This window comes from Odocoileus virginianus, chromosome 7 (assembly GCF_023699985.2).
Source record: "Odocoileus virginianus isolate 20LAN1187 ecotype Illinois chromosome 7, Ovbor_1.2, whole genome shotgun sequence".
Classification (NCBI taxonomy): Eukaryota; Metazoa; Chordata; class Mammalia; order Artiodactyla; family Cervidae; genus Odocoileus; species Odocoileus virginianus.
The window spans coordinates 13,661,570-13,805,748 of record NC_069680.1 but is presented as its reverse complement, the minus strand read 5'-3'; the positions used below and the strand labels follow the sequence as shown (position 1 = coordinate 13,805,748).

The following is a 144,179-nucleotide window of genomic DNA, read 5'->3' as shown; positions in this document are numbered from 1 at the left end:
CCTTCTTGGAGCAGAGCCCTGCAGGCAGCAGGGCCTCTATTTCCCCTGTTCCCATCAGCACAGCCAATGCAAACTTCTCACTGGGAAACACTGCACCCTCAGGACAAAGGCTCTGTGTGATATTCTAGTACCTGCCTGTCGGGTCTTCTATGAAAAGACCCATCTGGGGTGGCTGGGCTGCCAGGCCTGGGACAGGCAAAGTTCATAAACAGCTTCTCCAGCCACAGAGCTCAGGCTGGACTGGAGCCATGTACTGCCTGCCTCAGTGCTTACACCCTCCCTAGCCTTGGTCAGCCAGAGCCCATTTCTGGGAAAGCAGCAGGGCATCTGGGTGTTTGGGGGGCTGAGGCTGGGGCCCTTTTCACAACAGAAAATAGATTTTGGAGTCAGGTAGACCCAGGTGTAAATCCTAACTCTGCCTCCCTCTAGCTGTCTCACTTTGAGAAATTGGCTTCTGCTGGCTGAACCTCAGCTCTCTCAGCTATAAACAAAATGAAAACTATCCACCATCCCTAGCCCAGTACTTGGATCTCTAAAATGCAAGGGAGGGACTTCTCTGGTGGTCCAGTGGTTAAGACTTCCAATGCACAAGACTTGGGTTCGATCCCTGATTGGGGAACTAAGATCCTTCATGCCCAGCAGCATGGCCAAAATTAATGAAAATAAAACTGTTAATTTCTAAAATTTAAATGCAAGGGAAGGATTGGGCCTTGAGATTTCTGTCTAAAATGCTCTCCACCAAGCTAGGCTGGAGGTGTCCTTCCTGCTCTTGGGACACTGGGAAATTTGAAGTATCACTATGTCTCTCAAGCTGAGCTCAGCCATCAGGGAGAGTTTTTGGTTTAATTCAACAATTTTTCCTGAGCACCCCACAACATCCTGTACCGTTTTGAGAACTCAGGGTACAAAGATAAGCATAGGCCGTGCCTTTAAGGAGTTCATAGACTAGACCAGTAGGAGTGATAAGACCCATAAAAACAAGTATAATATGCAGTGGAAAGTGATAAGTATGCTAGGAGGGGTACAGATAAAAGACGATGAAGGCGGAGAGCAGAAAGAGGGTAATTCTAGGCTGGGAGGGAGATAAAGCTGTGGCCGGTCCATGAAGGGTCTTGAATGATAGTTTGCACTTTATGGGGCCAGGCTGTTGGAAGCTGTTAGAGGCAGTTGACTAGGGCAGGGAGCAGATCAGGGTCATGATAGTTAGTCCTCTACCACCTGGAATACCAGACTGTGGAATTTCTAAAGAGAAAGACTCAGGTTCCACCATTTTTTATAAGGGCTTTATTTCCTGCATGAGGTATTGGGTTGGCCAAAAAGTTCATTTGGATTTTTCTATACCATCTTATGGAAAAACCTGAAGGAATACTTTGGCCAACCCTAAAGTTCAGAATTTGCACACAATGTTCAGGGGTCCAAAGCTGCCCCTTGTTCCTGTTCTTGCATGCTGCGCGGCCCCAGGCCCCTCTCTCTCTGTGGCCATGCAGCCACCTCCCTGCATGAAAGACGTGAGAATGAGCCCTGTGGGGCAGGAGGCCGGCACCCAGCTCCGGGGAATGGTCTTGGCTCCACAGACAAAGCGTCCTGGGACCTTTACTGTCCTGCCAGTTCACTTTGGCTCAGCTCACAACCTCCTGGGAAGGAGTTGGCCTGTTGAAGAAAGAATGTGTCACAGAGTTGCAATTGGCTGAAGTTGCCTGAGAATGTGTGTGTGCGTGTGTGCGCGTGCGCACATGCACTAAGGTCTACGTGTTCTGCAGCTGATTGCAATCTGAGTCAGTACTGTGCAGCCTTCAGCACATTGCTATCTATAGACGATAAGGTGGAATGATCCCCGCCAGGACCCAGTAGTGCTCAACTAGCCCTCAAGATGTAAACACAGCTGTTTGCCAGGCTCTCATTTCTAATGATGAAGGGGCCTACATCCATAGCAAAAGGGATCCAGGTGGATCATAGGTTTGGTTAAGCCTCCCAGAGAAGCAAGGGTCTGCAGCTGGCCCAATCTACTGGTGGAAAACACAAAAGACACGATAATGAATTCCGCCCCGGCCGAGCTCCTGCCACTTGGCTCATCAAGGAGAGCGCGTCCGGAGCTGGGCCTGACAGGGCCATGGAGCTGAGGAAGACACCCTGGTTGTAGCACTTGTTCTGCCTCTCAGCTACCACTGTGACCTTGACCAAGTCGCCTTGTCTGGCATTTGTTTCTTCATCTGTAAAGTGGGACTAATGCTTTCATCAATGTGAAAACCAGGAAGAAAATCCCAAAGGCTTCTGAATTATCAAAAGAAGTTAATCCATCTGTCAGTCTACCTCATATTCTTTACTCCGAGAAAAGCTTACATTAGCTCTTCTCTTGAAACCTATGTTTTCTCATAATGAGAATATACTTGGTTTTCTGACTTCCTGGCTGACCACAAATAACAAACGATTGATTAGCAGGGAGTTGGGTCTGCTAAAGATAGGAACTGATGACTGATGTCATCATCCTAGGAACTGATGACTGACAGAACACAAAAGGCAACCAAGAAAGCAAACAAAGAGAAAAAAGCTGTTGAGTAGAAATAAGATCTTTAAAAGCAACACAACCCATGTTAATAGCACTCGAGCAAACATGTTTACACATGTCAGTAGCTCTGAAGGCCATCACGCCTAGGAGCCTATTGTGATAACTGACCCTTCAAGGACTTTTCAAGAAAATTTCAAATGACTGCACTGTATTTCTACTGTTAGCAAGGCAGGGCTTTGTAGAATATTATTTTAGAAAAAATTTCCTTGCAAATGTTTTAAATAAATAATGCTTGGGTGCTTAAAGGGGAAATTTTCCAATATCCTGAACACTTAGACGCTGCCCAACCAAGGGGACAGTGAGGGGTAATCCCTTGGTTTTGAATTGTTCTTGAAGGCTGGCTGTCTAGGAATGATCCTAATTGGCATACTTGTTGATGAGTTGGCCTGGAATGTATTGGCCAAAAATTTCATTGGTGTTTTTGTACCATCTTGTGCAAAAACTGGAATGAGCTTTTTGGCCAAGTCAATAAATTTATTTTGCCTTGGCTATTGTTTAGAGGGTGGACTTTTCCCAAGATATTTGGCAAGCCTACTGTGGAAGGAGAGAGGGAGGAACCAGGAAAAAATGTTTCTGTCCAGAAGAGCCATCCTTTTCAATGAGCCAACCTATTGTCTTCACACCTGTATGACACTGTGGGCTCATAGAGAAATGTAATCAATTGAGCTGCACCATCTGCTGCTGGTCAGGCCCCATGATAGCTTTGTGGGTAGGACGGGCACCCAAGAAACATGGGGCTAGCCCTCAAGAAGACTCATGGCTTATAGACTCATGGCTTTTCAAGAATGGGGCCTAGGTCAATGTGAAGTGTTGGGTTAATAGCACTCTTCCTGATACTTCTTTCTTTACATACATTTTGGTGCACAAATAATAATTGTTCATGTAGCAAAACAAAAAAATACAGATGAGAAAAATTAAAAGCCTCTTCAACCCTATCACACAAAATTTGCCAATATTAATATTTGTATTAACAACCAGAATTAACAAGCTGTAGAATTATTCATATAAATGAGTACATGAATAGGATCATACTGTACACAGGACTTTTTTACTCAAAAAATTATGGGTCCCTTAATGCATTCAGGGTTTCCCTTGTAGCTCAATTGGTAAAGAATCTGCCTTCAATGCAGGAGACCTGGGTTCGATTCCTGGCTTAGGAAGATCCCCTGGAGAAGAAAATGGCAACCCACTCTAGTATTCTTGCCTGGAGAACCCTGTGGACAGAGGATCTGGGCAAGCTACAGCCCATGCGGTCACAAGAGTTGAACACAATTTAGCGACTAAACCATAGCAATGCATTCAGAGTGCTGAGAGGAACAATCTCAGAAACATAGCATCTATGCTGGGAACATAAAATTCCTCATCTATTCTAAACAGAAATTCCTGAAATATTAAAGATACAAATTTAAATGAGTAAAGCCATAATAGCATTATAAGAAAACAGAGTAGACTAATTATGTAACATGAGGATGCGGGAAACTTCTTAAGCAAGACAGGAAACCCAGAAGCCAGAAAAAAACTAACAGGTGTGAATACTGAAACATTTAAAACTCCTACATGAGGAAAGTCAGCATAAAGTTTAAAAACAAATAGCAGACTTGAATAAAATATTTGCAGCACTTAACAGACAGAAGATTAACATCTCTAATGTCAAACAAAGACTTTTGGCTCCTCAGTACCTGCTCCAAGGGCCCTACCCCTGCCCACAAGTGCTTCAAAATAAAGTGTTTTTCTTCCTATCAATGGATGTCCATGCATGATGGCCAGAGTGCCTCCAGGTAAAACATCCAAACAGCAAAATGGGCAAAAAATAAAAGCAAAGAATTTACTGAAGAAAGGTAGATGGCCAATAAACATAAAAAGATGTTCAAATTCACTGCTGTCCAAAAATGCACATTAAAAAATAAATGAATAGAACCCCTACACATTGCAAGGATGTGTAGAAGTAAATACTCTCATCCACTGCTAGTACAGTACAAATCTGCACAACTTTGGGAGGAAGGTGGTTTGGTAGAATCTTATGCGGGTGTGTGGACTCGTGGACCCAAAGAGGCCTCCGCAGCCATAAGAAAAAATTCTGGGCCTAAAGGAAGGAGCGAGTCTGAATTGTTCAGCCTCCCAAGAAGATAATCCCTATGTCTTTGCTGTCTCCAGGAACCCTGAGTCGACAAGGGCTGAGGCACCCGGCTTAGCCACGCTCTGTGGAGAAAAGAGCTCTCAGCACAGGCAACTTTGCTCTGGACGTGGATCACCTCCTTGTTTTTCATCCGCTGGTGCTGCTTTTGGCTAAACTCTCTGGCCTTTTGCCTGAACCAATAGGACAGAGCAGCCCTATCCTGGTTGTCTTTCCTGACTTGGCTTCTCCCCTGCTGGTCTCAGAGTGCTTACCCGACCCTGCCTTCCTCACACACCCTTCCGGAGCTTCTCAGAGCTCTTCTGGGCAGGCATGCCCTGGCCAAGGTGACCCACTGACAAGCTGACACATTGAACACTCCAGAGTTGTTAGTTGTCACTTTGACTTATCACCCTATAGACAGGCACACTGGGGCTGGTGAATTTCCAATGACTCCACTCTGGATAGTCAGTTTCTTGACAGCAGGAACCAAGATGGCTTTAAACACCAATTCTGTACACTCAGGACCTGGTACGTAGAAGGCCCCCAGGAAAACTTGTTTACTGAATAAAAACTGGATGAATCAGTTTAAACTTCCTTCTCCCCCACCACATGTAACAGTTTTAAATCAGCCTGACATATCAGATAATCCGCTTGAGCAGCCCTCAGAAAACTTATTCTACAAAGGGTAAGAGAGTAAATAGTTTAGACTTTTGCAGGCAAGAGGCAAACTCAAGACTATTATCCATCTTTTAAAAAGCAAAAGAAAAATAAAGTTTTCATGACATTTTTGTTGATGTAGTTCAAAATATAATAATAATAATAATGCAGCTTAAAAAAAAATACAGGGCCCCCAATGTGAAGAATAAAATTCTTTTTTTGAGGAATAACATGGCACTTAATCTGGGGTTCAGAGTTAGTGTCCTTCTTCTTCAAATGCTATTGCAAATATTCACCTGCTAAAGATAATATGTAATGAGATAGTATGTATTTCATCTTTGAAAATGAAAGTTGAATTTCATATCATTTTCACAGGTCATAAAATTGTACTGTTTTCACTTTGTTTTCAGTGATGCTCAGCTCACAGGCAATACAGAAAGAGGCAGTGGGGTAGGTCTGGCTTCAGGCTGTAGTTTAACTCCGGCACTTGAGGGTAAGACAGAGAAGGCTGTTTTCATTCTCTCTCTTACCTCAGGCTTCAAATCCTACATTTTCTAAACCCCGGGGTTTCTGAGACACTTTCACTCCTTTCTTTCTCAAAGAACACACAGACTGAGCCTGGCAACTCCCCAGAAAGGCGTTCCAGAAGTTTCGTTATTGCCCAAGGGCCCCAGCATCGTGGAGTGAAGTCAGAGCGGCTACAGGCCCTTCCTTTTCTAAGGCTGGCATTAGTTCGTTGCCAACCGCACACAAAACCACTGGGAAGGGCTTGCTTGTGTTGCCTCTCCAGCCCAAACCACAGAGAGAAGGGAGGCCTCAGCGCGGCTGGACTAATGGGAAACAGTTGTGCTTACCTAGCCCTGTTCACAGAGGGAACACAGTTAGATGCCTAACATCTCCTTGTATCCTGAAAAATGTATCATTTGAAAAAGACAACTGACCACAGCACCAAATTCAGGGCTAGCAAAACAGCATCAATAATGCGCTAACAGGACCTGACTTTTTGTCCATATAGAGAGTACCAAGGAGATCAGGGACTTGTGAAAGCATCTGTCATTCACTGACTCATTGATTTATTCAACAAATAATTTTTTTAGGGTCTACTATGTGCCTGGCACTGTATTAGGCCCTGACATAGTGCAGGAAATAAGACTTGACATAGTTTCTGCTCTCATGCAGTTTATAGTATTGTTCAATGGCATTTGCTAAAGTCTGATATTTTGTGGCATATCACTAAGCATCCTTTGAATTGAATGATTGAATTGAATCATTGAATTGAAATGAAACAATGTAAAATTGTTCAGCAAAGAAGGAATTAAGTCAAGTCCACCAGATTACTTTATTGGAGGATGCAGAACCTTTGGTATGTAGATTTCCATTGAGAATCTCCAAGAGAGAGATATATATAATGCAGCCTTCCCAATCTTGTTTAACTATGGCATCTTTTTGGTGAATTACACGTTGTGGCACCAGTCAAATGGAGCATAGTTTGGAAAGCATGGCTCTTAGGACCGCTAGGTTTGGCCATGTAGGTTGTGCACTGAACAGCTTCAGTGGGACCATTCACACAGACTACTAGTTCATGGTGCCCTGGAGTTCTGTGACAATGGGCCTGACCTCTGTAACCACAGGGCAAGGCATGGGTAAGACAGGTTTCATATAGCTACCACTCAGCTATCTGCCACTTGGTTCTTTCTTGTAGAGCAGTTCAGAGACAGCGCCCAGCAGCTGGGAAAACAGACGGAGCTGTAAAGAGAGCCTTAGGGAAGGTCGAAGCACAACATTCCTGTGAGTGTCTGGGTAGAAATAAATCAGCAGAATGAATTTTAAAAAACCAAAAAACAAAAACAATACCAAGGTACAATACAGTGACTACAGTGACGCGTAAAACTCTGAGGATATAAAGAAGACCCTCAAAGCTTCCAGAGGGGAAGAAAAAATCAGGTAACAAAGAAACAATTATTAAAATGGTATGGGTTTAAAATGGATCACCAACAAGGATCTACTGTATAGCACATGGACCTCTGCTCAATACTATATGGCAGCCTGGATGGGAGGGGAGTTTGGAGTATGGATACATATATGTATGTATGGCTCATACATGTATGGCTGAGTTCCTTCTCTGTTCACTTGAAACTATCACAGTATTGTTAATCAGCTATACCCCAATACAAAATAAAAAGTTAAAAAAATAAATAAATGAAATATGACACTATTCCAGCCCCCCCCCACCCCCACCCCCAACAAAAAGCTACACTGGGAACTAGAAGACAATGCAGCAATGCTTTCAATATTCCAAATGAATAATGAATATGGTTTTTCACCCAGACATCTCTACCTAGCCAGATTCCAGATCAATACCGAGAGTAGAATAAAGACATTTCAAGAGTTGAAAAGTCTCTGAACTACTACTACCCACGATTTTCAGGAATTATTTGAATATGTGCTCTACTGAAAGCAAAAGTTAATAAACAAAGAAAGAGAAAAGTATGGGCTCCAGGAAATAAGAGGTATCACTCAGGAGAGATGCAAAGAGAATCTACAGTGATGTCAGTGACAGTCTCAGCATGACAGCTACGTGGTAAGTCTAAGGATAACTGGTTCCCACTGAAACTGACAGGAAGAAGTAGGGGGTGGTCCTACAGAGAAGATCCAGGCAATAAGAAAAGAAAGGAACCAGAAGATTACTGAGCATGTGGATAATTCTATTTACAGAACTGGGTTCAAAGGAAACTAATAACAACAACAAAAAAAGAGGCAATTATTAACTAAAAGATAAAATGTAAAAATGGCAATGTGATCACAGCCTGCTACTTGACACATGAGTGATTCATATCTATTTAGTTATCATAATAAAAACACAAATACCAATTTAGAATGGGAGAAAGGGAGGTAGGAAAGGGGTAACATAAGCAAGCTAAAATTCTCCTCTACCATACCAAGAAGTCAGTGGGGAGTGTATAAAACTCATTCATCAGGAGTGAATGCATTTTAGGAATATGTTTAGAAACATGGAGGAAAATATCAGAAGAAATAGCTGAAACAGTGGGGAGTGGTTAGGAGCTGGTTGTAGGTTGTGGAAGGGTAAGCAGGCAACAAAGGGAACTGCCATTTCTTTAATTAGCCTTTTAGGGCCATTTGATTTTTGTGTACATTAAATGTATACATTACTTTGGTTTTGTAAAGCATGGTTGGTAGGCTAACTAGGTTGTCACTGGCTAAGTGGCTTACACTATTTGTTAGTTTCTACACTTGACCAATTAAAGATCATGGATTAATAAAATGACAAATCAGTGTAGGTTCTGGATCTTTGGGACTCCTAGGGAAGACTACAAACTCTGAATGTCAAACTTGAGAATAACAAACGTTTGTTGCCTCAGTACTTCAAGTGCTACCCACAGACCAGGGGCATGGGTTATCACCTGGGAACTTATTAAAAGTGAACAATCTCAGATATCTTCTCAGACCTACTCCATTTAAAAAGATCCCTGAATGATTCATATGCATATTCAAGTTTGTACTGGGACAACCAATGATAGTGTTGGGGTAAATGAAGTGAGGGCAGGTATACAGGCCAATGATAAAGTCAGTGGTGATAGATCAAGAGTATAATGTGGGAGATGTTCTAAGGGTTCCCTGCCTTTAGAGGTCCTACCCCACATTCTAACAATCCCACAGTGAGACAAAAAATATATATATATATCTACATACAAGATGGGTTGACTTATAGCAGACTGGTTGCCATATGTCACATTTTGTAGGCATTTAAAAATTAAACATGTATCAGTTAAAATCAACAAAAAGTACAATGTCCAGAGGGCATCCAGGTTAGGCATGAGCCAAGATGGTACCTATAAAACTTTAAGGGGCTTTCTTGATGGCTCAGTTGTTAAGAATTGGCTTGCAATGCAGCAGAGGCAGGAGACAAGAGTTCGATCCCCTGGGTCAGGAAGATCCCCTGGAGGAGGAAATGGCAACTCACTCCAGTATTCTTGCCTGGAGAATCCCATGGACAGAGGAGATGGTGGGCTATAGCCCATGGGGTTGCAAAGAGTCAGACACAAGTGAGCGACTAAGCATGAGCCAGGACAGAGACCCCTAGGCCAACTTCTCAGACAGATGAGGTTGTTGTCAGCACCCTTGATTACAAGTGACAGAACCCCAACTCAGTCGGATTGAAACAAAGAAGATAATTTATTGCCTTTCATAACTTCTTGAGGATAGCTGGCACCTGGGATTTGGCCCAAATGTTTGTGTATGTCTGGGTTCTGACTTTGCTTCTCAGTCTTGCTTGGCTTCCTTTTCAGATAGTTTCTTGCCACATAATGACAAAAGGATAGCTGGCTGCCTAAGCTAGCAAATAGTAGTTCTAATAACTCTTCAAAATAACTGAATAACCTAAAGAATTTTTTTAATGTACACTATAGCTACAAATATTTAACTATAGTTAAAAAAAAATAAAACTGAGAACAAAATTTAAATACGTGTAATTACTTCATTTAAAATAACAATAATAAACCTATTCCATAGTAACATAAATAACATATTTCTTTGAGAAAATTATGTTTTCCAGAACAAAGATTATTTACTAAGAAGAGTGTCCTTGTTTTACATTTTTGTAACTCTCCCTAATCTTAGGGTTAACAGAAGAAAGCTGAATGTGCATTATCTACTTCTGAATTGAATTTGCTGCAATATATTGTTTCCATTGAAGTATTTAAAGAAAATCTGGCCTCACAAAGACTTAGGTAGAAAAGGAAGGAACATTTTAAAACTGTTTCAGATAATTGTGGCTATGCTTCTTTGATACTACACCGAAATTAAAAAATGATAGTGTCTTTTTAAAAAAGACATACACATGCAAGTTTATGATATAATTTTCCTCTCTATTGACTGGTTACATCCATCCATTTATGATTCTTTCAGGGTTAGCCTAGAGCTAGAGCAGGCATCCTTATATTAGTGTTTCCCACACAACACATTTTCACCTATTTTCCGGACAATGCAAGGACCTTAGAACATTCTAACTTCATTTACCCTCTTCCTGACTCATGTGCTATTGTGTCCTATATTTTAATTTTCTCTCTGTATCTTAAACATTAGTTGTATGGTTTTATACAACCAAGATTCATTTGCATTTATCCATATTTCCATCTAGTCAAGGCTATGGTTTTCCCAGTAGCCATGTATATGGATGTGAGAGTTGGATGGTGAAGAAAGCTGAGCGCCGAAAAACTGATGCTTTTGAACTGTGGTGTTGGAGAAGACTCTTGAGAGTCCCTTGGACTGCAAGGAGATCCAACCAGTCCATCCTAAAGGAGATCAGTCCTCGGTGTTCATTGGAAGGACTGATGTTGAAGCTGAAACTCCAATACTTTGGCCACCTCGTGCGAAGAGTTGACTCATTGGAAAAGACCCTAATGTTGGGAAGGATTGGGGGCAGGAGGAGAAGGGGACGACAGAAGATGAGATGGCTGGATGGCATCACCGACTCGATGGACATGGGTTTGGGTAGACTCCAGGAGTTGGTGATGAACAAGGAGGTCTGGCGTGCTGCGATTCATGGCATTGAAAAGAGTCGGACACAACTGAGCAATTGAACTGAACTGAACTGAACTGATAGTTCCCTTTCTATTGTCCTTCTTTCCTCCCTGAACATCCAAGATTCCATCTGGGACCACTTTCCTTTTGCCTGAAGCTTCCCCTTGTATTTATTTTTATATTTGAACCATTCAAATGGCTCAAAATTCAAAAGAAGATGAGCGTTCTATGATAGATTACTCTCTCTCCCATCTTTGGCCCTAGCCCCAAACTATATATTTCTATGTGTACACAGAACATTTCTTGAGGATACACACAAAATTGAGAGGGGTGGCTTGTCCATGTGTTCTGAAACATCTGTGATGATAATATATCAATATAAAAATGATAGTTTCATTAAAGGTCATTGCAATGTGAAACCTAAAACCATATATGTGGGGACTTCCCTGGCAGTCCAGTGATTAATACTTCACCTTCCAATGTAAGGGGTATGGGTTCAACCCCTGGTCAGGGAACTAAGATTCCATGTGCCTCACAGCCAAAAAACCAAAACATAAAACAAGAAATATTGTAACAAATTCAATAGACTTTAAAAAAAGGTCCACATTAAAAAATAAAATAAAACCAGATCAATGAACTTTTCACACTCTGTTACGTTAAAATCCATTGGTCTGTCCTGAGTTTTGAATGGATCTTTTACTCATTTATGTTTTTACATCATGGATTGGCCATTGGAAAAATATTGGTGCAACTGAGTTTTGCAGATCTTCTAATGTTGACCCATCTGCTTACACCATATCCCCAAATCACATTCTTTAATATCACCACCAATCACATCAGGAGCCTTGAAACATTGGGAGCTAATAAGCTTGCAGTAGAGAATATGACTTTCCAAAACTCCAATTTTTGCTTTAAAATTCAAATGTTATCATCAACAACAAAACCATCATTTGTTTTTCTTGAAATGGCAAGCTCACTCCTTTCATTTTTATGGAAATGTCTGCCGAATACCAAGTCTGAATAACCGTAGTTTTCCAGTCATTCTTTTCAGGCAAGATGGTATCCCATGAAAAAAGTAGCTAGCTCTGCTCACAGCTCAAACAATCACATGAGTATTTTTCTTGAGACAATCACGGTATTTTGTTACACAGTTGAAAGTACTTTACGTACAATAGAAGTGCTTGACGCACCTTCCAGAAACAAATTTCAAGACCAGATGAAATGTGCATAGCCAAGGAAAACACCTGTGCAGGAAAATGGGGAGGGAGCTGGAGAAGTAAGGAGATCCTTTGACCACGATGCTAGTCTAACCACAGGGGAAGAGGAAGGAAAGGAAAAAGGATCAGGTCAAACAAATCTTGGACTGCAGTACACTGCAGTTCAACAAAAGTTCAGCCAGGCCAGTGGGGAGTCTTCAAGCCAAAATCATGCAGGATAGGAGTCCCATGTTTCTCAAGAATGAACCGGCATTAGAACTCCCGTCATGGTCAACCACTGGCAGGGAGCAGACAGAGAGAAGCAAGGCCTTGACACAGTGGTGGTGGGGCCAAAGGACACCAGACCCCCCTCCCCCAGCTCGTCTGAATGGCGCATTGTCACAGCCAGCACACGCTTTATGATGCTGCCGTGCTGATAGCAGTTGTGTGCAACTCTTTGAGACCCCATGGACTGTAGCCTGCCAGGCTCCACTGTCCATGGAATTTTCCAAGCAAGAATACTGGAGTGGGTTGCCACTTCCTACTCCAGGAGATCTTCCTGACCAAGGGATCAAACCCATGTCTGCGGCATCTCCTACATTGGCAGGTAGATTTTTACCATTATGCCACCTAGGAAGCCCGCCACATGGTTTATAGGTACCTCTCATTTCATCACGAGACATCCTCACAATATTATAAAGATGTGTACCCAAGGGTTGATGTTGAATAAAATTGATATTTTTTACTGCTTCATCATGACATTTCTTAAGTAAAACTGACCTTTATTTCCTGCAAGTGTGTGGCAGTGAAGAATACATTCAATATTTTGGAGTCACTGCCTCGATTCATTCCAAGGTGGCAGTAATTTTACCCCACTATTGCTTTTGCAAATGTCAACATACCAAAAAAGGCATGTGAAATCTCAGTATCACTACAAAAACAGTTTTGATCTCATAGATTCCTTGAAAAGACCTTGGGGATCCCTGGGGAACTGTGAGTCACACTTGGAGGACCAGTGACTTACAGCTAGCAACCCCAGAATTAGAATGTGTTGGTGAGGGGCGGTTGCTGTTGTTTTGTTTTGTTTGGTATGGTTCTGGCAAAAGTCACAGGAAAGATTGTAATGTTTCCATTTGGGTCATGTTTCTCTACCTGAATCAATCACTGTCAAGAGGAGAATGAGGCACTTTCACTGGCTAGGCCTGTATCATGTGAAGTTCTCTGAGAAGGATGAGACAGATCCATCCAATGGATGGGATGGGTTCCCATAAAAAGGAGTGCTTCTCTTTAGGACAGGGATACTGCATGGTCAAACCAGCCCACTGTAGAGTTCAGCTGGGCAAAAGAAGTCGGCAATAAGTGTGTGGGCTACGAGACTTGGCCTGTTCTAGAGGGAGTCTGATGCCAGCATCAGGCAAGAGAAGAGATCAAAGCTGAGGTGAAGGTTCCCAGGCAGGAACGCAGCCCCTGAGGCTACCCAGCTCCTGCAGCCAGTTTGGAAGCTTGTTAATTCAGCCCAACAGGAAGGGCCAGGTGACCATAGCTCAGGTTTGGTCAGATTGCACATGTGTTCAAAGGGGCAGGTGTCTTATTCTGTGTCTCCCTTCAATGATGCTGAAGCTGTGACTATTATAAGTTTGCTATCTTGGTCAGCAACAGGAACCAGAGGTTAAATTGCCAATATCCGTTGGATCATAGAAAAGGCAAGAGAGTTCCAGAAAAACATCTATTTCTGCTTCATTGACTATGCTAAAGCCTTTGACTGTGTGGATCACAACAAACTGGCAAATTCTTTAAGAGATGGGAATACTAGACCATCTTACCTGCCTCCTGAGAAACGTGTATGCAGGTCAAGAAGCAACAGTTAGACATGGAACAACAGCCTGGTTCCAAATTGTGAAAGGAGTATGTCAAGGCTGTATATTGTCACCCTGCTTATTTAACTTCCATGCAGAGTACATCATGTGAAATGCCAGACTGGATGAAGCACAAGCTGGAATCATGATTGCTGGGAGAAATATCAATAACCTCATATATGGTAGTTGACACTACCCTTTTGGCAGAAAGCAAAGAGGAACTAAAGAGCCTCTTGATGAAGGTGGAAGAGGAGAGTGAAAAAGCTTGTTTAAAACTCAACATTCAAAAACTAAGATAATGGCATCTGATTCCATCACTTCATGGCAAATAGATGGGGAAACAATGAAAACAGTGACAGACTTTATCTTTGGGGGCTCCAAAATCACTGCAGATGGTGACTGCAGCCATGAAATTAAAAGACACTTGCTTCTTGAAAGAAAAGCTATGACCAACCTAGACAGCATATTAAAAAGCAGAGACATCACTTTGGTGACAAAGCTCCGTATAGTCAAAGCTATGGTTTTTCTAGTAGTCATGTATGGATGTGAGAGTTGGACCATAAAGAAGACTGAATGCTGAAGAATTTATGCTTTTGAGCTATGGTGTTGGAGGAGACTCTTGAGAGTCCTTTAGACTGCAAGGAGGTCAAACCCATCAATCCTAAAGGAAATCAATCCTGATAATTCATTGGAAGGAGTGATGCTGAAGTTTAAGCTCCAATACTTTAACCACCTGACGTGAAGAGCTGACTCATTAGAAAAGACCCTGATGCTAGGAAAGATTGAAAGCAGGAGGAGAAGGGGATGACAGAGGACAAGATGGTTGGATGGCATCACTGACTCAATGGACATAGTCTGAGCAAGCTCCGGGAGATGGTGAAGGACAGGGAAGACTGGCGTGCTGCAGTCCATGAGGTCGCAAGGAGTCAGACATGACTGAGCAACTAAGCAACAACAACAATCTTTGTCAGGCTTGATTCGAGAATTAGAACCCAGTCGGCTCTCAGGGGTCAGGTCGGGGAGCAAGGCAGTGGGGAATCAGATGTTAGAAGCTGGCGATGGAGAAGAACCATCTAGACTGATCATAGGTCAGTGGAAGTCAGGCCACACAAGGCATCACATTTCTAAAATGGCATTTGCTCAAATACAGTTCTACTTGTCTAGGCAGTTTCACATTTACCATTTCATACTCTGCCTCTGCTACTTGTTTATCCTCAGAATTATTGAGGCACTCTCCTTGGAAGAAAAACTACGACAAACCTAGAAAGAGTACTGAAAAGCAGAGACATCACTTGCTGACAAAGGTTCATATAGCCAAAGCTATGGTTTTTCCAGTAGTTGTGTACGAATGTGAGAGTTGGACCATAAAGAAGGCTGAGTGCCAAAGAACTGATGCTTTCAAACTGTGGTGCTGAAGAAGACTCTTGAGAGTTCTTTGGATAGTAAGGATGGCAAACCAGTCAATCCTAAAGGAAATCAGTCCTGAATATTCACTAGAAGGCCTGATGCTGAAGCTGAAACTCCAATACTTTGACTACTTGATGCAAAGAGCCAACTCACTGGAAAAGTCTCTGATGCTGGGAAAGATTGAGGGCAGGAGGAGAACGGGATGAGAGAATGAGATGGTTAGATGGCATCACTGTCTCAATGGATATGAGTTTGAGCAATTCCTGGGAGATGGTGAGGGACAGAGGAGCCTGGCATGCTGCAGTCCATGGAGTCACAAAGAGTCAGACAGGATTTAGTGACTGAGCAACAAATAACAAATCAGGGTTATAGGTGATCAATTCAACTACTCAGTTCTGGTGACCAATTCTTCCCTTTTGAAAGACTCCCTTACTCTGATCTCCTTGATGTCATATTCTCCTGGGTTTCCTCCTAATTCTCCGGCTGCTTTTTCTCAGACTCATTTGCACATCTCTTCCATAATGGTAGTCTTTGGGGGCTCTGCCACAAAACCTCCTTTATTCTCTGCAGGCAATGTGATCTGTCCCCGTGCTCTCAATTACAGCCACATTTATTTCTTGAAACTGCTATAAAACTACCCCCTCATCCCTTCAGCAGGCACAAACACATTCTTTGTGTCCTAAGGCCCTGTCTATACTTTCCTCAAGGGCCTGGGAGAATCAGAGCAATTGGTACACTGCTGGCACCAAGGCCATTATAAACCCACACATGCACAGGAGGACTGAAATCAGACCATCTGGCCATCCAGCTGTTCAGACTGGGGTGTGTGTGTATGTGTGTCCGTCTGTCTATCCATCTTTCAGATTGTTGCTTAGGTGAAAAAATGTATAGGAGAGGACCTAATCACAGCCCTTTGAGAATACATGATGGCTCCATAAAATTTAATTGAGTAAATGTTTTCCTACGTTATGCCAGGCACATGTAGTAAAAGTAAAGGTTATAAGGGTGAAACGGTCAATGTTCTTTCCAGGGATGGGTTAGGATTGGGGGGCTAACATTTACATGACTGTAGCCAGAATAAGTTTAAGATCCTAACACTGTCTAGTCCTAGCATGTTGTCGCATTGTAAAAAATCATTAAGTAAAACTAGTTTATTCATAAACTTTAATAAAACAAGTTTTCACATTTTAACATTCCTGAAGTCAGGCTGCATCTGACAAATGATTTGATAAGGATACCTGTGTTAGGGTTTAGTTGACAGAGTTTTTTCTTTCCTAGTTGCACAAAAAAATAAAATGCAGAATTGACACTCAGATGAGATGAAAAATATTATTTGAGTCTCTCAGAGAAATTTGAAGTCAAATTTGTCATCTATAGCAACATGTCCCCAAATTCCTCCTTTCTTTTCGTTTCCAATTATCTAATACCTATAGCTACCAAGAAGCCTCTTTTTCCATCTTGAACACTTTACTCTCCCTGACATCTTCCCCAGAAAGAGGTATCCTCTTTCTTCCTCTCCCTCCTGCTCTCTCTCCCTCCCTCCCTTCTTCTGAGAGTCAACCTCAGTCATCTTCAAAGGACATCACCCCACTCCTCTGCTTCTTCCCCAGCCTGACAGTTTGACCTGTTTTTTGTTTGTTTGTTTTTAATAAGCAAGAGAGTAAGGGCCAAATGCTTGGCAGTTAGAATTTTCTTTAGCAAGGAAGGGGAAAGGCAAAGAGGCTTTGGTTAATCCCATAGAAATAACTCTTGGACTGGGAACAAGAGAACAAGCAGGTCACAGTGTGGGTTAAAACAGAGGTGGGTGCACCCAGCCATGACCAGGGGAAGGACTGGAGTGCTACCTAACATGGGGCATCCTGGGGAGGCTCAGATTTTAAAACCTCCAACCTCCAAGCTTGTCCAGGAGCTTCATATACATGTATCCTTGCATGCATACATGCAGGCAGGTACAAACACATGTACACATACACACATGTGTTTAAATAACAGGCTGAGGCCTTTCTGTCCTACCTCACAAAACCCCAGGAAGGATGAAGCTGGGGTCAGGATGATCACCTGCTTTCCTGGGTTGAAGAGGCCCAGGGAGGGAGGCCAGGGGCTGGAGACCCTACTCCTCCCTACCCAGCCCAAATAAAATCTAACTACAAAAAGCTGGACATTGTACTAGAAGAGCATTATCCACTGAGTGGGAAAGGCCTCTGAGCTCTGGGGAGATGCGGAGTTGAAAGGAGGAAGGGTGGGTGGGAAGTGGCCTCTGGGGAGGAGATCATGCTTCCTTTAGACCTTGGAAAACACAAGGGACAAGCTAGAAGGATGATCTGCAGTGGAGCAGGGTAGGAGAGGACCCCACTTTGGCCACCTAGCTGAATCCTTGTGTGTGGGTCCTCAGCTTCAAGCTGTCCAGCAGCCGCCCAGAGTCTCGGGGTTCCTGTGGCCAGAGAAGGACCTTTGGAAAAACTTAGGCAGCCCATGATGATGAGGGCAGAATGCAGCCGAGCTGACTGGCTCCCACCTCCCCGAGCTGAATGCTTCTGCCATGCTAAGATCAGACAGGGTGCCGAGCATGCCCTGTTCTTCCTAGAACTCTGGGGAGCAGGAGTATAAATAAGAAGGGGAGAGGCTGCAGAAGTCAAGATGGAGTTGAAGAAATTGAGTGTCAACACAGGTGGAGCCCAAGTCCTATCTGATCTGCAAATCGCACTCCTACAGAGTCACCCCGGCCTGTGCAGCCTAGGCATTGCCCAAAGCCTGCCCAGAGCTCAGGCCTGTGGGAAAAGTCAGGAAGGCTTTATTTAGGAGGTGGACTGGTAGGACCTTAGGCAGGTGAAAAGGAGGAGCCCTGAGACTCTCCCAAACCCTGGAATGAGGCGGGGGAGTTGGAGCTGGGCCCATGGTGATCTTCTCTGCCCCTGATCTCTGCTGATTCCTGGCTGCAGGGTGTGTGTGTGTAGCTGGGAACAGGTCAGGTTTAATTATTAATCATCTGACCAGACTAATCAGCCTAGAGCAACATCTCTCTCTTCTGGGGCTGTGAAATCCCCGCTTGCTAGCCCAAGCCCCCAGCACCTCCCAGATGCTAGGAGAGGAGAAGAGTGTGAGGAGTTTCCCTGCAGCCCTTGGGTCTTCAGAAGGCCTTGATTAGGTGTGGTTTCCATGATGCAGGGTGAACCGAGGCCATCCACCCGTGTTGACACAAGTGTCATAAACTGAGCTTTGTTCCCAGCTCCGCCCGGGAAGGTCCCTGAGAGATGGGTGGGCCTGGCGAGGTGGGGATGCAGTGAGGACAGATAGGTTTAGAGAGGGCATGCCCCTGGGGACCCAAAGAGGTGAAGCTGGCATAGGAAGCCGGTCTGTGGCTGCAGAAGAATCTGACCATTGAAAGGCCAAGCTTTGAGCCACACAAGTAGCGTCTGTGACACCAACCATCAGAGCCACCTTCCAGTCCTCAGTGGGTGGGAACCTGGAAGGAAAAGATGGGCAGGGCCAAGGCGGGGAGGTGGGGAGATGCTCCCAGGCACCTCTCTGAGGATACAGGCCTGTTCCTACAGCTGGTGGCTGGATAGAGGCCTGGAGCTTGGGCCTCTGAGGCTGCAGCCAGGCCCAGGGATGGGTAGGGGGCTGCTTCATCCTTCAACAGTCACAACAGGTGCCTGTTCTGTGCAGGCGCAGGGCAGTAGAACATGCTTCCTGCCCTATAGACTCAATGGTTAATGTAAGACGAACCTGTAAACAGATCACAAGGCAGCCTGATAAGGGCTATAAAGAGAGGCCTCTGTGTGGGGCTGGGGGTGGAGAGATGTGCTGGGACACAGTGTGGGAACAGTAACACCTGCAGGGAGAACAAAGAGGGTCAGGGAAGGCTTCATAAAGGAGGTAACAGTTACTTAGAAAGAATGTTAAAGGAAGTCCTGGTTCCCAAGCCGAGAGAAAGGAGAAGGGCATCCAGGCAGTGGGAGACCATGTGCAAAACCAAGGGGCTAAAATGGGGCCTAATTAGGACCCATGCGGCATTGAGCAAGGCTGGACGGTAACTGGGAGCCGCGGGGGTAAGAAAGCAAGGCGCTGAGGGAAGCAGTGCGTTGGCTCAGCTAACAGCACCCCGAGGCATGTGAAGATGGAGACGGCAAAGGCCAGGACAACACAGGGGTCAGCCACGGACGAGCCTGCGTTTGCTCCCGAGAGGGACTTGTCCTCCGCAGATGGCGGACTGCCCCGGGGTGGGGGTGGGGGAGGGAAGGATGCTCAGGAGACCAGAAGTCCCGGCAGGCTTGCGGAGCACAGCCCTGAGGCTGTAGGAAGCCCAGGGACGGAAGTGCTCACTACCCGCTTCCTGTGACTGACTGAGTCCCGCTCAGGTCGCACTTTCCCTCCAACAGCCTCAGGCAAGCGCAAGGCTCACATCAAGTGCAGATGAAGAGGCTGAAGTGACCGGAGGTCCACATTGTCCAAGAATGAGTGAGTTTCTTGTGGATTTGACATAGGGGTTCACGACCCTGAGGCCCAGCACAGAGCTGGCCCCTGAACCAAAACATTCTCTCCTCCAACCTTGTGGATGGCGAGAGTGAACCCTGTCACAGGGAGCCCTCCGCTGCCCTCCTCCCCTGGACCGGTCCTCCCCAGGCAGGTTTGGGGTGGTTTCCAGGCTCAGCCTGAGGGAATCAAGGCTTCCCAGTCCAGTGGAGTTCTATCCTGGTTGAGGTCAGCCCATGGGGGACCCCAGAGAGTACATGCCCTTGAGACTTTCCCGGAATTCAGATTGACCCACCCAGAGCACTCTGTTCTCAGGTGGGTGTGCTGAACAGTCAGATGGCTGCGATGACAGCCTCCTGGTCCTATGGACCTGGCTCCTGGAAGCGCAAATAACAAGAGAAATTTGAAAAATTTGGGGGGAAAAATTAAAACACACCAACTCAAGCCAGCATACTGGCTCAGGTGAGTTAGACAGACAGAGGAAAGGTCAGGTCTTTAGACACTGGGAGGCGTTACTGTGACATCAGAGACAATTTCACATGCACCAGGGACCATCTAATATCCCCTCCAGAGCATTCTCCACTATCTTTTCTGACTTTGGGCTGCCGGCTACCCAAGGATATTCTCTTAGCACAACATCATGTATAGTTCCAAAAAGGAGTTGTTCTAGAATTTGGAATCAAGTAGAATGATTTATTTCCCCAGATTAACTGGCATGCTCTCTTGATTCTAACAGGAAGAGCTAAGCAGGGGAACTTGCTTCCTCTGGCCTTGGCTCCCAGTCACATTTCATGCTAATTCACCACCACTGCCTCAGCCCTTCCTACTCAACTACTTGCCGCCTCCAGGCTTCCTCAATCCTCACTTCAAAAATTTCCATTGGCTTACTCTGGTCACATATGGCCTGTGTTGTGTATTAACTCAATTCCTTGTTGTTAAGAGGTGGCAGGTAAATAAACAATGAAGTTTCACTCAGGAAAGAAGGGTTAAAAGTGCAAAGTCTGGCTTGCATCTAGGGGCCACAGGAAATCTCCTTTTGATCACACCCTTGTACCCCTAAATTCCCCAAGAACACAAAACTAGGTGCTCTCCTCCCTTCCCCAGAGAAGCAGGAACAACCCCCGGCTCAACCCTAGATCCAGCTCCGAGGGTGAAACCTCCTGAGTGAGGGGAGGAAGAAAGTGTGTTGCTTTGGCACCTTCAGCCTTCCTTGCTTGTTTTCCTACCCTGCGGTGGGTGGAGACCTTTCTTTAGCTACAGTCTAAGGAGGGAAGTGTTGAGGTCAGTTTCAGAATTTAACAATCAGGATCAGTCATAACTCCTGAGTCTAGCTAAATCCGGCTCTCTAATCCTTCTTACTCCACTGTTTCTGGCAGACCCAGGATCTAGAAGTTTTAGCAAAAATCAGGAACAAGAGCAGACCCCAACCCTGAGACAGGCACTAGAAAATAGTGGTTAAAAGCATGGTTTGAGAGTCATGTGAACCTGGGTTTGAATCCCAACTCTGCCACTCACTGGCTGTCCCTGGGCAAGCCATTTTCACCTTTGAGCCTCATTTCCCCCATCTGTAAAATGGGAGAATAATGGCACCTCTCAACATTGTAAAGAGGCCAAGAAACTGCATCCCTACAGAGTACACACAGAGTGTGACATGCACTTAATAATCTGTAGGGCTAATATCAGTATTAATGGTGGCTCATGGAGCACAGGAGAGGGTGTGTGAGCCGCAGGTTTCCTCGCTAGCAGTGACATGGCCCTGGGGAACGCCCCTGCTCCCTGTGACTCCAGTCTCCTCTAAAGGTCTGCTGACTGCACAGCTCTCTGCCAGCCTATCACCAGTGGCTAGCCAATCACCAGGAGTCTTGATAATTACAATGCCTTCAGCCATTAACGAGGATAAAGAGACCATTGGAAGACTTTTGCCTAACTATGGTAAATATGAATCCAACTAAAAAAAAATGCTGACGTGCCCCAAACCCAGTCTGACAACCACCCCCTACCACCACCAGCTCCCACCATCTCCATCTGCTACGGTCAGACTGTCTCCTCCCCTGTATGTCCCCTGTCTTCAAGCCTTTTCCACACTGGAGTCTCCTGTACCTTCAATGGTCTCCATTTACATCTGTTCTGCCCTTCCCCCCAGCAAAATAAATGTCCGTTTCTTCCAGGAGCTGCTGGGGAAGTCCCCGGCTGACAGCTAGGGCAGCGTTTTTCCAAGCTCGAGGAGCGGACTCCACCTGCACTGAATCACTCACGAGCCTCCACTAAGATGCCAATGCCTTCCCGTGACCCAGCAAGGCAGAATCTCCACGGGGTGGAGGGGCAGGAGTCTCTAGTTCTAACAAGCTCCCCAGGTGATTCAGATCCACACAAAGCACAAAAATCAGTGATTTTTCTTGAGTCCTTGCTAATTGTGGAAGTCCAGCTAGGACTAAGATCTAGAAAATTAATGAAATAATTTAGCTGAAAGAAACTACACTCCTCATTTGTGCCCAGTTAGGACCACCCAGGAGATCTGGATCCCCTTCTTACTTTATACCGATAAGCTGTATTGCCTTAGGCAATCACTTTCCCTGTCTGGGCCTCAGTTTTCTCACCTGCAAAAGGAAGTCCAGGGCTTGGGGGGTTCCCTGGGGCCATCCTGTTCTAACATGCTTGGAAATCCACATGGGTTAGGCTGCTTTGTAGGGCCGGCCTGGTGGGAAAGGAGAATGGGGACCTGTTGGGGATGAGCGCAGAGGTCCTGTCCCTGCCTAGGTAGACAGTTGTTGATGTCAGAGGGGCACAGAGATCTCAGGTCAGATGGGGGTCAAGGTCAGTATCTAAGTGGCCTGGCCTCCGGGGACTGTGAAGAGCAACTCGAGCACCTGGGCCATGGCAGAGGCAGGCCCTGATCCCTGGGGAGAAGAGGGAGCCCAGAAGGCGGGTCTTAATGTCAGGGCCCAGGCCCAGGTGACTGGCTCAGAACTAGGCTCTCGGGCCCTTACGAACATGAGAAAGCAAACGAGGAGCCTGCAGCATAGCAGGGAACTCAGCTCGGGGGGCTCCCTGGCAGGATGGCTCTATTGCATAGCTGCGAGGCGGTGGGGTGGGGGTGTGTCCTACAGAAGACAATGTACGAGATGTCCCCTGGAGCTGTGCCACGTGGAGGGACTGGGACCAGGTACCAGGGGCTCCCGGCCACCCTGGATCCTGAACTTAGGGCAGCAGGACGAGCTCCAGGCCCACCAGCTGCCTTGGCCCACGAGGGCACAGCCAGCACTGGTAGGGAAGGATGTTTCCCCACCCCTCCTGGTTGGGAACTGGAGGCCTGAGCTCAGCCCTGGATGGCCCCAACAGGCGGGGGGGCGGGGAGGGGGTGGGCAGCAACAGGCTGGATGGGAACTTTCCTCAGATCTACAGATCTGCACCGGCTAATTACAGGCAGCCCCACTCACTTTGCCCTCTGGGGCCAGACTGCCCAGCCCTTCCCTGGTGACTCAGGAGCACTGCCAACAGGAGGGGAGGGCCCTGAGAAGATTCCAGGCCATTCAAAGGACTTGCGAACCGGTCCCAGGAGATTAGCATTGTTTTGCTAGAAGAAACGGTTGAGAAAGCACTTAAGAGCCACTGAAAATTGCAGGGCTGTTCTGAATCCCCAAACTGCAAAGATTCAGGGCTGCACAGCATGGCAATTGCTTTCACCAGCAATGACCTTAACCCAGAAACAATCAGGGAGGTGATCAATACCATCACCTGCCCTCGCACCCAAGGACACAGGACTTCAGAAGTCACAAGGCTAAAAGGACCCAAGCGAGGGGCTGACCTCCTCGCAGGGATGGCACCTCCAGAAACGGCCCGACTCTGGCGCAGGACGACAGGTTTCGCTACTAGACAAACTGAGAGCACTGAGAAGGGTCAGAAGAACCTTCTTCTAACCACAGGGTTAGAAGCAGCCAAGAGATTTTTCCATCCAACCCTTTTGGCCCGGGGAGCAGCAGCTCGCTATATTCCTAGGCTCAGCCCTCTTGGAGCTTCAACCCTGAGAAGCTCTGATTCCAACCCCCCAGAGTCCCAGGTGGAACCTCTTGTGTCTTGTTTTTTCAACTCTTCAGAAACAGTCTAGATTTAGATGGACTGAATCCCAACCTCCACACTCAGTGGGCATCCTTTGGCCACACACTTAGGGATACTGGTGTAACAATGACGACTCACTCACAAGCTTTCAAATTCTCTTTATTAAAAATCTTTTTTGTTTTTCCTTTTGTAAAAACAAACACTTGAGGTCAATTATACAGATCAGGAAAAGTGGTGACGATTAATAGGACACACTCAACAAATTCCAATAGTTTACAAGTTCAAACTTAAATCAACTAATGGTTTTCTTTTTCTCACAAGCTCAATAATCAAACTCTGGTCCAGTTCAAGTATAATCTAACAGATCACAGCCTCAGACTGTCAAGAGAAACCTTGATACTAATGGCTGCTGCTCACACCAACACCAAGTTTACCAAATCCTTCAGGAATATGCTGTGGATATACTTTATTTCAGGTGTTTACAATAAAAAGTACACAGGCCTTTTGTTATATTAATGCAGGGTACGAGTAAATGTGCTGCTCAAGATAGCAGCTGCTCTTGAACAACCTTTCCAGGGAGACATTTTGAAATCATTAACAAACACTGAAGAAAAGCTTTAAAAAAAAAAAAAAATCAATATTTTCCTGGTTGCTTTTAATACTGCATTGTGTATGACACACGTAGGAATAAAAAGTGCAAATTATAGAGTGGGTGAAACTATGCCAATGGAATTGTATAAAAATAAATAAAAATAAATATATATATATACACACAAATACAGGACCTTAGATGACTTTTTAAATTAAAGGTTCTTATTAAATGCAAAGAGCTTCTTCTCTCTCCTTCCCAGGGCTGTTCCCCAGCTTTAAAATAGAGGGAAGTTCGGTCTATCAGCAACAGAGCCATTACATTACTAGGGAATATAGCTGTTTGAACAGCCATCCAGGTTTCCATGGAAACACTGCTTGGTGGGGGGGTGGTGAGCTGGCGGGGTCATCTTCCATTATGCTGGGAGAAAAGACTGCCAGCTTCTCTAAAAATGCACAGTTTTAGGCTTTAGGTTTTTCCCAGCAAGGTTCAGAGCGTTGGCCCCTGACTTCCCACCAGTGGGAAAAAAGACACATAGGGTCAAAGTTTCCGAGAAACGGAGGAGGCCGGTTTCTAGAACACCAGGTACAACCCAGAGAAGTCAGCCAGGGGAACAGGTCTGGGCTGAGTCACTGTTTTCAAACTCTGCTCTCTTTGAGAAACTCACCTTTCTGAGGCCCACGGCTGCCTGATACCACCACTTCCAGCCTCCCTCTACACCTGTTCAAGCTGGTCTGTTTGAAGCTTGCCTGAACTCTTCTCTCTCACAGGTCCCCAGCGGTTCTCTCCTTGCCGATGCCACCTGCCCCCAGGTTTACACGTGATCCTTGTATGTTCTATTTTCCCTTCCTTTCTGAGGCTTAATTTTCTCACTGATCAGATGTCAGTGTGGAACTCAAATAATCCATCTCTCTACCTTCTGCTTTTAGTGCAGAGGACAGAAAACAAAATATGCAGTATAGTCTTATCTACCATAAAAAGGAAAAAAAAAAGCAAAATATTAAAATAAAACAAGCAATCTCATCCTAGCCTACCTATCTGTGGTCAGGAATAGAACAAACAGGAACCGTGTTCTAGGAGCTGAGCCAGGGCGGCCGCCTCCGGGCAAGTGTCTCACTTGAGGAAGCAGCACCAGGCTCTTTTCTGACCTTCTCAAGGGCTTCACCAGGTCAGCTGAGCCACATTTCCCACAGCACCTTTTCCCAAACCCTCCCAATGAACCTCAGCCTAGACCCCGGCAGCCTGTCCTGTCCAGGACCTGAAGGCATTGACCTTCAGTACCCACAGCCCGATGGGAAGGAGCTCTGCGCTTTGTAACATTTAATATCAAAGTCTGCACATGGGGTAAACTCTGAGATGCCTTTGGCCTTCTGCCCAACTGGAAAGGGCCTACCTACAAACACCTGGCAACCCTCAATGCTCCTCGGTCCTGCAGCCTTCCCTCTCTTAGCTGCCCCCACCTCTAAGAGACCATTTAAAAACCATCCCACTGTGAGGCTGCTGGTATCCAGTGTGCAGGCCCAAAGGACGAGTCAAGGATGGACGCCTTTTCCTTGTTTTGGTGTCTCTCAAGCCAACCATGCGCAGCTGGGAGGCCAGTCTTCAACAGAAGTCCCAACCTCTAATGTTTTAACTGGAGGGGGAAGATGCTTCTGTTCTCATTTTTATTTAAAGTGAATCTAGACCAGACTCGATATCCAGAGGAGAACAAACCCTGGCATCTCCTGAAATCAACAGGAGGGAAATGATCAGAGCTTCCAAAATAAAGGGCTCTTCCCCTCCTTAGATTTTAAGGCTTGAATCTGGTGGGCTTTTAGAACAATGGAGAGGACGAAAGAGTTATGAAAATCAGGGCTTTTCAAAAAGGTGGTTGAACTGGAGGAGCTCCCAGCTTCTGCCAGCTTCTGGTGATCCAGGGCTCTCCCCTCCAGGACCGTAAGACCCAACTCAGCTCCCCCAACAACCACACACAGGACGCACAGAGACGTGGTTCTCGACCCAGGAGTCTCCGTGAAATCTTTTTTTTTTTTTTTTTTTGGAGGACTCAGCCTGGCTTGACCTATCCTATCCCACCAAGAATTGGAACACCGTGAAAATCCCTGAGAAGTTGGATTTTATCGGCACAGAAGGAGGGAGTGAGAGATGGAGAGGAAGAGAGACAAGCAAATGGAAAAATTGTTCAAAGGAAACGCGAGTCACTGGACATGCTGGGGTGAAGGTTCCGGGAGGCACTCCGGGCCTGCCGTGAGTCTCCGCAGACCGACTCAGGCACCGCCGTGGGCTCCCTGGTCTTCCTTCCTCTCTGGCAGGAAGGCCCCACTTCTCAGGCCCCCCTCTCTCCCTTCAAGCAGCGGTGTCAGAGCTTCTTCCTTTCAAAGTGCGGCACGATTCCGCTGTCCTGGGGCCGCGGGCTGCCCGCCCTCTCCGTCTCCTTCAGGCCCTCCTCGGCCAGCTGGGACAAGTACTTCTGTGGTGGAAAGAGGGACAGAGTGGGAAGGGAGAAAGACAGTGGTGAGCTGGGAGGAGAGGAAGGGGCTGTGTGCTGGACCCCCCCTCTCCTCTCATCTTTCCCCCCTGGGGTGGAACCCCTCTTCTCCCTCCCCAGGTCCTTCCAGGGCCCCCGGACCCAGGCTGGGTGATGAGCTCCACCCTCTTTATGTTAGTTTACCAATGATTCCTGGAGAAATGTAGGGAAGTACAGATCCTAACAGCAAACACATCCATAGCCCTTATCCCAGATCCAGCACTAACTGCTTTTCTTCTATAAACTCATTTAATCCTCACAATTCCAGAATGAGCCCTAGGATCCAGGCAGCACGTCCACGTGTAAAAGGCAGAGGAAAGAGAGGGAGGCTGGAAGGGCAGGGAGGGGAACGGCTCTGTCCCATACCTACTGTGAAAGACCAAACTGCAGCCCGACATCTGAGACTCTGCAGACAGGCTGGCAGGGGGCTGCGTGCACCCCACCTCAGAGCACCCGTGTTCCCACTGGTCCCCCAAGTCCAACTCGGTGAGCCTGTCAGGCTGCTCCTGAGGTTCTGGATTCACGGCAGTGAGAGAACCAGAAGATGCCCTAGGCCCCAGCTGGATATCCTCTGATGGCTGGGGCAGCCCAGGGCAGTGCAAGGAGTCCTGGATTAAGAGTCAGCAGGGTTAAGTCCCTCACGGTGGTCAAGTGTGTGGGCTTTGCTATCACATGACCTGGGTTCAAAGGTTGGCTCTCAGCCGGCAAGTTCCCCAATATCTTTGACATTTGTTAAGTGTGAGTAATACAGTAACCACTTGTACAAGGTTGATGTAGCGTCCCAGAGAGGTACCATAAGGCATCAAACATAGAGCCTGGCATGGAATAAACACCTAGCAATATCATAGGCGTGAACCATCAATTACTCCTATTCCTGGATATTCAGGCTGGTTCCAAAAATGTTGGCAATAAGTTATACATTTATTATAATAAATTAACTGCAACAAGTGCCCTCCTACATATTTACATATTGGTGAATTTATTTCTGTAGGTTAGATTTCTGTAAGTGGGATGGTAGGATCCTGGGCCATATATTGGGTTGGCCAAAAAGTCAATGCCGCCTTGATCATAACTGGCACTGGCTGTCTGATTCTGGGAAAGTCACTCATCTTCTCCTAGCCTCAGACCCTAAACTGTTAAATGGAAGGATGATATCTTCCTCTTTCTTCCTCCAGGGGTGAATCTGAGGGTCAGACCCGATGATGTGGGAGAGGTGATGGAGTCAACCTGGTGTCTCTAGGAGAGACTGGTTAGCTTTGAGAGGTGGGTGAGACTGATAGAGAGAGGCAGACTGTGGATTCCGGGGGATCAGGCTGCTGATGGAGGACTGGGTTGCTCCTTCATCTTGTCTTAGGGAAGGCAAGTGTGTGGGTGTACCGAGTATCGGACCTGGGGCTGAGCAAGCGTCTAGTTTTCCCACCTAGCACCTACTCCACCTGCTGTTCTGACCACCTGCTGTGGCTTCTCTCAGTGCACGAGAGTAGAGCGGGGCTGCAGAGAGAGAGTGAAGATTCCAACAACCCTACCCCCAGGAGCAACCCCTGCCCCCGCCTCACAGCCTTCCCGGGTGCTAGATTTACAAGCTGCCTGACTGAGGTGTTAGCCAGCATCGGCCACTCCTGTCTGAATTCTTCACTTTTCACACATGTAACGTGGAGTGGGGGTGGGATGGGTGCATCTGTGTGGACAGAGACAGCCTGTCAAGGCCACTGGCAGAAACCCTATCTGGGACACCTGTGATCGCGGCTCCCAGCTCCCCGACAGGTGCTCCAGGGAAACCTGAACTGCAGTTGGCGGGCGTAAGGGACTTAGCCAGCGTCTGGACCTGACAGGCCTGGGACCACAGGAGTGGCCGTGGCCTGCTACAGGGAGGCGAGTCTGCCTGGGGGTTTGGCCCAGAGGCCCAAAACACAGTGAAGTCTGTTGCCCTGCAAAAAGCTCAGGGTTTAGAATTCAAGGAATCTGCATTCTTCCAACCTTCTTGGGTGACCTTGAGCTGTATGTCTCCTTGAGGGTTACACAGTCCAGCTGAGACCGGATGAGAAGGTTCTTATGTTGAGGTATCATAATCTGCTGGAAAGACTTTAAAATGCAGATTCTCAGGCCCCACACTAGAGACAATGAATAAGCAAATATAGGATAGGTCCAGGAAGTCACGTTTTAAAAAGATTCCAGCTGAAGATCAAGGTTTGGGAAAATCAGGACCAGATGATCTTCAAGATCCTGTACAGCTCTTCCATTCTAGAGGCTTCCTCTTGTTGTGGGTGGGTGGTGATGATGTCTTCAGGGTAGACAGCTGCCATCAGCTGGCTCTGTGTAGCCCAAGCTGAACCCTTGGCCTGGCCAAGTCACTGCCTACCCCCTGGAGAGGCCAGGACCTGGGCCCCAGGCCCCGTGACTTTCTCGGTCATACAACAGCTGCTTTCCGGAGGGAAATCAACAGGCTTAACTGACCTGAGTTTGGGCACAGCCAATGACAGTCCCTTGCAGATGGTGATCCAGGCCATGACACGAGTCTCAGTTCACAAGACCAGCTTAGTAAGAGTGAAAGCAGCAAAGTGACTAAGAATCAGGCAATCTGGTTCCAGGCCTGGTAACTCACCATCTTGATGGCCTTGGACAAACCCAAGGCTTGGACTAATCCAAGGTTTAGATAAATTCTTGGTTTCTCTGGGCCTCAGTTTCCTCAATTATAAAATAAGAGAGTTGGCCTGTATCTGAGTTTTCTTAACTAGGGGTATACATTAAAATCATTTGGAGAATTTTCTCAAATTACATATTCCTGGGTCCCTCCCAAATTCTGCTGAACACTTGGCCTAAGTAGTACAAATACTTCTGAAACACCGTGTACAGGACTTTGGTTCACATCCCTGGCTAAGAACCACCAGAGCAGCCACTCTTTAACAATTAAACTGAACGGTATTATCTGCTCTGGAATTAAAGTGTCTGCCTGCAGTGCAGGAGACCTGGGTTCGATCCCTGGGTTGGGAAGACCCCCTGGAGAAGGAAATGGCAACCCACTCCAGTATTCTTGCCTGGAGAATCCCATGGATGGAGGAGCTTGATAGGCTATAATCCACGGGTTCTCAAAGAGTCAGACATGACTGAGCAACTTCATTCACTCACTCACTACCACAAGGGTCTTCCAGAGCCAAGGCCTTATGCCTCAAAGAAGTAGTCTAAATTCCTTGCAGTTAGAACAGAAAGTACTTTGATATACTTATCCCAAGCATCTGATCTACTATGATTTCTATTATATTACTAATCCCCAGCTTATACCAGAAGTCATAAGAAAATCACATTCTAATATGCTATATATTATTTAGGTATTTTTACAGGATATGTTGCTATATCTCATTGATTTAAGAAGTGTTTTTTCCCCACGTACAAACAGTTCTGAAATTGAGATGTATTTTCCAGTTGATGGAGTCTCACCATTTAATCTGTAACATTTTTTTTCTTGTTGGTATAAAAAAATAGTGATGTGTCTTACAACTGATGGCACCTTAGATTGGATGAAATATGGTATATAGAATATTTTATATATGTCACAGTTAATATACAATGAAACACACTTATATTTTGCCTATCTACTACTCTAGAATGGAAGGTCCATGAGGGCAGGGGTTATTATCTGCTTTTTTTGTTGTATCCCCAGTGTCTGGTCCCAGCCGCTATGTCTTTGAAAACAGCTGCAGTATGAACACACATTTCAGTAGAACATAACATTGACTAACTATCCTAGCTAAACATGGATACTAGCACAGCAGAAGAGAAACACAGAAATATCTGTATCTGAAATATCCAGGTCTTTCAGCTCCAACCATGGGCTAGGGGAACACTAACAAGTCATTCAGTCTAGAAGGAGAGGCAGTTGCCAAAAATATCCAACCCAAATAGAATGTTTTGCAGTAAAGTGGACACAGATGCTCTGAGAGCATAAGGAAGGCAGCTACCATGTGGAGAAGTCTGGTGGAGTCAGGATTCAGACCACAGAAGGAGTTTTCCATGTGATGGAAGGAGATATAACCTCACAGAAACTTAGCCCAGGGAGTGCCCCTCCTGGGCGCTGGGCAAGGAAGACCAGCGGTTACCTGCAAGTTCCGGTAATGGACGGCACTGCGGCAGTGAGTGATCTTCGCCATCTCTTCACTCGTGTAGAACAGCCCACACAGCTTGCAATAAAAGCCGGTTCTGGGCACCACGAACTCCACCCCTGCAGAAGGATGGGGGATGGACAGGTAGGGAGTTTAGGAAGGTAGAGGGAGGCCCCTGGGGTCCAGACAACAATCAGGGTGAAATAGGAGCAATGTGATTCAGCCCTGGCTTGCTATTGGCTTGGGCTGGTTACCCAACTTCTCCAAGCCTCAGTTTCCTCATTTACAAAACTGGCACGAAGAAAACAGCATCAGCTTCATTCACAAGCAGTGTGATGGAGTGCTGGGAAACTATATGCTTTGCAACTGCCTTCCAGAACTGGTCCAGGCTCTACTAACATCAGTCTGCTTCCTGGGAAAGGAGGAGTAAGGAGGTTTCTTACATTTCACTGGGTGGATTTCCTTTTTCCACACTGTACGTCTCTCTGCAGCTGCTGTGGCCAAGACTCTGGAACAACACTCATTTTTGTTTGCTTATTTTACAATTATGTTCACTAAAAAGAATTTTTTAAAGATAAAAGTGAGGAAAACTCACCCGGAGTTGTTCCAATCAAAATATTTTCTTCCACACTATATAGAGCCCTTTGTGGGGTGGAAGAGGACATTTTTAATGACACCCTTAGTGTAATTCTGTCTCCTCCCTTTTTCATGTGATCATCTATCATAAACATTTTCCCATCTTTCTCTAGTCTTAACTCTGAAGCATTCATTAGTAGCATTTTACTTATGATGCATTAAATAGAAGTTCCAGGATTTGGGGAGTTCTTTTGATTCTGAGGAAAGGAAACAGTGGCCCAACAGCCAGAGAAGTGACCGTGTCACAGCCCAGAGGATTCCTCTTTGAAGGGGGATGGTGGCTGCTCCAGCCTACACCATAGTGTTTTGGGGTCATGGTTCTCCTCTTGAGGACACAGCAGGGTAGAAAGAGCCCAGGTCTGAGAAGGGGCTAAGACCAGAGGCTAAGAATCTGTGTAGCCTGGGGAGAGCTGGCTGAATCCCTGCTGGGCCTTCTGATTGAGGCACCATCTAAAAAGCAGGGCTGAGGACTGCGGAGATCAGGATACACTGCGGAGCTAAAGGAGCGGGGCTGACCACTTGGGACACCCGGACGCACCGCAGCCTCTCCCAGCCCCGCGCGCCTTCAGGCTGAGGCTGTTCCCTGTGTGCTGACCCCTCAGCTGTGCTTTGCTCCTGCCCATGTGGTGAGTTCCGCTGTGGATGGGGGGATGGTGGGAGAGCTGGCCCGACTGGCTGTCAGGGAAAGTGGGGCTGGGAGCCACACACGAGGCCAGGGCAGCTTTTTACAGAGAGGGGGACAGGCCAGGTCTCCTCCAAGGCCCTGCGTGTGACCACAAGCCCAGGCCTTCCTTCACTTTCCTTCTCCTGCCTCTAGAGACAGAGCTAAATGCACAGGAGACCCTGTCATCGAGCTGCAGCTTAGACTTCTAATTACAACCTTCCCGCTTCATCCCCCGCGGCCCCCTCACTCCTGCCTCATTTCACAAAAGCCAGTTATCAGCGTGGAAGGACGCGCCTGGAGGAAGGAGGGAGCCTGTGAGGCCTGCCTGCACCCTGCCTTGACGGATGGCTCCTCTGTGTGTGCGTGCGTGTTGGTGGGGGGAGTGGGCTGGCTGGCCAGTTCTAACTGCCACGCAGCAAGCCTGCCTGCCCTGCCCTCAGCAGTCTCCAGTGAGGTCCTTGGGTGAGGGGCCAGTTGCCCTGGGGGAGGCGAGCGTCCTCCCAACCGCACTGCAAAGGATGGGACCGTGCTGGCTTTGCCTGTGGGTGGCCGTCCCGCCCCTCCACCTCCCCCAGGCCCTGGCTCCTGGCTGCTGCTGGCAAACAGAGCATGAAGCAAGGCCCGCCTTCCTCCTCTGTGCCTGCAAAACACTTCTCCCTTCTGCTGCTGCTCCACTGGGAGCAGAGGCCCCCACTGGACAAGAGAAGGGCAACCAGAAAAGGGGAAGCACCCCCCCGCCAGCCGCACCCTGAGGCCACGGGAGCAGATGCAGGCAGGGGATCAGAGCCTCTCCCTGAGTTCAGACCTTGTAGGGTCGGCCAACTGGGTAAAACCAAGAAGGAAACCTTGGGTTTTCTGTGCAGATCCCGCAAGGCCTCCAGAATCCGCCACGTTTCCCAGGAGGTCTTCAAATCCCTGTCCCGGTGCCCCCAGAAGGGGTGCAGCTGCCTCAGAAGCCCCCATGGAACGTGAAACAGACCTGAGCTGGCAGCTGTGGCCCATTTCAGCCCCAGCAGTGGGCATGGCTACCATCTGTAGTGTTTGGGGTGAGATTTCACTTGAACAAAGGCTTCTACTGCCAAAAAACAAAAAAGTTGGAAGCCACAGTATACTGGAGAGAAAATGGAATTTGGAGTCAGACCGAGCTCTTTGACTCGCGCTGTGTGACCTCAGGTATGTGTGCTAACCTCTCTGAGATCAGTTTCCTCCTCTGTGAAACAGGAATAATTATACAATAAATGGTGTAATGGGGAAGCACATGTCATTTTTCCCAGGCAGCAGCCCTCTTCTCGGCCCCCACCGGCCTCCGGGGCCACTCAGGTAGTACCAGGTGGTCAGAGACAGCAATGAAGGGGGAGAAGCTGGGGCAAGATCCCCAAACGCCTGGGAACTCACCCTTGAGTAACAGGAGTTGCCTGGGCACTTAGAATGCCAACACCGCCTCAGGACACCTCTGGAACGTGAGGGCCCAGGGAAGCACAGCTTGAAGAAAACACAGCCCCAGCCCCAGAGAGTTCTGCAGCAACCTGGTCCTCCCCGTTTTTCAGCCTCTATTAAGTACCATAATTAAAGCAACATCTGCCTTCTAATAATAGCTCCTGCCACGGGTAATTACAGCCCTGTCATCCCAGCACAGCCTGTGATGGGTGGAGAGGGGGAGCTTTTGTAGGCTTCCCTTTGGTTCTGGGAAGAGCTCAGGCCTTGGTGGGCTCAAAGCTGGCTGGGGTCACCCAGAGCTGGCCAGAAACCCACGGAGCTGCCCTTCCCCACTCCCATGCCCAGCCCAGCCCCTAAGCAGCAGGACTTTGCCTCACCTCTCCTCCTCATTCTACCTCCCTGTGCTCCACAGGGACCAAGGCTGAGTTGCCCCCACTCTCTAGAAAGTCTCTCTGCAGTACTGACAAACCATGGCGGGTGAAGGGTTACGCACCCCCAGTGAGAGAAGGCAGAGTAGGTCTCAACAACTATTTCATAAATTAATAATGGTTTCCCTGGTGGCTCAGACAGTAAAGAATCTGCCTGCAAAGCAGGAGACCCGGGTTCAATCCCTGGGTCAGGAAGATCCCCTGGAGAAGGGAATGGCTAACCACTCCAGTATTCTTGCCTGGAGAATCCCATGGACAGAGGAGCCTGGCGTGCTACAGTCCATGGGGTCGCAAAGTCAGACATGACTGAGTGACTTTGAGAGAGAGAAAGAGAAAGAAAGAAATAATAACAATAGACAACTCGTAATAAGTACCTCCTACTGAAAGAGACTGAGACCTTACAAGTACTTATTCATCTAATCCCCAAAATAACCCTACAGGTAGGCGACTATTACCATCCCTGATTTACAGATGAAGAAAGCCAGGGAGAGAGGTTAAATCAGCACCTCTTTGACCCCCAGCCAGTTGGGATTTGAACTCACAGGGAGTCAGATTCCACACTCTGTGCTCTTAACCACTGCACCAAAATTGCCTTTCCTCCACTGTGCTGCCTGAGTGGCAGGGCAGCCTGGTCTCCAATTAGAATTCCCTCAGTTCTGACCTGTGTTGCTTTTGGGCAGTAAGGGGCTTCCCTGGTGCCTCTGCGGTAAAGAACCCACCTGCCAATGCAGGAGACTCAGGTTAGATCCCTGGGTCGGGAAGATCCCCTGGAGAAGGAAATGGCAACCCACTCCATATTCTTGCCTGGGAAAACCCATGGACAGCGGAGCCTGGTGGGCCATAGTCCATGGGGTCACAAGAGAATCGGACACAACTGAGCAACTAAAAAACAAAAACAGCTCTGGTAATAAGTCTCTGGGCTTCAGTTTCCTTACCTGGCAAATGCAGAAAACAGTATCATATGCCCCTCACCCCTACTGAGATTAAAGAAACAATAGGTCTCAAAGCTAATCGGAGACTATCATCAAGCATAAAAGTACAGTCTGTAATAGCCCCAAACCAGAAAAACCCAAATGCCCGTCCACAGCTGAATGAATAAACAAAATGTGATCTACCCATAACCACAGTGCAATACTCAATGATAAACAGAAACCAATTATCCATACACCCAACAACTGGGATGAATCTCAGAATTACTATTGAGTGAAATAAACCAGGCAACAAGAGTACATACTGTATGACTCCCTTTATAGAGAATTCTAGAATGCAAACTAATATTTAGTGACAGGAAGGAGGACAGTGGTTACCTGGGGACTGGGGTTGGGAGGGAGGGGTAACAAAGGAATATCAGGAAATACAGGGGTGATGAGTATGTTCACTGTCTTGCTTGCAGTGATGGCTCACAGATGTATATGTGTCAAAATTCAAGTTTTATGTGCACGTCATTAACCTTAATTATACCTCAATAGAGCTGTTTTAAAAAATAAAATGAGCTACCATTTTCCTCCAATAGGTTGGTAAAGATTAAAAACTGATAAGATCCAAAATTGGCAAGGATGTGGCGAAACCGTACTCTCACGTGAGGTAGTGCTGAACACTGGTATAATCTTTCTGGATAGCAATTTACTGGCAATTATGAAAATTTGAAATGCAAATATTCATGGACACCCCCCTCTCCCTTGGGCTAGTATGTTATCCTATAGACACTGGTTCACACACAAAGGTGACAGCCTGTGCGGAAGGCGGTAGCGTTCACAGGCAGCGTGAGCGTGCTGCTAGGAGTCAAAGTGCTGGGGTTTGAATCCTGACTCCAGTCTGGGCTGTTCATTAGCTCTGTAACCCTGCATCTCATCCTAAATCTCTGGTGGCTCAGTGGTAAAGAAACTGCCTAAAATACAGGAGACGTGGGTTTGATCCCTGGGTCAGCAAGATTCCCTGAAGGAGGAAATGACAACCCACTCCAGTATCCTTGCCTGGGAAATCCCATGGACAGGGATGCCTGGCAGGCGACAGTCTGTAGGGGCGCAAGAGTCAGACATGACTTAGCAACTAAACCACCACCATCTCATTTCTTACCTGTAAAACAGGGCTGAAAATATTACCGACCCCACAGGTGTTTTGCAAGTTCAATGGTAAATGAAAAAATAAAAGTCTAACTTTTATAGCATTTTAATTAATAATTTTAATTTCTGATAAATAATGGTACTTTGTACATTCTCATTTATATTGTTCTTTTATTCTTGGCTGCTTAAAATTTCTAACATTGTATATCTTACTTAATTTTATATTACAATCCTTAGAAGTAGATACATAAGAGAAAGGCATTATTGACTTTAAAGATGGGAAAACAGGAATAGGTTTGTGAAATAGTATACCTGACAGGACAAACATTTCCTAATAAGAAAAACAAGTCTCTTTGCTCTGGCTCCCACGGCAGTGCCATTCAAATACATAATACTTTTAGAATGTAAGAATATACTCTGTAGAAATATGTGAAATGTTTGGTTATTGATAAGTGCTAAACTATAATGGGAATCATATTCTACATAGTATTGTTGTCAATCTAATTTTTAATGGAAAAGAAATTAAAGACATTCTGAATGTTCACCAGTAGAGAGATGGATCGGTAATGTATGGTACAGCTTTTAAGATAAAATATTTGCAGTAGTTAAGAAGAATGCATTTGATGTGAAGAGAGCTCTAAGATTCACTGTTAAGGTATAAAAGCAAACTGCATAACATTATGTGTATAGTTTGACCCTGTTTTTGTGGGAAAAAAACTGTCCATGGGTATGACTATGGTGACCTTTGGAGAGGGGGAGAGACTGGAGAGAAGAGAAACAACATTTAAAGTTTACTTTATATGGGTTATAGATTTGTTATAATAATCTTTCACACTTTTTATAATAAAAATAAAAAGAAGACATGAATTATAAAGTAGCAGAATTTATTCTTAATTTCTGCCTGTGTATGTCATACAGATTCCAAGTTCCTGGATGCCAAGAGACTTGTGTTCCATTTCTCAATGCCCCTGCCCTGAGTGCCTCACAGAGTGCCACATTATCCAGGAAGGGCTGCTGACTGTCTGGCACCTTTTTCCTGAAAGGCAGCCTTTGCAACTATTTTCCAGAACCCAGGGCCTTATTGCAATCATCTTAGTTCATTCTAAGGTCAGTACGTATTTCCATTTTTTAAAAAATTTTTGTCCTGGGGCATGCTTGATGCTATGTAGCAAACTCCTTCTTCTTCTTTTTTTTTTTTTTAAAAAAAGGAAGTTTGCTCTTTGCATGTGACTAAATGGCACAATGGAGGGCAGAAAAAAAAAGGGGGGGATTTTTATACAGCAGATGAAAAGGAAAAAAGAAAACCTGATGGAAAGTGTGAGCCTCCATGCTGACTAGCTCCTTTGGGGCTCATTGACTTGTTAATGAAGGACCTGCTATGCTGTGCTTAGTCGTGTCTGACTCTTTGCAATCCCATGGACTGGAGCACCATGCTCCTCTGTCCATGGGGATTCTCCAGGTAAGAATATTGGAGTGGGTTGCAATGCCTTCCTCCAAGGGATCTTCTTAACCCAGGGATCAAACCCAGGTCTCCTGCATTGCAGGCGAATTCTTTACCATCTGAGCCACCAGGAAAGTTCATAAATACTGAAGTGGGTAGCCTATCCCTTCTCCAGGGGATCTTCCCAAACCAGGGATCGAAAACCCAGGTCTCCCACATTGCAGGTGGATTCTTTACCAGCTGAGCCACCAGCTCATAAATAGTGGAGTGGGAAGCCTGTCCCTTCTCCAGAGGAACTTCCAGACCTAGGAATTGAATAAGGTATCTCCTGTGTTGCAGGAAGATTTTTACCAGCTGAGCTCCCAGGGAAGCCGAAGGACCTGCTGTGACGGGAAAAAAAAATTCCTGGCTATGACTTGTCTGAGGACATGCGGTCACCAGCACGGGAAGGACAGGGACCCAGGGACCCCTCTATCAACTATAGAGTGCGTGCTCAGTTGCTTAGTCATGTCCGATTCTTTGCAGCCCCATGGACTGGCCATGGGATTTTCCTGCCAAGAACACTGGAGCAGGTTGCCATCTCCTCCTCCAGGGGATCTTCCCGATCTAGGCATCGAACCCACACCTCCTGCATTTCCTGCATTGGCTGGTGGATTCTTTTACCTCTGAGCCACCTACAAAGTCCCCTAAACACAGTCTATTCAGTATCATTGCCTCAGAGAAGCTAGTCCCTCAAAGAGGAAAAAAAAGCAGCGTTGTTTGGAGAAGCGCTGGGGCCAGGAGGGCATTTCTGTTGACTCTGTGGCGGCTGGTGGGCCGCCACTACCCTGGCTGAATAAGGGCTGTGCGGTTAGGAATGAAACATTTCCTGACAGGAAAAACATGTCTCTTTGCTCTGGCTCCCAGGGCAGTGCCGTTCAAAGTCTGGCCCCATAAGCTATCTTGGTCTACTATGGGAGACTGAAATTGCAAGAAACTTTAAAGCCGCAGGTTAATCTGGGTGACTGCATCAGACATTAATACTACAACAAAATGACAAACAGCCTGCTCAAGCTCTTAGACATTATTACAGAACTATCGTCCTTTGGAACTGGATTCTCAGGAAGGACTGAGTATCTCACCCACCTAGAGGAATGCTAAGTTCACTGAACACATCCTCTGGTTCCCAGGAAGGCAAAGAAAGGGGCTGTTTCAGCTCCACTTCAGCATCTTCTGGTGACCTCATGTCCAGAGATTTCATTTCTGAGTACCTGGAGTTTTCTGCAAAACATGAGCCGGGACAGAATACCAATGAAACACAATCTGCCTCCAAGAATCCCTGTAATTCTGTTCCTTGCACTGTGTGATGGGAAATGGTCCTGGGGCTGCTTAATAACATGAGACTAGGGCCAGGGCTGCTAATCAACCAAAGTGCTAGAATAAAGAGCTTTTAGGGCTGCCAAAAGAACGCCACACACAAGAAAACTTGGCACGTCTTTGCATTGGCTCTGTGGGGGATGGGCCTCTGATGCCTTCAGTTGGAATGATCCACCCCCGTGCCCCCGATTCAGTATCATTCCATCTCTACAGGCAGAAGAATCACTGAAGTGCAAAAATTGTGCTGACGTCCACAGGAGCACCGAGGCGGGCAGAAGAGGCGATGCCATTCTCACCCCAAGCCTGTTGAGCAGTGTTATTAAATATGAACTCCAAACACTGGGGAAGCTAATGAGCCATGCACACCAGTGCATGTCAAGACCTATACTACAACACAGAGGAGGTTCAATCCGAGCAAGGTGAACGGCACTCACTCTTCCTTTATTCTTGCCTTCTCTAGACACAGCCCAGGCCTCAGCATTGCTCTAGCAACAAGGCAGCTCATGGCAGAGTTTCCATGGAGGCTCAGATCCACACAGGTGAAAAACAGCTCAGGTCAGCTTAACATGGAGGGAAGCCCAGACCACCCGCTCACCTACCAGCTTGTGCCAACCACAGAGCACTGGGTTGAAATGTTTATTTTTAAGCCCTTCCTCTCTATTTTCTGTCCTGGACTCTCATCCCCACTTCCTTCAAACTCTGGAATGCCACAGGCTTTCTACAAAATGAATTTCTAGCTATTTTCATTGGGAGAACATGGAGCGCCACGCCTCCCCCCTCCCCCCACAGCTCTTGCTGGATCTGTTTCCACTTGGCAGAGAGGACTGGGCTTAGCCTATTTTAAACTCTGTCTTCATGATGTCATAGTGCCAGGCACAGACACAACATCACCTCCAATGGAGGTGGAGGAGATCCCGAGACAAGTCTGGTTTCACCATCAGACCCTGGAGAAAAGTGGGTCTGAGGTGGTGAGAAGGGAAACCAGCCAGGCCCCTTCGTAAGCCCATAAGCCCGTCGTTCTGCCCTCTGCCCATTCCTTTCTCTCCTTTCTTGCCCTCTAAAGCTCTGCCCCCTCACTCAGGCCTCACAGAAGTGTAACGGCCTGGGTGGTCCTCTGTGGCTCAGGCAGGAGAGGCTGCTTGCTGATCCCCAGGAACCAAAGCTCCTTTGATAAACCCCAAACACTTGCTAATTTAGTTGTCAGAGTTCATCTGGGCTCCTGTCAAGGCAAAGAAGTACGTCCCATCTGAGTCTGCTTTTCAGAAAATGTGTGGTCCCCTATCCAACGTCCCCTACCTAAAAGCTAAGAGCTAACCACTGCCTCAAAGCTCTAGCAGTTTAACCAGGCTTTTCAGCTTGCCTCCTGCACCAGCTTTCACGCTGGCTGATCCCTGACTTCTGTTGGTTCCAGCCTGCACTTGCCCACACACTGCTCCAGGGAAGCAGTGGTCGGATCAACCCAGCCGCACAGAGAAAAAGGGAGGAAAAAGGGAGGTAGTTACCTGGGGTCGACGCTCCTTGGCAAGCCTGGCTTTGGAGGTCGGTGTCGGTAGGGGGGCCGGCTTTCTCCTCCAGGGGGCTGCCTTCACCAGCCCCATCTTCGGGGGTCCCCCTGGCCTTGCAGTCATCGAGAAATGGGCTGGGCTGCCAGGCCCTCTCCTCTGCTGGCTTGGGGGAAGACATTTGCAGAAGTGGAGGGGCCAGACGAACATCTGAGCTCTCTCCTCCCTTTGCGGGCTTCTCGTAGCAATCTGAGCCCTCCAGGGAGAGGCCTGTCTCGCATTCAGCTGGCTTCCGCTCAGCATCCAGATTTAGGCCAGGCATCTCCACGTCCATGTCACTGGGACAGCCCGTGGAAGCAGAAGGCAGTTCTTCGGGTGACTTGAGGCTGATTTCCGCAGCCCCGTTCCCGATGGTCTTGACTCCCTCCTTGGCGAAACCTTTGGTGAAGTCCAGGTCTAAGGCAGTTGTCACACAGGGACATATTTCTGCACAGATTTTGTCCTTCTGGTCTATGGGCACAATCTCCTCCAGTTCTGGGATGTCTGGTTCCATGATAAAATCTTCTTCCTCCCCTACCTCATCCACTGTCACCAGCTCCTCCATGTTTGTGGGGTACCAGCTCTCACCCTCAGCCTCACTTCCACTCTCCGAATCCTGCTCCTGAATAAAAATGCGGATGGAGGTCAGAGGGTGGCTAAGGCCTGGTTCTTAGTATTTAACCAGAAGAGGGTGCAAATCTTGACCATAGGACCCCTCAAACCAGAAAGATGCTGCACAATCTTACCTGGTAATTAGGAGCTGCAAACCATTCAATCTCTCATTACTGATTCATCCCTAGGATGGGCCTTAAAATAGCACAGGAGTTGGAGTATGCCCTTAATGCTTAACCCACCAAGTAGCACAAAGAATCTCAACTCCTGGTACATAACAGGTGCTCAATAAACAGGTTGGGGTTTTTTGTTTGTTTTGTTTTTAGCTGTGGGTAGCTTACATTTTTATTTGGTATTATGGCTTAGAGGTGCTTCTGTAGCACAGAATCTTCATCGCTACCATAACTATTAACGCCCATGCAGGATTCCAGTCAAAGTTATTTAGCCTACTTCCTATCGTGAAGCACTCTATGGCGGTGCTTAACCACTAAGTTGCATCTGACTCTTTGCGACCCTGTGGACTACAGCTGATGGGATTCTCCAGGCAATAATACTGGAGTGGGTAGCCATTCCCTTCTCCAGAGGATCTTTCTGACCCAGGGATCAAACCCTGGGTCTCCTGCATTGCAGACAGATTCTTTAACATCCGAGCCACCAGAGAAGCTCCACATACTTCCTATTAATAGATAATAATCTCTGCTCATCTTTTTATGATTAACTTCTAGAAACTTTATTTTTTAAGTTCTGAGATAGTTTCTGAATGAATGAGTAAGTTATAAGCTCTAAATGCATCAACCTGCTTCCAGGGCATCACTAAATGTAACTGCAGCGAAGTCCTTACAAGGTCCCCCCAAACACCTTCTCCCAGCAAGGGTACAACCCTCCATAGCCACAGTTCACACTTGGTTCCTCCCAAGACTTTCTCTTCACGTCCCCAGCAGCCCAGGGGCCCGGCAGCCAGATTTAGGAGATCAGCTTCCAGCCAGTGATACTCATCTCTCTGCCTCTTCTGACTGGAAAGGCACAAAGCTGGCCACGCTCCAAGGACATTTCTTTTTGCTGTGGCAGCCCCAGCCCTGTGACTGGGTTTTTCATTTTAAATAAGTAAAATAATCTTTACAACAAGCACAGTAGATGTTTGGTTAATCCCAGCGTCAGGGCCTACTGAGGTCAGGGCCCTAGCCTGAGTACCCAAAGCCCCCTTCTGCCTGCAGCCCCTCCCCAGGACCTGCCTATTTTTGGAGTCTGGCTCTGTAGCCTGGAGTCTTTTGCAGGCACATGCTTTCTCTTATGAGCTCAGCCAAGTTACTGAAGACAGAGACAGAGCCCAGGCAGGTGGTAAAGATCTCTTCAATAAAGACTGTGCAAAGATCCCAGGGGACGCCATTACTCCAGAAAGTGCTGGCTTCATTCACGGACCCACAGGTGGAGCCTCAGACACATGCCAGGCAGCAAGCAGGTCATCCCCAGGCAGCTTGGGGAGGCCTGTGACTTGGTGCCCCGGAGCCACTGTGCCGATGTGGCTACACTGCCAGCATCTGGCACAAACTTTACCTTCCTTGCCCTTCTGTTTTCTGTATCGGAGGACTCTGTTTCCTTCTCTTGTCTGCCCACTGATGGGGGACTCTCTTCCACGCTCTCCTGTTCCTCTTTTACAGCCTTAGCAAAGGAAGCACAGAACAAACCAAATCGATAGTGAACAGTGACAGAGGGCACACCAGGAGAAAAGGAACATATAGAACAGCTAATGATGTCAGATGCGTTTCACACACATCACTTTCTTTATCCTCACAAAATCCCTTGGAGGCAGGTGCTGTTATCATCTTCTTTTCACAGATGGGGACACTGAGACTCAGAAAGGTTAAGTAACTTGCTCGAGGTCACACAGATACATGGAGGCAGAGAGATGTTTCACTAACGTTTTCCCTGAGGTCTTTAGGGAGACAGAAATCCATGGCAAATTGGGTACTTTTTGCAGCCGTGATATCTGTAGACAGTGAGGGTGAATAAAGGGGACAAGGGGAATCTGACCCTGGGGTTCATAACCATCATGGTGACGTCTCACCAACAGATCTGTATTAGCCATAAGAGAATCACTTCCAGGCCACTTTTGGTTAGGAAGGGTATTGTCACCCAATCAGGGCCCCCTCACCTCACTTTTGACTTATCTCTGTCCTAGAGTTATTGCCCCAGCTAGCTATCCTTTCCCTCCTTCCTTCCTCCCATCCCTTCCCTCAGATTAGGTCCCTCATGCTAGCACTCATGTCTGGGAAACTGAACAACTGAAAGCAGGTGTTTGCTTTGAGAATTAGGGCCTCTGACCCGCCTTTAAAACAGGGGTCAGCCAACTCCCATCCTCAAGCCAAATCTGACCCAGGGCTTCTTTTCTGTGCAGTCTGTAAACTAACAATGCTTCTCACATCTCTAAACAGTTGCATGCTAAATAATGATACCAGTACCTACACAATATCCTCAATTTGGCCTACTTGCCCACATGGCCAAAAATAATCACTCTCTGTTTTTTGTAGAAAAACACTTGCCAACCCCCAGTTTAGAAGCTTGAGGAGGATATTCTCCCATGACTTAAACTTTGGCCACCACAGCAATGAGTGTTCCCGGATGTTCTTGGGAGCAAGCTGCATTTTCTCGACAACTCTGGCCGAGGTTGGCTCAAAGTAAACCACTCTTGCTCTGATTTCTTACGAGCAGACACACCTCTCTTTGCTGACAAGGAGCCAGCCCAGCTGGGAGCTCAGGGCTGACGGGTTTAACTAGTTATGACCGGACAGGGAAAGACAGTTCAAATCCTCAAGTCTCTGCCCTTTCCAGTGTTTGCAGCAGAATCTCTGCTCTAGTCTTCTGAGCTGACCTGAGTTCAAAGCAGCTCCAAATGCCTTTTCAGCCTTCAGAAACCAGAGCTTCTACCAACAGGGGGCCACTTTTATTTTTTGTCTTCCTGAATAAATTACCCACCACCCTCCCTTGTCAAAATAAACAGCCTGTACCCTTCCCAGGCAGTTCCTGCAGCCACACATCCAGATCAACAAAGAGACTCCCTCTGGCTCTAGCTGGGAGAGGCAGGGACAGCCGGCCTCTGAAAAGCCCCTCGCCAGAAGGACCCCCTGCCTTTCGTCCCTGCAGGCAAAGGAGACACCAGGGTGCCTTCCAGGGCATCCCTAGACCTGGGACCATTTCCAGGTGACAGCAGCTTATGGGAAACAGACAAAGGCAACCAATGCATTCGTGCCTCCTCCCGCCCCCTCATCCCCACCCACCAGCTCAGGGAGCAAACTATTAGGTCCCAACTATTGCAGGCAGCGCTGTCACCACAGGACCGGGGTCACTGCTAAACCACCTACTAACTGGTCTCCCCCTTCTGCTCAGCAGCTTCCTCCCAAGTGTGTTCTCCCCAAGGTCCTCAGGAATGATGATTCCAAAATGTAAAAACGATTATATCCTCCCTGCACCTTCTTGCCTAAAAGCTTCATTTCCTTCCCCTAGAACTTAGGATAAAGACAAAACCCCTCAACCTGCCTGTAAGGGTCTGCATGATGCAGTCCCTCGTGGACACATCAGCCTCACCTCCCACCACTCTATCCCTTGCTCTCTCTGCTCCAGCAGCACTGGCCTCCAGCCACAGGGCCTTTGCACATGATATTCCCTCTGTCTGTTCTTCCATTTGACCCAGTAAATACCCTCCATTCCTTTCAATCTCAACAGGCACAACCTAACCCAGGAAAACCTCTGGTTTGTTAAAGGCACTAATAGCACTGCATCCTCCACCTCCTTAACACTTAACACTCATACTCATCTGTTCAATGAAGTAATTATTTGATGAGTATGTTTTTCTTGAGACCATGAGCTCTGTGCAATCAAGAGTCATTTTAGCGTTGACTCACAACTGCAGCCCTAGTGCTAGATGCTCCATGAATATGAGAATGGAGACTGGTAGGAGAGGGTGGAGTGAGTAACAAGTAGACACCTGTCACAAAGCAAGCATGGGGCTCTATCTTGGCTTTGAACTGAGTATGAGTTCTTTTGATATTTCTCTCTCCTGTGGATTGTTTCTCCTGCGGGCCGTATTCTGGGGACCCCTGGGGCTCCACCTGACCTACGGACATGTTTCGTTTTACACAGTTTCTAAAACATGGGAAATTTCACACAGATGTCTGCATCTGGACTTTGGTCTTGCTCTAAGAAAAGAGAAATCAGACAGCACAGGGTACGTGTGCCTGCACGGCAGCCGTAGAATGGAACTGAAAAGTGGCTGGCCCAAAATACAGGCATTTCCTCCTTGGTCCACCACGTTCCCAGCTCTTCTCCTTGGCTTTGGTCATGCTACCTGGTCTGTGTCACCTGTCTGGTTTCCCTGCTCTAGGCATCTGGGTCTTAAACCTTGGTGCCCCTGCCAGGCAAGTGGAAGAAAGCCTCTTTCCCATGTTGCCCTATTCACTGCCTTGTCTTCATTCATTTTCTTTTGGTCTCATGGTCAGGGCAGAGCCTCATGTCTGGCTGCGGCCTCCCACAGACACTGAACAGCTCATACAATGGCTTTGCCCGCACGGGCACTCCCTCCAGACTCTCCCAGGGTTTCCCATGAGCACAGTCTTGTTAAAAGTCTTCCAGCAGTCTTGTGATCACACCCATTTCACAAATGAGAAAACTGAGGCCAAAAAGAACAGGGTGTGACCTAGTTCTCAGAAGCCAGGCTTCTGCCTCCAGAGTCTGGACTCAATCATTCATTCCTTTGATAAATACTTATTGAACGCCCACTCTGTGCCAAACCCTAATCCAGGAATTAGGGGGGGACTGGCAGTGACACAAATTCCTGCCCTCATTGAGCTCATAAGGGGGTTGGGGTGGGGGAGGGCTGGGAGGGAGAGCAGGCCCTATACAAAATAAAGACGTTAGGAGATAGATTAGGAGACAGATGCCACTAAGAAAAAGAAAGCAGGGAAGGGTGAGAAGTGGGATGGGATGTTGTGATTTTATGTGGTGACCGAGAATAAACTCTGGAGAATGTGACAATGAGTAAAGACACAGGAGCTAAGAAGGGAGCCATGTGGACGGGGAGGGGAGGGGCAGGGAAATGCCATACAAAGGCCCTGTGGTGAGAGGTGCCTGGCATATCGTAAGAAAGGCAGGGAACCTGTCCTTGGCCTTCATTCCCCAAGTTCAGTTGATGCCTGTTCTCTGGCTCCTGGGGCAACCCTGTAGGTTCTAGGCTGTTCTCAAGATGGTGATGAGAGTTTAACATCAGTGGGTCACAAAGAGGACTGAAGTCCTGCAGCAGATGGTGGCCCTGGATGAGGCATTTGGATGGAAGGTGCCAGCCAACTGCTGAGAGTTTTTATTCCAGCGGAAGGAGAACACCGTCTGGAGAAACACACCAAGCCCTGGGCACCCAGTATAATTTAGTGGGTGGTGGTGGCTTCTCCTTCACCACCTCTCATCAAAGCCCACCACTGGTGGGTGCTTTTGGCAGGAGAAAGGATGGAGCAGACCAAAGGTCTAATCTACCCTGGCAGAGTGTGTGGGTGCAAACACCTCAGGGCCACCCCACCCTGGACAAACAGACAAAATCCAATGGAAGGCCTCTGCATCAAGTCCTTGCCGAACTTCCAGTAAAGGCAGGAGGGTGCCGTGGGACTTGCAGCCGGATCACCTGAGTGTCATTCCAGTTCCACCATTTCCTGACTATGTGTCCCTGGGCAACTAACTTAAGCTCTCTGGGCTTCAGTTGCCTCATCCGCAGTAACGATAGTATTATTACTAGTATTTCCTCTTAGGGTTGCTGTGAGGATTAAATGAGTTGAGATAACATGGTTAGCACAGTGCCTGGCACAGAGTACACATTCAGTAAGCATTTCATTTATCCCATAAACGTTCATTATCCTTATTAGTCTTCTCCCTGGGACCTGCCTCTCCTCACCCAGGGGAAAGGGATTCCATCCTTACCTCATTCTCTGCCATCCTTTCTTTTCTGTCATCAGCTCCTTCTTGGTCTCGATCAGGTCTCTTGGCTCTGTTCTTCTCACTCTGTTTGGACTTGGTGCCCTTGGGCTCCAGCCCGTCTTCCCTGCCCGAGTCGTCGGCGTGGGGGTGCCTGCCTTCTCGCAGCCTGGCCTCGTCTTTCCTCCTGGACCTCCCCGGGGCATCCTGCTGGGGCTTCAGGTACTTGTCCGATTTGCCCTTGGACTCTTTCCGGTGGTAGCCGTCTTCTCGGCTCTTGTAGCCCGACGCGGAGTGGAGCGGGTTGGGGGACCCAGACCTCGGGTGCTTTTCTCTGTAGCCCCTCCCTGCTTCCAGTCGCTCATCTAACTCGGCTTTGTCTAGTTGCCGGGGGTAGTGCTTGCGATCATGAGTCCACGTGTCCGTCCTGTCCCTCTTGTCCTCCCCGTTCTCCCTCCATGGCGCTGGGCCTCGCTCGTCCTCCCTCCTGGCGTAGGGAGAGTGCTCCCACGAGTCCCGGCCGTTGCCCCAGTCAGCCCGGGAGGGGCCCGGGGGGCTGTGAGAAGAGCTGCAGGAGGTGAAGCTCGGAGTGTGGGACCTCGGGGACAGCGACCGGCTCACCGGACTTCGAGATCGCGGCCTTTCTGGGCCGTACCTGGCGGGGAGGGGGGTTGGGAGGTGGGGGGCAAAGCAGCCACTTTAGAGTCTGTGGCACCCGCAGGACCCCCCACCCCAGCCAGATACACCCCATCTCTGCAATAGAGCCACGGTGCACGTGACCCCACCCGGCCATGCGCTCTTACCACCACTGTGCAGAGCGCCCAGAGTGGTCCAGGAGCAAGCTCCGCCTCCCTCTGCGCTTAGGGAGGGATTTTCCCTGGGCGCAATGCTGGCTGCCCTCTGCTTCTTTCCTCATAATGCTCCTGGGAATGGGGATGAATAATTGGGCTGGTTTGGCTCAGCCACATCTCCTCTTGAAAATGAGCTACACTCAGGGAGCAGGAGACTGTCCCGGGGAGAGGGGTGGAGTTTGGGGTCGTGCAAGGTGGCTCTGGTCCAGCCTGGTGGGAGAGGCTGCCAAACCTGGGGTTCAGTCAGCCGACCTCTTGACTAGGAGACTGAAGTCACCCCTACACCTGGCCTCCACCGAAGTAAAGGCCGCCTCTTGGCCTCCATTTTTCTAGGAAGGCATTCGGGGTTGGAAGAGTCCTTACAGCTCTGACCTGCTCATGTATCAGATGATGAAACAGAAATCCAGAAAAGGACCCGAGCCTATCTAGGGTTCAGAGCAAGACTTCCTGGTCACCTGCCCTCGGGACTCTACCACAGAACTGCAGGGGCATGCTGCGGCTTCACACGTGTCTTAAAAAACTCAAACAGCCACGATATTTGAAACAAACAAAAATCCCAACCCGGAACAGCTGCAAACAAAGACACACACACACACAGTTGTTATTGAACAGGTCAGTTGAGTCATCTGCCCAATACCCTAAAAGGATGGGAACTTCCATTTGGTTTCCAAATACAGGAAAACCAGGCAGTCCTCACTGACCAGGGGACAAGAGATGTGGCTCCTTGGGACCAGCTTTGACCTCCTCTGGGGATACAGCCTGGGCTGGGCCCTCTGCGGCAAGGTTAGAGCGCCACCTGCGGCAGCTCTGGGTAAAAACCACAGATGCTCAGCTTCCTCTCAGCTGCTCCTTCTTTGTTGTAAAGGCATATATGAGCAGGCATATATGGTACATATATGGTATATATGCCATATAAAGGCATATGTGCCAGCTGCCGCTCCTGCTGTTCTGCAGTGGCCTCCGCAGGGACTTCACTCTGCAGGGTGGTGACAGTGGTGAACTTGCAGCCTCAGTCTGACAGTCACAACTCCAGTCGGGAGAAATGAGTTGGAAAACTGAATGCACTCAATGTTGAGTGAATGACCGGTCAAGTCACAGACGTTTCTGCACCTACATTCAGCTCAAGAAAAATCAGGGGTTGTCTCTAAACAGAAGACATACACATACACATACCACACTCACAGCCCACATACACCCACACCACACATATCACGCACACACACACACAGACCCCATAGATACACCACACGTACAATACACATACACCCACACTGCACACAAACCACACCAGACACCACACACAACACTCTACACACATCAAACACACATACAACACAACACACACAATACAATCATATAACACAAACAAAATACACACACAATGCAAATAAACATACACACATACAACATACCACATACACAGTACAACCACACCACACACATACACCACACACACTTTCAGGCCGTTTTAGCAGAGTGTACCCTTGCCCCTAAGAGTCATATATCAGCAGACCCTCTCCTATATGCCTTTACAACAAAGAAGGAGCCACTGAGAGGAAGCTGAGAATCTTGAATTTTTCTGAGGTTTAACCTGAGCACTGGATCGGACACAAAGAAGTGTAATGCCCAGAAAAAGCTGATGGGCAGGATGAGGCAAGGGCAGGGCACAGAATGACTCAAGTACCCCTAAGAAAGGGGAGGATGTTCCAATGACCCAGAATCTGCCCTGAGACCAAGGCCGGGCCTCACCTTTCTGCTTCCCGGAACATGTCCCTCTCCCTCTGGGAATGGATGTCCTGGATGATGGCAGCCACGGTCTTCCCAGGTTTCTAGGCAAAGTCAGAGGGTCACTGTCAGACCTGAGAAGGCCTTGCAAACACCAGAGGGAAGCAGCTAGGACTTGGGTTCATTGCCCCATCCACCAAAGGGGGAAAAGAGCCTTCTTAGGGGGAGAAAGTTTAATCCAGAGGATGAGCAGTATGAGCATAATGCTGAACAGTGCGGGGCTGAGTGGTCCAGGGCACATGGCGTCCATTAAGCTGGGAAGGAACAGGTCTGAGGCTCACTATCCAGGTGAGGGGGAAAAGCAGCATTTGTTACTACCCACCTCCCACCTCCCTCCAAAATAAAAGAAAATATCTAATATGTGAAAGGAACAAAAGGAAAGAGGGAGGGAGGGAAGAAGGGAGGGGAAGAGGCGTTACAACTTAGAAAGAGACTTAAAGATCAGAGAATGCAGCCCCCACATTTTACATCTGAGGAAACTGAGACCCAGAGACATCAAGGCAGAGTTCTGCCTGGCACAGCTCCAGTCAGCAGCCACGCTGTGTTCTGGGGGACGCCTGGAGTTGTGTTGGGTTAAGGAACACATTTACAGAGATGGTTAGGACTTGACAACCGGCATTTTAACTCCAAGATCCTTTCCACACCCCCACGCTTCCAGCAGCTCCTGACTACAGCGTGGTTCTTTTAGTGGGTCATTTAGTGCTAAATGGAAATCTGCAAAGTGGGCAGTGCAGGCTGTGAGCCAGGTTTCACAGCTGAGGATACAAGCGCCCAAGGCTCCACCCTTCCAGAAGTCACCGTATGGTGACTGTGCCAGGACAGGATCAACCCCAGCCCCCAAATCCCAACCAAAGCCCTTTCCTAAAGCCAGAGTGGACAAACAATAAGAAAACAATAAAAATAAATGGCTAAAAATGAAATTCACCAGCACAGAAGGATGGAAGCATTTTGCGAATTATACAGAATTGTATACAGATTATACAGAATTTGTCCATTAATTAAAATGGATAGAGCAGGGTAAATTTATGCTTTGTGATTTAATCCCCAAAATTGTTGTTGTTGTTCAGTCACTAAGTCATGTCCAACTCTTTGTGACCCTGTGGACTGCATCACACCAGCCTCCTCTGTCCTCCACTATCTCCTGGAGTTTGCTCAAATTCATGCCCACTGAATCACAGATGCTATCTAACCATCTCATCCTCTGCTGTCCCTATAATACTGATGTTTAAAAAAGACTTAAAAGCCCTTAGTCTATAATGTCAATTGTTGACAAATAATTTTCTTAGGAAATGTAATTAACTGTTCTCTATATCCTTATTTCCGCCCCCCATATTTTGGGTTGGCCAAAAAGTGTGTTTAAACCCAAATGAACTTTTTGGCCAGCCCAACAGTTAACAAAGGATCATGAAATCTTAGAGCCTATGTCTATGGATGTCAGGTATCACTAAGTACTTCATCCTATAGATGTGAGACCCAGGGCCAAAGATACGAAGTGAGCTCCATGACGAGCTGGGTGCACAGCCACTAATCTGTGTTACTGCTGCCATTGAGGGTTGTGCTGAGGAATAATAAAGGGAGGGGCGAATTAAGGAGGAGTCTCCTGTGGTTTCAGAGGAGACGTCAGAGCTAGGACTTAGGGAAGGGATGTAAAGTGTTCAAGCCAGGGAAGGATCACTTGTCAACTTGAATCACGAGAGAAGAGAAGAGAAGAGAAGTCAGTGATCGCTACCACTGTGGTTATGAAGGAGGAGGGGGAGGTCAAGAGCCAGATCATCCCTATTCAATAAAGCGCTCAGGAGCTAGCACAGGTCAGGATACCCACCTGAGAGCAGGCCTCGCAGTTTTGGCAAATGATCCCTTTCATCTGACTGTAGCTATAAAGGTGGCCCCTCTCTAAGCCTACAAAGTGTCACCTATGAGCAACTAGATCACCCAGGCCCTGCACAGCCAACTTGCACCCTGACTGCTTAGACTGGACCAGAAGCAGCAACCCAAGGCAAAGCAAGGGAAGGAGCTGGGGCTGGGGGCCTGCATGAAGAAGGCTCCTGCCAGGGTGCCTCCTTCCACCCCACTGCCGACCACCTGTCCTCCTGCCTGAGTTGTTGGTAGAACGAGAAGGTTGATCTGAACCCACTGAGTGGTCTTCTTCCTGCCTGCCCCCTCTTGTACCACAAAGTGAAAGTTGTCTCCTGCATCATCCCAGGAGAGGCCAGCCTGGGATGGCTGGTCCTTAGGAGACCCACAGCATCACTGCCTCCATGTGGGCCAGCCTGGGAAAGCCCATGAGAGCGATCAAGACCAAGAGCAGGGACGTGGGACAAGATCTGCTGGCACCAGGCAGGCCCAAATCTGTCCTCACCCTGCCAAGCTGGAACAGCCCAAGGTTAATGAATGTGCCCCCACAGCGGGTGAAATGTACCATGGCAACTTTTAAAAACATCCAAATTCCCTGAGGGGGCTGGATCAGGGATTTCCTGTAGCAAAAACAGCCCCCAGGGCCCCCAACACCCTTCTTCTGCCCTCTGGAACCTCAGGTCCTCGTGACTGTCCTTCTAGTCCAGACCCAGAAAGGCCTGGGGTGAGAGGAGGGGCCTGGTCAGGGAGCAGCTGAGGTTCTGTAGGTACCCAGGGCAGCAGCAGGGTGGGCTTGAGACCCGCAGGGAGGAGCAGGTCAGGCCAGTGTCACAGCCAGAGGTGTTCTAGGAGCTCTCAGACCCTACTGACCTCCATCATTACAGACCAGCCCCTCAGGCCCTCCTCTTTCTGGATGCCTTGCTGATGAGGGGGCACAGCTGGCCAGTCAGGCACCACAGATAAAAACATCCTCAATGGCCCAATGCAATCCCCTGGGAGTCAGAGAGGTGCTTCTAGAGTTCTCTGGGGGCTAGAAGAGCCTCTTCAGGGCTTAAATATTTCCTTGCCCTTATTTTCTCAACCACAGAACAGCTTCGTGAGGCCACTGTCAGCCCAGCGCCCCCTGAATTTGCTTTTATTCAGGTGGCATGGCTGGGTGAAGCAGGGAATGGGCTTGTTGACCAGCAGCAGCACTGGGTCCCTCATGGAATGATGAGTTTCATGCCATGATGACTGGCTGGAGAGATGGAGGGATGGGTTGCAGAGAAAGGCCACAACAATCTGCAAACACTATATGCTGGAGATGGTGGTCACAGGCACCATGACTCCCTGCTCCGAGGACCGGAGGTCAGTTCCTCTATTTTAAGTGATAATTCCAAACTGTTGGCACTCTCTGGCCCAAACACCCTGCCAACCGCCATCTGAGAAGGAGTCAGAAGTGGCCAAACGCTTTCAAATAACAGAATCAACTTCTCACAACTCTAAGAAAAGCCTCTCTCAACCTTCCTCTTCAGGCCTGGCCTCATTATCTTGTGGTTAAAGGTATAAAGGAAGCAGGTAAAAGAGAGCCATAATAACTGCAGAGAGTGGAAAAAGAAGAGGATGGAGTAGGTGTGTGATGATGTTTGGATATACCTTTTTATTGTAGAATACTTCAAACACACACAGAAGTGGACAGGATGGTATATTAACACACACACCCCGACGGTGAATTCATTTCCACTGTCAACCAGTCCCCAGGGGACCACTTACAATGCTCTCTGTCAACACATCTTGCTGCTTTAAGGCAAGAGTGAGATTCCAAGCCCCATACAGTCCCAGGGAAGTGTGATCTCACAGGGAGTCTCCGTGGATGGAGAATCTCCACCCAGGAAGAGCGGCCCAGCCCTGCTGCCAGCTGGCAGGGTCACCTGGGGTCATGGCTTGTTGCCTGTGGGAGACTCACCTTCTCCACCTATAAAGGTGAGATAATGAGGCCCACCTGGCATCCACTGAGAGCCTCGGGGCAGAGAGCGCTGTCCTGATAAAGGCCACGGAATGCTGGGCCAGCATAAAAGAAGCCGCTAGAGAGTTTCGTGCCTCCTGACCCCTCCTTGGCTGTTTCATTTGTCTCAAGAGCCTTAGGAAGATGCTGACACCTTGCAGATGAGCCCTGAACTTGTCAGAGCCACGTACTGTCACAGCATCCCTGATTATTTCTGTATCACTGTGCTTTCCAGGCTCTCCATCTCTTCTCACCCACCTCCTGCCCGGAAGCCCCCTCTCTGTTTAGTTGCCTCATCCTTCAAGGCTCTACTCAGGAATCTCTCCCTTCCTGACACCACCAAGTCCTACTGCCTTTTGCCACTGATCTTCTAGGAACTTGGAACGGATGCACTCAGGTTTAAATCATGAGATTAACTTCTCTGCCCAGTGAGGTAGCAAACTTTCCCCCAAGTGAGGACCTTTCTCATGTTCACTGTAGCTCTTGGCACCACATCTTACATGGAAAAGACCCTCAGTCATCATTTACTGATTTATTCTCCTTAACCAAGAGATCATGGATCACTCACAAGACTGCTTCCCAGGGCCAAAGACCATCTCTGTGGGTAGAAGGCTGACAAGACCAATGGCTCTGAAAACAGGCCCACTGTTCCCAAACCACCTGGGAGCCTCAGTCCCACCCCAATCTACCTGATCAGAGGCCCTGGGCAAGAGGACTTGAACACTTCCCTGACAGTTCTCTGATGGAGTGACTGGAACACACAGCTTTAAACTATTGCAGGTTCCCTTCTGCATGTGAGATGCTGTGATTCTGGAGAAGACTCTACAGAATAATCAATCTTCTCATGCAGGTCTGCAGGAAGGAAAACACTCACTTTTTATCATTCTTTCAGATTTTCTCACTCATTTCACACGTTTGTAGGACACCAATTGTGTGAAAGTTACTGTCCCAAATGCCCTGAGGAATAGAATCTCGGCCACAAAGAGTGAGACAAGATTACTGGCATAAGGAAATATTTGAGGAAAGGAGAAATGCCTTAAAAAAAAATCTCTCCTTCTTCCTCCTCCGCTTTGTCTGGTGAGCAAAAGGTAAAATAACAGGAGAAAGACCAATCAAAATCTCCCCTACCTCTGCAAGCCCTGGCGGGACCCCACGTGGTGGCCCTTTGGCCCAGAGACACATATGGACACAGTGCTTTGCTGTCTGCCTCCCCTGGAACCACCCCCTTGTCTCCAGCCTGCTCCCAGGATGCAGCAGGTGACATGGTCTGACCAATCACAGCACAGCTACAGGGGCTGGCTCAGGGAAGCACGTGTATCAGAAGGACTTCCCTGGTATCACTAGGAAAAACTGGCTTTCTCTTGGTGAAGGAAAATGGGAGGCTGAGGAGCCAAAGATGCTGGGGTCACTGAAGCCATCACGCCACCTAGGGGAGAGAGCCAGGGGCTGTCAGGGGCCATCCCAGGGAGACCCCAACAAGGCCAAGGGAACAACAGAAAGCAGAGCGGACAGAAACCGAGTCCTAATGATAGCACTCGAGTCCTGAATCCAGCCGTGCCTGCAACCCAGGGCTACTCTTGTTTTTTTCGGTTCCATGAGCCAATACATTCTTTTATTTACATTAGCCAGTATGCTTCAATAGAGATAAATTTCTGTCACTTGCAGAGAAAGTCCAAGCCGATTCATGTCAACATGGGGACCATAATACACCCATTACTATGTAATTGAAACAAGCTCTAAGATGCTTTCACGGAGAGGCAGTGTGACTACTTGGGGAGCACAAAATCCTCGCTAAAGGTCAGGATCAATGTGTTCTGGCCACTTAGAGTGTGCTACAAGGACCAGAAACATTGACATCTCCCGGGAGCTCGCGAGAAATGCAGAATCACAGCCCTGACCCAGGCCTACTGAATCAGAAATTTCAACAAGATCCACAAGTCATGTGTATGCATGTTGAAGTTTGAGAAGCTGTTAGAATACTATCTCTGCTGCTTAATGACTGGATGACTGTAAGCAAATTATCTATTTCTCTTTTTTTTTTTTTCACATGGACAACGGAGGTCATAAAAACACAATATGGAGATGCACAAAGAGTGCAAAAACAGAACAGTCCTAAGATACAATCATGACTCTTCCAGTAACTATGATCTTGGGCCAGTTACTAAACTTCTATGAGGCTCAGTTTCCTTGTCTGTAGAACTGATAATAATACCCGTCTGACAGGACTGATGTCAGAATCAGTAGATAATGTCTTAAAGTGCTTGGCTCATTACTTGACCCAGGACTCAATTAAAGGTACATATTCTCATTATTATTGTTGTACTATTTTAATTACTGTTATTATCCACCCTACACACGTCACAGGGGAGGGTGATTGTGAGACTCAAAGAGACCACATGTGAAAAAAAAAAAAGATGCTTAAAACAAAAGAATACAAGGCATAGTCTGTTACTGATCTAGAAACTGAGGTTCACAGAGGTGAAGCAATTTGTCCCAGGTCATCAAAGCAGGAGGTAGAGGCCAGGCTGGTGCTACCACCCTCCAATCTGGTATAGGTCACATGGTTGCTGATGGTTCTACGTTTATGTGGTCTTCCTCCTAGCAGCCTGTGAGTTCCTCTGAAGACTTGTTGCTGCCATATTCATGGCCCAGTTCCCACTCACAATGAGCACTCAGTGAACATTAGCTAAATGCAAACTTTGATCATCTGACCCATTTAACCCATAGTTTTTGCACCACCACAAAAGACCTCCCTTGATAAGGGACCTCGGTGCCTTGGTACTTTAAGAAGCAGAGTACTGCAGTTAATCCTAACTTGAGCCTTGTGACAACATCTCATTTGGAGACCAAAGCTCCCCTGGGAATTCAGTGCAGAAATTCAATTCTAGCTCCCAGGGCAGAATCAGGGAGAACAAGAACTTTGGGTACAGAATGGGGCAGGATTTTTCACTTGTCTGAGAAAAACAACAGGCTTTCAGGAGCTGGGAAAAAAATGCCAGGTTCTGCCTAAAGCTGAATTGTTGGCAAAGGAACTTCAGAAGCAATAATGCAAGCAAAGCAGAATCAGGACTTTGGCAACTGGTCGACATATTACCAATCTACACATGTAGACTTGTCAGAATGCTAGTCCTAGCAAGAAACAGCTGCTAAGCCTTTGTGTTCTGACTTGAGCCTTGAAGGCTGATTAAGGGCTGCAGGTCTTGAGAAAATGGACCCTCAGTAAATGTGGAATGAGCTGAAGTGAACCAGAAAATCCCTATTAAATAGGACAGTAGAAAGTACAAAATAAAAAGCTAGATTTAACCACAAATATGGCATTAATTACAACAAATCCAAATGGACTCAGTGCTCCAGTCAAGAAAACTCCTGCAAACCAACAGGAAGATACAATCTAAAACAAATGCATGGGCAAAGGACTTAGAAATTTCCCACCAGAGAAGATCTAGGTGGAATAACCAACAAACACATGCAAAATTGCTCAGCCTCAATTAATACGGAAAATAAAAAATAAGGCCATGATAAACCATCACACTCTTCCCCAAAGAGGCAAAAAATTAAAAAGTTGGACAAGACAAAGTATTAGCAAGAAGGGGAGCTGATGAAAACTCTCAGACACTACTAGCAGGAATGCTAACATCTAGCAAAGTTGACGGTAAGCATGCTTGGTGATCCAGCGATTCTACTTCTAGTTAGGTAAGTTCCCCTAATTATACACTCATGTACATGGGTACTGAAACAACATGTTTGAAAATGTTCACAGTAGTACTTGTCCCTACTACCCTAAAACTGGAAATAACCCAAATGTCCATCAACAGTGGACTGGACAAACAAATCTATACTCATACAATGGAAATTTACATAGCAGTGAAAAAAGACACACCCAACATAGATGGCATAATGTTGAATGAAAGATTACAGTATGATTCCATTCACAAAAAACTCAAAAACAGGCAAAACTAAACTGCAATGTTAAGGAAGGCATGGAGAGGAAGTAAATAATAAATGGAAAAGCAAGGAAATGATTATCTTTAGAGTTAGGAAAGTGGAAAAAGGAGTTGAACATAAAAAGGGACTCATGGGAGCTTCTGGGTGCTGTCTGTGTCCTATTTCTTGACTTTGGTAGTGGTTTTACGGGGTTTATGGAAGTTCACCATCATTACTTTTTCAGTTGTACAATACAAAATTAGTATTTTTTTGTTGTTATACTTTACAATAAAACAAAAAAGAAAGGTAGAAAAGCTAAAACAAAGACAAAAGCCCTGTCTGGAATGATCTCAGTTCAATCCTGAGTTTGGACAATGGCCAACTCAGTCATGTGCTGCTTAGAAGAATTTCTATGGACCTTAAGGCATAAATGGGGGCTTCCCTGGTGGCTCAGCTGGTAAAGAATCTGCCTGCAATATGGGAGCCCTGGGTTCCATCCCTGGGTTGGGAAGAGCCCCTGGAGAAGGGAACGGCTACCGACGCCAGTATTCTGGCCTGGAGAATTCCTTGGACTGTAAAGTCCATGGGGTTGCAAAGAGTCGGACATGGCTGAGCGACTTTGACTTAAGGCATAAATACAGAGGATGGAGGGGAGAATAAAAGATCAAGAGGTGACAGAGGAAGAAAAAGTAACTGAATACCTGTCTGAGTAGAGAAGGAAGTTACATTCAGAGGTTTATGCCTGGAACTCTAACCTCTGAAAAAGCAACCACCTTTCCCTTTTGCTTTATCTTTTAAGACTTCCCTTAAAATCGTTCTTGGGTCCCAGGTAGGTAGCCATCCTGTCTTAAGCACCCCTTTGCACCCTGTCCTTACCTCAGTGAGCAGGTTTCTTGCCATATTAGAATGGGTTTGCCTTCCCATGTGATATCCTCCAAGGCAGTGGATACTTTTTGAATCTTTTGTCTCCTTCCCACCAGCACTCAGGCCAGTGGCTGACAAGGAGACACTCAGCTGATGTTTGCCGAACAACTGAATGAAGGAGAGGGTGCTTTTACCTTCAGCTGCAATTCCTTGTATCTTTTGGACATCCGAATGAGCAATTTCTCACCATTGATCATGGCAGATTTTTCTTGGTAATACTGGACCATGGCCTGGGCAGCTTCTGTGTAAGCCATCTCTAAAAAGGCCTAGGAAAGAAAGGAGGAACAGACATTAGACTTCACTTGAATGCTCTTAAAGGAAATTCCATACAAGGTGTGACTCCATGTATATAAAGTTCAAGAACAGGCAGAACAAATTGATGGTGGTAAAAATTAGAGTTGAGTTTCCCTCGGGATTGGGGGTGGATATTGATTAGGAAGGGAAATGAGGAAACCTTCTGGGGTTCTGGAAATGTTCTCTATCTGTCCTTGCACAGTAACCCCTGGTGGCTCAGATGGTAAAGAATCTGCCTTCAATGCAGGAGACTTGAGTTTAATCCCTGGGTTGAGAAGATCCCCTGGAGGAGGACATGGCAACTCATTCCAGTGTTATGCCTGGAGAATCCCATGGACAGAGGAGCCTGACAGGCTACAATCCATGGGGTCGCAAGAGTCAGACACAGCTTAATGACTAAACCACCACCAACACATGTAAAAGGGCTTCTCTGATGGCTCAGCGGTAAAGAATCTGCCTGCAATACGGGAGACACAGGAGATGTGGGTTTGATCCCTGGGTCAGGAAGATCCACTGGAGAAGGAAATGGCAACCCACTCCAGTAGTCTTGCCTGAAAAAATAGACAGAGGACATGGACAGAGGAGCCTGGTGGGTTACAGTCTAGCAGACTGCAAAGGGTTGGACACAACTGAGCAACTGAGTACACACACGTGAAAAATGAATGGAGCTGTACACTTAAGACTGGGGCCTCTCTGGTGGCTCAGACGGTAAAGAATCTGCTGCAATACAAGCGACCAGGTACAATCCCTGGGTCAGGAAGATCCCCTGGAGAAAAGAATGGCCACCCACTCCAGTATTCTTGCCTGGAGAATCCCATGGTCAAAGGAGCCTAGCAGGCTACAGTCCATGGGGTCATAAAGAGTCAGACATGACTGACTAAGCACTCACACACTTAAGATTAGTGCATTTTAGAGTATGTGTTTTATACCTCAATAAAAAGGAAAAAAATTCAATACAAGGAAAAGAACTTTCTTTGATCCCATCTGTTCAAAGAGACCTATTTATTAGCTTTAGCAAAAGAGCTTATTATAAGATGGCCCCCTCTCCTGATCTCCATGGTTACCAAACATTATTCTTAATTACGTACGTCCATCTGTGGCTACAACATGCCACAGGAGCCCCTTGGGTTGGGAGGGCCCATTAATCCACAGATTCCCAAGAGGAGGGACTGAGTCTGTTGCACAAGTGACCTTGGGCTGATCCCTGCAAAACTTGCTAGTCAGTGGTGCCAATGGCAAGAGACAGACACAAGTCCTGGGTATCTGAGCTCTCAATTTCTTAGCAAAGAAAGAAATACTCTAAAAAACCATGGAGGTTTCGGAGGCTTGAAGGAAGGCCATGTCTTTGTGAGCTGGAGAGAGAGGACACAGTTACGTTTCCACAGTATTTCTCCTCTTTAACTGTTCTAGTATAAACCTTTACAAAGAAATGGGTTTTTCCACTCAATTGACCCTACAGGGAGTTTCTACGTAGACTTTTTTTTTGGCCACATTGAGTGGCTTGCAGGATTTCAGACCTCTGATCAGGGATTGAACCTGGGCCATACCAGTGAAAGCCAGAATCCTAATCACTAGGCCACCAGTGAACTCCCTGCATAGATTGTTTTGACTGACCTGTCAGTTTGCCCCAGGAGCTGCAGTGACAGACTGGTCACTGTTATTGTATCTTAGATTCGATGGGTTTGTATTGATACCATACTCATGATGCAATGAACTGGTCAAGTGACCACTGACTGATCAATGCAACTTCTCAACACCAATGTTGAGAAGGAAACATGGTCTGTGACCAGAGAGCCCTCACTGTGAGCCCTCACCTCCCATTTCCTTGAACTGCATGGGCTAAACAAGCTCATCCCCCACCCCCCCACTTCCCTCAGATTTGCTTTTGAATTTCAGTCATGCCTTTCTCTGTGTTGTCGCAGTCCATGGCAGAAGGGTTGGAGACCAAAAAGTCAGGGTTCTTTACAGTTTTATTTCAAAATCCACCACTTAGCTTTCTAAATGTCTCTTTTTTTAAATGTTTTATTTTTATACAATTTTTAAAGGTTACTTTCCATTTACAGTTATGACACAATATTGGCTGCATTTTCTGTGTCATATAATACACCCCGAGCCTATGTTACACCCAATAGTTTGTATCTCCCACTGGTCCACCTATATTGCCCCTACCTCCACCCCCTTAGTAACCACTAGTTGTTTCTCTATATTTATGAGTCTGCTTCTTTTATGTTATACTCACTAGTTTGCTGTATATTTTAGATTCCACAATATAAGCTCTATCTGTCTGACTCTAAGTGCCTCATTCTTCATGCCAACATTTTAGCACCTCTAGCTTTCACCTGTCACAGGGAAATAAAATGAACCCAGTGAATCTCACTACATTCATGTTGCAAGCTGAATTTTGGAAATTTGCCCAAAATAGAATTCTGAGAAGGAGGAATGAAGAGACTACACGAGTAGTCTAAGCCCAGGTTGACGGAGGAAGACCCCTGATGATCCAAGGTGGCTTTGATTTTCCAAAGTTCATGCCTTAATTAAGAAAAGAATTTATCCTGTGCCTGTTCGTCTGATTCCTAAAGTTAAAATAGTCATTAAAAATAAAAGACTAAATGTTCTTACTCCTCACCAGTCTCTGTATAAATTCCTCTCCTGACTTTAGAAATGAAGACAAACATAACCCCCAAAGACTCAATCCACAGGGTTCTTAGTTCCTTAGATTCACCATGCATCCATTAATTCCCACCAACTCTCCTGCTATAAGAGCCAACAGTCTTGGATGTCAACACCAAGGATCAGTGAAAATACCTCTTCCCGCTCAGTTGTTGGCTGGCTCAAAATCCATGTGCCATCAGAGGTGAGAAAGACTAGCATTAGCTTAGGGGGTGGGTAATAATAGTGAAAAGACTCGAGTCCATGGATTTCTGTTTTAGGAACCAGCTGGCTTTTCTATGTTAAGGAACACTTCATTCCAAAACACATCCTCACCTCCAGGTAACTTGCAAAGGCCTGGGCCCATCACAAGAAGGGTAAGGTGAAACCAGAGGAAACAAAACACTACCACCGACAAGGAAAATCTCGGTGCTGCACCAACAGGAGGCTAGCTGTGTATTACCCCTTTATGTTATGAACAGCTTCTTTTAAACAAAAAAAAAAAGAAATTACATAGTTCCCCTCCACCAGTGTGTGGTTTATCCGGGACCCACCAGTGTGAATGTGCCCAGACTTACCTGATTAGTCGACTTCATGAGGATGTAATTAGTGACCTTGCCAAAAGGCAGCCCCAGGTTAATGACGTCATTCTCTGTGCAGCTTCCCTCCGGCAGGTTGCAGATGTGGACCACGCGGCCGGCACCCGTTTTCCGCTGGGCAAACTAACGGGAACAAAGACCTGTGGTTGGTCTTCAAAAGATATTTCCTCCCTGCCCTCCATTCCAGATGCTCCTAATGGCTATCTTCCCCCCAAATAATGATTGCAAGACTAAAGCTTACAAAGTGAATGCAGAAAAAGAATACATTCACAGACACATATAAAACATTGATTTTATACCATCTCTACACAGAAGATTCATAGCATTTTTAATGAGCAATCCCATCCAGCCTTGATAAAGAGACTGGGAAATGGGCATATCCATACATTGCTTGTGGGAAGTTATATATCGACAATCTTTTGAGAATATACTTTGGCAACACTGGATAAAACTTTAAATATATAGGGTTCTCCTTTCAGTTTTTCCATAAGATGTTATGGAAACTTTTTGGCCAACTCAATACATAGCCCAGGATCACGCCATCCCACTTTTGGAAATCTTACCTACAGAAATAAATTCACCAATATGTAAATACATACAAGGACTTTTATTATAGTTAGCTTTTTATAATAAATTTACAACTTATTGCCAAAATTTTTGGAAACAGCCTGAATGTCCAAGAATAGGATAATGACTGAGTGATGGTTCACACATATGATGGAAAACTATGCAACCATGAAGAGGAAGTGGTAGATGAGCGATAAATTTTAAGACAGATTAAGTAAAAAAAAGTTGCCAAATACAGATGCAGTATAACGCTATTGTGCTAAAACAAAATAAAAACCCAAAAATGTATGAGAAAAAGATGAAGCAAGTGTTGTAAAATCTTGACAATTACTGGAACTAGGGGATCAGTACATATGGGTTAATTACACTTGTCTCTACTGTTTTGTATGTTTGAAATTTTTCACGATGAAAACATTTTAAAGGATATCAGCACAGACAGAGACACGTGGGAGGGTACATATCAACCTGTCAGTTATCTTCAAAGAGCAGAACTGGAAGAGAATAGGGGAGAGATGTTTAACCTATCTCTTATATAGCTTTATTATTTGACTTATAGTTTTTTAAAAACCCAATAAAGAAAAAAGAACATAGAAAGGATTGGTGACCCTAATACATACATAGAGACATTCATAGGAACAATCTTTGGTTTAGGACAGTGGCTTTCAAAACTTTGTTAGCCCTGAAATCCTTTCTTCAAACAAAACTTGCCCACCAGCCCAACATATTCAACACCTAAAGAGGAGCTGCTTTAGACAAACCTTATGGTCCAACACCCTGACGCCACCCTCCATCCAACAGTCCCAAAGGCGCCTCTAAGGAACACAGTTCAGAAACAAAGACCTGGGCCTAATCATAGCTCTTGGAGGGAGGAAGTGTGTCTGTTTGGTCTGTGCAAACCTTAATCAGCCTGGAGTCTCCAGGAGGTTCAAGAATTAGTAGCCATAAGCCAACCCAAAGTGGAAGAGAAGGATGCAATTTTCCAAACCCATACTAATAGCATAGCCCATATTCGTATAATCACCATCTTGTGTGATAAATGAACTTCAACATCTAATTACATTTGATGTAGGTCCTACTCAGCTATGGGAATACAGTGGGCAAGTCTGAGGTCTCATCCCTAACAGGGGCTAATACTTGGTAATTCTACCATGAAAAGTCTTCATTTTTCCCATCTGGGCTGAGGACAATTAGAGTCAGTCAAGAATTTCCTTGGATGGTTCAGCCCTGAATTGGAGAAACCCATGTGCCTCTTTCAGACCTCCCTCTGTGCAGTGTCCAGAGGTCAAGCATCTCCCAAAGGGGGACAGTCTTCCGTGCGTGGCCCGGGCAGCTCCCAGAGCATGTGTGCGCATCTAAGGTGCAAACAGAGCTCTCCATAAGCTGGGAGGCTTTGAGTGTGAGCCTGGCTCAGAAGAACTGTGTCCTTCTCCAGGGGTGATGGGAGGAGAGCTAAGAGGCAGGATCTTCGCCTCTCACTAGGGTGAGGAGGCCAAACCAAGATGCCGACCCAGCTGAGTTCCTGGGCTGAGCAAAGTTGCCAGTCCTCTGAGTTCATCAACAAGAGGACTGAGGCTGGGAGCTCTGCTGGCTTCTCTTAGCTGGGCACGTTTCTGTCCACGTGACTCTGCTGTGGTCGGCCGGGCCCATGTTTGCTCAGACCACGGGGCAGACACGCAGGGAGGTTCTGGGCCCCTCCAGCTCCTTGCCTGTCCTGTTGCCTAGTGACCGCGCACAAAGGCCAGCGCCTCCCTGATCGTCTCCTGCAGATTAAAAGAGCAACTCAAGAGGCTTTTATCTGGGGGTTAGTGCAGCAACTGCTGCTGAGGGCACAGCCTGCCTCTGAGAAATAAACACCTTCACTGCTGCAGGTCACCTAAGAACAAGATGAAGTCACGCTGCAGACAGGTTACAAAGGTGCCAGAATAAATGGGTGTCGATTAAGGTTTTCATTTAAATTGAAAAAGTACATTGCAGCAACATGGATGGACCTAGAGACTATCACACTAAGTGAAGTAAGTCAGAGAAAGACAAGTATCACATCACTTACGTGTGGAATCTACACAAATGATGCAAAGGAACTTATTTACAAAACAGAAGTAGACTCACAGACATAGAGAACGAATTTATGACAACCAAAGGGGAAAGTGGTGGAGGGATAAATAAGGAGTTTGAGATTAACAGTTATACACTACTATGTATATAAAACAGATAAAAATCAAGAACCTACTATATGGCACAGGGAACTATATTCAATATCTTAACCTATAATGAAAAAGTCTGGAAAAGAAAGATATATATATAACAATTGTTTTCCTGGACACCTGCCACTAATACCACACTAAATCAATTGCACCTCAATAAAGAGTAGTTCATTTTGGAAAACAATTAAAAATAAAGTACCTATTTACATATAAAAAAAAAGTACATTTCATGGATGCACCCCCTGCATTGGGAGGCAGAGTCTTAACCACTGGACCACCGGGGAAGTCCTTAGAAACATTTCCTATGTGTTGTACTGTTTTGCAAATATTCGATTTAAGATAGTTCAGTCTACATTCTGTGAGTGATCCAAAATATCTTTTTTACTTAATTAGGTTCAAAATCATATTTGATTCATAAAGGGCATAGAGTTATATGTATAATCACTCTAGTCCGTCCTTGAACAGTTCATATAAAACATGGCTACTATTTGCCTTATGTCCCATGGGAGATCTAAATGATGAGGGAGAAAGGGTAGGAGGAAGGGAGGATATGGTCCAGGTGGTACTTCTAAAGTCTGCTCACCAGGATCACAGTCGACCCTGAGTGCCCTGGAGCAGGCAGCACAATGTTGTACACTTATTCCCAACCTGGGTTCTCTAACAAGTCCAAGTCCTAAAGGGCCTTTGAAGGTAATAATGTATCAAGAAAGGAGTGTGTGTGTGTGTGTGTGTGTGTGTGTGTGTGTGTGTGTGTGTGTGTTGGAGTATAGTTGTTTTATACTGCTGCGTCAGTTTCTGCTATGAAGCAAAGTGAATCAGCTATACATATGTATACATACATCCCCTAAAGAAGGATGGTTACTTTCGACACTTAAAAAAAACCCAAGTTGAACTCATTGAGTTTCTTTACTAATAAGGTAACCTTTGGTTAGATCTCTAGGCTGATGAGAAAGGGTGACTCATATATCTGCTATAATAAAAAATGGGTAACTAGTTAATTACTCACTAAACTCACTGGTATAAGTACTTTGGCAAATAGATGGTACTTTGCCAAACATGAAATGCAGGACAGGGGCTGCGTGAGGTAGGAGTGAATAATTTAAAAGGGTCTGGGCTGTAAAAACCACAAGACTTTCTGATGTAGTAAAAAAAAAAACCCTGAACTTGGAAGACAGAGGACTGGATTTGAGACCCAGCTCAGCTACCGATTAGGGGCATGACAAGGACAAACTGGCTTTCCTTTGGGGGCCTGAGTTCCCCAGTGTCTGGAATGAGGGAGTTAGTCTGTATGTCTCAAGTCCCTTCCAGATGTAAAATAGCCATGCTTATGTGGCTCAGCGTTCTAAAATTCCACTCGTCTCAGAAGCCTTGCCAAGCTAAACCCTAAGATCCAGGATAATGATAAGTTTCCCCAACTGTGCTGGGCACACACAGGAAACCTGCATCTTTTCCACCCCCTGTCCCAGTGAATGTAATGCCTGTCTTTCCACTCTGTGTGATCAGCCATTTCAGCACGCACACATGCACAAGGACAGTCATCGTTCAGACAGGCCTGTCTGTGTTGGTGTTGGTCTCCTCTTTACAGAACTGAAGCTGAGCTCCAAGCAGGGAGCACCTTGCCCACGTGTCTGCCCCCCTGAATAACTGTGCCTTCTGAATGAACGAGAGGAGTTGAGATCATACACTGAGATAAACTAAACACACACAGGGGCCTGCTACCACCCTGAGGACAGACACATCAGGTGTGTGCCTCTGATCTCCAGGCACTAGGGCCAGGGCATCAGGAGCATCAAGACAGACCTGGGTCTGCTCTCCAGGGACGACCACGAGCAAGGGGCTGAATTTCTCCAAGCTGATTTTGCTTCTCTATAAAACAGGGAAAATAAAAACTGATTCCATAGGACAAAAATGCCACAATGTATTACTATATAAAGTGTCTTCACCCAAAGCCTGGTGTCAGCAAGTTTCTATAAATGAATACTTGTTCCTTTCTTTTCCTGCAACAGTTCAAGAATGTGCTGGGCTTCCCGGGTGGTGCTAGTGGTAAAGAATCTACCTGCAAATGAAACAGATGTAAGTGACAGATGCGGGTTCGATCCCTGGGTCAGGAAGATCTCCTGGAGGAGAGCATGGCAACCCACTCTAGTGTTCTTGCCTGGGAAATGCCATGGACAGGGGAGCCTGGCAAGCTACGGTCCATTGGATTGCAAAGAGTTGGACATCACTGAAGCAACTTATCATGCACACACGTGATGCTACTGGACAGGGAAGAAAATGTAACTGTACTATGATGATGTAAGACAACATCTGTGTTCTTAGGAAATTCATGCTGATGTAGTTATGGGTGAAGAGGTACAGTGACTCCAATAGTTCAGGAGAAACATGCATATAGACCATTGGGTGGATGGACGGACAGATGGATGGAAGGACAGATGATAAAGAGAGACAGAGAGGCACAGGGAAAGCATGATAAAGTAAATCAGCCAAACTGTAAAAATGTTGTGAATCTAAGTAAAAGGTATATGGGGGTTCTTATATCGTTCTTGCAACTTTTCCATAAGTCTAAATTAAATTAAAATGTGAAATTACAAAAATAAATTTTAAAAGATGTGCTGTGGGGCAGAGCAGCAGCTGGACTTAGAATCCTAAGCCTGGTGTTGAGGGGCTCCACTAACATCCCACCCACTAATGCTCTCCTGGGAGGCACACAGGTGACAGGTGCCTTTGAAACTTCCCTGTCCATGGTCGAGTCTCTAAGAGAGCTAAGGTGTCTGGGTGGTAACCGAAGCCTTCATTACTAACCTGGGGGGACAATCATCCGTCACCAGCCCAGGGGATGCTTCAGGCAGCTCACAAGCTAGCATGACATGGCATGCCCCCATGTGCAGTCAGGGCCCTGGGTACATTTTCACCGGCTGGAGCCACTCATTTAAACCCAGACGCTGCTTCTGGACTTCCCCAGTGGTCCAGTGTTTAAGAATCCACCTGCCAACGCAGGAGACATGAGTTCGATCCCTGGTGGGGGAAGATTCCACGTACCTCGGGGCAACTAAACCCATGTGATGCAACTACTGAGCCTGCGCTCTAGAGTCCAAGAGCCGCAACTACTGAAGTCTGCGTCCTCTAGAGCCTGTGCTCTGCAACAAGAGAAGCCACTGCAACAAGAACCCCGCGCATCACAACTATAATAGAGTAGCCCCCACTCACAGCAACGAGTGAAAGCCCATGCACAGAAAGGAAGACCTAGTGCAGCCATAAATGAGTAAAGCAAAACCAGACACTGCTTCTAATGGTTCATGTGATTGGGTCCAAGACCTCTCCAGTCCCTCGCAGATCTTTTACGGATGCGTGGAAATGTGAGAAGAGCAGACTTGTGTAGGAAGATTCTGAGACCTTTCAATGCCCTCTGATGCAAGAAGGAACAGACTTCGAAGATGAGTTCAAAGAAAAGACCCAGTTTCAATAATTCACAGAGCTGTCATAAAAATGTGGCTCTGGGCAAGAGGCTCCCAGGGTGAGAGAAGTCTCTCAATCTGCTTTTGAGAGTTACAGTATGGAGTCGATCATAAACCATTTTCTCTGCTACAGCCTCACCCCCTCTAGGTGTGACCTAATTTCACCTAGCACACAGTCTGTAGACCTCTGCTGGGTTTGTGCTAAACATACATGAGGACAGACACAGGGCAAATGTTTCTTTCTCATGGGGTTGATTTTGAACATACCATGCAGACAGTGAATGGGCATGGGCTTTATAGCTATGGATCTTGGTGTAACTTGGAGAGTAGAAACAGATGTCTTTATTGACACTTTCGAATACTTTATAAAGCATATTAGCTTTGAGTTAGAGAAACTCTACTTTTATTGGTGCTGTATTGCCTCCGGGTCTTGGGTGGCTCACATGCCCAGCAACTTTAACATCACTGTAAACTTCAGAGTCACAGAATTTTAAAACTGGGAGGTTCCAAGCCCAGTAGCGTGTGTGATGTCCCAGGAAAAACTGCCTTGGCCTGGAATATAGTGACCATCTCATGCCTCAGGAAAACTGTAGATGGGGGCGTTAGGGTTGGAAAGAGTGCTACGTGGGAGGCAGAATGAGCCATTTCAGTAAGGGAGTAGTACATTGCATCTGCTACAAAATAGCTCCTGGCACTTCCCCAGTGGTCCAGTGGCTAAGACTGAGCTCCTGATGCAGGGGGCCCATGTTCCATCCCTGGTCAGAGAACTAGATCCCTCATGCCACAACAAAAGATCCTGCATGCTGCAATGAAAATTGAAAATCCCACATGCTCAACTAAGACCTGTTGCAGCCAAATAAATAAATACTTAAAAAAAAAAAGAGGTCATCTGGTCCCACTCCTCTGTGTGTACAGACACTGATGGCTGGGAGAAGGCAAGAAACTTTTTGTTTTGTTTTGTTTTCATTTTTTTTTTCCATTTATTTTTATTAGTTGGAGGCTAATTACTTTACATCATTGCAGTGGTTTTTGTCATACATTGACATGAATCAGCCATGGATTTACATGTATTCCCCATCCCGGTCCCCCCTCCCACCTCCCTCTCCACCCGATCCCTCTGGGTCTTCCCAGTGTACCAGACCCGAGCACTTGTCTCATGCACCCAGCCTGGGCTGATGATCTGTTTCACCCTAGATAATATACATGTTTCGTTGCTGTTCTCTTGAAACATCCCACCCTCGCCTTCTCCCAGAGTCCACAAGTCTGTTCTATACATCTGAGTCTCTTTTTCTGTTTCACATATAGGGTTATGAAGGTAAGAAACTTAATCTGTGGGCAATGAAGTGGTGGTAGATTTGTGATTACAACTCAGGTCTCACTGAAAAGCCATTCAATTGCAGACTGGATAAATTATGGTAAATGTCTACAATAGACAGTGTTAGAGCATCAGAACAGTGCTTTATGTTCAGATGTGAAAGTTCAGTTCAGTTGCTCAGTCACGTCCAACTCTTTTTGACCCCATGCACCGCAGCACATATTTTCAGATGTGAAGAGATGTCTATAAGTTGATTAAAATATGTCTTGAGAATTTAAGTGAAAAAACCAAGTCTCACTATAGACAATACAACAGGATCTGATTTCCCCCCAAATATACACTTATAGTAAGTAAATATGCACCGGTACACTAGCTAGAGACAGACAGTGATAGCTGAAGACATTTACCTTTAGTTTTCGCTATAGGGTTGGATTTTCTATTTTGTATCCTTCTGTTACTGTTTAACATTTACATCATTTTACTATTTTTGCAGCAACAAAAAAATTCAGGTTGGTAAACAAAAAAAGAAAATAAAGACCCATGCAGATCTTCTGTTTCTTCATTCTTTGCACTCTTCGAAAACGCACAAGGTGACCGTTGCCGAGGGGACAAGAGCAAGGATAGAGCTGGAATGCTGGAGGCGGGGAAGGGTATGTGCCACATCAGTTACCACTCTTCAGGCCCTATGGGGGGTCAGGAGACCAGGTGCTCTGAGCCATGGACCTAAGAGGCCAGGGTGGAGAGACAGGTGTTCTAGAAACAGCCAGCAATCTGAGGGGCAACTTATGACTTAAACCTCTGGCTTTTCACAACATTTCTATTTCCCTGTGCCTCGGTTTCTTTATTTACACACGTTTTCTGGTGAGCAAGGTTCTAGCGAGAAAGAAACCATAAAAACAATGCAAGTCATCCCCGGCCAGGGAAGACCCATCTGAGGCCCTAGCACTAAATAAACTCTAAGGTGTCTGTGAAAACTGCGAAGCGACTTTATGGGGACAGTCAGCAGGCAAAGTGCATCTCAGGCAGGCACAAGAAGACTATTTACAGGCTGAGAAGGCCCCTATGGCCCCTTCCAGAAACCTGATTACTCTGTTTATGACGACTCAGGCAGCCAAGGATAAAGTGCCTCTGCTCCCTCAAATGGCAGCAGCTTAAGTGAAAGTGAACACCCTTCTCCTGGGATCCTGGAGTTGGAGGGGAGGGGCCAGGGACAGACACAAATCACCCACCCCCAGCAAACAGCACACAACTGTCACTTCAGTACCCCATCTCTGCCAGAAATAAACACAGAAAGGGTTGCATTTCTACCGAATTGAGATAAGTGCAAATTCAGCCAGTAGACGGGTTGTATGGTCATTTTAGATTTCGTGGCAGTTCAGATACCCCCTGAAGCCTCCGTCACACCATGGAACCCCATGTGACTGTTCCCTGCTTAAAAACAGGGGGCTTTAGAAGGAAGACGGTTTCTCTGGTGGCTCAAATGGTAAAGAATCTGCCTGCAGTTCACGAGACCCAGGTTCTTTGCCTGGGTCAGGAAGATCCCTCAAAGAAGCGAATAGCTACCTACTCCAGGATTCCTGCCTGGAGAATTCCATGGACAGAGGATTCTGGCGGGGGCTACAGCCCATGGTGTCGCAAAGAGTTTGGACATGACTGAATGATTAACATACACACTTTTCAGATGGAATAACTGTTCTCTGCCTTACAAACAATAGTTATATGACAGTGGCCGAGTCCTGATGGTTTCTGCTTTTACTCAACAGAATGTGTTTCTGAAAAGATATGTTAGCAGAATCAGGCAGAAAAAGCCCTGGCACTCAACTGGAAAACACTTCTGGAGGAAAAGGCACGAAAGCCTTCATGGGTGTCTATGGGGGCAGGAAGGGGGGAAGTGGGAGCAATTTCATTGTCCTCTTTAAATATTTATTTTCTGCTTGAGTTTTCATAAAAAGCATAAATTATGTAAGCAGGAAACACAATAGAAGTGTATATGCAAAAGGAGCTCTCTGGTACTCATGGAGCCTGTAAAAAGTGCCCTTTGGTAACAGATTAACCACCCCTTGGTGTAACTGCTTATCTTTGGAGACCAGCAACTGCAGACAAAAAAAGAATCAATAATTCCTCTGAGGGACTCTAATGCTATTTAAAGAAGCCTTGCAAAGTATTTTTCAGTAGTGGATTCATCATCTTATTTCTCGGCTTGTCTTCACAAGTCAATATTTTTGGATTTCAGGTTTTTCTAAAGAAACACACCTACATTTGATTGCATTTGTCAGAAACGGCAAAAAGAGGACCAGAAGGATGAACCGGCACTGATGCTGCAGGGACAAGCTGGAGAAAACTCTGTCCTTGTCCTCCAAATATCCTCGGGAAGCTCATGTGACCAAAGAGGCTTCATAACTTACAACGATAAAATCAGTCAGATGACACCTCTTTGCCTCCACTGAGCGTATACAAATGCCTCCAAACGTCTGGGTTCATCTTGGGAGACCCTGTCACGGTGCCGAAGAATTCGCCTGCCAGGTCTGACGGCCTCTTCACCTTTTGCTCCATGGCAGCTGCTGACTGAGGCCCAAGAAGACCTCATCACCCCAAGACAGCCTGAGAGGCTGCTAAGCAGCTTGTGGAGTGAAAGCTGGGGAGGGGCAGGGGAGAACATACTAAGGAGAGAATCATCATGATGGAGAGACCTCAGAGATGAGCAGTAGGGCTTAGTGGTTAAAAGTGAGGCTTCGAGAGCCAGGTCCCTTGAGTCCAAATCCCAGGGTTGCCTTTTACCAGCTGGGTGACCTTAGGCAGGGAATTTAGTCTCTCTGTGCATCGCTCGGTTTTCTCACCTCACAGGGTTGTCTAGGGGATTAAATGAGCTAATACATACAAAAACGCTAAGAAAGTATTGAGCACCATATAATAACAGCTATGGTGATTATCATCTGACTACGTCTGGGCTCTCCCTCACCTTTCTGCTGCCACAGCACAGAAAGCAAAATGTTTCTTGTGTTGCTTCTCAGGCTCAAGCCAGATGAATGCCCCATCTTTAGGCGTCTAGAGGAAGCTGTACTCACAAATGAACACGAGTCAGCACATTGCTGGGGCCTGCCCCCTGCCTGGGTAAAGCCCTTCCGTGGGAACCTCTCAGCTTCTCAGGGGGAGCAGACGAGACTAGAGGGATTCCCAGACAGAGTCGTGCAGGAGGAATGCTGACCCTGAGACCAGCCCCTAATCACACGGCCAGCAGACAGAGCACAGGTTTGTCTGAGCATAGCACGGGTTTCCCCACAACAGGTTAAACAGTCTCATGCTCAATACCAGCCATTATTACTGCTCACACGTTGCATGGTTCACTGATCCTTGTCACCGACACGGTCTCCTTTGACCTTCACAAGGGCAGCACACTGGTCTGCCCTGAGCCTCACGCCCACCTTACCACTCAGACCATCAAATCAGAAGAGGGTGCTCAAATGGCCACAAAGATGCTCCAAGATCAGCAGCATCATCAGAAGGCTCACAAGCCAAAATGGAAACCCAACTTCAAAAGTCATTATCAGGGGAATATTTGCCCCACTTGAGGAAAAGGAGTCTCACAGAAGTAAAGTGACTTGTCTGAGGCCACACAGCAGCGGGCTCCAGACCTGGGACTTGAACTTGGGCTCTGGCCCTGTGGTTCACAGGTCAGGGCCAGAGGACGTGGCTAAGGCACAGGCCGACACAGAGGTGACCTGCCCTTCTCTCCTTGCCCCACTCAGCCCCCGCCCCTTTATAAAGGGCTCACCTGACATCGTCTCTCTTTCCTGTGTCCAGATCCCTGGCCCACCTGCCCCTCAGTCTTGCCTCCCCCATCTGAGTCACAGCCCCCTCTGCTCAGTGCTGGGGTCTTAGAGTGGGCAGAGAGCTGGCTCCCTGGTCCACAGTGTGGGAAACAGGCCCTGGGGTGGGAGCCGTGCCAGAGCTGCCAGCGCCTGCATCAGACATGAGGTTGTGGAATCCGGCATCTGACTCAAAGACAAATGACAGGTTCACTGAACCCACCCTCTCTCCTGGAACTGACCCAACGCTGACACTGACCAGCCGTGGCTTTCTATCTGAAGATTGCAGAGAGAAACCACAACGTTCTCTCTCACCAAAACATGGGCTGCAGACAGGGATGCCCCCTTGAAGCACTTCTACCCGAAACACAAACAGACACAAAAACAGAAATTGCGATCCAAACAGGCCTTGCTTCTCATCATGAACTTCCTCACCTCCCCACTCACTCAGCACCCAGGGTCTAAACCTAAACATCGCAGCTTGCTCTTCCCAAGCTTTGCTTCAATGCCTCACATGTGGAGAGGATGGCATGTGGGGAGACTAGCTCTCCTGAGCTGGAGAAGAAACAGCCTGCAGCTACTCACATGACAAACTGGAAAAAAAAACCAAAAACCCACAGATTCAGGCAAAACCACACAGACACTTGCCCTCAAGCAGAGTTCGGTCAGACGCAGAGGGTGAGGTGGTTAGATAGCCTCAGCGACTCAATAGACATAAATTTGAGCAAATTCCAGGAGATAGTGAAGGACAGAGGCGGCTGGTGTATTATAATTCACAGAGTCACAAAGAGCCAGACACGACCCAGCGACTGAACAACAGCTTTATGGGGGGCTCTGTGGCTCAACCCCTTCCACGTGTTTCCTGGGGAGGAAAGGGAGCTGGGTAGATCCTGGGAGACAGGCTACACGGAGTGGGAGAAGCAAGTGGGGAGAGTAAGTTGTCACAATCTGTGGAAAAAAGAGGGATAAGCCCTTAGAGCTTTGGGGACCAAAGCGCACATTGTAGAGAAGAAGGAACACAAACACAGCTAAAAAAAAAGTGCTATGCAGATGTCACCATTTCCCCAAGGAGCCAAAAATAACCATGAGTGCTGAGTCCTTACTTTTCAAACACATTTTCTCTTTCTGTTCAAGTTTCAGAATTACCCACTCGAAGGAAACGGTCCACTTCAATAAAATGTCAAAGTGCTAGAAAACACACAACAAACACACACACAGACCTCAAACTTATTTTGTTCTAAACCAGGACCAAATGCTAGAAAGTCTTTGAGTGCTTTCAATTTGAAGAAATTAAGTCAGATTTTTAATCTGTGTGTTTCAACCCCAGTTGGACTGAATTAAACAACATTGACCACTGCTTTCCTGCCTTTCACTAAACGCCATCTGTACCTGCTTCACCCAGCCTCCTCCGCACCTCTACACCCAGGCAGATGGAGAAGGTGGTAAAAATGCTTCGATGATGACAAGTGACAACGGAGAAAATGCTTCTGTACTCACATTTGTCCCTGGGGAAGCCGAAGGGAATGCGGGACTTGACTGAGTAAAGGACCTCGCAGGAATGGTGGTGTATGACGTTCCAAGATTTGAGGCGTAATCTAAATGGTAAATTACACAAAATCGAGTGAAAACCCAGTCATTTCCTTGATCTTCAGAAGTCCTTGTTTATGGATATGTGCAAGAGTCATTCCCCGCCCCTATTTAAAAATAAAAATGACTTTTTGGCCAAATGTTCTTTTTAAAAATAATTAAAGATAGCTTTTCTTTCTGGAAATAAATCATTCAAAAGAAATTTTTTAAAGTCGTAAGGCAAACATAATAATAAATAACTGGGTTAACCACCACCCTGCAAAAGTCATTATCAGGACAGAAGCGGGAAGGGAAAAATGAAAATTCCCATTTAATATAGTGATTAGTGATTGGCATGATTATACTTCTGAGTGTGCTGATAACCAGCAAAGCTTTAGGTCTAAAACACATAGAAAACATCAAAGAGCCCAGAGAGCAAATCCAATGCCTCTTAGCATCTTGGGATCTGTTTGCTCTACAGATGTCTGAGGAGGGCACATCAGGGACATTTGGTTAATAAAGATGAGGCACAAGAAGCCTTTGGGAGGGGACTTTCCCGGCAATCCAGTGGTTAAGGCTTTGCCTTCCAATGCAGGAGGGTTGGGTTCAATTCCTGGTCAAGGAGCTAACATCCCACATGCCTCTCGGCCAAAAAACCAAAACATAAGACAGAAGCAGTATTGTAACAAATTTAATAAAGACTTTAAAAATGGTCCACACACAAAAAAAATCTTAAAAAAAGAAAAGAAAGAAGGCTTTGGGAAACTGCTTTCTGCTTCAAGCTGCTGACCCATGGGCCGCTCCTCACCTTCTGCTCCAGCGGGGTTATAAACAGCTGTGCTGTTGGGAGAGGTACACAGCGTTCCCTCTGCCGGACCGAGGACACACCGCACACCAGCGCTGGAGGGGTGAGAAGGGGGAACTGGTTACTCAACAGGTTAAACAAAGAATTGCCATGCGACCCAGAAATTTCATTAAGACACTCAGACCCCAAATAGCAGAAAATAGATGTTCAAACCAAAACTTGTACACAAATGTTCACAGCAGCCCTACTCATAACGGCCCAAAGGTGGAAACACCCCAAATATAGATCAGAAGTTGAATGGATAAGTGAAATGTTTTTATATATATGAATATTATTCAACCATATAAAGGCTGCGTATGCTACAATGTGGGTTGCACTGAAAATATTAGGCTAAGTGAAAAAACCCACAAAAGGTCACAAATTATCTGAGTCTATTTATATAAAATGTCTAGAAGAAGCATATCTGTGGGGATAGAAAGCAGATTAGTGGTCCCCAGGGGGTGGGGGTGGGGAAGGGGATGCGCAGTGACTACCTAATGGGTATGGGTTTCCCCAGGGGTGATGAAAATGTGGAACTGAGAGTCGTCCTATTTACACAACTTTGTGAATGTGTTAAGTACCACTGAATTGTATACTTTAACATGGTTAATATGGTGAATCTTATGTGACTTTTACCACAATAAAATGACAGGGAACCAGAAAAGAAATGGTTTTTTTAAAATCAATTTCTAAAATTGTGTAAAATAACCTAAAACTAAGATCATGGCATCCGGTCCCATCACTTCATGGCAAATAGATGGGGAAACAGTGGAAACAGTGGCTGACTTTATTTTTGGGGGCTCCAAAATCACTGCAGATGGTGATTGCAGCCATGAAATTAAAGGGAAGGAAAGTTATGACCAACCTAGACAGCATATTAAAAAGCAGAGACATGACTTTGTCAACAAAGGTCCGTCTAGTCAAGGCTATGGTTTTTCCAGTAGTCATGTATGGATGTGAGAGTTGGACTATAAAGAAAGCTGAGCACCGAAGAAATGATGCTTTTGAACTGCGGTGTTGGAGAAGACTCTTGAGAGTCCCTTGGACTGCAAGGAGATCCAAACAGTCCATCCTAAAGGAAATAAGTGCTGAATATTCATTGGAAGGACTGATGCTGAAGCTGAAACTCCAATCCTTTGGCCACCTGATGCGAAGAGCTGACTCATCTGAAAAGACCCTGATGCTGGGAAAGATTGAGGGCAGGAGGAGAAGGGGACAACAGAGGATGAGATGGTTGGATGGCATCACCAACTCAATGGACATGAGTTTGGGTAAACTCCGGGAGCTGGTGATGGACAGGGAGGCCTGCCATGCTGCAGTTCATGGGGTTGCAAAGAGTTGGACACGACTAAGCAACTGAACTGAACTGAACCTAAAACTTAACTATCTTAACCATTTTTAAGTGTACAGTTCAGTAGCATTAACTACATTCACATTGTTTGGCCACCATCGTAAATATAGACCACATGTGTTCATCTATTCATCTATCCTGGACATTTAGGTTGCTTCCTACCTTTTGGTTATTGTGAATAAGAAAAAGAGGCCTTTTGAATGAGCTCAGTTCTAAATAGTTAACCCCATCTTCTATTCTACTTCCCTGGGCCAGGGCTCTTCTTTCCTGTGTGGGTGTCTACAACACCCTCGATACCGGTCTTCAGGTATCTGCCTTTGCCCCCTATCACCTGAATTCTCAGCATGGCAGCTGGGGTCCCAATAAATGAAGCCAGAGCATATTCCTCATCTGCTCAGCCCTGCAGGGCTCCAGCTGCACTCAGATCAAAAGTGAAAGTCCTCTCGAGGAGCCAGAGTGCTCAGGATGGGGCCCGACCACTGCCCTGGCTCTTCCCCCCAGGGACTCCATGCTGCTCACACTGATGCTGCTGAGCATCCCTGGACCACACCAGGACCTTCAAAGTTGCTGTTCCTTCTGCCAGGAATGCTGGTCCCCCAGGCAGTCATGGCTCATTCCACACCCCCCTGGTATCTCTTCAATGAGGTCTCCCTGCCACCAGCCCCTGTGAGTGAATGCACACACACATACGTACATACACACACACTCTCTCTCTCTCCCTTTCTCTGCCCTGATTCTGTTTTCTGTTTTCTCTTTAGCATTTACCACCAGAGATGCTATTGGGTTGGCCAAAAAGTTCATTCGGGTTCTTCTGTATGATGTCTTGGAAAAACTCAAACGACCTTGTTGGCCACCCCAACACGTACCTCACTAATGTGTCATCTGTCACCCCTCGTCATTAAGCTCCTTGAGCACAGGGGTTGGCTTGTTTTGTCCTCTGCTGTTTTCCCAGCAAGAATCGAGCAAAGCACACAGTATGTGCTCGATGAAGGCTTGCTGAGCACATGCATGGACCTGTCCTCCTGGACAGCACTTACTTTTCAGAGAAGAGCAGGCATTTCTGAGAATGTAGTTTCCCTTTTACATGCAGCTCCCAGTCCTAGGCCAGAAGGAGAGAAAAATGACCGAAGTAGAACTGAATCCACGGGAAGGCAATGGATGAGTGCAGGCTTCCTCCTAAAGACAGGGAGCGCAGAGCACCCCATCGCTGGACCAACCCCGAAGGCGCATCTCCCACCCCTCCTCCCCCACCACCCAGGCTCCTCCCCCGCTCCTGCCGCCCTACCCAGCCCTCACCCCACCAGAATCCACCTGCACATCCCAAGTCTATCTCAGACAAGAGCCCAGATTCACAAGTCTGATTCCCTCTTCCCCTCTCAGTGGGCCCTTGGTCCCACTCATGCATTTCCATAGGAGAAGCTGGCAGGTGGAAAGCCCTAGAAAAGGCTCAATCCTCCATCACCTCCCATATTAGCCAGACCCCTCCAGAGATGGGAGATGAAAAGGTGTGTCCCACTGGAGTGACTGGGATGCATTTGGATGGCATGACCCAGCAGAGGTGAAAGACACACGGTGGTGGGACACCCGCTAAACAGGGATTACTGTGGTCTGCAGACGGGACAAGAGACAAGAGGCTATACAGCCCAGTGCTTAAGAGGCACAGGCTCTGGGAGGGTCAGACCCATGTCTGAATTTCCACTCCACCACTTTCTGACTATGGGGTCCTGGACCAACCATCTCATCTCTCTGGGCCTCAGTCTTTGCATCTGTAAAATGGGTATAATAATAGTGTCTCTCTTGAAGAGTTATTACTGAAACAGACAAAGAGTATGGTAACTGTAATTACTGTTGCTTTGGAATATTTTACTGCATCAGCAATACATTTTGGGGGGAAGTTTATACTACCATGGGCTTTTGTTTGCAGGGGCCCAAAGCACTTTTCAACTTCTGGGAAGGTGTCATGAGGCTCTACATCCATTTTGCAGATGGAGAAGTTGAGGCCCCTCTATAATAATCTGTCTAGGTAGGTCCCACCTGAGAATTACTTTCTTTTCTGACTCAAAATTCTGCTGTTTTTCTCCTTTTGTACTCAGTACAATGTATGTTCTCAAGGAACACAGACTCTCAAGCTTCCTGGTGCTCTACAGAGAAAAGCCCTTTTCAAGGAGGCAGAGGCTCTAATTACTGAGCCCATTTTCCATAATCCATGTTGGGTCCCTTGATCCCCTCTCACCTTGGCTCTCATCTATAAACACAAGTAAGACTCTCTTATTTGCCTTAAAGTGAGAGACTAGCCCTGATACATTTCTGAAATTCCTGTTGGTTCTAATACCAAGGATTTTAATCAAAGGTAGCTATGGCAAGATTCTGTCACCCAACCCCCAAATGTCAGAGTTCCTGGCCCATGAACAGCAAGGGTTGGGTTGTGGTGGCCAGCTCCCCCAGGCTCCAGCTGGAGCTCCCAGCCGGTCTCGGATAACTCACCTTCAGATCGAACACCTTCTTGTCGCAGATGCTACAGACGTGCGGCAGGTGGAGGGGGGCCACACCGTGAAAGTCATTGAGCTCATGCGCTTGCAGGGGCCGCAGGGACAGCACTGCCTGCTCCTCCTTGGCCCGCCTCCGGGCTCCGCTGAAGCCCTGTTTGCTGTGGTTGAGCCGACCCCCAAAGGAAGGAGGGGTCCTGTCTGGCGTGGGCTCCTCAGGGTCATACAGCTCATAGGGCTGGCCAGGGGGCGGAGGCCACAGGCTGGGGGCAGCTGCAAGATCAGGCTTGCTCTGGCCAGAGAACCCATGGGGGCTCTCCCACTGGCTGTTTGGACCCTGCAGCAGGGGGCCCACCTCGCCTTTCAAGGCCCCGGCCGGCTCAGCCACAAATCCACCTGCCACCTGCGACCCTTGGGCACTGGGTCCGTAGAAGTCCTTGGGAAAAGCAGCCTGGCCATCTTGTCCTGAGTGGCTGTAGTGCCCTTCGTAGGGCACGCTGCCCGAGGGAGCAGCCGAGGCTGGCAGGAAGCCGGTTTGACCGTCGGTTTCAGAGCCATATGCCTGGCCAGAGTTGGCTTTGCCATATTCATAGAACCCTGCGGCAGCGGGCGTGGGCCCAGTCTTTCCAAGGCCCAGGATGACCGCTGACTGGGCGGGGGTCTGAGGCATGAAGGGGTGCATCACCATGGCGTTGGGGGGCTGGCTGGGAAGGCTCACCGTGGGCCCTGGGCCTCGTGTCTGGCCAGGGGGTGAGAAGGCGAGTGCGCTAGAGGGAAAGCGGGTGCTGGGCACCGTGGCCGCGTGTTGGGGCACCCCGGTGTGGCCGTGGGGGGCGCTGATCATGGACGGATGCCGCAGCTGGTTGAAGAGAGGCTGGGACATGGCCACTTTGGAGAGGACTTGGTTGAGGACCGTGGCGGCCGCAGTGTTGTTGGTGACGGCTGTCTGTGCCAGTTTCAACCGGTGGAGGGTGAGCTGAGCTTGCAGCTGGGCCAGCTGGAGGCTGGCAGGCGAAGGAAGCAGCGGGTTCGGGTTACTGACCGAGAACGGGGTCTTGTCCAGGAGCTTGGCGGCACTGTGGGGAGACAAAGGGCTAGATGCACGGCTGCTTTCCACCTGGCAGGCGATGGGCTGTTTGTTTGCTGAATGTGGTCCCCCCTCCCATACAAACAAGGCCTCCCACACAGGCCCCACATATGATCCAGTCTGCAAAAATCTGTGTTCATACACATAAGTGAAATAATCTTTTAAATTCCAATAGGTGGCTCAGACAGTAAAGAATCTGCCTGCAGTGCAGGAGACCCAGGTTCAATCCCTGGGTCAGGAAGACCCCCTAGAGAAGGGAATGGCTACCCACTCCATTATTCTTGCCTGGGAAAAGCCCTGGCAGAGGAGCCTGGTGGGTTATAGTTCACAGGGTTGCAAAGACATGACTGAGCAACTAACACACACAGAAAAATTCTTATAAGTTATAATGTTCAAACCCACTGGTAATCAAAGGGATAAAGTTAAACCATTAGAAACAAATATTTGCTTACCAAAGTAGCAAATACACACACACACATAAATGACAGCACGCAGTGCTAGTGAGATAAAGTGGAATGGACACAGTATTAGTGATAATCTAAACTCGTGCAACTTTGCCCAAAGGTAGTCTGGTAACAGTCACTCATTAAAGCCATATTCTTTGACCCAATTATTCAATCCTATAAACATACCCTAAGAAAACAAACTAAAATGCAGACAAAACTTGATACACAAAGATGTGTAACAAAACTACATTATTTAAGAGTCCAGTGTTGAAAGTTACAAATATCTGATAACAGCAGGGAGGGGAGTTTTAAAGTAAGTAAATTATAATACATTTACAGAATGAAATGTTCAGTAAGCATTCACTACTGGTGCAAGAATTTCCATTGTGTTATGCAATATTTAAGACACTCAAAGAAGTCTTCCCATCATCAAGTTTAAGATAGAAGATATTCCACCATACTAAGTCCTCCTTGAGTATCTGCTCTCTCCATCCTCACCCCACCTTCGTCATTGCCAGTGACAGACATCATCTTGAACTTGGTCAGGTCATAGTTCACACACAAAAAAAAACAGTGACAAGAGAAAATCATCTACTCTAATGTTAAGTGAAAAAAGTAGTCTTCAAAATTACACATAAAATGAATTGTGTGTGTATATTTCTGCCAAACACATTTTTATCCTTGTCCTCATTTCTCATCCAAAAGCAACAAAAATCACGTGCCCTTCAGTCCATTCTCAAACCCAACTAGCAAAATAAGTTAAAAAAAAAAAAAACTTACAAGGGGAGAATCTGAATTTTCGATCATAGGTGGTGGTGGGCTCTCACAGAATCTTATTGTGGGGGTGTTCTGTCTGACATGTGCCTTTCACGTGACTTCTGTTGGTTGGTTATGTCATTTTCTAGACCAAAAATCAGGACCTGTGAACTGGAAAGGGAACACACATTCCCTTTTGTGATATACGTGGTTACCATCGTCAGGGCTGTTTTGTAAGACTGTATATTTCCTGGTCTTAAATTCCCCTTCTGGGGAGTGAGTACAATCAGGAAATGTGTTCAGGATGTTGATAAACTGGAATTCTCAGGACATCTTAATGGGAAGAGTGGAACTCTGCAATTGAGATTGGGGTTATCATGGACAGACCTGGTTATACATTCAGCATGCCTACGGAAGTGTGGGGGAGAACCTGAAAAGCTGGGACCGGTTAACAAGGCGTCCACTGTCACGGGCTTTGTACAGCACAAGTCTGATGATAATGAAACAAAGCGGATGGGCCAGAGGGTAGGCATAGGCAAGGAAAGAGAGAGGTGGTTGGCATGTCACACCGCTCCCACTGTGGATTGGTGCTCTGCACTGGTCTGAGAGAATGAGCACAGGCAGGTTGGGAAGGCAGGTGAGGGGGAGAGATTCTTCACATTTACTGCGACGCCATGTGACAAGGGCTTGGCCTATGCTATCTCCCTGGACCTCTCCATGAGTCCTACGGGGTAGGTAATGCTATGTGCTGAGCTGTGCTAAGTCACTGCAGTCGTGTCCGACTCTTTGCGACCCTATGGACTGTAGCCCGCCAGGCTCCTCTATCCGTGAGATTCTCTAGGCAAGAATACTGGAGTGGGTTGCCATGCCCTCTTCCAGGGAAATCTTCCCAACCCAGGGATCGAACTCAGGTCTCCCACATTGCAGGCAGATTCTTTACCATCTGAGTCACCAGGAAAGCCCAAGAATACTAGAACAGGTTGCCATTTCCTTCTCCAGGGGATGTTCCCGATCCAGGGATTGAACCCTCATCTCTTAGGTCTCCTGCACTGGCAGGCAGGTTTTCTTTTTTACCACTAGCACCACCTGGGGAGCCCATGGGGTAGGTAACTTCATCCCAATTTTGCAGGGCAAGAACCTACAGCTCAGAGAGACTAGGAGACCTACTTAACAAATGTCCACTGTTGGTGAGTATAGACCAAGGAGTCAGGCTTTGCCAAGAAGAAAAAGGGCACAGCCCTCTTCATGGGCTGCTTCACTGCTTTGTCCAAAGTGAGTTCTCAGAACATTAGACACCCCCACATTCAAATTCAAGCACAAAACACATTTCAGAGCCAGACAAAAACAAATTTGGCTTACTCTTTCTCATTCTATTAGAAATCAAGTATTTGCTGTAAGTCATTAAAGAGACAGGATGTTCCCTCCGCCAGCAGCCTTGCTGTGCTCCAAGGACGGAACAGGCTGGTTGCATGTTAAGATACTGCAGGGTTGCGGGGAGGGGCCGAGGTTAAAATTGGTGACAGACCTCTTCTCCTCTGGGTCGTTGTGCTAGTTGCAGCCAAGCCTTGGTGGCCCCGCTGTGGCTCAGGCACACATCGCGGCAGCAGCAGAGTTGGAGAGGTACTGTCTACGTAGGCGGGAATGCCAAAGGCACAGGAGGATGGTCGAGAGGCTGGTGATAGATTTCTACTTGTGCAGTATTAAGTGACTGAGCTTTAGAGGAGCAATTAAGCTTAACTCAAAACCCTGCCCACACAGGGCCAACCCTTCCTACCAGGTCTGTCCCCAATGCAGCCTGTCCTTGCTAACAAGGCGATAATGAGGTGCCAACTTGGTTTCCATGACAAGAGTAAGACAAGGTTGGTTTTGTTTTTCCCAGAGAAGTCAGCTGTATTTTCTAAAACTGTGTTCTGGGCTGGAGGGAGCTCTCACTGGAGATTCCCCTTCGCCTCTGAAAGGACATGTGGAGAAGAGCTGTCTTTCCAACGAGGAGAGCCAACCTCGCTGGGTATTTGTAGGTGAGCCATGGGAAACGAGGGCTTTTCTGAGGATGGCCCAGGTTACAGAAGTCTACTCATTCACATGCAGCATAAATTAGGAAGACTGACTAGATTTTCTTCTCGACTTCCGCTTTGCCTCGCAAATTGGCCCCCAACTTGAATCAACCCTGAGTAGAACTGGTTTCATAAGAGTCATCAGAATCAGATACCCTTTTGAACCAAAGACCCTCAGATAAAAAAGAAATGACACATCATCCTACTTTTAAAAAGTCTTAAAATTCTCAGCCTATCAGAGTTAGTAACTTAAAATTCAGGTGCAGGGACTTCTCTGGCGGTCCAGTGGTTAAGACTCTTGTGCTCCTACTGCAGGGGACACAGGTCCGATCCCTGGTTGGGAACTAAGATCCCGCATGCCACAAGGTGCAGCCGAAATAAATTAAAAATAAAAATAAATTAAAAAATAAAATTCGGGTGTGTATAACAATCAAACTTCTGAGCCAAAAATGGGGGCATGTGGTCTGAAAGCCTAAAGGACAGAACTGACATCACCCTCCTGTCTTCCTACTACCTCAGTTCGTCACTGTTGCATCACTGCCCTGTATTGAAAGTAACTGCTTATGTGCCTTTCAGCCTCCATTAGACAAGCTCCACCAGGGAAGGGAGCATTTCTCAGAGATTCTCACATTTTCTAGGCACACTTGCTTAAACTTGATGGGCACTTGGTAACTGCCATGAACAGAATGAAGAAGGAAGATAATGGATGAGTTAAAGGAAGGAGAATCTAAATATAGCCAGAAAGCAAATGGATTTTGCTGTTGTATACAGCTTGAACTTCACTCAGGTACAGAGTCACCAGAGCAGGAGCTCCAATACACTCTCTCCCTGTCCAAATCTAGGTTTGTGTGCTTGTTTTTTTCAAATGAAGTATTTTTTATTTTTATTTACTTGGCTGCACTATGTGGCATGCAGAATCTTAGTTCCCTGACCAGGGATCAAACCCGTGCCCTCTGGAGTGGAAGTGGGGAGTCTCAACCACTGGACCACCAGGGAAGTCCCCGAATCTACGTTTTGAAATCAAATGGACAATCCCTATGGTAGGCTGAATAATGAACCATCCCAAATATCTCTACATCCTAAACCCCAGAACCTGTGAATCTTACCTAACATAGTAAAGGGGACTCTGCAGATGTGATTAAATTAAGAATCTTGAGATGAGAGATTATCCTGGATTATCTGAGCTGGCCCAATGTAATCAGAGCAGTCCTTATAAAACAGAGGCAGGAGGATTAGTCAGAGAGAGAAAATGTAAGGATGGAAGCAGAGTCAGAGAGGAGAAAAGATGCTATGCTGCTGGCTTTGAAGACAGAGGAAGGAGCCATGAGCCAATGAAATGCAAGTGGTCTCTAGAAATTGGAAAATGCAAGGAAACAGACTTTCCCCTAGAGGCTCCAGTAGAAACCATCCCTGCTGACACCTTGACTTTGGTCCCGTGAGACTGACTTTGGACTTCTGACTCTCAGAAATGTAAGAAACTTATGTTGTTGGAAGTTACAAATTTGTGGTAACATGTTACAGACACAACAGGAAACTAAATCCATCAAGAAAGCGAGATGTGAAAGAGGCTTCCACACAGAGAGGCAGGGGTGGGTATGGGGACACTGGCTGGATTTGCTGGTATGAACTCTTGCCCACAGCAGTCCTGGGGAGTACAGACCATCTGACCCAGGATCTGAAGACCCGCTGGGAACTTAGCCAGGAGCCAAAACAACACAGAGGCCTCTTCCTTTTCCAAGTCAGATTTCTCTAAACAGCTGGAGCAACGGCACCCTGGGAAAGCTTAGAACTGCAGACCCTTAGGAACCAACTCATCTACCCCTCTCATCAACAAAGAAAGTGACTTGCCCAAAGCCACACAAAACCCATCTAATCAGAATCTAGAGCTTTCAAGCCAGCTTCTAGTGCCTGACAGAATAGCCTTGCCCCCAAAGTCTTAAGTTTCAGAACTATTTCATCACCAATCATCATCTCCTTCCATATTTCTCTGTGGTCCTCCTCTCTGTTCAGTGAGATACTGACTCCCTGCCATAGGCAAGGCATTTGCTGAGCCCTGGGGAGAGGTGGAGATGCAGGCCCTTCTGGAACCCCTGTCAGCTCCAGTGATGACAGCAAGGGTGCCCTCTTGTCTGGGGAGCGGGTGGGGAGCACGGTTCTATGCACCGCCCACATCCTTTCTTAAGTCTTGTGCAGCAGCTCTATCTACAGTCACATGGTCAAACCTGAGATCCAGGGAGGGAGGGAGAGCAAGCGCAGTCAGGCACAGAATCTGGGCACCTGGCATGGAGCTAGAATACCTACCACACAGCCCCACGGAAGGCTGGTCCACTCTCGGCACAGCCACTTGGATTCATTCAGGCCTCGACAACGCTCACTGTCCCCAGGGCTGAGGTTTCCTTTCCTTTCCTCAGCCATTCATTGTAACAAAGAACTCACAGTGCACAATTACATCCAAAACTTTGGTTCCCTGCTCACTTGGAAAGTTGGCTGTTCTTCCCAATTAAAGCAGCATTTCTCTCAATAATTTTAAACATAAAATACAATGTAAAGGAGAACAAGTTGCCTTTATAAGCTGGGAGATTTAGGAGCTCCAGATGAAAACTGTTTCCGATGATTTAATTCCATACTGTCGAAAGGATGTGCAACATATTGTATCTCCCGGGGCAGCCAACAGCTGTCTCCAACGCTCACTCTTTGTCCCAAAGCTCTTCCACATTTTATGCTGAGTGCCCAGCAGGATGTGATGATGGATTAATATTTGAGCACAGTAACTGAGGCACTATCCTTCCTCAGTTCAAGTCGGGGTGCTGGAAATTCAGCAAGTTTTTGTGACATAATCCATCCTGTTCTGCTTAAGGAAAGGAGAGTGTTCAGGACACAGACAGGGAATGCAGAGCCTCTGCTCTGAAACAAACTCCAGCAGAGGGGTCAACAGGACATGGACGAGTTTGATTCACCCCGCATGGATTGAGCACCTATTATGTGCCAGGCAAAGTTGCTAGAGGCGGAAAAAGAGAAAGGTCCTGAGACCACGGGGGAGACAGATCAGCACAGAGAAGATGAATACTCCCACAGAGGTAAGCACAAAACAGCAAGGCACGCAAGGAAGTGGTTCAAGCCTCAGAGGTCTCCAAGCAAAGTAACAAGTGAAACAAAAGACCAACTCAAGGGCTGTCCCTGAACTCTGAACAAAACCCTTGAAACAGTCTGGGTTTATTAATCCACCTACAGGTGCAAAAATGCATCGGCTGTTGGTGAAAGGCAGTTGTAGGGTGAACTGTGGTCAGAGACGGGCTTCCAAGTGCCTGTTACTAGTGATGTGATGGGGGAAGTGAAGTAAAGTGTTAGCGGCTCAGTCATGTCCGACTCTTTGCGACCCCATGGACTGTAGCCCACCAGGCTCCTCTGTCCATGGAGTTCTACAGGCAACAATACTGGAGTGGGTTGCCATGCCCTTCTCCAGAGGATCTTCCTGACCCAAGGATCAAGTCCGGGTCTCCTGCATTGCAAGCAGACTCTTTACAGTCTGAGCCACCAGGGGAGCCACAAATGAATTGCCGTAGAGGAAAACAAGTGCTGTTTCCCGGGGTGGGCTCGAACCACCAACCTTTTGGTTAACGGCTGAAAGCGCTAATCGATTGTGCCATAGAGACCCATGATGGGGGGGAAATTGCTTAATTTTTTCCAACCCTCAGAATTTTCCCATTTATAAAATGGGAATAGTAATGTCCACCCAATATGATCCAGCCAGTCAGAGCCCCCAGCCACCGTGACCGACTCAGGAACGGACACTCCCTGATGTTACTGCAGCCAATCAGAGACAGACCCTCGTCATCTTATCAGGCCATGCCTGGGTTGCTAAGCTGGTTGAATTTAAGCTACTGCTTAAGCAGAGGCTGCCTGAGAATAAAACTAACCCACAGACACTGGCCTGGAGATGGGCACAGTCCACTCTTAGAGTCGCCTTGAACCGGCTTCCCCTGGATCTGCTTGGACTTTTCTTTCCATGAACCAATGCATTTCCTTTAGGTGCTTAATAAAAATAATAAGGTAAAAAGAAAAGCAGCCTACTTGAACCATCTGCAAGTAATTTGGATGGTTCCCTCCGTGGTCCCACATTGAATCAAGAGTCCCCTGTCACATTCCAGCTTCCTCAGCTGGAGGCGAGGGGTCACTCGAGGAAAGTTCGGGCGGGCACTTTGGTGTGAGTATCTGCTGACCAGAGGGACCTGTTTCCTGGAGGTTCAGGAAGCAGAATGCTCCTCCCAGGATGTCCACCCAGGATGGTGGACTAAGAGCCCTGCACTGTGATCACGAAGTGTGAATAGGATACCGGGGGAGAGTCCCCACAAGAGTAGGGACTCAACTTCCTACAGGCTTGGAGATCCAGTGCTGACCACGCAGGTGCTCCTGTGACAGGGAACAGAATGTCTTGGCCCTCACCTGGGCGAGTTTCTAAGCAACGCCTTCCAATTCTCAGCACCTAACAAGCCAATTTTGCTGTACTGAGAACTGGCTTTATTATGCCAGGCACTCATTATCCCCCAGGAGAAAAAGTTCTTTATTACAGATGCAGTTCTCTGGTCTCCTTTCACTTGGAGGAGAGGGGGGTGTACAATGAGCACGTACTGGGCTGTGGCCTACCCTTTAGGAACCGGTGTGGGAAGCAAGGGGTCCAGCCCTAACTCAGCGCTTATCAGCTGCGTCACAGTGAACAACAGACCTTATCTCTCTGAGCCTCTGTGTCCTCGACCATGAAAAGAGAAGTTACAGTCTTTCCTCATTTACATCATGAGGCTTGATTCGGAGTTCAGTAAGGAGTTATCAGAACGTTCTGTAAATTATTCGGCACTTACAGATGTAAAGGCGTGTCACTGGCCAGAGATTATTGGAAAGAGAACATCTTTTGTGTGATCACAACATATTCTTCCTTTTCAGAAAATATTCCTTTATAGAGGAAGTGATATTTATCACTCACATCCATGGAGATAACCTCATTGCCACTAGGATTCAGAGTAGAAAGGGTAAAATTGACTCAGCCATATTAATGGAGTACATATTAGGGTGTACCAAGGCCTGAATCATACCAAGGGCTTCCCTGATAGCTCAGTTGGTAAAGAATCCACCTGCAATGCAGGAGACCCCGGTTCGATTCCTGGGTCAGGAAGATCCCCTGGAGAAGGGATAGGCTACCCACTCCAGTATTCTTGGGCTTCCCTTGTGGCTCAGCTGGTAAAGAATCTGCCTGTAATGCAGGAGACCTGGGTTCAATCCCTGGGTTGGAAAGATCCCCTGGAGAAGGGAAAGGGTACCCACTCTAGTATTTTGACCTGGAGAATTCCATGAACTGTATAATCCATGGGGTCATAAAGAGTCGGACATGACTGAGTGACTCACTTTCAACCATACCAATGTGATTGTGCTCTGCGTCGCCTATGGCGGGTAGAGATGTAAAGAGCATTGCCCAGAGGCTAAGGGCACAGGTTTCAGAGTTTGTATCAACTTGGATATGAACTTCGGTTTGCCACATATCAGCTGGTGACTGTGGGCAAATATTTATTCTCTCTCAGCCTCAGTTCTCATTGTTAAAGTAAAGATGGTTATGTATAGGTTTGTTCTGAGAGTTAAATGACAGGGTAGACATAAACTGTTCCGCACAGCTCCTACGTACAGTAAGCAGCCACTAAACCAATGCAGCAGAGACCAGCACCACGACTAGTCTCCTCACCACTGTTGTTACCGTAACTAATATTACTATCATCACCAGCATCATAGTCATCATCAGGGCAGATGGCAGGTGAGCTCTGCCAAGGCAGAGAGGACAAATCTTCCTTAGAGACAGAGACAGATAAAAGAAAACAAAGAGATGTAAGCACTGAGAAAAAAAAGAATTTGAAAAGTAAACGCAGACGTGTGCTGAGAGGGGAATAGCAGGGGTAGGGACTGAGACTTGGAGAAAACACAGAGAGTTAATCACAGCTGCTTGGTGAACTGGATAAGTAGTCAACAATAGATTTAAAAGCCGTAAAACAACACAAGGATGAAGCTGAAGTGTAGTGGTACAAATGTGTGTGAACCCACACCAAGTTTTTCCTTGGTAATGTTCGTCCATCCAGAAGTAGAAGCCAAGAACTGAAGTCCAGAGCACAATGGTACCTTTGTCAACTGTACCAGTCACATTTTCAGTAAGCACCATACCTTCCACAATAAACAATCAGGAATTTAAATTCACTTCCAGTTCAACTCATCTCCCTTTCCAGGCCACAATGAATATGCCATTTCTTCTTAAGTGCTAAGATACAAAATATAATCCAGACAAGAGAGCTCACGACAAGAGAATGTTTTCCCAGGTCTGCTCACAGCTTACAGAGCAACCAAATCCAATCAGGAGCAATGGTCAGGGTCAGGGACAGGCTTTCCATTGCTTTCCGGGAGTGGAACCTCAAATCACAAGCTCTCAACTCTGCTAGAACACTCTTAGAAGCTAGGTCAGGATGTGACCCTTGGGAACAGTCCCTAAATGTCAGGTTACAAAGATGACAATGATGAGACCACAGTAATATTGGGGCAGAATTCCAAACTGCACCTAATTATCACAAATGTAAGAGCAAGAGATCTCAGAGGTCATTGAGTTTAACTCATTCATTCTACAGAGGAAAACAGTGAAACGCAAAGTAGTTGGTATAAGTGTAAATCAACCCAACCACACAGCTAGAGAGAGGAGAGCTGAGGCTGGAACCCAGACTTCATCCTCATTCCTTGGGGCTAATGCAGCCACTGCGGTGGATGCGTCCCCATCAACATGCATCAGGGGAGTCGTCTTTGTGGGAGAAGAGTGAGGTCACACACTGTTTTGATACTGCTGCCTTCCTGGTAACAATAGGGCTCCTGGATTATCACTAGAGAGGCCTCTGTGACTAATTTTGAGATGACTGGGTCCATGCTGGCATTATCCCGTGTTTGGGTTTTAGCCATGACATTATCATGTGATGATTCATATCACCATGACACATTCATAACAGCAATCATAATCCTATTATCTCTCTTTTGTTTTGTGATTTTCAGTTGGAGTGTTAATAGATGTTTTCACCTCATTAGCTACCTGACCTCCAGGACACTTACATGGTTAGGTAAATACAATACGACCATTTCTAGTTTATAGTAAGAAGACTGAGTGAGACCAAAAAAGGTCAGATGAATCATATGAGGGCATCCAGCAAATAAGGGACTTAGCTGGGACTTGAATGAGGGTCTTTTTATGTATGACCAGTAACCTATCCCTGGTTTACACACTCACTAAAGGGAGATTATAAAACCACATTCCTGTATCCATTTCCTTGAATCCATTTTTTTTGGGGGGGGGGGTTGTTTGTTTAAAGTTACTAAAATATAAAGCTATTTTCCTCCCAACTTGTCATAGTGTTTCATTTTATTTTTTCCAGCTTTATAGGTATATAACTAACATATAGGGCTTCCCTGTTGGCTTAGATGGTAAAGAATCTGCCGGCAACGCAGAAGACCCAGGTTCGAATTAACATATGTCCTTGTGTAAGTTTAGGTGCACACGTAATGATTCGATATATGTATATGACATGAAATGATCACCACAATAAGTTTAGCTAACACAGTCAGGATGTGATTTTAAATAACACATTTGATATCCAATCATCAGCCTCTGGGTCCATTGTACTCAGTACCACTTTAATCACTCAGATTAAAATTCTCGGAACCTGGGGGACATGTAGTCACGAAGGTGCAGCTAGCGATTTTATAACTGACAAGAGAGGGCCTGCCTGTCCTGCCAGAGTTATTAGAAGTGCTTGAAATGTGAAAAAGAGAACTGATAATGCAGCAGAAGCAGAGAAGTGAATACACATCCTGCTAGAGTCATAACAGGAAAAGACTTCAAGCAAAGAGAGAATGAATGTGAACTTAACCACGAAGAACCAGATATTAGCTTTGTTTTTTCTTTTCTTCCCTTTGTACCAAATTTCTTTCTTTAAAATACCCTTTCTTTTATGAAATGATGGTATTGTAGGTGGTAATTTATTTTTCATATTAGTATTTGTTTTGAATTTTAAAAGTACAAAAATCTAAAGAACATAACAAATACTTATTAATTCATTGTTCGTCAGTCAAAATTAACAAATACTACCATTACAGTCATTTTGAGCCCAAGTATTTTTTATTAAAAAAAAAAATTATACAGACAAAACTGACATCCCTTTGAGACTGCCCAGTCTAAGTCCACCTTCATCTCCCCCCAAGAACACCCACATGTGATCTGTGTATCTGTTTGTTTACCTATCTATATATAGAAAAATTATAAAAGAGACTTTTTCTATACCTGCATGAGCTTACAGAACAGCACATAAGACTAGTTTCAACACTATTTCTCTTAAAGAAACAAACACACATTCTTTCAAGTTTCTTTTTACATACTGAAAATTGAAAGCAGCATGATGCAGTGAAAAACTTGGTGAGCTAAAAATCAAAAGACCCAGGCCTGGACCTACAGTTACTATTTACTTCCGGTGGGATTATATATCAGTCAACTTCCTCTTTTTTTGGGGGGTAAAATGAGAAAGCTGGATGAAAGGATCTCCAAGGCCTCTTCCACCTTTGAAATCTGATGACTCTAAGGTTTAATCTCATCTGTCAAATGGAGATAACGATGTCTGCCTTACTAACTGTTACAAAGATCAAACATGATGTGGTGTTCTGCAAAACAGTGTTGATAATAATAATATTAACTGAATAATACTGAAAAATAATAATTATTATTAATACTACTCACTAAAATTAAGCTACTTTTAAGCTTCCGGGAATACTTTTAAAGAAACTATTGTTATACTACTGTTGTTACATATAACTTGGTTTAGACTGACATGTTGCAGTTCAGGCAGCATGAAATAATTTAATTTCTTCTAACTCTGCTTTCTTGGGCAGGCAGTTCTGCACAATGACAAGCTCTCAACTCTACCCATGAAGACTGAGTAAATGAAATATCAAAAGTGCCTAGCCATAAGATGCTGTCTTCTACAAAGCATTCCACAGACAGAACCAAGCTTCCACAGTAAAATGCTGCTCAAAGTACTTTGGGTCTGGAGTCGGTTTGCCTGAGACATAGTTCTTCAGGAAATGCATGCAGAATTTCACTCATTTTGTGAAGGATGAAATTGGGATAATTTGACTTACAGGGGTTAGGAGAGATGCTTCTGTTTTCTCAGTGATATAAGATATGGTGACCTCTCAACCCACTAACTCTTCTGGGGAACATCAGGGTCTTTGAGACGGAAAGACAAGCTGTTTGAAATATATATTTAAGGGAATTCCCTGGCGATCCAGTTTTAGGACTCTGGGCTTTCACTGCCGTGACCCAGGTTCAATCCCTGATCAGGGAACTAAGATCCCGCAAAGCCACGGCACGTCCAAAAAAGAAAAAAAAAAAAAAAAATGAAATGCATGTTTAAAAACTGTTAAACAAGAAGCCAAATGATAATGTTTCTACATGCAAATGAAATATTTAGGGGTTTATAGATCACTAGCCTCAGTGAAGAACAGTATGCACATAAACATGAACACCTTTGCATATACCGCTCCCTCTCCCTGGACCACCTCCCCCCTACTCCCCATCACCTGGACAACTACCATCCTTCAACATGCAGCTCACGTGGCACCTCCTCCAGGCAGCCTTCTCTGACTTCTTCCCCCATCCAGTGTGTGCTGGTGTCTCCTCTGTCATCCCCCATAGTGCCCCACACTTCTATTAAGCCCCAATTACACTCCGTTCTAACTCCTACCACCCTCACTCATAATTATCTACTCAATCACTCATCTAATGTCCTCATACCCTACGGTCATTTTGAAAGCAGTTAATTATGTGCCCATTTCATGTCATAGTGCCTGGCACACAGTAGGTGTGTGGGGCCAATAAACACATCCATACTTGCACACACCTGCTCCGTGTGTATGTGTGCGGAGATAATAGCTGTGTATCACATTCTCAATTTGTTTCCTGGCTAAATGTTCCATGCGTGCTGCTACAAGGCTTTGAAGATGAAGCTCCGTGGAGAATGTGGATTAGACTCAGTCTTTGAACACTGTCAAAATTATGTAAATAACCACCAACCACATCAAGGATAGAATTCTAAAATACTCAACAAACAGACTTGTTGCCACATTTTTCCTTTTAACTAAATCTGAAGAAAATGCAATTTTAGTGTGCGATCTGAGGAGCTATGTGTCTAATCTATACGATTCTGAGATGAAACATATGCTCCAGGAATGGTCCCTATGTTTTCTAAATTTTATTTTCAGTTTATATCACTGATTTTTTTCTGGTAAATATACAAGGAGGATTATAAAATTCAAGTTAATATTAAATCACAATAAAAGTTTAAATTTAAAGAATTTAAATTCTCACTCAATAAAGCTGGTCTTTTCCTAGAGTTGCCTGACTGTTACCCTGGACATTTTAATCAGTGTAATTTAAGCCAAATACTAGGAGTCCCTATGAAACCGAAGAGGTGTTGTGGGGTATTTGGGGAGGAGGCCAAGAGAGACACAGTTTTTGTTGTAAGTTGATCCACTTCTTAGACAGGCTCTGCCACGAATAATTGTACATCTTATTGCAATCAATTCACCCTGCAGACCTCAGTTTTCTCATCTGTGAAATGGGAGCGTTCAAATGAGATAACATTTAAAGCTCCTTTATGTTCTGTGATTTTAGGATGGTGGGTGTTTTCCTAAAGCTGTTATTCATGACACACAGAAAAGTGAGGATGATCTGGCCATGGTGTAGACAGATTTTGGCCCCGAGAAATCCGAGTTTCTAGCCTCTGCTGCTCCTCTAGTCCTGGGTAACTTCAGGGGCACTTAACCTCCACTTAACAGATATGTCTGTAAAATGACAAAGTGAAACCAGACCAGTGATTTTCAGGTCTTGAGGGGAGGGGCATCAGGAAAGTTTCAAAACACAAATGCTGGGCTCACCCCCAGTTTCTATCTTAGGAGGTCTGAGTTGGGACCTGAGAATTTGTGTTTCTAGCAAGTCCAGGTGATAACTGATGCTGCACTTTCAGAACCACTGAACTAGACAAGCTTGAATTGACCTTCCAACTCTAGAAATCTATGGGGGCAGGTTATAAAGAATTTAGTAACAGTTGTATTTTTTTAGGAGCCACTTCTATCTACTAATCCTGCAGTACCCCAGGAGGGGCTTCCTTTTCCATGGGGGTTTCAGACACTGCAAAAATGTGGTTATTCTTATACCTAACTTCCTTTAAGAGATTCAGTTGGCATGTTCAACAACTTTTGACCTCCTGGAATCAAAATGTTCAAGGTTCACAAACCTCAGGTAATTGAGTGGATTGACTGGCTCAGTGTTATGTTATCTTTGTTGACTAGGAAGAAATCATACCTCCATTTACACTGAGTTCAATGATGCAGAGGATAGAGGAGTCAGACTCCAGTATGTCAAAAGTTCTTTAGTCAAGCAACATCATCATTATGAGAAAACTCACCTTCCAAACTCACCCTAGACTTAAAAATGAAGTTTTTGATAAAATCATCTATATCTCTAGATTTCAATGGTATAGCAATTACTTGGGGTGTTTTTTAGAATACTGATACTTGGGCCCCATTTCCAGAGATTCCTTTTCACCTTAGGCACTGGAATTTTTAATAGCTACCCCGGGAGATTTCAGAGGAATCGGAAACAAAGTTTGAGATTCACCAATATCTAAAGGAATAGTATCAACCTGTTCTTCTTTACCTTGATCCCCACAAGCCATTTTTGTCACTACAAACAACATGACCATGTGTCTTAAATTGTACTTAAGAATAAACATTGAAATTTTTATAAGCCCACAAAGGGTCACACAGTGGGCAGTCGATCAATATTTCTTAGCTAGAATGAGGCATCTTTCACAGAATTCAAAAACTATTTTTTGTGGCAAGACTTGTCCCAAAGTATATAAATAGTTTTTTGCTCTAGGAAGCTGGGTGAGGTTTGCAGGGGTATGACTCTTGCTTTCTAAATGATAAGCACCTTGAAGACATCATCCACATCCTAAATTCTTTCAAATTCCTGAATGTCTGTCTGGCTCGGTGCCGGGCAAATTAGAGGCGGTGAACACTTATTCAACTCACTTGGATTTACGATTGTCTCTAAGCCCATGGGAACAGAGACCTTAGCAGAATATGCTAAGTGATTCATTGTGGAGTATGAGGTATATGTTTCCTTGTGTTCTGGGAATGTGCACTGTTTAATTCTTCTAAATTCCTTAGAGTGAGAGTATTATGGATGGGACTTTATAAATACACCATATAACTATTTATTTGAGAAAATGGAGAGAAGTTTCTGGTGCCTTAAAAAAACCTTTCTGACTACAGCCGACAAAACACAGGTACCACCCAAGGCAGACAATATTCTATGTAAGTGACTTCTGAGTTTTGCCTCTATTTTTCAAAGTTGTGGTCCTACGAAAGTTACCATGGAGAGGGGATGAAAGACAAAAAGCAACAACAGAGAGACAGGCGCATCTCGGTTACATGTGCACGTGTCCTTGTAGCCATTTTCTCAGATCACCACAAATTAAACCTGTGGTTCAAATCCAAGCAAGACTGAGAACTGCCTCGGCTGAGGCAAGTAAGAATGGTTAAAACCCAATGGGTGGCTTTTCACTCAAAACTGTTCTCCAGCCCTTTCCCCTGCCACCCCATCCATTGCTAATTAGGGGAAGCCAAGGCTTGACATGTACACAGTCCTCTGTGGTAAAATTGATTATTATATTACTCTGGAAAATAAGGAAGTCATTTTGTTCAAAATATCAAATTCCACAAAATCATATGTGGCAGCTGTTAGTGTGTGTGTGTGGGGGAGGGGTGAGTGTGTGAAAATATTAACCCTCTCCCCTTCAGTTTTCTGACATCTTGACAAAAAAGTGCACAAAAAGAAAGGAGGAAAGAAAAAAAAAAAAAGATTCCAATGCATGTGAGGCAGAAACCAATAGTAAAGCTAACATCTGGATTTTTTTAAGGTTAAAAAAATTCCCACGACGTAAGACACATCATACACGCCATGTAACCAGAGTGTGGATTTGCTCTGATACACTTGCAAGCAGAGAACCAGTATTCCTCTCTCGAATGCGTCCAAGCGACTTTTAATTGCATCAGATGAAGAAAGAGGTGAGTCATGTTTGGTTGTGCTTGAGCCTGCTAACAGATCATCACATCCATGTCCAACTATATCCCCTGAACCTCGGGACATAAGTTTATGTACTTGCTTGGGGACTGCTAATATAGTTTTGCTTTGTAATTTAAAGATATCTAAAGTTGCTGAAATGCGTATCATAGCTCCTGCAGAGGTGCTCAGAAGCGACTTGCGGGCATGCTTTTCTGGCAAAACACCCCCGCTCGTGAATACTAACACCGCACTCCCCTCCGGTTCACGAGTCTGACTCTGGACTCAACAGATACGGGACATTTCAAATGCCGTAAAGTTCATTTTCCATCATCGACAAGTTCCAGCAACGAACACAACAAACCTCAACCTTCGGAGACCCTCATAATTCATAAGGTTTCGGGATTTCGAAAATGTCCCCTTCCATTCCCTCCGATCTGGTGACAACGCAATCTGTTTTCCCGTAGCCATGCAACTTTTCTCTATAAAGGAGTTTAGTAACCAGCGTAAAAAGAGCATCTAAACTTCCTTGACATTGGGATCGCTGATTTCACTGGGGTCATGAGGAGCTGTTTTAGGTCACATGTTACCCCTGCCGTTGTGAATCATTTATTACAACTTTTTTAAACAGGAGGGGGTGGGGATCCACACAAATCGCATACTCATGCACAAATGCTTAGCGCCAAGAACATTGTCAGAAGTGCTGCCCGGACTAGAGAATTAAAAAAAAAAAAAAAAAAACAACCCTTGATTTCCCGCTTGGGCTGGGAAAAGGTAGGATGACGTCATGCAACCTTACCTTTCTGAAAAAGACCACGGCTCCTGGCATGGAAGGCTCACCTGAGGCCACCGAAGCCGGGAGTCATTTTGGGTGTGCCTCCCTAGAAAATTCCAATGACATTCTACCAGCTTTCCGCATGCCAATCATGACAAGCGTCCACTTAGACTCTCCCGAGTCTGGGAAGGGGGCAGAGGAGGGGGGACGCGAGCAAGGGAGCCAGCGAAAGAGAAGGAGCACCCGGGGCACCACACACCCGGCTGGAAGCAGAGTCACATGCCGCCAGGGGCCATTCCTGTGGCATTACACAGCCTGAGTACAAATGGCAAGCAATATCAGTCGATGTTTATGCCACATGTTCTCAGCCTCTTCACATATCAATGCCCAGGCCAGCTCGACGCAGACAGGACGCCTGAGACCGCTTCTGAAGGAGGGAGTCTGGTGCTAATCATGAGGTCATTTTTAATAAAATCCCAAAGACTTCAGTCCTGGTTTACTTTCCTATTTTTTGTGGGTGGTGGTGGTGAGAGTGCTTTGTTTATTTGCTTGTTTTTGACTCTGGATCTGGTCCTGAAGAACCCCAAAAGGACCCCATAACGATGCTTAGCAATGCAGCCACCTCACACAGTGTGGTCACACTGACTCCCAACCCACAAACCTCCTGATTGGCTGGCCCCTCTTTTTAAAACTTTTGTGATGCAGGAGGAGATGGAGTGAAGTGACTCATCATTTCACCATCCCAAGTAGTAACGGCAATATTTCTCAGCAGGAACCAGCTATCTTCTGCTGTAAGCAGGGGCCCGTACCTGTGGGTGAATGTCCCTCAGGTACACTGTAGACGTTTTGTTTCAGAACTGGGACCACTACTGGAATCTACTGGGCAGAGGCCAGCAGTGCTGCTAAAATCTACAATGCTCAGGACTGACCCATAAACAAGGATTACCAGTCCAAGATGGCAATAGTGCTGCAGCTGAGAAAATATCCTACAGCTAAGTACCTCTAAAAGTCTTGCAAAATATATGACACCAAAAAGGGCGGGGGGTGGAAGGAAGGAAGGAAGGAAGGAAGGAAGGAAGGAAGGAAGAAAAGAGAACAAAGGCAAGAAGCCCCTCTCTGTGAGGCACTGACCAGAGACCATAGGTCCCCTGGTGGACTTGGCCTGATTTACAGTTTAATTACTTAAGAAGTTGCTCACTTGTCTCCCCAGGAGTCACCATTCTCCTGCCACTTTTCCTCCTCTTCTCTTTATAATACTTAATCAAACCAAGTAAACCTTCTTATGACTTTCTAAGTCAAATGCTGCTGTCTGCAGATGCCTTGTTGCCAGGTTAAACAGAGCTGCCATCACCCCTTTGTGTCCTGTTTGGACCATCTGATGTTCATCTGTGATGCCCAGAATCTTATATAATCCCCGCTCAAAACTATTCAGGAGGGTAGGTGTTTTACAAGGTAAAACCTTCCCAAAAGAGTTTAGAAAGGCAGAGGGATGAAAGCTCAGGGCATTCAATTTGCCTGAGACTCTTAGGTGGGGGTCGGGGGTGGGGGGCGGGGACGGCCACCAGCTTCAGGGAGGCTCGTCTCCACAAACTCAGGGTGTGACGTTCCTGCAGCCATTGGCAAGTTGAAGTGAGGCCACTCTTGCCTGCCTGGACAGCCGCCCACCAGAGGCCGGTCCACCGCCCACTCGCCCCCTGAGCTCCCTGAGAGCCTGAGGGCCCCTTCTTCCTAATTTAGTCATAGCCCACAGCCTGCCCCAGGCGCCCTGGCTCTCTGCCGCCCACTCAGTCGCAGACACCTAAAGGCGCCAGTCCCAGATGCTGATGCACAGGATCCAGCCAGCCTGGCCGCAGCCACATTTCTGCTCAGGCCTGGGCTCCTCCCACGATCAACCAGTCTTCCTCGAGGTGCGCGGTGATGCCATATTTTGCCCTTCCTCTGTCCCTTGTCTCATCTTATTACACTCGGGACTTGCTTAGGATAAGGGTTTACTACAAAGCGCTCCACCACACACATATCCCCAAACCCGGATCTAAGGCTCTGCCTTTCTCCTGCTACCAAGCCAGCATTGACAAGTGGATGGGAAGGGTTCAGGGGCCCTGGGCTGGAAGAAGCAGGAGGCAATTCTATCCCAGATGAAATGCTGCTGTTTACTATGAGACTACAAGTTCCTTGAGGTGACACAATGGAAGGGGATCATTTGGCCTCTGCTCCAGGAGCGACATCCCAAAGCAGGTGGTGTAGTGACCCTCAGTGGAGGTGGGGGAGGGGGCTACACACAGTAACATGAGACACACCTGGCAGGCGTATACCGCCCATGGGTGGGTGGTGAAGGCAGTGGAAGATCAAGAATAGGGAGGTGGGAAACACGGCTTCATGGCACCTGGCTTCATCACTGCCTCAGTGTGTGGTCTCCAGCCCCTACAGAGTCCTCAGAGCTCAAAACATCCAAGTGCTAAGCACACAGGAACTTAAGGGCATAACATGTGGCCATGCAAAGTGAAGTCTATAAGCTACTTACTATTGAATGTTAAGTTAAAAACCAGGTTCTGTAAAAAACTAAAAATAGAGTTATCATATGATCCAGCAATCTCGCTCCTGGGCACATATCCAGAAAAGACAAAAACTCTAATTTGAAAAGATACAGGCACCCCAATTTTCACAGCATCACTATTTACAAAAACCAAGACATGGAAGCAACCTAAATGTCCATTGACAGATGAATGGATAAAAAAGATGTGGTGTGTGTGTGTGTGAGGAACGGAATACTGCTCGGCCATAAAAAGAATGAGATACTGCCACTTGTGGCAACATGGATGAACCTGGAGATTATCATACTGAGTGAAGTAAGTCAAACAAAGACAAAAACTATGATACCACCTCAAGTGGAATCTAAAAAAGAAATGATACAAATGAACTTACTTATAAAACTGAAACAGAGTCACAGATATAGAAAACGAATTTAGAGTAACCAAAGGAGAAAGGGGTGGGAAGGATAAATGAGGAGTTTGGAATTAGCAGATACACACTGCTATACAAAAAAATAAACAAGGTCCCACTGTACAGCACAGGGAACTATATTCAATATCTTATAATAAGCTATAGTGAAAAAACATATAAAAATATGTATATATATATAACTGGATCACTTTGCTGTATAACAGAAACTAACACAACATTATAAATAAACTAAAATTCAATTAAAAGTTTTTTAATTAAAAAAAACAGTGCACAGAATTGTATATATGTTATGACCATAGACATGTAAAAGGCAAAACAACCCTTAGGTAGAAAGAAAAAATACTATCAGAGAACACACCAAAATGTTAACAAGGGCAGCTGAGTTTAGATGATGGATTCTTAGGTCATTGCTTCAACATTTCTCCTTTGGTAAATGTTCCAATTTTTATTTAATAAACACATTTATTTTTCAGGGAAAAAATCTTAACCTTTCCAGGGACAAAGGAATTCAGCTGGACAAGCATATTGCACCATCTAGCGTATAAGGACTTTTCAAGGAACTCCCTTATATAAATTGTCCATCAAGGCTCCTTGCCATAGCAGGTACTTCTCTGTTGGAGAACCATTATGCCAAAACGTAAGGGCAAGGCACCTGGAGGAGCGAGGCATCCATGTTCTCTTGTGGAGGCCCAAGTGCAAGATTCAGGTGTGTTTTCACACTTGTCTGCCAGGGAGACACTTGCACAAGGTAGGTGGAGGAGCCAGCACACTGGTCAGGGGTGAACAAAGGCGTGTTAGGACCTCAGACTTCTGACCAGAGAGGTCAAGGTCACTGGCATGAGACAGCTTCTAGTGTGGCACATGTACACAGTGTTGTGCATAAATACAGTGGAATATTATTCAGCCATGAAAAGGAATGAAATTGGGTCATTTGCAGAGAAGTGGAAGGACCTAGAGTCTGTCATTCCAGAGTGAAGTTAAGTCGGAAAGAGAAAAACAAACATCATACATGAATCCAAATACATGGAATCAAGAAAATCAGGACTGATGAATCTATCTGCAGGGCAGGAATAATGCAGACATAGAGAACATTGTAAAGCAATTATCCTCCAGTTAAAAAAAAACCAAGCCAAAGTCTGCAGCAGCCTCTTTCCCTTTCCCACTGCAGGTCTGGGGGTGGGGAGGAGGAACACTCAGTTAACTGCAGACGGCTAGGCAGGGCCAAAGGGAAACGACAGTCATAGTTCAACCCCCAAGAAGCAGGCTTGGGCCCACAGACTCAGTCTCTTGCACCCTTCAGAGTGGGACTAAGTAACTACACCTCCCATGGGGTGTGCAAGCACAATGACTAATCCAGGCCAGGCCTGGACTAGAGACTACAGCACGGCCTCCTCCAATCTGCAGCACACTGACCCTGGATGGGTTACTTCATCTCTGTGTTTGGCTGATAACCTTGCTGGAGCCGAATCCCCACCTGCACTGGAGAGGCATAGCTGTCCCTGTGGCAACCACTCCCTCCCCCACTCTGCCGGGATGAGCCAGAAGCTGCTTGGAATAGCCCAATTCTTGGCTAAGAGGTACAGAGGTTTCCATGACCTAAGAGATCCCAGCACACACACGGCATGTGAGAAAACCACTGCAAACATTCCTGGAGTCTTTTTTTCCCACTCCTTTCCTTTCCTCTTTTCCTTCGTAACCTTTTCAACAGAAGTGGCAATTGATGGTGAAACTATCTCCAAAGACCAGTTTCTCTTTATAACCAGGACTGATTATGCCATCCTAGCTTGGGACAGGGGGTTGGAGGGAATAGCTAAGCCAGAAAAGATGGAGCCTTGGCCCCTGAGATAACTGGAGGGAAGTTAAGAAGAATGCAGAATTAATGTTGATCAGTCTCTAAGGCATGTCCGAATCTGCGACCCCATGGACTGCAGAACGCTATCCTTCCCTGTCCTTCTCTATCTCCCAGAGTTTGCTCAAACTCACGTCCATTGGGAGAAGGCAATGGCACGCCACTCCAGTACTCTTGCCTGGAAAATCCCATGGATGGAAGAGCCTGGTGGGCTGCAGTCCATGGGGTCTCGAAGAGTCGGACACGACTAAGCAAATTCAATCTCACTTTTCACTTTCATGCATTGGAGAAAGAAATGGCAATCCACTCCAGTGTTCTTGCCTGGAGAATCCCAGGGACGGCGGAGCCTGGTGGGCTGCCGTCTATGGGGCTGCACAAAGTCAGACACGACTGAAGTGACTTAGCAGCAGTAGCAGCATGTCCATTGAATCAGTGATGCCATCCAACCACCTCATCCTCTGTTTCCCCCTTCTCCTTCTGCCCTCAATCTTTCCCAGCATCAGGGTCTTTTCAAATGAGTTGACTGTTCGCATCAGATGGCCGAAGTATTGGAGCTTTGACTTCAGCATCAGTCTTTCCAATCAATATTCAGGGTTGATGTCCTTTAGGATTGATTGGTTTGATCTCCTTTCAGTCCAAGGGACTCTCAAGAGTCTTCTCCAACATCACAATTCTAAAGCATCCATTCTTCAGTGCTCAGCCTTCTTTATGGTCCAACTCTTACATCCATACATGACTACTGGAGAAACCACAGCTTTGACTATACAGACCTTTGTTGGCAAAATGATGTCTCTTTTTTAATATGCTGTCTAGGTTTATCATAGCTTTCCTTCCAAGGAACAAGTGTCTTAATTTCATGGCTGCAGTCACTGTCTGCAGTGATTTTGGAATCCAAGAAAACAAAAAATCTGTCACTATTTTCACTTTTCCCCCTGCTGTTTGCCATAAAGTGATGGGGACTGGATATATGCTTTTAGTATTTTGAATGCTGAGTTTTAAGTCAGCTTTTTCATGCTCCTCTTTCACTTCGTCACCTCTCTAAAGAGACTCTTCAGAGACCCCCCTTAAAAGAAAAATTGTAGAGATTCCAGCCTTTCATTACAAAAAGGTTTGAGGAAAGAACAAACACAGGATTCGTTCCCAGAATGAACAAGCAAGATCTATGTAATGGCTACATCCTGCAAGACAAAGGCCAGCCCTGCCTGTGAGCAGAGGAAACCAGTCAAGAGTTGTGAGTCAGACGATGTGGGAATGAGCCCTTCCTAGAAAAGGAAGCAGGTTCTTTGTTGGGCAGGGGCTTTTCGTTCTCATCTGGTTAACTGTTGTTCCTCTGTAGGTTCTCCAGGGGCTCACAAAACAGAGGCAGGAAGCAATTTTAAGTTTTCCAGATTTGCTCTTTGAAGACTGGGCCCAGCTTCCAGACACAGATCCCATGCTGGGTTTTCAGGGGCCCCATGTCCTCAGGACCTTTGTAAGGCCTCTCCTTGCGAGGCCTTTCTCTAGATCTGCACTGTCCAAGAGAGCAGCTATTAACACACGAAGCTAAGTTATTAATATTAAATACAACTTAAAACTCAAGTCCTTGACTACCAGCCACAGTAGCCATGAGACTCATGGCCACACATACTGGATAGCATGATATATAACATCTTCAGCATGTAGCAAGTTATATAGGACATCACTGCTTCAGATCCTCATGTGACCAGCTCCTTCTCAACCTCAGTGTCCTGTGCTACTGTCCCCTTCCCAAAGAGGCCCACCTCAGACCCAGAAACCTAAGGGAAGTACACTCACTCTCTGTCCCTTTATCCTACCTTTGTCGATACCTGAAATTATCTTATTTTGTGCTTTATTGCCTGTCACTCCCCTGGAATATAAGCTCCACAAGAACAGGTCTCTTTTATTGCTGCCTTCCCAATGACCATACCTGGCACAAGCAGAAGCTCGGTAAACACTATTGCATAAATGACTCGCAGTAGGGTCTACCCCAACATTCTGGAATCAGAGGACACTAGCCACCCAACACAGCTGCATCTTATTTCCCCAAAGGCCAAGATAACATCCAAGCATGGGCCCATGAGATCACCTGGGGAGACTGAGGTTTGTGGGCGTGCCCACATAATAGCAGAGTAGCCAACACCCAACCTTAACCTGATTCTCCTCCTTTCATCACGGCTACCAGTCAGTCAACAGTGCTGTGCCCAACACTGCATTGTCTTCCTTCTCTGCTTTTGCAAAAGATCAAAGTAACCTCCAACACAGTACTAGATACTTTCCAACAGGTGATCACTTTTCCTCCAAGTGTATATACAAAAGCAAGTAACAGAATGAGATTTATCCTAAGTTTAACGAGTTGGTGACAAAGAATTAATCTCAAAAATACACAAGCAACTCCTGCAGCTCCATTCCAGAAAAATAAATGACCCAATCAAAAAATGGGCCAAAGAACTAAACAGACATTTCTCCAAAGAAGACATACAGATGGCTAACAAACACATGAAAAGATGCTCAACATCATTCATTACCAAAGAAATGCAAATCAAAACCACAGTGAGGTACCATTTCACACCAATCAGAATGGCTGCTATCCAAAAGTCTACAAGCAATAAATGCTGGAGAGGGTGTGGAGAAAAGGGAACCCTCTTACACTGTTGGGAATGCAAACTAGTACAGCCACTATGGAGAACAGTGTGGAGATTCCTTAAAAAACTGGAAGTAGAACTGCCATATGACCCAGTAATCCCACTGCTGGGCATACAAACCGAGGAAACCAGAATTGAAAGAGACATGTGCACCCCAGTGTTCATCGCAGCACTGTTTATAATAGCTAGGACATGGAAGCAACCCAGATGCCCATCAGCAGATGAATGGATAAGAAAGCTGTGGTACATATACACAATGGAATATTACTCAGTCATTAAAAAGAATACATTTGAATCACTTCTAATGAGGTGGATGAAATGGAGCCTATTATACAGAGTGAAGTAAGCCAGAAAGAAAAACACCAATACAGTATACTAATGCATATATATATGGAATTTAGAAAGATGGTAATAATAACCCTATATGCGAGACAGCAAAAGAGACACAGATGCATACAATAGTCTTTTGAACTTTGTGGGAGAGGGCGAGGGTGGGATGATTTGGTAGAATGGCATTGAAACATGTATATTATCATACATGAAACAGATCGCCAGTCCAGGCTCGATGCATGAGACAGGGTGCTCGGGCTGCTGCACTGGGATGACCCAGAGGGTTGGGATGGGGAGGGAGGTGGGAGGGCGGTTCAGGATGGGGAACACATGTACACCCATGGCAGATCCATGTCAATGTATGGCAAAACCACTACAATATTGTAAAGTAATTAGCCTCCAATTAAAATAAATAAATATATATTAAAAATAAATAAAATGGTAAAAAAAAAAAGGAGTTTGTATTTTACTACTCTGCAGACTCTTGTGCTTTCTGACACCTCCTCTGGGAGAAGAGGAAGAGGAAAGGGAGGAGGAGAAGGAGGAGAGGCTGGGGGGTGGGGGAAGGTACAGGCACCGGCCCACTACAATTGTGTTTCAGTATTTACTTCAATTAAAATTTGAGTGGCAAGAGTATTACATTCAGCAAAACATGACCCCATGGCTAAATGCTAGAAGAGTATTAAGATATAAAAGTTGGAAAACATACCACGTGTCACACGTTATTGAGCTTTCATAACAAGCTGAATACAAAGTCATCCTTGCTTGGGATCAAAAAACTCAGGAAGACAGAGGAGCAGGACATAGCAAAAGAGCACATGCAATGAAAGAAGAGCAACAGGCAAACAGAGAACAAAAATAAAAGCAGGAGGAATCTGCGCTCAACCTAGGAAGGAATTCCCATAGTCAAGGAAACTGGGGGGCTAGAAGCTAACAGCCTGACTGCTTGCCAAGAAAGAGAGGGGCAACTTGGAGAAACTTTCTAGTGTATCCTCTAATTCTTGCTGAAGAAATATCTGATTTTAAGCTGCTTTCCCCTTAAAGGCACACACTGGCAATTGTCTACTGAGCTCTACCTACACTCTTAGTGCATTAATTATAAAGCGCATCAAACTCATTTGTGTAGAACAACGCACAACAGTGATTTTTTAAAGATTTTTTTGACGTGGACCATTTTTAAATTGTTCACTGTTTGTTACAATATTGCTTCTGTTTTCTGTTGTTGTTTTTTTTTTCCAGGAGGCATGTGGGATCTTAGCTCCCCACCCAGGGACTGAACCTGCACCCCCTGCATCAGAAGGCAAAGTCTTCACCACTGTAATGCCAGGGAAGTCCCAGCAGTGATTTTTGAGTGAACTGGCAAAGAGAACACATCTTCCACTCCAGCCATGTGTTATTAATAAAATTCCAATATCCATTCTAAGATAATTTCCAGAAAATTGAATTTATTCTGATGCATAAATCACTCACTAATTCTTGTTTCTTTGTCCAAGACTGCATGAAGCTTTGTCCAAGATAAGCAGCAAGATCTTTCTCCACTTTGTCTTTCACTAGGTCTTAAAAAAAAAAGTTGGCTTAAAACTCAACATTCAGAAAACTAAGATCAGGGCATCCGGTCCCATCATTTCATGGCAAATAGATAGGGAAACAATGGAAACAGTGAGAGCCTTTATTTCTTTGGGCTCCAAAACCACTGCAGGTGGTGACTGCAGCCATGAAATTAAAAGACACTTGCTCCTTGGAAGAAAAGCTATCACAACATAGATAGCAACCTAGATAGCATATTAAAAAGCAGAGACACTACTTTGCCAACAAAGGTCCATATAGTCAAAGCTCTGGTTTTTCCAGTGGTCATGGATGGATGTGAGAGTTGGACTGCAAAGAAAGCTGAGCGCCGAAGAATTGATGCTTTTGAACTATGGTGCTGGAGAAGACTCTTGAGAGTCCCTTGGACTGCAAGTAGGTCAAACCAGTCAATCCTAAAGGAAATCAATCCTGAATATTCATTGGAAGGACAGATGTTGAAGCTGAAACTTCAATACTTTGGCCACCTGACGTGAAGAACTGACTCATTTGAAAAGACCCTGATGCTGGGAAATATTGAAGGCAGGAGGAGAAGGGGACAACAGAGGATGAGATGGCTAGATGACATTACCAACTTGACAGTCATGAGTTTGAGTAGGCTCTGGGAGTTGGTGATGGACAGGGAAGCCTGGAGTGCTGCAGTTCATGGGGTTGCAGAGTCAGATGCGACTGAGTGAGTGGGCTGAACTGAACTGAGGTCTTAAAAAGAGAAGAGTGGCCACCTTTATACTTGACCAAAGGACAGCTGCCTCTCGGTGAAAAGGTCATACTTTCAGAAATGACCCCAGTTTTGGGAGGGATGCTCCCTGAAGTGTGGGGAAGAGAGAGAATTCTAGCCAGCCAGGCCAGTTAAATCAACCCTCATGAGCAATGGGATGACAAACATCACAGATCAGCCTTACCACCAGCTTCAGGTTCCCCCTAAATCTCAGTTTCTCTCTTAGGTGATCAGCCTTAATACTTTGCAAGATTATAAGTATTCTGGAGGCAAGGATACTGCAATACCCAGCATGATGCTTTCCAGGTGGCAGAAGTACATTAAGTATTTTCTGAATCAACAAATGATTTACAAGCTTTTCCTCATGTTGATTGTCATTTCAGAGGCTTCCATCCAAATTTGGGATTGGAAGACCAAGGGGTCAAAAATTCTTTCTTGACATGTGAGATTTAAAGTTTTGAAGACTTGATCCAAGACCAACTGGTCAAAGCGTGATGCTGAGGGTGGGCCAAAGACTGGACTCATAAACCCGGCCCAAGCATATGTACTTATCCACCACCAGAGTCAGCAATCCACCTTCACTGTCACAGACTCACGTCGCAGTGCTCAGGCATCAGGCCATGAGAGAGGCAGCTACTGACAAGCGCTGTCTCTACCGTCTGTGTCAAAATCAGCTGCCATCAGAGCTGCCTCGAATTTGAAAAAGCTGGACCTCCACCACTACAGGGCAGTTCAGGACCAGGCTGAGGTGGCAGGGAAACCAGCTAAGAATGCTTTTCCTTTGGTGGTTATTTTTTCAAGGCAAAGATGCAACTTATTAGCTAACCAACTGAAGATACACCTTAAGGAAAGAACAAGTGGTATCAAGCAAGATGGGCTCTTCAAATTTGTAATGTCACTGGGACAATCCATCCAAGACTCACACCTTTTACTCCTCAAGTTCTACTCAGATCAGGCTTCCAAAGGATGACTGCTAAATCTCTTGTTCAATCGCTCAGTTGTGCCTGACTCTTTGTGACCCCATGGACTGCAGCACACCAGGCTTCCCTGTCCTTCACCATCTCCTGGAGCTTGCTCAAACTCATGTCCATTGAATTGGTGATGCCATCCAACCAACTCATGATCTGTTGTCCCCTTCTCTTCCTGCCCTCAGTCTTTCCCTGCATCAGGTATTTTTACAATGAGTTGGCTCTTCTCATCAGGTGGCCAAAGTATTAGAGCTTCAGCTTCAGCATCAGTCCTTCCAATGAATATTCAGGGTTGACTTCCTTTAGGATTGATTGGTTAAGACTAAATCTGTTAACACACTCAAAAGAACTTATGGGCCTACATTCCTTTGATCTTCTTGCACTATAAATTTCCTAAGGGTAAATAAAGTTGTTAAACACAAATGCTTAATTTTGTTCCCCATAAGGGCAGGTTAGGTAATAGGTTATTCAGATAAATCCTCTTGCTGAAAAGAAAAAATTCTGGATCAATCACCTTTAGGCACTTAGGAGCTGAAAAGATAGTGTAGCCCTGCCAGGCCAATTTTGAGGGGAAGCTTGAATTCAAAGAGACCAGACAACTATTTGAGTACCCAAGTTGCTTTCACCTTAAAGACACTGGAGGGGTAAGGGTAACAGATATCCAGGCAAAGAGGACATTCAATGTAAAGACTTACAGGATACTTCTCCCTGCATGAAGCAGGGTCCCAGAGTACACTCTCAGAATTAAGAGGACTCTAAACTGATCTGTCACATCCTATTTCTCCCCAGCTCCACAGGCTAAGGGAGGTTGCTTTGTACTGAAGCAGAGCAGGAGGAAAAGGAAGGTGGAGAAAATAATTTTGAGAAAACGTGGCCATAGGCCCACCCTCATGCACATTTCACCCCAAGAATGTACAGCACAGATGGGCAATGAATTTGGTTTGATGTGATCCCCCAACTTGTAGCGCCCCGAAAAGACAGTCAGAAGGAGGACAGTACACTTATTTCAAGCCTCAAGGAATCTCCACAAAAAGTGTTTTAAGGGCAATAACCAGCAAAACAGTTAAAAGATAAGTAGATGCATAGAGAAATAAGGCAATGTAAGTGAGACCCAGTACAAACAATTGAGAGCAGAAACAGCCCTGGACAGATTTCAGATGTAGACTTATTAAGTTTATATATGCTTACCACATGAAAAAATGAGACAAGTTCACAAATAACTGAGGGGAAAAGGCTATAAAACATGACTAAGCAGATCTGGAAGAGGATCAACTAGAACTTCTATAAAGAAAAAATGTGGTAACAAGTTAAAATTTCAATAGAAGTGTTTGGCAGAAGATTAAAAACAATAGAAGAGAGAATTATAAGACAGAGGTAAGATCAGAGGAAAATGTCAAGAATATCATACAGAAAAGTAAAGACAGGGAAAACACAGAAGAGTGAATTTAAAACAAGGAGAATATAGTAGAAAATTCTAACATACATTTCACTGGAGTCCCAGAAGAGGAGGAAAAGGGGTATGGGGTTGAGATAATGTTGAGGAGGTAACAGCTAAGGATCTTCCTGAATGAAAGATACCATGAATTCAAAAGACCCAGAGACTACCAAACAGAATAAATATAAAGAAATGCACACCTAGACACATCATAGTTATCAAAACAAAGATTAAAAATCTTAAAGAAAAAGTATAGACTAACTTAAAACAAATGATGCGCAGACTGAGAGATAATATCTCAACATCAAAAACGGAAACCAGCAAGAAAATAAAATGATGAAAAGACAGTCTCCTTAATAAATGGTGCTGGGAAAACAGTACAGCAACATGTAAGAGAACGAAACTAGATCATTCTCTAAGAAAATATACAAAAATAAACTCAGGGTGGAACAAATGTCTAAATGTAAGACCATATACTATAAAACTCCTGGAGGAAAACAAAGAACAGTCTTTAACATAAATTGAAGCAATAATTTTTTTTATCTGTCTCCTAGAGTAAAGGAAATAAAACCAAAAACGAACAAATGGGACCTAGTTAAACGTAAAAGCTTTCGCATAGCAAATGAAACCATAAACAAAATGAAAAGACAATCTATTTGGGAGAAAATATTTTCAAGTGATGCTACCAACTAGCGCTTAATTTCCAAAATATACAAACAGCTCATACAGCTTAATATAAAAAGTGAAACAAATAACCCAATCAAAAACTGGCAAAAGATCTAAACAGACACTTCTCCAAAGAAGACATACGGATGGCCAACAGGCACATGAAAAGATGCTCAACATCACTAATTATTAGAGAAAAGCACATCAAAACTACAATGAGGTATCACCTAACACTGGTCAGAATGGCCATCATCAAAAAGTCTACAAATAAATGCTGGAGAGGGTGAGGGGAAAAAAGGGAACACTCCCATACTGTTGATGGGGTGTAAATTGGTGCAGCCACTATGGAGAATAGTATGGAGGTTTCTTAAGGAACTAAAAATAGAGCTAGCATATGATCTAGCAATCCCACACCTAGGCATGTGCGTGTATTAGTTGCTCAATAGCATCTGACTTTGTGACCCCATGGACGACTGAGCCCTCCAGGCTCCTCTGCCCATGGGATTCTCCAGGCAAGAATACTGGAGTGGGTTCTCCAGGGGATTTTCCCAACCCAAGGATCGAACCCAGGTCTTCTGCATTACGGGCAGATTCTTTACTGTCTGAGTCATCAAGCAAGCCCACATCTGGGCATATGTTTGGAGAAAACTCTAGTTCAAAAACGTGCACCCCAATGATCATAGCAGCACTATTTACAATAGTCAAAACAGGGAAGCAACCTAACTGTTCACCAGCAGATGAACAGATAAAGAAGATTGGTATATATACATAATGAAATATTACTTGTCCATAAAGAGAATGAAATAATGCCATTTGCAGCAACATGGATAGACCTAGAGATTGTCATATTAAGTGAAGTCAGCCAGAGAAAGACCAATATCGTATGACATCACTTATATGTAGGATCTTAAAAAAAATGACACGAATAAAAACATATTTACAAAACCGAAATAGACTAACAGACATAGAAAACCAACTTATGGTTACCAAAAGGGAAAGAACGGGGAGGTAAACTAGGAGTTTGGGATTAACATATACGTACAACTATGCATTGATCTGGGCTTCCCTGGTGGCTCAGGTGGTAAAGAGTCTGCCTGCAATGTGGGAGACCTGGGTTCCCTGGGTTGGGAAGATCCCCTGGACGAGGGCCTTCCAACTCACTCCAGTATTCCTGCTTAGAGAATCCGCATGGGCAGAGGAGCCTGGCAGGCTACAGTCCACGGGGTCTCAAAGAGTCAGACATGACTGAGTGACTAAGCATAGCACAGCACAGCTGATAAAAAATGGATAAACAGCAAGGGCCTAGGTATAGCACAGGAAACTATACTCACAATCTTACAATAACCTATAATGGAAAAGAATCTGAAAAAGGCCTGAATCACTTTTCTATACACATGAAACTAAGACAACACTGTATATTATATTACACTTCAACTTTAAAAAATGGTTTAAAACTGGAAGCCAGAAGACAGTAGAATCATATCTTTAAAATGCCGAAAGAAAATAAAAATCAGCATGTAGTTTTATACAGTCCTGTGCAAAGATTAATAATGGTCTCCAAAGATAACCAGGTCACAGTCCCTGGAACCTGCAATATTGCCTTATACGGTAAAAACAGACTTTGCAGATATGATTAAGCTAAGCACCTCCAGATGGGTGGATTATCCTGGATTATCTGTAGGTCCTCAATACAATCACAAATGTTACCACAAGAGAGAGGCGGAGGGAAACTCCACACAGAGGAGAAAGGCATGTGAGAGGAGATGGAGATTTGAAGATGCTGCAATGCTGGCTTTGAAGATGGGAGAAGGAGTCACGAACCACAGGATACAAGGAACGCAGTTCTAGAAGCTGGAAAAGGCAAGGAAACCCTTTCTGCCCTGGAGCTTCTGGAAGGAGCGCAGCTCTGCTGACATCTAGATGAGCCCAGTGACATGGGGTTCGGGTATCCAGCCTCCAAAACTCTCCGAGGATAAATATCCTGTTGATTTAAGTCACCACATTTGTACAGCGGCCATAGGAAACTAATATAAGTGTCCAGACTATCCTTCCACAAAGAAGGTGAAATTCAGGCGTTTTCAGGCGTGCAAGACTTGAGAGAGTTCCTTATTGGCAAAGGAAACTCTAAACATTGTACATCAGGAAGAAGGAAAGGGATTCTAGAGGGAAGACTGGAAACACAAAAAGGAGCAAAGAGCACAAGACAGTGACAAGTGTACGAATAAATCTAACTGAACACTGACGGGGTAGCACAATTTATTTTGTGGTGTTCTTCAAAATATACAGAATTAAAACACACGGCAATAAGAGAAAATAAGTGAGGAGGGGGTAAATGTTTTGGAGTGTTCCAAGGACCTGGTATTACCCAATAGGAAATGAAAGCTTTCATCAACCTTAAACTCCAAGTACGAACGTTGTAATTTTTAGAATACAAAGAGCACGGAACTTTCAAAGGAGCAGAGGGAAACACAGATGGTAAAACTAGAGAGAAAGCAGGAAGTTACTGTAAAATATAAGTGAAGAAAGAGGCTGGGATGGATGAGGCACTCTCAGAGGCTCTGAGAGCCAGTAGCATCCCATTCATCCACCTGGTGAAAGTTACATAGGTGTTTATTTGCTGAACTCTGCATATATGTTTTAAGTATTTTTTAGTGTATACACAATTTTTTTTGCAATGGAAAATAACTGAATACAACAATCACATATGTACCCCTTTCAACTATACTATGTCCAAACTCTTTCATCTCAGCTCAGTGTTTAGCAAATCAAATATTATAATGAGTTCTCCAGAGGACATTTATCCAGCCTTGTTTACAGACAAGCAAATTCTTGTTTTACCTAGTTTATAGGTGATGCAACTGAAGTCTAACAAAGTTGAATCATTTATCCAAAGCCACAGTGATTTCATCCAGAGAGTTACCTGAGAAAAGCTTTTACTTCCGCTTTTCAAAAATAAAGCAAATTCTATTTTTCACAAACACATTTGAAGATTTCCCAGGGTTGTATCTGTCACACTGAGAGAGCCCCAGGACTAAGCTTGCATCCTCTTGCTTCTAACTATTTGCATATTTAAGTATGACGTGTTAGTGGCCAGAAACGTGTGACTGCTTGAAATTAACAGTGCTTTTGCAAGACTCCCCCTTAATACTGGTGCAACAATACAATAACAGGGATTAAAAAAAAAAAAAAGAAAAAAAACAGGGCACATAATCAAGCCTGGACTTGACGTGGCTTCCCAGTGAGATGCTCACCAAAAACAACACTGCTAAAACCGCAAGCCATGCATCAAACCAAAAGCAAACAGCACCATGCCAGGAAGGAGACCAAGGACCTCATTCAGGGAGGAAGCCTCACACAGTCCTGCGGAGGGAGCTGGGGGGAGAGGAGCAGGGAGGGGGGAGGAGGAGAAGCGAAATAGTCACGGTGGCTTAAGAAATGAATCTGCATAGTTTTAAAGAAATCAACTTCATATTGATACTCATCTTGATACAAACAACTGCTTAGAGAGCAATTTTATTTAGCCCGCATTACAGCCAGATGCTTTAACCTCTGAGCCACCAGGGAAGCCCACTCCTAACTAACTAACCAACAGATCAAAACAACTGCCATAAAGCACAAGACTTTCAACACAGGTCACTGAAGACACAGTAAGTTCACATTTGCCTCTGGGCGATGTCCACTTTCCCAGGTCCCTCTCAGCCTCAGCCTCTGCTATGCAAACACTATCCCTTCAGTGAACTCACTCAAATGAGGACACTCTCTTTATAGATGTCAACGAGCTAGTGATGAAGTTTAAAAGTTGCCAAGTTAAATCACAGCCAGTACTTTTGTGTTTCAAAAAGCGTGGCTATTTTCATCGCAATCCTTCAGGTCACAGAAAGCCACAGTGGATTTTTTCTTAGGGCATCTCTAGAGCCTGGGGCTTCCCGGGTGGCTCAGTGGCAAAAAATCTGCCTGCCACTGCAGGAGACACAGGAGATGTGGGTTCGATCCCTGAATCTGGAAGATCCCCTGGAGGAGGAAATGACAACCCATTCCAGTATTCTTGCCTGGAGAATCCCATGGACAGAGGAGCATGGTGGACTGCAGTCTATAAGGTCCCAAAGGCTTGAACACCACTGAGCATGCAGACCGCATCTCTAGAGCCTACCCGATTAAAATGCTGTTGTGATGAAGCCTCTGAAGGAGTTCCCAAATGACCTTGCAGGGAAAGAACCTAGAAGATGCAGTTGTTTAGTTGCTCAGTCGTGTCAGTCTCTTTGTGACCCCATGTACCGTAGCCCGCCAGGCTCCTCCGTCCCTGGGATTCTCCAGGCAAGAATACTGGAGTGGGTAGCCATTTCTTTCAGGAGATGGCTAAATGAAGTGAAGAGTGGAAGAAACAGAGAAGGGAGGAAAAGATAGGAATCAGACTGTGGTAGAAAATGAATTTCTTTAGTACCTGCAGCAGAAAGATGGAGATGAATGCAAGGAGTGTGGGCCTACATTCCCAACCTGATTCTGCTACAACTAGCACTCCATTTAGATCCTCAACTGAGTCTCATAAAATTCATTCCTGTGGCAAAGCAGGGCCATTAGAGGATGCCCTGCCTCTCCACTCTGACTTTGTTGTCATTGAGCACCCGACCGGTTTCACAAGGACATTGTGTAAAGTCTGAAGAATGTGTCCACACACACAAATCATTTAAGATGACGGAGGTCTTGGTCACACGCCCTGCTGGGGTTGAGAGCAGTGATAATTGTAATTATAAATACTCAGCCAGTGGAAAACTGTGCACCACCCCTTTCCTGTTTTCAAAGTCCTCTTTCTCCCTCTCTGCAGGTAAAAAGGAAATGATCCTCTACACCACTCTGGTCTCATCTGCTGAGTTCCATTTCACAGATGAGAAAACTAAGGCAGGACAGATCAGCAGATCCACAGATGACCGGTACGATTCCAAGACTCCTGTTTCTAAATGAACAGCCCACAGAAACCACCTTGATCCAAACATCATACCTCCTTGGCGACCCTGACATTCTTACCCACCCTACCCCACCATACCCGAGGGAACTGCTTGGCTCTTTTTCAGGCTCTGACTCCAGAGCAATAATAATGGAGACCAATTAAGCCGGGGCTTCAGTGTCAGTAGCATGCCACTCCTGCTCAGTGGCAGCTAATTAAGAACCTCTGCCACTCTGTAGGGAGCACACTTGTCACTACAGGGCACCCAGATCCACCCTGTTGAGGAAAACAGCAAGGTCAAAGGTTTAACAGAAGTCAGGTGGGGCCGTGAATTAAGAGGTCAGGCAAACAGGAACTGACTGCAGTGATAATCACCTCCCCATGCTGGTACAGAACTTAGGCTTGTGACAAAGCTCTTGCCTGTGCATTCTTCTTTTTCTGCACCTCCAACAGTTGTTAACCTCTCCCACGAAGAGAAGAGAAAATACTGCTTGCTGATTTGGGTTGGGAGTTGCTTTGTGTTTTCTTAAAAACAATTTTAAATACAAAAATATTTATAAATGGGGGGGGTAAACTAGAAGATGGCAGTGAAAAGTTACAAACTTTCAGTTATAAGGTAATAAGCACTAGGGATGTAATGCACAACACTGCTGTATGTTATACACAAACGTTGTTAAGAGAGTAAATCACGAAGAAAAACCTTTTTTCTATTTCTTTAATTTTGCACCTGTTTGAGATGATGGACATTTATTAAACTTAACTGTGATAACCATTTCATAATGTAACTCAAAGAATTATGCTGTGCACCCTAAACTTAAACTGTGCTGTATGCCAATTATATCTCAACAACTTCCCTGGTGGTTCGGTGGATAAGAATCCGCCTGCCAATGCAGGGGACATGGATTCGATCCCTGGTCAAGGAAGGTTCTACATGCCCTGGAGCGACTAAGCCCATGGGCCACAACTACTGAGCCTGTGTGCTGCAACTCCTGAAGCCCACGCATCTAGAGCCTGAGCTCTGCAACAAGAGAAGACACTGCAATGAGAAGCCCATGCACCACAACCAAGCATAGTCCCCACTGGTCCCAATTAGAGAAAGCTGGTGCGCAGCAATGAAGACTGAGTACAACTGAAAACAAATAAATAAAAATACAATTTAAGAAATTATCTTTCAATAAAGCTTGAAGAAAAAAAACAAAATTTTAGAAGTGTAAAAAATATTCATAAATGTAACAAACTTTATGTTCCCACCATCCAGAATCAACCAATATTAACATTCCTTTTTTAACATTATGGATAAAGTTGAGTTCCTGTCTCATTCTCTTCCCTCTCTCGCTGTCCAGAGACAACATCTATGTGTATACTTCTAAGTCAGATCCTTCTACTATTCACTAATAAATAACGATATGCTAGTAAGTTTTCCAGTCTATGAATGTATCATTGTCCATTTATTTTAAACTTTAATATTTTTTACTGGAGTGTAATTGCTTTACAATGTTGAGTTCGTTTCTGTTGTACAGCAGAGTGAATCAGCCACACATATACATATAGCCTTCTCCCTTGGATTTCCTTCCTGTTTTCTAATAACATTTTATGACATCTCCACTAAAGCCTTATATATGTTTTATTTGATTCCTAGTTACCATACAGATTAGTTGCTATTAAAATATCTCTTTTCCTAATGTATTTCCTATAGGTTGTTGCTACACTGAAGTGCTACTGCTGTTTGTATGTAGATACTGTACTCTGCACTATGTTTATCTCTTTTTATTTTGAAGGTATACAATCATACGGTGTTCATGTAAGAAAAACTTTAGCCTCTTATTTTCTGTCCTTAAGCTTCATTTCTTTTTCTTGTCTTATTGCATTGGCTAGATCCTCCAGCACAATGATGAATAGAGGTGATATCTAGTATCCTTATCTCCTTTCTGACTCTAGTTCTAAATGTTTCTAAGGTTGCCCTAGTAAGCATGATGTTGGCCACAGGATGGCAGTTGCCTTTTCTTATGTCCTCAGATGGCATCTTCACAACTAGGAAGCTCCTTCAGTGTCCGTTGCTTCAGTTGTATCTGACTCTGCAACTCCATGGATCACAGCCCGCCAGGCTCCTCTGTCCATGGGATTCTCCAGGCAATACTGGAGTGGGTTACCATGCCCTTCTCCAAGGGCTCTTCCCAACCCAGAGGTCAAACCTGCATCTCCTGTGTCTCAGGAACTGCAGGTGATTCTTTACCACTGGGCCACCAGGGAAGCCCCAAGCTCCTTCAGGGCAAGGCCTAAATCTCATACATCTTTCCACTCATTATAGTACACTGCTGGTCACATAGTTCATGCACAAAGATGGTGGATATTGTTCATATACTTTTAAACTCTTCTACTTATGTTTAACATTTTTTGCTTCTCTAACCTGCATAAATGTGGTAGACACTTCAGCAACCCTTTGCTAGATGGTTGTAAGATGAGTGTTCTTCAAGTGTGTGTGTGTTCATACTTAACTTCATGGAGATGATAGCCTAAGTAGTGAGGCTATGAAGGTTCATAAAGAAAACAAAGAATTCAGGTTTTCAAAAAGTGAATTCTTGCAAGTATTTGAGATTTGATTACCCTCTGGAGACTGTTTATCTGCTCATTCCTCGTTCATCCCATATAACCGAGGATTAACTGGAGAGACTGATCGGCCCCTGAATGGGTCACTGACTTTTTCAGATTCACAAGGATCTATTCCTTTGTGTAGACAGCAGCAGCTCCACAGGCAGGAGAACACTGCCCTCACGGTTCAGCTGGAGTGATGCCACACACCTCTGGCTTCTCAGCAATTCCTGGGAGTCTGGCCAGCATAGTCCCCCTGAGGCTGTGCACACAAAACCACCAGGAATTCCATTCAAGCTGACGAGAAAATGTCTGTGGTGAGGAAGAGAGAACCAGAACTATAGTCCATGCTTCTCTCTCATGCTCAAGTTCCTGCTCCCTGCCCTCCTCAGCCGCATCCCCAAGTCATTTTCCCCAGTGATAAGCTCACTTGCCTGAGGTATATGAAGGAATGAGAATGTCAGGAGATGGGATGATTGTGACCCCCACCCAAAACTCTCTTTAGCCTCGTCCAGCTGGAAAGGGAAAACTGGATAATGGTGCGCATGCAGGGTGAAATCAGAAAGACTGTCGGCAGTGACCTGCTCCTGGGCAGCAGGGTGCAAAGGCGGGAGCAGGCTCAGGCAGTGGTGAGAGGCTCACACTCTGCTGGAGACAGAGGGCCTGGGTTCAGGTCTCAGCCCCATCACTTACTTGTCTTATCACCACATGCAAATTTTCAGTCTCTAAGTACCTCATCTGTACAATGGGGACAGACACCACGGTCCCAAATTCAACTACAGCACGGGCCAGGGACGAGGGAACGTCTGCTTTGTCCCTGAAACATCCAAAGCCCCTAAAGGAAATATTTTGCTGAAGCTAGAGACTGAAAGTCCCTGAATGGTTGGCTTGAAGGACCAGGGAAAACTGAGAAAACTGGGAATAAGTTTTCATCCAGGTAATTCTGGGTGCCACCAGGAAGACTCATAAAGCCTTCCCTCACAGTGCCATGAGAAATCCTTTATTACTTAGCAACCAGGCTCAGTACACAGGCAGCTCAATGTGGAACAAAGCAGAAATGAGAGAGGCTGAACAGGATGGCTGGGCTGCAGGGCCTCCTGCAGGATCCCCTTGGGCCCATCTTCACCTCCCCACCTCCCTGAGACCCCAGAGTCACCACAGAGGCCAAATCCTTTTGAGTCAGCCTGAACTACGAATGGCAAGCTCATCACTTCTTGCTGTTCTCACTGCCAGTTCACTAGCCAATATTCTCACCTGAATGATTCTAATACCCTTTCTCATCACTCCCTAACGGAGCTCCACGATGCTACCATGACCATGGTGCTCATCTTCCTAAAGAGGAGCAGTTACTACTCTGCTCAAAACCGTCAGTGGCGCCTACTTGACACTGAATGAACCCAGACATTCCAGAAAGACATTCAGCTCTGAGCTGGATTCATCCCCCACCTTGTTTCTCTACAGGTCTTATGCATGAACCACCTGGACTAACGGCATTTACCCAAACACACCTACATCTCTCACCCCTGAACCCGGGTGCTCTTCCCCGTGTCACGAGTGTCACTACTTTGTGACAGAATGAACCAGGCTCACACCTCTCTTTTCCAGCAGACAAGCACCCTTAGGGGCATGAACTAAGTTTCAATTTTCCAGCTGTGCCCCACGGTGTCCCTTACATGGTAGTTTTTTAGGATGTAAAACTAAGCCTAAAAAACACGGAAAACCCTTGAACACACCATGCAGAGTGAAAAAAAGCCAGACACAAAAAGCCACATATAGCATAATTCCATTTATGGGAAATACCCACAGTAGGCAAATCCACAGGGACAGAAAATAGATCAGTGGTTTGGGGGAGCAGAAGGGAGTGACTGTTAAATGGGTATAGGGTCTCTTTTGTGGATGATGAAAAACTTCTGGAACTATTGATAGACAGTGGTGATGTTATACATTGTTACACTGAACTGTATACCTTAAAATGGTTAAAATGGTAAATGTTATGCTATGGGTACTTTACCACAGCAACAAAACTGAAGCTGAAAGATGAAAACTCTCATGATACATGCACTCCAGTGTTCATAACAACAGTGTTTATAATAACCAAGACATGGAACAACCTAAATGCCCATCAACAGAAAACGGATAAAGAAGATGTGGTACATATATACAAAGGAACATTACTCAGCCATAACAAAGATCAAAATGTTGCCATTCACAACAACATGGATGGACCTAGATATCATATTGAGTGAAGTAAGTAAAAGACAAACATTACACAATATCACTTATATGTGGAATCTAAAATATAATACAAATGAACTTATTTACAAAACAGAAACAGACTCACAGATATTGAAAACAACTTATGGTTACCAAAGGGGAAAGCAGGTGGGAGTGTAAATTAGGAGTATGGAATTAACAGATATTCACTATTATATATAAAATAGATAAACAACAAGGATTTACTGTATAACACATGGAACGATATTCAATATCTTGTAATAACCTACAATGGAAAAGGATTTGAATTATATAAAAATATATATCAATGAATCACTTTGCTGTATACCTGAAACTAACACAATATGTAAATCAATTATCGTTCAGTTGCTCAGTCATGTCTGACTCTTTCTGACACCATGAACCGCAGCACGCCAGGCCTCCCTGTCCATCACCAACTCCCGGAGTCCACTCAAACTCACGTCCACTGAGTTGGTGATGCCATCCAACCATCTCATCCTCTGTTGTCCCCTTATCCTCCTGCCCTCAATCCTTCCCAGCATCAGAGTCTTTTCAAATGAGTCAGCTCTTCACGTCAGGTGGCCAAAGTACTAGAGTTTCAGCTTCAACATCAGTCCTTCCAATGAACACCCAGGACTGACCTCCTTTAGGATGGACTAGTTGGATCTCCTTGCAGTCCAAGGGACTCTCAAGAGTCTTTTCCAACACCACAGTTCAAAAGCATCAATTCTTCGGTGCTCAGCTTTCTTTATAGTCCAACTCTCACATCCATACATGACTGCTGGAAAAACCATAGCCTTGACTAGATGGACCTTTGTTGACAAAGTAATGTCTCTGCTTTTCAATATGCTGTCTAGGTTGGTCATAACTTTCCTTCCAAGGAGTAAGCATCTTTTAATTTCATGGCTGCAATCACCATCTGCAGTGATTTTGGAGCATAAAAAAATAAAGTCTGACACTGTTTCCCCATCTATTTGCCATGAAGTGACGGGACTGATGCCATGATCTTAGTTTTCTGAATGTTGAGCTTTAAGCCAACTTTTTCACTCTCCTCTTTTACTTTCATCAAGAGGCTCTTTAGTTCTTCACTTTCTGCCATAAGTGTGGTGTCATCTGCATATCTGAGGTTATTGAGATTTCTCCCGGCAATCTTGATTCCAGCTTGTGCTTCTTCCAGCCCAGCGTTTCTCATGATGTACTCTGCATATAAGTTAAATAAGCAGGGTGACAATATAGAGCCTTGATGTACTCCTTTTCCTATTTGGAACCAGTCTGTTGTTCCATGTCCAGCTCTAACTGTTGCTTCCTGACCTGCATACAGGTTTCTCAAGAGGCAGGTCAGGTGGTCTGGTATGCCCATCTCTTTTAGAATTTTCCACAGTTTATCGTGATCCACACAGTCAAAGGCTTTGGCATAGTCAATAAAGCAGAAATAGATGTTTTTCTGGAACTCTCTTGCTTTTTTGATGATCCAGCGGATGTTGGCAATTTGACCTCTGGTTCCTCTGCCTTTTCTAAAACCAGCTTGAACATTTGGAAGTTCATGGTTCATATAATGCTGAAGCCTGGCTTGGAGAATTTTGAGCATTACTTTACTAGCGTGTGAGATGAATGCAATTGTGCGGTAGTTTGAGCATTCTTTGGCATTGCCTTTCTTTGGGATTGAAATGAAAACTGACCTTTTCCAGTCCTGTGGCCACTGCTGAGTCTTCCAAATTTGCTGACATATTGAGTGCAGCACTTTCACAGCATCATCTTTCAGGATCTGAAATAGCTCAACTGGAATTCCATCACCTCCGCTTCACTTTTAAAAAACTGAGACTGATTACTTTAGAGTAATTAGCCTCCAACTAATAAAAATAAATGAAAAAAAAAAAAAACTGAAACTGAAAAGATATAATTATTCCAGGGGCACATAGCTAGTGAGTATGACTACAAGAGTTGATTTTAAGAGTCCAGCTTTTCATTGCAATTTTAAGAGTCAGGAGAGAGCTATCCCCCAACATTGCCACATCCAGCCCAAGTCCAGGCATCCTCTCTGAGTGACCCAGGCCTCAGGAGCCCTCATTTTCAGAATCACATGTGAACGTGCTACACAGCTCGGCACAAAAGCGCCATTGCTCCATGTTTCTCTCTGGCGGCTTTAGACACATTGGTCTGGGTCTCCACGGCCAGACCATAAGGTCTTTGAGGGCAGAGCCCTCAGTACAGCCTTCCCACCAGCCTTACTGACCTCACTGGTGTGGCGGGCAGTGACAAGCACCCTGGGCACTATTATATTTTTCAAGGTTTTGACTTGCATTTTAACAGAAAAGTTCCCACGCTCTTTGGTCAGCAAAACACCACTGTCTGCTTCTGCCAGTGATTCAATCTCAGGAAATACCTTTTTGCCACAGAACTACTAAGCCAATTGCTACCTATTGTTTTCTAATGGGTGGGAAAAACAAAAGTTAACACCACTTTCTCCACTTATTCATAAGAGAAAGTTTCATTTCTCTACTTCAAAAACTGTGAACATCACAGGTTGCCTTTTTATAGAGCAAGCCAATAAATAAAAACACATGAAGTAATGGCCTAATGTTTAAACACGGAGACTCCAAAACAAGTTTTATTACTACACTTGAAAAAGTTTTTTCTTTTCTTACTCTGTTTAGGAATTGGCAAGGAAAACCTAGGTTAAAGGTCAAGGTCCAAATGCTAGCCTTGGGTCCATCTCTTACTCATCACCTTGAGCAAGTCCTTCACCCTTCAGAGTTAGTATTCCTATCCACAAAATGGGACCGCAAGTGTCTTCCTATGAGCCTTGGAGGAGTGCTGTAAGACATTATTAATACTCCAAAAGGGAAAGTGCTTAGCAAAAGGCAGAGGCCCGAGTGTAGGAGGCACCTGGAACAAGACCTGAGCCCAGAGGGGAGGAAGGGAAACAAAAACACCTCCAGATCTTTGGTTCCAGGCCCTCTGCACAGCTAGTCAGCTGGTCTACCAGGTGCTCTGTGGAAACGGCCAGTGGATCTGAAGGGGGAGAGGATGCTACTCTGGCAGAACAACCAAAAAAAAAAAAGTTTTTAAATTGAGGCTCAATTCGTCCCAAACAATGATGCAAATATGAGTAATACACAAGCAGGTGGGGGTTATTTATAGAGAGGATTTTTTTTCACTTTCTATTCTGAAATAATTATAGAGTCACAAGAAGTTGCAAAAATAGCACAGAGAGGTCTCTGTCCCTATTACTCAGCTTCTCCCAGTGGTAACATCTTACATAACTCTATTACATTATCAAAACCAGGACCTGACAGTGGATCAATACGATGAACTAGACTTCAGGTCTCAATTAGATGTCACCAGTTTTTGCAAACACTTTTAAGTTTACAAACAGCTATACTGGTAGAGGATAAAGAAAGCACTGGTGTAGAATAATTTACAACATTGCAGTGAAATCAACACAAGGTTAATTTTGATAGGTAGCACCTGAGTATGCAGTTACAAAGAGTATTACAAACAGTTTTTCTTTGTGTTGTGCCTATTGTCATGGGATGATATTTGAAGCATCTCATTTGTTTATATTTACAGAATCCCCCATCCCAGAGGTGAAGAGGTTTCACAAATATTTGGTCCTTTAACAGTTCTATAAGAATAAGGAAGAGCTGGTGTTTCCCAGCCAACACCCATGACAGTCCTCAGCCCAGGCCCCCTCTGTGATCATCACCACCCAGCCCTTGATCCACCCAGCAAAAATTACAGGAGTCCTCAGCTTTAAGGGCACATCCAGGTGGAATTTGGTGCTGACCTTCAAAACTCCAGCTTGACTAAGCAATGACGCCATCTGGTGGTCAGACGAAGAACTAAGAAAATCGGTAATAATGGGTAGCTCTTTGTGGAGTTACCACATTTATAATCTACTCCAGGAAAAGGCGTACTTAAGGCACTGAATATTCTAATCAGAAATGTTTTGTAATGAGAAATAACTACTCTGCTGTAAATTAAATATGGCCACAAATTCTCTGAAGCCCTTTCCATGGAGATGTTTCCATGAAGCCCTTTCCATGAAGAGGCGGAGTCAATCTCTGGAATCTGGGCTGGGCTGGTGACTCGTTTTGGAACAGGATGCACAGGAAGTGATGCTGCTTAACTTCCAAGCCGCTGCTTCAAGAGGCTTCAGAGCTTCCACCTCCACCTCTTGGAACACTGCCGCCTTTAGAACAAGCCCAGGCTAGCCTCTGTGAGGACGGAACTCCACGCAGAGGCAGAGAGAACCGACCATCTCAGTCATTTCTTCTATGGCCCCCAGACGTGTGAGTGAGGCCATGCAAGACCAGCAGTCCCAGCCCAACCATTACCAAGTGTAGTGACAAGCGAGCAGAGGCAAGCCCAGCGGAAGCCAACACGATCATGAGAAACAGTAAACTGTTTTTCTAAGCCACTAAATTCTCGGTGGCTTGTAAAATAGCAGTAGATAACTAACATGTGGACTTCCCCTGGTGGCTCCGTGGTAGAGGATCCACCCACCAATGCAGGAGACACGGGTTCAATCCGTGGCTCGGGAAGATCCCCTGGAAAAGGAAAGCGCAACCCACTCCAGTATTCTTGCCTGGAAAATCCCATGGACTGGAGCGAACTGGTGGGCCACAGTCCATGGGGTTGCAAAAGAATCGGACACAACTTAGCAACTAAACAATTCTTAACTTTAAGGTTTATTATTTCTACTTTAAATGGGGGCAGGGAGAGAAATGAATATTTCCACATGATGAATTTTAACTAATGCACAACTTTTGAATGTTGCATATTTCCATCTTATGTGTTTTCGGACCCTACTACATATTTTCATCCATTTGCTCATTCATTAATGAACCAAGAATGTCACAATAGTGACTGAAGAGGCACTAAAAGATTTGGCACTGAATTAGATACGATGCCGACCCTTAAGAAGGTCACAGCTATTGGAGGAGCCACATATGCAAATGCATCATAACACTGGGTATGTGTTAGTTTAGAACACAGGAGCAACTACCTGAACGGGAGCAGTGAGGGGGTGGTAGGATGGATATATCAGTCAAAACCCAATTAGAAAAAGAGAAACCACTCCACATATTTAGAACAAAGAAAATTTAATCCAGGGACTTTGTCATACAAATGAGGAGGCAAACAAAAGGTGGTGGGAAAGGAAGGGGTGGGTAGAGCCCGGAAAGATAGTCAGTCAGTGCGAGAGATGTCACCAGCCATACTGAAGGAGGGGCAGGAGTGTGTGGGCCTCTCCCTTCCTCCACCCCCCAATCTCCCTCCAGTGCCTGGCATTGGTCAAACCCAGCAGGAGCCAAGGAGATGCTGCCCGCGGGGATGAGCACTCTGAAGGTGGAGCACCACGCAGGAAAAACAAGGAAAGAATGCCAGCACACAGCCTTAGGAGCTGCCATGTTGGGTGCTGTGGGCTAGAAGGCTTTACAGCTGATGGGATGATTAGGGTATTTCCTGCCACTCATCCATTTCTCTACCTGCCTCTCGCCCACCTTGGGGGGAGCAGAATCAGGGTCTCTGATGATCTTTCATCCTGGTGCCGTTCAAACTCTGCCATGAACGAGAGTCAAAGGCCACCACAGTAGAGGTGACATGATCCCTTTTGTGCCTCCATGGGCCTTTCTCAAAGGACAGTCTCGAGGAACATTTAAATAAATAAGAAGCATTAAACTACATGGGATAAAGGACTGAACATTTGGTCGAGTCAAGATTTCAGCCAGAGGAGACACCCTGGGGAAACCTGGACTGGCCCCTGAATGGTATGGGGCTGGGCTAAGATGTGCTAAGACTCTTTTGGGTCTCATGTCCTTAGAAAACCCTGGAAGAGAGCCTTGAGCACCTCCACAGCCTGTGCAACAGGGCAGGTCTGGGAGACACCGTGACTTGGTGGTGGACAGCCGCTACCAGGGCTGTGGGTTCAAATCCGAGCTCTGCTGCTGGCTATCCAAGACCTGCAGCAAGCTGTTCTTTCCCTTTATTTTCTTGTCTGTAAAGTGGGGGCAATCATTCCTAAACTTACAAGGTGTTAGGAGGATGAAGCTGACCACCTGAGCACCTGTCAGATGATCTAGGACTATGGCTTTCAGAGTGGGGTCCCTGCACCAGGAGCATCAGCATCACCTGGGAACTTGTTACAACTGAAGCTTCTGGAGCTCCACCCCAGACATACTGAGTCAGAAACTCAGGGGTGAGCCCAGCAATTTGGGTTTGAATATACACCCTCTAGGGATTCTGGTGCCTGCTAAAGTCTGAGAACCAATGATGCAGCTAGAACACAATGGACCATCAATAAATAGTAGCTGTTATTGATATTTCTAAGCTTTAAGGGATGATTTTGGAAAAGGAACATGTTTATGTATCACCAACTGCTGGAGTCGTTTGGGAGGAGCTGAAACATAAGGATACCCAAGTCTGTAAGCTTCAACACCAAGTGTGAGTAGTGTGGAGCATCCCCCTGCCACCCCACAGAGCAGCCCCACTGCCCAGATAACCTCAGGGCCACCCCTCCCATGTCCCAGCTATAACAGGACTGCCCAGGGCTATTATTGATCCTACCTGCTCAAAATGAGATGTTCTTCCACATCCCAGAGGAGTCTGGGAATATCTCAAATGGGGTGAGGGGGAAAGGGACAGAGGCTTTCGAAGGGAGGGAGAAGATATAAAAGAAAAGAAATATCCGGTCTTAATAAAGCAGAAGAAAGTCTGAGAAAAGAAAAATCTCAGCCCAGAGATTTGGTTAGAGGGTGGTAAAAACTTTGATAGAAGAGGAAGAAGAAAATGGGAACAATTTGCCTAAGAGATTTGTGATACCCACAGAAAGTATCATAAGGGTGAAGTGATGGCTTCAGGGGAGCAGGAAGCAACAGAGACAACATATAAGGAGTTAAAAGCAATAACATCCCATTCCTTTATCGCCCCTTCCTTGCAGATCTTGTATCAGGAGGGTCTTATCTTCCATGGGGAGGACCGTCATATTTGTTCTGTCACAGGTACAGCCTGATTCCACCAACCACAAGCTACACTCATGGATGGCTACACAGACGGCTCCGCTGCCACTAGAGGGGGTATTTTGCTGAACGGGGTGGGAGACACTGAGGAAAATGTGACTATTCAGAGATCTTCTGCTGTCACCACTTGGGCTTGCCCAGGAGGAACAAGGATGAGGCGGCAGGGGGTTTGTAATTGAGCGATTGCTTTCCACACTGACTACCAATCGCAGTGACAGAGAGGGTACAGAAGGATGCTAGTACACCCAAGAAGCAGAAAGAACCTCTCATCCTGGTCCCTTGCTGGCACTGGGAAGAGGCGAGGTTGAGGGCACTGTTCAGATCTTGAACTCAGTTTCTCTGGTCCACACTCCAGTCACAGTGTTTCACCACAAGACAAGCAAAGGAGCAGGATGAACTCACTGCTTTTGCCAGAAGCAAAGCTGAGCCCCCATATCCATAAATTCTTTTCTCTTCTGAGTACAAGTGAAGGCATCTTTACAATTTTTCACTCAGTTGCTACGTGTACATCTAAATTTATTTGAAAGGAAATAATGGCGTGGCTCTTTAATTCTAAGACATGGCTGACAAATTTCTGCAGGCATCAGAATCACCTGGAGGGTGTGTTAAAGGACAGTATTGCTAGCATCCACCCCCAGAGTTTGTGAGTCCCTAAGTCTAGACTAAGGTCCGAGGATTTGCAATCGATGAAGTTCCCAGATATGAAGCTGCTGGTCCAGGACCACACTTGGAAAAAGAATGTTCTAACTTACCCCCAAGTCCTTTTACTTTCTATATCAAGTCACCTCTACCCTGGAAGGACTGAGGCTGAAGCTCCAATACTTGGGCCACCTGATGCAAAGAGCCGAATCACTGGAAAAGACCCTGGTGCTGGGAAAGATTGAGGGCAGGAGAAGGGGGTGACAGAGGATGAGATGGTTAGATAGCAATACCAATTCAATGAACATGAGTCTGAACAAACTCTGGGAGATAGTGAAGGACAGGGAAATCTGGCATCCTGCAGTTCATGGGGTCACAAAGAGTCAGACATGACTGAGCGACTGAACACCACCTTTATATCCCCTTGTCACGTTCGTGGCCATCTCAGCTGTCCCAATAAGCATCAGCTGGCTGCTTGTGAAACTATACTTGCCCCACCACTTCCTCCCAGAAGAAGAGCTGAGAGTCTGGGCTGCTCTCCTCACAGGCTCCTGGTGAGGTGCAGCAGGACCACAGGAGGACTGGCATCCTGCAGGCCTATTGGGTGCCAGGCACTCGCTAATGGACTGACAGGTGCAAATCATTTAATCCTCTTTGTATTTCTACTTGGGCTTCCCAAGTGACGCTTGTGATAAAGCACCCGCCTGCCAATGCAGGAGACAACCCAGGTTCAATTCTGGGTGGGGAAGATCCCCTGGAGGAGGGCACGGTAACCCACTCCAGTATTCTTGCCTGGAGAACCCCGTGGACAGGGGAGCCTGGCGGGCTATACTTGCATTTCGCCTTAAGGGATGAGGTATCTGAGACTCAGAAAGGTGAAGTAACTTGCCCAAAGTCACACTGCTGGCAAGTGGAGAAGCTGGGGTTCAAACTCAGGTCCTGTGATCTTGATTATTCTGCTCTACTTCCTCCACATTAAAAGGGGCCTGGAGCCCCCACTGTCTGAGATGTGGATGACTGACAAATCCCTCTGGGGAGGAGAAGCTCATTTCTTCCAATAAGAAACACCTAATAAAAATATAACAAAGGGACAGTGCAGGGACTGAATGTGTGTGTGTGTGTGTGTGTGTGTGTGTGTGTGAACTCTGGAATGTGGGAAGAAGGACAAGCTTCAAAGTATAGCTGACTGGCGTTTGTGTGTCTCTGAACGCTGGGTCAGCCGGCGGTGAGAAAGTGGGAAGAGGGACAAGCTTCCAAGTAATGCCGACTGGAGTTTGGAACCCAGTTAGTTCATACCTTTGGGTAAGCCAGCTAACCTCGCTGTGCCTTGGTTTAATAACAGGTAAAATAGGACTCTTTTTCCCCATTGGAGGTTAAGAGAATGAAGTAAGATAATGTATTAATATGTGAAAGCTTCTATTTAGCTCATAAGCCATTACAATTTTTTTTTTTTGGTAAAATACACAAAACATAAAATTCACCACGTTATCATAAACCTTTTAAAAATAGTTTTTAGAATTTAGCTTGTCTTAGCTCCCCCAACAGAGCAGTGAGTAAACCATGAGGTTCTCAGAAGCCCCCAGGTCTGAGCCCCTCAGAGAGGAATGGCGGTTTCAGCAAGGCAGTGTCCAGAGACTCACACCACAGCCTAACACGTCTCCACACGTGCTCTTCAACTTATTCACCAGAGCCTCCAGCATGGGAAGGGGTGGAAGAGACCTCAGATGGAGAATGGCACAGAAGGCAAAGACGAAGGATGTACTAAGGGGGGTGGGGGACACTGGAGAAGCGAGACAAGCTGGGGCCACTGAGGCAGACAGAGCCCACCCAGAGCAGGGCCGCCATCTTGAACGTCAAGAAGTTAAGGAAAGCCCAGCTGAACACCACAGAACCAAAGGAAAAGACAAAATAGTAAGGTAAAGAAGGACCCAGACTCCAGATATGACAGCCACGTTACCCAAGACAGAAGCTCCCAACACTAGGGACCACTGAGGATCCAGCTGGTGTCTGAATCCCCTCTCTGAACCCACGAAAGATATGGTGGATGTCGCGTGCACCTGCAGAGCGCTGTCTCCTGTGGAAAACGTTACACGTTTTCACACAAATAAGGATACCACATCTGCTGCCATTCTCCTGAGTAAAGTGAAGAAACCAAGTCACCTTAGCCCAGGAAGAAGCCCCCAAAGGAGGTCAGGTTGGCCCCAAGTTGCCCCCCACCCCCAACAATGCTCCCCACCGAGTCTCATGAGAGAGGAAGCTGTGAAGGGGAGAAGAGGGAGGGTGGGCTCCATCTCTCTGGCAGATGCTCAGCCCAGTTCTGCAGAAGGCAGCCCCCCTGCCGCCTTCCTCTCCAGCTGGACCTTGGCCAATCGTCACTCCCCAGACCCTGCTCTCACCATAAAACACTCACATCAGCTGTACTGATTCAGAGGGCCTGGGTCTGCCCAGCCCATATGAATTTGGCTGGCTCAGAAACACCCAACCTCAGGAGGAAAAGAAAAAAATTTGTTTTCTCTCCAGCACACAATCCTGGTGACCTACACTGAGCAATTGCATCAGAGACAAAAGCAATCTCCCCTTCCAAGGTCAACATTACTCCACGCCAAGGCCATCAAACATACACCCAAGAAACAGACTTTCACAAAGTCCTGAGCAGCCATCTTTCCAGAGCTCTGAGACAAGCAGCTCGGGGGGCCACAGACCAGACTTCCTTCCTTGGCCCGGCGTTGACCAAGAACCTTGTCTCAGCTCAGCAGTTGGCCGGAAATGCCAGGCTGCTTTAGCGCTTGAGTTCCCAGACAAGTCTGCATAGCTGAGGATCAGAGGGAGGCTGGAGCAGGTCTGGGAACCGGAACAGGGAACAGTGGAAAACCGCCCAGCCAGGGTTGAGAACACCCAGAATGGGCGGGGCCGCTGAGTGGGTGAGGTTTTCTTGTTTTGCGGTGTGCATTTTGGAAGCCCCCCACCTTCATGGCCAAGATAGTTGCCCACCAGTACTCAGGCCAGGGTCTTGACCTACCTCCACAATTTCAGCTTATCTTTATAACAATCCCTCCAGTGGGGATTATTTTACATTTTACAGATCAAAGTTGCCAAAAGCCCTATCTCCAGGAAGTCACCCCCTGAGGTTCAAACTGAGGCTGATGTCTTTCCTCTACTCTGCCTCCCTGACCAGATCAGTCCTCTGAGTTCTCTCTGGAAGCCTTGCTGAGTTCCCTCCCTGAGTGCGTGCCAAGTTGTTTCGGTCGTGAAGGACTCTTCGCAACGCTATGAACTATAGCCTACCAGGCTCCTCTGTCCATGGGAATCTCCAGGAAAGAATATGGAAGTAGGTTTCCAGGCCCTCCTACAGGGGATCTTCCTGACCCAGGGATCAAACCTGTGTCTCCTGCATTGCAGGCAGATTTTTTACCTCTGGGCCACCGGGAAAGCCCAGTTTCCTCCCTACTTTCTTCTTTACACCTATGATAAGCACTTTTTACTAATGGAAAATTGTCTGAGATGTTAAGAAAACAGACAGTTTGACAAAACAACCCTATTTAAAGAGCAGACCATGGACGACTGTAACATCACAAGGATGGGAATTTGTGCCTATTTTGTTCACTTTGGAGTGTCAGTGTCTAAGACAGTGCCTAGCAGGTGCTCACACAGAGAAGACATCCAATCAACAGTTCATTGAAAAAACGCCCTCCAAGACTGTAGATTCTTGCAAAGATATCATAGTTCCTGGTCAGTCTCTTTCCTAAAGACAAGGCAAGGTTTCAGGTGCCCTAGGCTGGGCTAAAGCAGCCACGTAATAGCCTAACTCAGATGTGAGCGGCTATCAGTCTTCATCGGACCAACCTTCACTAAACGAACAGAAAGACGTCTGTCTGGCTTTCCCTGTCCAGCCAGAAATGTCCCCTGCAACAGTGGGATCCTGGGAGGAGACTGGTGAGCCTCACCCCCTTTCAGTTAGTGTCAGCTCGTGAAGGACTGAGCAGTGGAAGATTTCAAACACTTCCCACTGCAGCCAATGAGCCCTTCGTACCCCATCAGTGCTGCTGGCCTGGGCTCCCAACACAGGGCTCCTGAGCCCCGCCAGGAAATGACAGATAGATGGGCCTCCGCCAGACTCCCTGTAGGGGGTGCTGTGTCTGAAGACCCTTCCACTGCACTTATTTCCTTTAGGAGAAGAGCAGACTGATTGCTCTGACCCTCCTGAAACTCCCCCTTCCCCCATATTATTTCTGCTGACCTGAAAGAAAACCACACCTAAGATGCTGGGCACCCCTGTCAGCTTGGGAATGGCCCCCAGATGGGAATAAACCAAGGTCTCTGTCTCAAAGAGCTTGCAGCTAGTGTGAAGATCAAGACAACTTTTAAACTGATTTTCAAGTGTTTTAGGTTTAAGTTTAAAAAATTTATTTTAAAATAACATTTAATTTTTAATAAGTTTTTTTGTTGTGAAATAATAAATGCACAATGAAGTACATAAAAGGCACTAATTTTGTTAACATGCATGTATATCCACCTAAACCACCATGAAAATTAGGATATATGAAATAGTTACAGTACCTCAAAAGATACATCTCCCTTTTGGTCTACATACATCCCCAACAAAGCAACCATTTTTCTAACATCAAATATGGGTTTGTCTGATTTTGAACTTCATATCTAGCAGCAGGTTGACATGGTCATAGGGTAGACATATATTTAACTTCGGTGGACACTGCCTGTGTCCCTTATCGGCTGTACCATTTTACCTTCCCACGAGCAGTGTATGCACGTTCTAGTCACAGGTATGAGTACTTCATTTCTTTTTTCTGGCCAAATAATATTCCCCCTTGTGGCTAAACCACACTGTGTTTATGCATTCATCAGTTGATATACATTGAGCTGTTTCTACTACTACTATGAATTATGCTGCTCTGATCATTCATGTACAAGTCATTGTGTGGACATACTTTTTTACTTCTCTTGGGATATACCTAGGAATGGACTTTGCTGGCAAATCTGTGAGCAACTGCCAGACTGTTTTCCAAAGTGACTGCACCATTTTTTATGATTTCAGCACTAACCAATGATGGTTCCAATTTTTCCACATGTTCACCAACAATTGGTACTTTCAGTCTTCCCAGAGTTGAGTCATTCTGGTGTTTAGCAGTATCTTCCAAATGGTTGTAATCTGCATTTTCCTAGAAGCATCCTTTCTTCCTCTATACTCTCCAGCTCCCCTTATGCCCCACACACAGGTGCTAATACCCATCCACCTCACTGAGAATCACTAGACAAGAACATCTGCCAGGTTTCAATCCCTGCAGGCTCTATTACAGAAGGCTGGCGTTGTTTCATTAACCAGAATAATGTGAAAATACAAACAGATCTTTTCAAAATAAGGAAATTCAGCTAATCACCCATCCAAAGAAACATTTCATCAGTGCTTCTGTCCCCAGTTACAATAGCAGTTGTTAGAAATAGGAAAGGGGCAAATAAACATGAGTGGGAGTAACCAAGGACGGCTTCCTATGGAAGCGACCTCACCTGGGACTTGAAGAACAGGTTACATGAGTAAACAGGCATACATTCTATGCAAGGGGACCATCATGATGGAAAGCAGAAAGTAGATTCTGAGAATATGGGGCCAGGAAGGAGACTAGCTTTGGCAGGAATGCTGCAGATGGAGTGTGGAGCCAGGTGAAGTTGAAGAGGTTTATTAATGTGAGATCTATAAAGAGCTTTTCATGTCACTGGTACAGCTAGGGTTTTAGGATGGGATTCAATTGCCTTTTTTATGGGGAAGGTGCCACAACAAAACACACAGACAAAAGCCAGTGAGAGATGTAAGAGACAGAAGAAAGACATAAGATGATTGATTATGTCCACAGGGTGACACATAGACCTAAAAGGGCCCTTAGCCAACACCAGGTCCAGCCCAAGAGAGAGCACCCTGTTGGCCAACAGTCCTTTCTGAGAGCTGTCCTTCCTACACTCAGCACTGCCAGCGCAGCCTCGTCTTCTTGCAGAGGACGATAGATGAACAAATAGAGAGAGAGGTCCTTGTGGTTCCTATAGGATCACATGACTGCATTCACAAACACCTCAATGGCTTCCCCTTGCTCTAACACAGAGGTCTGCAACCCCCACCCCACCGCAGTCTCAGCCTCACTACCCTGTTTCCACCACCTAATCCCTGTTCTGTGCTCTGGCCATCCTGGCATTTCTTCAGCTTCAGGAATGTGACTTACATGCTCTCTCAACCGCATGGAAAGCTTTCCCATCACCCTGCTTACTCCTCTTCATCCTTCAAATCCCAGCTTTGTCAACTCTTTAGGGAAGCCTTCCCTAACATACCACTCCTTCTCTGAGTCCAGATCTATTTCCCACGTCAGACGTTCTCTTGGAATCCTGCTTCTTTCCTCCTTAATACTCATCTTTGTTGCAATTACACCACTTCAGCTTACTGTGTTTGATTAATGTCTGCACAAGAACAGAAACCACATCTGTTTCTGCTCATTACCTCATCCCAGTGTCTTGCACAGGACCTGCCAAATGAATGAATGACCACAAAGAGTTTAGTGACAGGCAACAGCACCTAATAAGACACCCAAAGACCCAACAATTCTATATCCTGGCAGAAATGTGTGCATATGTTCTCCAAAAGACATGTATAAAAATGTTCATGACCGCACTATTTGTAACAGCCAGAAACTAGACCAACCTAAATATCCATGAACAGTAAAATAAATAAATAGATTGCAGGATGCTCATTTAATGGAATACTATACTGCAATGAAAATGAATGGCACAAATGTAGCACTGAGCAAAAGAAAGTTAGACATAGAGAGCATACTATATAATTCTAATTATGTGAAAATCAAAATCAGGCAAACTAAATTATGGTCAGAATGGTCAAAACTGTAATGACCTTTGAAGGCCAGGGGGCAAAGGAGCTCCAGGAATGTTGATAATATTCTATTTCTTGATCTGTGTGTGAATTTTTAGGGATATATTCATTGTGTGAAATCCAACAAATGTTCACTTATTATTTCTGTAGGTATGTTCTACTTGCCATAAAAAGCTTGCTGGAAAAAAATGGAAGGACAGCTCGTTCATTAGTTGTTGCTGGATCTCAAGAAGCCAGGAGGGTGTTTGAGCAGTTTCGGAGCACACGTCTGTGTGTTTCTATACTCTCAGCACATATGGGCACTTGCAGCCGCCGTGTTCCTCTCTGTTTGTCATTGGGGTTTCCTCTTTCATTTTTTTTTAGGATGGGGATAAATCTTTTGCTCTCCCATGAAACACTAATAGAAACAGGGTTATTTTTGAATGACCTAACCCAAAAATGTATGAAATTTAATGTAAAATAAATAAATACATAAAACACAACACTTTCTCCCATGCAGCTGCAAGTGCGTACACAAATAGTGTGTGACACAGAAAGGAGCAAGAAATGGAATTCAGTGCAAACTGGGTCTGTTTTGTGCAAATCGCACTGTAGGGAGGCAAGCAAGTGACAAAATGTCATTCGGGCAAGTGGACTTCAACCTCTTTAATTTCTGTAAAAACTGCATCATGGTTTTCTTGGTTTAAGCGACTTCTTCCCAAATCTTATGCTTCCGAAGAAGTTGTAATCCTAAATGCATGTTATTGAGGATTTGCTGCCAAAAGATTGAGTTTCAGCCTCTCCGGGTCTGAAAGTGTGAATGTTTTGTGCAAATGCATTTGTGCTCTGAGGCAGACCAGCTGGCAGGAGGAAGGGACAGGTCTGCCCACCACACAGCTAACAGTCAGAACAAAGGGTGGGGAATAGTGTGCCTTCAGAGCCGTGACACTGAGATTTAGGATAAGAAATATACATGCTGTCTTCATCCAGTGTCAGTCGGCCCTATGTAATGAATAATAAAGCCTCCATAAAAACCCTAAAGGACATGGTCTGGAGAGCTTCCAGGTTGGTGACACGTGGAAATTCAGGGCAGCAACAGCCTGGGGAGGGCATGGGGCTCCCCACCCTTTCCCCAGACCTTGTTCTATGTGTCTTTTCTATCTGGCTGTTCCTGAGTTGTACACTTTTACAATAACCCAGTGAGTCAGGAAGTAAAATGTTTCTCTGAGTTCTGGGAGCCGCTTAACCCAACTTAAGGAGGGGACTGTTGGACCCTCCACTCTATAGCCACCTGGTATCTACAGAGGAGGGAGAGAGTGAGAGGACAGTCTTGTGAGACTAAGCCCTTCACCTGTGAGAATCTGACACTCCTTCCAGGTACAGAGTGTCAGAATCGAGTTCCAACTGTAAAACACCCAGCTGGGGCCAGATACACGCACACACCCCTACCGTGCAGACCTTTTAACAGCCTAAATTTGTGGTTAAATTCCTAAGCCTAACTCCTTAGGCTGAATGCTTGAGCCATAAAACTGGCAATCCTGAGCAAACATTCCAGATGCCTATTAAGATGACCCTGAATTAGCAACCTTGCTTACCTAACTTTTGCATGTAGGTCAGTGTCCTGGGTGCTATGGGCGGTGAGCAGGTTCTTAGAAGGCATAAAATCTAGAGACAATGGCAGGCAGGTACTCTCATACCTTAACAAGATAAAGAAGCATATTTCTTCCACCCAGCAATCCTACTTTCAGAAATGTATTCTCCCAGTGGACTCACATATATATGCAAAGATGCATGTGCTCGCATACTCACTGGAGCCCTGTCAGTAACAGCAAAATATTCAATACTGGGAACAACCTAGATCAACAGGGACTGTGCAAATAAATCAAATAAGTTCTGGTTAATTCGTACAGTGGAATACTACTTTATCAACAAAAGCACAAGGCGGTTTTCTGTGTGCTCACAGGCACCAATCTATTCAGAGACATATTGTTAAAACAAAGTTAAATACGAAAGCTTAGTAGTGTGCACACGTTACTTTTTGCATAAAAAAGGTATGCATGCAGATAGATGCTTATGTAAGTAGGGAAGAATATCTCTAGGAAGACATCCAAGAAACCCAACAGGGGGAACAGAGAAGTGAATAATGTCTCAGAAGAAGGGAGATTTACTAATTATTATCGATAACTTTACACTATTTGCATTTTTATCATACTTACACAATTTTTTCAAAGTGGCTCAGATGGTAAAGCATCTGCCTGCAATGCAGGAGACCCAGGTTCAATCCCTGGGTTGGGAAGATCCCCCGGAGAAGGAAATGGCAACCACTCCAGTATTCTTACCTGGGAAATCCCACAGACAGAGGAGCCTGGCAGACTATAGTCCATGGGGTTGCAAAGAGTTGGGCATGACTGAACAACTAACACACTTTAACACCATTTTTTCAAATAATAAATTTAGTTTAATTTTACCCACTGGGAAATACACATACCAAAGACAGAAACTTGATTTTTGCCCAAACGAATATGAGACAAGTAGCAGCTTCGATACACAGCTTGCGAGGAGGTATCAAAACAGACACTGGAAGCACGTGGTGTTGTTTAGGGTATTTGGGAACAACTCCAAGAGCAAGCAGCTCTGAGCAAGGGCCAGAAGGATATGCCACAATTAGAACCCCCCAAACAGACATATATAAAATAAAACTCTGAAATGTTTTCTATCTTTGGTGTGCCTGTAAGAAAATTCAATCCACTTTCCCTCTTGGCCTCAGTTATCTTGGTATTATTATTTTTTAAGTGTACTTTTTAAAGAAATCAATTGAATTTGTTATGATATTGTCTCCTTTTTTTATGTTTTGGTTTTTTGACCACAAGGCATGTGGGATCTAGTTCCCTGACCAGGTATCGAACCCAGGCTTTGGAAGGCAAAGTCTTAACCACTGGACAGTCAGGGAAGTCCCATCTTGGTATTATTATTATAATATTCACTGAACATACACTTCTCTAGGGACTTGTTAAGATCACACATTTCGAGCCAAATGGGCTCGGGTTAAAATTCTGGCTTGGCCACTTACTTGGCATGTGTCATCAGGCAGATGACGCTTTCTGTTTCCTCATCTGTAAAGTGCAGAGATAAACCCTTCCTGGTAGTGTCCACTGTGAAGGTTAAATAAAGTCCTGGAGGTAAGCGTGCTTAGCCCAGTGCCCTAACCACTGGGATGAAGTTAGCACTCAGTGAATGGCAGGCAGTGATCACCATCACATTTCCCCATTTTGCCTCTTACTCAACCAGCTGCTCCTGAAGACAGTGGTGGTTAACAGGTGGTTAACAAGGAAGCATGCCTGGCTTCCAAGACTTTTCCATCTGGCTTTCCAGTGGGGTAGGCGAGAGGGGTCTGGGTGCTGTCCCAGGGACCTGGGCAGAGGTAAGGAGCCTCACTGCCTCCAGCCGAACCAAGGAGCCCCAGAGGCAGCTGGGCAGACAGTTCTGGTCTGACACTCAGGCTTCAGAAAGGCTCACGCTCAGTTTTTAAGTCGTATCCAACTCTTTGCAACCCCATGAACTGGAGCCCACCAGGCTCCTCCGTCCATGGGATTTCCCAGGCCAGAATACTGGAGTGGGCGGCCATGTCCTCCTCCAAGGGGTCTTCCTGACCCAGGGATCGCACCTGGGTCTCCTGTGTCTCCTGCATTGGCAGGCAGATTCTTTACCACCGAGCCACCTGGGAAGCCCCATTTGAGAGAGGCAGGAAAGGATAATTATTCTCCACCATGGGTGTGCCTCAAGGGCCACCTGAGGCCACAGGGCAGACAGCCTGGTCAGAACGGCCCTCGCTGTAATAGCTGAGCTGGGCTCACTAGGGGCCGCTGAGTGGGAAGATGACCACGAGAGCTACCTGAGAGGTGTGCCAGGCACACACCTAACCTCACCTAGTCCTCTGAGCAACCCTATTTTACAAATGAGAAAATATCGACCATTAAGATTGCTACTCATCATAGTGGGTTGGGGTCTAGATATAACCAGGATCTGCTTAAAATGGGAATATGAGGGAACTGTTATGCAGAATCCATGCCAAAGTTATAACATCTTGACTTATAGGGTAAAATGAATTCACTCACAGGATTGAAAAGGTAAGCTGAAACATAAAATTTGATGCAGATGCAAATCCAGTTTTAATGAGGGGAAAAGACTGAACAGAGGGAATCATTCCCAATGACACCCGAAATTCAGAAAATACTCAAAACCAGGGTGGTCCAGCAGCTAAGACTCCATGCTCCCAATTCAGGCGGCCAGGGTTCTATGCCTGGCCAGGGAACTAGAGCCCACACACTGCAACTAAAGAGTTTGTATTCTGCAACCAAGACTCAGTGCAGCCAAATGAATGTTTTTTAAAAATACTCAAAACTATACCTGAAAGTATGTGACTTAAAAATCACAAATACGTGTGAGCTCCCAGAGCCTAGTCTTGATTGAGTTCATTTATGAACTGGTAACACAGTACTCCTAGACCTAATGTTCCTTGTACCAGTCTCTTCTCCATTCCCTTTTCTTCCCCCACAATTTCATCATCCTTCTGCTCAATATCTCAAGAGTAGCTCACAACATCAAGGGAGGCACAGATAAATTTCTCCAAGGACACCAATAAGACCTTCTACCACACTTTATGACATTATAAAAACCAAATCAATCAAGAAGAGATTTTTGAGTTAGCTTCTTTCTAGTTCTTGCCCAAAGACCAATAATTAAAGACAGAAGGAAGACTTATAGTAAACAGTAAAAACAATGTCTTCATCGAATGGAAGGAAGGAATTGGTTTTATTTTCATGAAGAAAGGGAAGCATTGAATCTAGTGAACATGGTTTAACAGGCAGTCTCAAGCATTGAAAGGATGAGGAAGACAGGTATGGCTAAACAGCACACCCCCCACAAGCTGCTTAGCTGAAGTCACATGTAAGACTGCTCTCTTGAGAAAGCACTCTAGAAGGGAACACCAAATTATTGGGTATAAAAATATGTCCATTATCTTGGTTTAGAGGCCATCAACTTTAACGTGAGAGTGAAGGTAGCTGAGCGAGCAGTTCTTGGTCATTCTGCAAAGTCGCGAGCATCAGTTGGCCAGGAAGTTCTGAGTCATGAAAGTGGGCAAAGTATAGCCAGGGCAAAGCCAGTATTTCCAGAACTAAGCAGAAACCCCAGACAAGATCCCCAGGGATCATTCAAGGGGCTGCAGCCCTGATTTGCCATGACATTAATCAAGGTGCACACCCCAAAGAAGTTGCTGTGCACGACCAACTCTACTCGTGCATGCGTGCGTGCTGTCGTGTCTGACTCTTTGCAATCCTATGGACTTTAGCCTGCCAGGCTCCTTTGTCCATGGAATTTTCCAGGTAAGAATATTGGAGTAGATTGCCATAAATCACAATGTTTGCCTCCTCAATATATCTGGAGTCCTGTCCAGAGGCAGCCTCCTCCACAAGACACCCCCTGGGTAGACATTCGGAGGCACATGCACAGTCCTCTCATCCATACACATGGCCCTGTGCTTCGTGGTTTCATCTGACAGTTCTGCTCATCCCTACACAAGAAGCATCTCAGCAAGGGAGAGGGAGTCACCGATTCTGCCCTAGAAGAAAAGTCATGGTGGGACAGGGCTAGATGGAATTAAGTCACCATGAACCAAACTCTGGAGCTAGAAGGCCAGAAAGGGGCTCCCAGAATGGCTTCCAAAAGAACTCCATTTGTCCAAAGGGCGTTGTTTGTCCAGGGTGCTTCATTTTGGAGCCTTGCTGGCTTCCTTCTTGCTGTATTTTTAAGCAGTGATGATGCTGAGACAGAGACAGAAAGGGAGCAGAGAATTCTGACTGAGGCAGGGCATCCAGCATGGATGCTGGTATCCATAACAAGTGATTCAATAAGGTAAGTACTGACTTAAGAGGTTTTCTGAGCCTGGTTAGTAGGCCTGATAATACAGGTAACTGAGAGATGCCATGACTGATTTCAGGCCAGATCCTGCTGCCTGGGGAGGTTTACCAGGGCTTTCTGCGGACTGTTCTTGGAAACTAGCTATTAGGGAGAAGGAGCTGCTGATGGTTCCAGGGGTCAGAGGTATTCAGCAAGGTCCTGAAGTCTCCTAGGCTCAGAAGACCAGGTTCTCACACTTAACACCAGCTCAGCCTTCTTGGGGCAAGAAAAAGAGAAAGATCTCTCACAGAATTTCTGCTCTGGAATCTCATAACGGGGTGTCAGTGACTGGCAAGGACAAATCTCACTGTTAGGGATTCACACTCAGCCCAGAAGGCCCCAGGGCCCCAGAATAGAACAACTGGTGTTCGGGAAAGAAAATCAATTTAGAGAATGATTTCAGGACCTATCAAAGAATAAGCCCCAACACTCAGGGACAAGCAGTGAATTGGCCTTGCCCTTGAAAACCCAGTGTCACTGCTGTCAGAAGTCGGGATCAATGAACCAGTGACACTGCTTATACCTGATGAGAAGAAAAACCTCCCCCCAATTTTTTCAAAGAAATCCGAGAAAGGAGACTAGGGGAAGAGACGCCTGTACATTGTCTTTAGCATATTCTCAGCAGTCTCAGGTAAGCCAGCCTAGACAACAAAACAAAGCGGATAAAAAAGATATCATCTACAGACGTGTAAGATAAAGAGCTGCTGAAAAACAATTTTAAGGATCAGGATGGCAGCACATATAAAAGTGACAGAACTGGAACTAAAGCAGATTCATGAATTTAGCTAAAAAGCACGGATTCCTAGATTTTTCAGATATATGGGGTATGACAGGAAGTCTGTAGCCTGGGGAACAAATGTAAGAAAATATGGAGGGGATATCACTGCTCTGACTGAAATTCCAAACACAGTTTCAACTTCCCCCTTCATCCCTCCCATCTTTTTATTGTTAGCCAAGAAGTCAAACAGGATATCCCTCTTTCTTCTTCCATTCTCTCAAGGAAAGGAATACAACAGGGAGGCCAGCAGCTTCTTGGCTTGCTTGCCTGCATTGTGTCTGAGTTTGAGGGCAGACACGGTGAGAAGAAAGTAGGAAGGAACCTGGCTATTTTCCAGCAGGGATAATAAACAGCTCTTGAATACTGAGAACTGACCGCACTCAGAGTAACTAAGGGGATGATGACCTTTCATAGCAAGAAAGGCCAAAATAGTTTCATGCCTAAAACTTACCTTAGTCATTGAATGAAATACTGGGATACTCAATACTGAAACAACTCAACACAAAGCATGTACGTTACACATTAAAGGACAGATCTAGCACACTGCTTTACTGGGACAGTACAGGACAACTGACCCTCTGTGCCCACCCTGAGCAGGGTGTGTGTGTTGGGAGGGTGGGGAGGGAGAAACCAAAAAGGATGCCTCCCTTCTCCTTTCCTCCTGGTTCCCTGACTGCCAGCCTCTGATGTGTGATTTTGCCCTAGCATCGTTGTTAAATAGGAAGAGGAAAGAAACTGGGGGAAGCAGGCGCTTAGCACAGTGTCCTAGGGCTCTCTGTCCCGGCTCAGGAACCTGAGAAAGACGGGAGGGGGCTCTCTGCCCCACTGTGACAAGCTTCGGAGAGGAGGATATGGTGACATGGCCTGAGGGCCAGCCATGGGCCAGAAACTGTACCCATTTTACAGACATGTAGTAGAGTCAAGCTTCACAAAGAGACAGCTGGTCTTTGCCTTGTTCTTGGCTCTGGGAGGTGATCTTAAGCCCTGAGATTGTCCTGCCTGGTAAGTGTGTCTGTTACTGGGAACTTAGGGACACATCAGTCTAACAATATGATTTATGGTGGTGGCTCTGAGCCATATCGAATCAGCATAACCTTTAAGAGGCTGGAGACTAAGGTCAGCCTCGCAGGAAGACAGCAAGAGAAGACGATCAGAAGCTCTGGGCATGGAATTCTTATAGACTCTGCTCTTTGCATCTCTTCCATGGCCTATTTTAATCTGTATCCTTTCACCACAACTGCAATTAGCATTGTTTCCAATAAGTTCTATAAGTCTTTTTAATGAATTATCCCTCCAGAGAATGGTCTTGGAGACCCCAAAATTTGCAACTGGTGTCAGAAGTAAAGGTAGGGCCTTGGGGACCTCCAAATTTTGCAGCCCCTCTACACTGTTGTTTCATTCGCACATATACCCAAAGAAACAGGTTTCATTCCCACCTCAGAGACAGGGAGACTGAGCAGCTGATAGAGGTCACAGCTGACCCACAATGCCACAGCCGACAGGTGGGGAACCTGGCGTTAACCACTAAGCCACCGCATCAGTACTGGAACTCTCACCTGGGCACGTGTGGTCCCGCTGCCACCTGCCCGACCACATCTCAGAGTACCCCGAGAGCTGCGGGCCAGTGAACAGAGGGCCTCGCTTTGAACAGCAGGCCATGCCATGGCAGAATAAGGCAAGATCTTAGAAAGTGCTTCAGTAGGAAAAAATAAAATAAAATATCCTATGCTGTATATATAGATGCTGGGTGGTATTGTGACCTTACCATTTCAGCTTTGAGACATGCCACCCAGGACACAGATACCACATCAGCCCTGAAACCCAAACCTCAGCCCTTTCATGGTCAAGAGTCACACCAGCCCTGGGGAGCGGGCGCCTGGATAGAGTGATGCAACACCTCCCAGGACAGGACATTCCACCAGGAGGCCGGTGGAGGGGCTGCGTCAGGGGAGCAGAGGGGGGGGTGCGCAGAGGGGGGACTCCGGCAGGAGGGGGCAGACGGGGCGGCCAACGGTGGCACCGCCTCCTGCCAGC

The 144,179-nt window shown here is 45.8% G+C and overlaps 1 protein-coding gene across 1 annotated transcript; it reads right to left on the bottom strand.

Moving 5' to 3' along the window:
• Positions 1 to 24,010: 24,010 nt before the first annotated feature.
• On the bottom strand, positions 24,011 to 81,708 carry RBM20 (RNA binding motif protein 20). Its single transcript, XM_070469874.1, has 14 exons — positions 81,695 to 81,708; positions 79,662 to 80,739; positions 78,215 to 78,276; positions 75,791 to 75,882; positions 74,914 to 75,011; positions 62,052 to 62,195; positions 58,665 to 58,796; positions 49,809 to 49,888; positions 47,215 to 47,863; positions 42,811 to 42,915; positions 40,606 to 41,266; positions 38,873 to 39,007; positions 31,076 to 31,197; positions 24,011 to 26,924 (listed from the first exon to the last, which is right to left on the bottom strand). The coding sequence occupies exons 1-14, from the start codon at positions 81,706 to 81,708 to the stop codon at positions 26,814 to 26,816; spliced, it is 3,483 nt and encodes a 1,160-aa protein (XP_070325975.1). The 3' UTR covers positions 24,011 to 26,813.
• Between the last annotated feature and the right edge of the window lie 62,471 nt (positions 81,709 to 144,179).

What these genes read in the sequence shown, in the direction of transcription:
- RBM20 (XM_070469874.1), bottom strand. An exon ending in TCATGAAGTCGACTAATCAG is followed by an intron (nt 58,797 to 62,051) that starts GTAAGTCTGGGC and finishes TTTCTTTCCTAG; the next exon opens with GCCTTTTTAGAGATGGCTTA. An exon ending in AAAGGATGGCAGAGAATGAG is followed by an intron (nt 42,916 to 47,214) that starts GTAAGGATGGAA and finishes TCCTTTGCTAAG; the next exon opens with GCTGTAAAAGAGGAACAGGA.